Source organism: Chelonoidis abingdonii, chromosome 1, assembly GCF_003597395.2.
Source record: "Chelonoidis abingdonii isolate Lonesome George chromosome 1, CheloAbing_2.0, whole genome shotgun sequence".
NCBI classification, from domain to species: Eukaryota; Metazoa; Chordata; order Testudines; family Testudinidae; genus Chelonoidis; species Chelonoidis abingdonii.
Window position 1 is genome coordinate 141,870,873 of NC_133769.1, and position 139,320 is coordinate 142,010,192.

A 139,320-nucleotide genomic window follows, 5' to 3' on the forward strand; every position below is an offset into this window, starting at 1 on the left:
GGCAGCTGAGCTCCAACTGAAGGCCGGCGCCCGGCTTTTATACTTCCGGGTCGCCGCCTGACCCTTTGAGGGGCGGGGCTTCCGCCCGGAAGTTCTGCCCTGGGGGAAGATGGACGGGGCTCAACCCTCCCTGTGGAGGAGGGGAGCCACACTGCCTCGCTACATAGCCCTTTTTAAAATGTAGATCCTTTACTGGAGCATTAAGTAAGCCGGTCAGAGGATCTCTAGGAAGAAGGCATTTTGTGATAAGATTAATCTCTTTAATAATTTTCTCCCAAACAGTCTAATGCTTGGACACAACCACCACATGTGCAAGTATGTTCCCCTCTCCCTGCAACTCCTCCAACAAAGGGACTCTCGTGTAGCAAAAATATGATAGCTCTTAACGAGTCAAATGCCATCTGTACAGCAACTTATAAAAGTTTTCTTTATGAGCTATACAAATTGAAGATGTATATCCCCTTTCCCATATGTAGACCCATTCATTCAGATCAACTTCTTTGTCCAAATCCCTCTCCCATCTTTTCATCTGGGTTGTTTTCTCATCAGCAGCTTTTTCAATCAAAATTGTACATGTCTTAGAAATTAAACCATTTGTTCCAGCTTGCTCCATAGCAACTTCTCAAATGTGGTTAAAAGTGTTTGGTCCCCAGAGTGTAGCCACTTTGCTGCAGGGTGACTGCCCCCTTTTCCTTCCATTTTTGCTGGTATCTATTCAGATGTTAAGCAAACTGCGATTGTTCTGTGTAATTGATTAAATGAACTTAAACACTAGGTGGCATGATCTCACTGGAGAACATCTTGTTTGCACAAAACACTGAAAACTATGGGCCAAATTCTCAGGTGAGGCTAGAGGGAATCTAATTTGATGTAATGTACGCATTGCAGGGACAGAAAGGACCAGTGTGTTGTGCCTGCTTAGGCTACTTCATACTTACTACTGTGGACTCTCACACTGTTACCAATAGGTAACTTACACTCATCCTCATGTATCATCTCCAGATTTGGCCCTTAAAATTCTGGTTCACCACTTGTGATCATATCCTATAGATCATTCTAAATCCTACTGCTACCAGTTTCAGTAGCACTGAAACATTGACGTATCTGACCCCATTTCCAGAAGTTCTGAGCACTCGAGTTAGTTGATGGGAACTGATAGCACTCACTATTTCTAAAAACCAGCCCTAGCTTGCTTAACTTCTGAGTAATCTAAAGCAAAAATGTTAAGGAATATGATAGGAATATGAACATGAGCAACAAGAGGATGTTCTCTACTCTGTTTATATATAAACATCATGACACATTTAGGAACTTGACCTGTTCTTTTTGTACTGCACATACTGAGTTTAATAAAAAGCAAGTGGAAGATGTTGGTCAAGATTTAAAAAAGTAACTAGTGATTTTTGGGTGCCTCAACTTTGGTGTGTCCAAACGGAGCAATCCTAAAGGGGCCTGATTTTTAGAAGGTGGGTGCTCAGCACTAGTTACTTTTGGAAAACCTTGGCCAGTGTAAGTATTTGCCAGTCCTGATAATCTCTGTTGCCTACTCAACAAATAGAAATGGATTATGGGAAGGTTTTGACTTTGGAAAGGGGTGATCAATGAATATTCATCACCAAACTGATTGTTCATATTACATGCTGGACAACATAAGGGGACATTGTCATTATAGAACGCCATATATTGAATTCCTTCAATGTTACTAACCACTGACCCTGCAAGTCTCTCTGTACCAACTGGCAGAGGGTACACCATTTTGTAATGCACATCAGTCCTGATATAGTTATTGCCCCAACACACTGTTGTCAGGATACTCATTTAAAAGGTGTCACATCATTTGAAAACTAAACACTACACTGGTCATTACTGCCACTGTGAAAGGTATATAACAACACTGTCGTGAAATTATGGCTACTTTCTGTTTACAGACCCCAAACAGAATGTCAGACAAAGGAGGTGAAACAGGTTTGTTCTTAGACAAAGGAATGTGTATTTACTTGTCTGACCAGGTTGATCACAGGCAGAGAATAATTAAAGTATATTTACATGTAAGGTAAACAAGGAGCCATCAAGCTAACAGGCAGGCCAGAGCTCTTAACAGCTCCCCCTGTGCACGCTCTTACTGCACACTCTGGGCTGGTCTATACTGGGGGGGGTGTCAATCTAAGATACGCAACTTCAGCTACGAGAATAGCATAGCTGAAGTTGACATATCTTAGTTCGACTTACCTCCCGTCCTCACGGGGCGGGATCAATGGCTGCGGCTCCCCCGTCGACTCCGCTTCCGCCTCTCATCTTGGTGGAATTCTGGAGTCAATGTGGAGTGTGGCAGGGATCGATTTATCGTGTCTAGATGAGACGCGATAAATCAATCCCGATAGATCTATCGCTACCCACCTATCCGGGGGGTAGTGTGGATGTACCCTCTGTATGTCCTTTGGTGGTGTAGCTTAATGCACTGCCCGTGTGCACTAAGCCGTTGCACACAAAGGCACTCTTAAGGTATGTCTGCACATCAAAAGAAAAAAAGAGTGTCAGCAAGTTTCAGAGCCTGGGTCACCAGAAACTTGGGCTTATGGGGCATGCGCTTTACAGCTAAAAGTAGCAGTGTTAAGCCTTGGTGCCCTGAAGTCTGATGAGGAGGGTTGGTCTCAGAGCCTGAGCTCCAGCCCAAGCAGGAAGTTCTACCACAGCTATTTTTAGCCACAATACACAAGCCCAAGTCAGTTGACCCTGGCTCTGATACTTGCTGCAGCTTGGTTTCTTTTTTGCTATGTGGACATACCTGTTTGCACAGTCAGTATCTACATGAACAGTTAGTGTGGAGCAGATAGTGTACATGAACTACTGTGGGCTTTTCCCCATGTAAAAAAACACTTTCCTAGGATAACATTTTCAAGGAGGTAGCACACAATTCCCACTGAATTTCACTAGGATCTGAACATCTTTCTCTTGCAGGATCTTTTACAAATCCCCTAGCCCAATGATCCAATGACAGGATTGTAATAACTGCAAGGGAATATCTAAATTCAAGCAAAACAAAGCCAAAGATCATAGACAAATCTGCCAAAAAAAACCCAACCCACCTTTATTAATATTTAAACTTTGGCTTTACAAAAATCTAACTACTACATCATGTGACAAACCTAAACAGCTTTCCCTGTTTGCTAATGCACTTGAAACAATATGGTTTGACTGATAATTTTTCCTTTGCTTTTAAAATAAATGTAAATGTTTTCTTTAGGCATTATATTGAAACAGTTCCTAGCTGGTGGCTCAGACATGGAATCACCCTTAGTGAATGCAGGTAAACCTTGGCAACTGCTTTTGCCCCATAAATGTACATTGTAGGTTATTACTCCTTCTAGAGACTATTGAACAATTCTGAACTGTTATAGGAGTGCTAGGAAGAGAGCAATTGCAAAAATCAGTAGAGAAGGTATGTTAACTGGCAAGATAGCCTAGTGGCGTAGTCCCTAAACTAGGATTTAGGAGACTTGGGTTGGCTTCCTAGCTCCTCTTTGAGTTTGCTGGGTGCCCTTAGGCAAGTCATGTCTCCCTGTACTTTGGTTTCCTCACCTATAAAATGGGGACAATGATACTGGCACATTGCTATTGCAATGATAAAAAGTGCTAAACTTTTATTGTCAGATGTTTTGTTATTTGCTGTGAAATTAATTGACTGTTGTAAGTAAGGGCATAATGAATGACAAAAAGGTGATTAACTGAAACAGTAAAATAAGAAGCCTAATGCAAAAAATACTTCTCTGACTTCCCTGTGTTAACTAATAAGATAGCTCTCTATTAATATCCAACTCAAAACTGATAGGATCTTATGCTTCCTGAATAAGGTCATAATTAAAAGTAAAATATTAAAACCACGTTTTCGGGCATAATTTGTTCTAGATAGAGATGGAGGAATTGAGGTGAGGCCAAGCCTCACTTTTGCAATCAGGATTGTAAACACATCCTTTAGAGCTGTGATGTTCTAGGGCAGTGGTTCTCAACCAGGAGTACGCGTACCCCTGGGGGTACGCAGAGGTCTTCCAGGGGTTACATCAACTCATCTAGATATTTGCCTATTTTTACAACAGGCGACATAAAAAGCACTAGCGAAGTCAGTACAAACTAAAATTTCATACAGACAATGACTTTTTTATATTGTTCTTTATACAATACACTGAAATGAAAGTATAATATTTACATTCCAATTGATGTATTTTATAATTATGTGGTAAAAATGAGAAAGGGAGTAGTTTTTCAGTAATAGTGTGCAGTGACATGTTTGTATTTTTATGTCTGATTTTGTAAGCAAGTAGTTTTAAGTAAAAGTGAAACTTAGGGGAACACAAGACAAATCAGACTCCTGAAAGGGGTACAGTAGTCTGGAAAGGTTGAGAGCCACTGTACTAGTGGGTACTCTTGTGGGGGAACCTCTGTTAAAATGTTGCTATTGCATTGAGGGGAAGGCTTCAGCATAATTTATCTGCCTGTGATGGAGGAGTTTGCCTCCTGTCTGGATACTGTTACATGACACCCACCAGATTATTTTTCACGGGGGTTCCTACAAATACTTCTCAGGAGGCAATCTTTTGCCTTTGGAATGAACCACATTGCACCAAATGGCATTCTGTCTCTCTCCTCTCAAATATTGCAATGGATGAGGAGCACCTTCAAAAATATTGCCTACAAAGTCTTCATCCCTCTCGTCTCCATTTCCAGGCACACCCCTAGGGCATTGGGCTGAACAAAGTTTTCAGCATAGTTTTCATAAACGACTGCAGGAAACATTTGTTTTCCCAGGAGTGTTGCCTCCCTACATGGTTATTTTTATGCAAACAAAACCATTTTCTCAGTCACACCCCCAGCTCTCTGTAACCTTATGCATCACTGTGTAAATTGCAGGCTAAGTTGAGGAAGTTTTTCAGGAGTCCCTTATTATATTTTTTAAATAACTCTTCCCTCTTTTTGAGGTTGGGGAGGGACTAGGGCATGATTCAAACCCACTGGAGTAAATGCAAAGACACCTATTGCTTTCAAGGAGCTTTGGATCTGGTGCTTAATAAAGAGAGGGGGTCATTTGTATTTGGATCTGGATTGCAGGTGAATAAACCTGTCCCAAAGTCCAATGAGGCTGCGAAGACCCAGAGTCTTGCATTGTGCTCCTCCCTAGCTTGTAATTAAAGAAACAAAACAAAGTTCTATTTGTCCAGAGCAGGCTTCAGAGTGATACGATATCAACGTTTATAATGGTGTGAAAGGAATTATCATGGTAATCTAAGATTTAGCCTTGCTGTCCAATTCCCCGGGCTTTCATAGGCAATTAAAAGAGGTGCATCAGCATGGAAAGCTAAAGCAGATGGCTTACTTAACAACCTAACGCTTAAAGAAAAAGCTGCACTCTTGCAGCCCAGCCGTATGATGGTTCTCAAGATTAAGATAAGCAGCTGTCACAATGAATAAACTGTGAATGTGGTGAGTCTTTATTTAAGTAATTTTTTTTATTGCACTTGGCATTCTTAAGCGGAGTGCTGCAGGCCACTATCTCCTGAAACCTGCTACTGTTTGTGGCTCTGGCATTGTCATTACCCAGCAGAAGAGACAGTCAGCCAGCTTCCAACTTGCATTAATATTAGTGCAGTCAGAAGCAAGCTCCACTGTTTAGGCAATCGGTTCAGCTTTTCAGGGTGGGATTTTCAAAAAACCTCAGCATTGGCCTAGTGTGGCTCTGGTAGAACACAATGGAGTTTTTACCCATGATTTCAGTGGGAGCAGAGTTAGGCCAACACTGAGCGCTTTCGAAAATCCTATACTTTGTGTTTAATATTAAAATGTGAGACTATTTTCAACAGTGCTTACGTAAAAATGGCCCCTTCTCATTCAGCAGACTCCTTCCTCCTTTTTTCAGTTAGCTTCATAGCCTCTGACTTCACCAATTAAGAGAAATTTTTACGGCTACTCATTCCTGTTAGCCAGTGCAGCTAGGGGAAAGGGAGTTGGGCTGTCTTCTGGCGTGTGTGTCATTAACAGAGTTGTGACTGCAGAACCTTTAATGTCAAGTTCTTCCTGGCTCGGGCATCACCAACTTGGCTCTCAGATCTCAAAGAGTTTACAGGCTTGGTAGTTAGTTTTTCTTGAAAAATGAGCACATGATAAGGAGTTGCTGAGAGAATAAATACTGAGCCTCTTGATGCCCATTAAGGATTCACTTTTCAGAGCAGAAGCATTTTTTAAACATTAAACTCTTTATTCAGCCTTTTAGGCTGGGATATTCAAAGGAGGTGAAGGAAGTTAAATGCTCCACTCCCACTGAATTTCAATGAGATTTGGAGGTCTGACTCCCATAGCTTCCTTTAAGAACCCCAGCCTTAAAGTATATATGAAAGGGGGGGGAAATTGCTTTTTTCAGCGACTTCCCTCTGTGTCTCTCTTGGCATCTGCTGTGCCTTGACCCTGGCAGCTAGCTACAAACAGATCTCATGGGGGGAGGATACTGTTTCTGGTTCCTCTGTGTCCTCCTTTCTGTGATTACTGTAAGGACATGGAAGTTGTTGTCACTGACTTTCCAGTAACTGCAGGAGCAGGAAGCACAAGGCTCATAGTCCAGAGCAGGATGTATCCCAGCTGTTCAGATAGTGCCCTGTTCTTTTTGCTGGCTTAAGTATGGTCAGTGGCCCCAGCTGACTGCTCTTAGACTCCACCAATAGGATATCAGAGGGCAGCCTTAAACTGGGGCTGGGCTTCCTGGGTCATCAGTTGTTAGCAGATTGCCAAGCAGAGGGTTGAAATATGGCTCTTCCTCTGGACCTGGGTTCAAGGCCTGTGGATCATGACACCCACTCATCAAAAAAGCAAACCTTCCTTTGCCTCCATTGTACTTACATATCCTAACATCCAAGTGTGTTACCACTGTGTCTCAGAAAGTGCATTCAGGATCTGATGTCCTTTTGTCCCTTGCAAGTTTGCCTGGCATTTCTTTCCTCCTCCAAGATCATTTCTCTTTGAACTGCATGGATATTCCAACTGTTTCAGCCTGTGAAGCAGCAGCTTCCTTACATATAACAAACCCAGATGACTAATTCCAATAAAGCATTTAGAAGAGCATCAACTTAACCATGAGCTGTTTGAATGTCAAGATGCGGAGTCTGCGATTTTTTGCTTACGTTAATTTTTGGTAAGATAGTATACCACATCTCAGTCAAAACAAGGGGAAAAAAGAAAAACTCTGAAATGTTTGTTTGCCAAGTTATCAGCTTTCAACTTAGGCAGTGGCAGAAGATTGTGTGATGCCTTAAATCTCACTTAAAGCATCAAAAACACGTTCACCCTGATTTCGTAGTGGATAGATTGTCTCTACCCTTGCTGATCATCTTTTTGTGCTTTGGCATTTTAATGTAATGCTGATTTGCTTCAACACATCCAACCAACTAGTGGAAGTGGAAAACAGGGTATACAATCTCGGAACAATTCAGAAGAATAGAACTACTTGGGGAACAACCATTGCAGCAGTTTCTCCAACAAGATTTAGTGAGTGGGCAGCATGTGGGATGACAGATGCATATTAATTCACCTGCTGAATATGATTTTGAATACCTTTGTATGCAGCAGCCATGTTAGCTCTGTTGTCATAGCTTTGTCCCCTGCAATCAGGCATATCTAACCTGTCCTTTTTCAGCTTTTCTAAAATAGCTTCTATAATTCTCTGCCCTGGTTTGGTATGGATATCAATGAACTTCTCTACAAAGCGCTCAACCACCTTTGCACCATCTGTGATGCTGGCAGAACCAGATGCCAGCTCATGCTGAAGTCCCCATGTCGCAACTGAACACTGACAAATACAGAGCTGGAATGAGTCTGGCCTACCTGTGTGTTAGTATCGTTAAAACAGGTATTAGAATTATAAGGATGTGTTTAGAGCTTGCTGAATGCTTGTGTGTTACTGCATGTATTAATCTCACTTGTAATATCTATGTCCCATAGTGTGAGGTAATATTTAAGCAGTTGTGTTGTGAGCTGCTGTGACTATGTAAAACACCAGATAGGAAAGAGACATTAATTAGCGTGAAATGCTGATCTGTAACAAAAGGTGTTATGTCATCCTCAACAGGAAAGGTCCACTGACATTAGATGGACTATTGTGGGGCATTGAAAAGGGCAAAAGATATTTGTTGTTCTTCAATGGAGAAACAGGGGAGAGCAGATGAGCCATGCAAGTGGATTCCTCTGGTCAGCTGAGCTTGCAGCTCAGAGCACCTGGCAACGGGGGATAACACTCCCTCTTTCCCCAAAAAGGAACTGGGGATCACTATGGAGCTTGGATTCTGGAGGGCAAGTTTTCTAGGCATAAGCAATAGGTCCCCAGATGCTTAGCCTGAGTTAGACCTAAAGGACATATAGAGCTTGCTGAATATAGAAGCTTCTACCTTTTGAAAATTAAAATCATAAGTCATCTGTTTACCTGTTTTAACCTTGTAAATAACTTTATTTCTTTTTCCTATTTAATACATTTTCACGTAGTTTATTATAGGCTTGGCCACAAACATAGTCTTTGGTGTGAGATCTAAAGTGCAATTGACCTGGGGTAAGTGACTGATCTTTTGTGATTGGGAGTAACCTGAATATTGCTGTGATTCTTGGTCTATGGGCTGATCTATCACAATGGTACACTCACCTGGGTGGTGAGATATATTGGAGCGCTGAAGGGGACTTTCTGTGACTCCATGGTTAGGCTGTTATGTAGAGCCTTAGAAGTTTGTACTAGATACTTAGTTGATGAAATCTTAATGTAGAACTCACAAGCAATTTATGGTTTATGTTCTGCTTCTTAACAATCTGCTCTGAGGTTGGTACTCTCACTCCTGAGCCACTGCAGGCATCATTACACTGGTTTAGGTGTTAGGATTCACATACTACCAGTCAATCAATTGTATAGATCATAACCCCAGTGCTGTTAAAGATTAATCTTGGCATTGACCATTTTAAAGGCTAAAGATAGACACAATGAGGGAATCACAGTCATGTGACAGTCTTGAGAGAAAAAAACCCTTGAACATTTGTGTTTGCAGAAGGGATTATCCTTTAAAAGGAAAGCCCAAGATCGAAAGCTGAGAGCTTTCCTCATAAGTTTTGAGCAGGTACCAAGGAAAGGAGAAGAGCTAGAGCCTGTGTAACGAAGCAGCCTATGGCAGGACACTACTGAGTGTATCATTTCAGGACAAACCTGCTTAGAGCAGGGCGGTCACAGCTCAAGGCTGGGGTTCCTTCACAAATGCTATCACCCAACTTGATCCTTACCCATCACCCCAGATAGAGGACCTACTGGAACTCTTAGAGGGGTGCAAAGTTCATAAGTACTCTGGATTTGACTTGAGGGTATTGGCAAATTCCTTTATATGATGATGTGGAGGAAAAGTCAGCTTTCTAGTGGAATCTAGCCTATATGAGTTTAAGGTTATGGTTGTATTCCATAGTGTAAGGTAATATTTGAGCAGTTATATTGTGAGCCTGTGTGACTATGTAAATCACCAGACAGGAGAGAGATATTAACTAGTGTTAAGTGCTGATATGCAACAGATGTTGTTATGACCTGCCTGAATAAAAGGTCCATCAACCCCAGATGAACCATTGTGGGACATTAAAGAGGACAAAAGACATCAGGTATTCTGATCTCCCTGCCCAGCCCCATGAAGATGAGCCAGGCAAGTGGATTCCTCCCATCATCTGAGCTTGCTGCTCAGAGCACTTGGCAGAAGGGGGATAAAAACCCCAAAGAAAAAGAACTAAGGGTCTCTGTGCAGCTTGGGTTCTGGAAAGGGAGATTTCTAGGTATAAGCAAAAGATTCCCCAGCTGCTTAACCTGAGTTAGCCCTAAAGGACATATAGAACTTGCTGAATGTAGAAGCTTCTATTACGTCTTGAAAATTAAGATTGTAACTCATTTGTGTATCTGTGTTCACCCGCTTTAACCTTGTAAATAACTTCCTTGTTTCCTTTTCCTATTTAATGAATCTTCATGTATTTTATTATCAGACTGGCTACAAATGCTGTCTTCAGTGTGAGATCTAAGGTGCAATTGACCTGGGGTAAGTGACTGATTTTTGGGACTGTGAGTAACCTGAATATTGCTGTGGTTCTTGGTGTAAGGGACCATCTATCACAAAGGTACGCTCATCTGGGTGGCGAGATAGGAGTACAGTCTGTGACTCCATTGTTAAGTTATGATAGTGCCTGAGGAGTTTACACTTGATACTTGGTTGGTGAAATCTAAGTATAGAACTTACAAGCAATTTGGGGTTTGTGACCTGCTTCATAGCAGTCTGCCCTGTGGTTGGTACGCAGGTTCTGGAGTCACTGCAGGCAGTGTTACACTGTCTTTCAATACCTTAACACCTGAGACACTTGCCCCACTTGGTAGAGGTCTGGAGTGCAATCAAACGTAACAGAGAAGTATTTAGCTTTCATACTTTTACAAAAACAGTCTGCTGTACTTTTATTATGATCTTACTGATAAATTCATTTTAAATTCGGTTTGATAAGAAGCTTTGTGGTACTGGCCTTAATAGTTTCCACATGATATCATGGCACACTATCATACCCTGCAAGCAAGTCAAGTGAGCCCCAACATTTATTATTACAAGGGCTATCTAATTTCTTGTCTGAACCTCACAAAGCTAAACACCTCTCATCTAAGTACAGCAAAATAGCCTCGATGACACAAAATATTATGCCACATGTCCTTCTGCCTCTGATAGCAGGTTTGCATACCTTTGTCCATTGTGAAACTCTTTTTCAATCATTCAACAAGTTCCAGCCAGCAAGTGGTTGCCTCCCTGTGTTGCTTTGAATGTTTGTATTGGTATATTCATGTGCTAAAGAACATAACCTTCATGAACTTCAGTTTTACGCTTCGCAAAGGAAGATGAAGCATTTAACTGAAAAAGAAAAGAAATGAAACAGAACAAGGAAGCAAAAATCAAAGTGTACGTCAACCAAGATCACTGGTATAATCCCCCATTAGGCGTTTGGACAAAGAACTACGATTTAATACTTGCCTTCCTTTGCATTCTTTAGGTGAAACATCTTGTTTTAAATTAACAATTGGACCATATTCCATCCACAAAAAGTCAACACAATCAGCTCTTGTGGCCTAGTAGCTGTATCTGTTTTGTCATAGGCAGAATTCTTCCCCACGCTTTCAAAAACTGAACTGCTTTTAGCGTCCATGTCATAACAATTGCACTAGCAACTAACAGGCAATCTTCTGTCCTAGATTCAGAGATTTTGCCACCAAGCAATTAAACATCAAGCTGAGCTCTGTGCCAAAATCATACTCTGGCACCCAACAAACCTGACAAACCCAAATCAATGTCCTCACCAGCTAAGGAAGGCTCAGAAGTGTGAATAGGAGAATCGTCCATGGATTGTTCAACAGGAACATAGTCGAACTTCGCATGTTTCAAGAAACTTTGTAGACCACTTGCACTTTTCTGATCTTCTTTTTTCATGGGCCCGCTACAGCATGTGCTGTTGAGCATCACTCTTGTGTTTGAAGGTTGTCATGGCAGAAATCATGGTTGACCATAAGAATTCACCCACTAAGCTCTTCATGTATGAATTGCTAGATTTGGAATGACTGCTGCAGTGTGTGAAAGTGCTAACTAATATCTCTGTAAAAGCAGCAAAGAATCCTGTGGCACCTTATAGACTAACAGACGTTTTTGGAGCTATAGTTTCGTTGGAGTGAGCACCACTTTTCAGAGGCGTGTATGGAAATTTCCAGGCCAAGGTATATATATGCAGGCAAGCTAGAGATTATGAGTTAGTTCAATCAGGAGGATGAGGCCCTTTTCTAGCTTGAGTTTGAAAACCAGGGAGGAGAAACTGTTTTTTAGTTGGCAAGCATTCTCATCTTTTGTTTAATCCTGAGCTGATGGTGGTCAATTTGGAGATGAACTGAAGTCAGCAGTTTCTCTTTGAATCTGGTCCTGAAGTTTTTTGCTGCAGAATGGCCACCTTAAGGTCTGCTATATGTTTGCCAGGGAAGTTGAGTGTTCTCCTACAGGTTTTTGTGTATTGCCATTCCTGATATCTGACTTGTGTCCGTTTACTTTCCATAGCGACTGTACAGTTTGGCGATGTACTAGCAGAGCATTGCTGGCATATGATGGCATACATACATTGTGTGACGTGCAGTGAATAACCGGTTATGGTATAGCTGATCTGGTTACATGCATCTGACCAAAGTGGGTATTCACACTCATGCTATAATGTCTGTTAGTCTATAAAGTGCCACAGGATTCTTGCTGCTTTTACATCAGACTAACACAGTACCCCTCTGATACTGACACCATGCAAGGCATTGCATTAGCCATATGGAGTGAAATCCATATACCTCATGAAGAAACTGCCAAATACAGACAGATATCATCTTTCCTTCCAAATGCAAACGTGGGGAGACCATGGACTCACAAATGACAAAGGTGAAAAATCCACTGCTGCTCCACATTACTACAACCACAGTGAGATTAGCCATATCTCTATCAAGAAACTGAGAACAGCCTGATCAGCATTCTATACAGCAAACAGGAAAACATCAAAAAGAGGCTCTCACCTGGAGACTCTCATAATAACAAACTCTTGCATACAAACGATTCACTAAAAAAGATAAGGAGATCTACAGTTATCCACTTCACCTCTACTTACAGAAGGAAAAAGGAGGGATAAGCTGGCTAAACTCCTATCATGCTCATGGGGCCACAACCGTGGGTACCCACCACCCACGGCAAGTATGCGTCATCTAGTCAACTTACACACTTCAGCCCAGAAGATAAACTGTCCTATCTCGCGGACTTCTTTCTGCCCTGCACGCCCACCAACATGATATCAGTTCGCGGCGATCTGGAATCCTTACTTTCGCCTGTCTCCACTCTAAAGATAATTACTTCGGACATCTATCTGAAGCAGCACACTTATACGGTAACTCCCAACAGCACAAAAGATAAATCAACATACTTTCCTGAGGGTCAAAATGACAGTTGACCTATACCAGTTGAACGTTCGCCGATCCGTGACAGTCAAAATGGTGGAAAGATGAACATTTGTGTGCCTATAACCTAATCGTGCAGAACGCAATGCCATCACCAAGCCTCAGACAGAAACCACTGACATTATCTCAGGGTGTAAGAGGTGCTGTTTCATCACTGAAACAGTCTGACTACCAAAGGAGCTCAGACACCCTCCATATACTCAAATATCTTACAGGCACTTTTCTCAATCCACTGAGGAATACACGTAAGAATCCGGCACAGTCTACTTGGAGGACATTCACTACACTTGAACATAATCAACATACCCTAATCCTGCCCAGTTGTGTATATCTATGCTCTATCAAGACTACCAAACCGAGATAATCTGGGATTGCCCCATCAGTCGTCGGGCATTGGCACTCTCATGAAGGAGTGTCTGATATGTGGACTCTCTTTACTCAGACCCTATCATCAGCATCTTCCCAGCTATCTCCATTGACACCAGCTGATTTCTCTGAGGAAACTTACATGCATTGGTTGAACCGTTCCGAAAACACATGCCTAGCCATCCTTATGACGTAGTAGTCTCTCTTTGCTACTTAACTATCCCACACAACATTGATGGAATTACTAGTGTCAGGAACATTATTCCCTGATTGCTGCCGGGCACAGAACTGGCTGCTGAGCTCTGACCTTTATCTGGATTCCATCACACATAAAAATTCCAATGTGATGACGAATTATTTATATCTCCAGTTATCAGTGAGCACCGCTTGGGCACCACATGCCCCACGAATTATGCCATATATTTTGATGGTGGCCGACTTGAAGCAACGCTTCCTAGGCTCTTGTCCATCAGCGCGCTTCTCTAGCCTACATAGATGTATGAAGATCTTCAGTCTATCTGGACCGGATGATATGAGACTCTGGAAATTCTTGATCATGAGTTCACAGCTTCCACCCCCATTCAACCTCTTTAGCTGGACCAATCTATTCGTGCGGATGTCAGTTGCTAACGCCATGTGCAATATAAGTGATGTTCACTTAATACAGCACCCTGTATACCAAAACCTACTCAACGCTATGTCCTACGCGTCTATGCCTCTCCGTTTCTATGCGGACATCCAACGGATCCATATGGGTCTACAGTTCATAGCTACCTGAGTTACATACTGCATCTGCGGTGTAACCCGGTCCATCAGGAGAAGACCAACAGCTACAAAATCTCACTCAAGCATTCGTCAAATGTATATTATCCCGCATTTTAGGAAAAATAAGGAACAGCTCAACAGGAGCGAGGATGGGGGTGGTAACTCCAGAGAGCCTCCTACTTGCAAGACAACGCCCAGAATAAATCAACATGACCATAGGCCATCAATACTGGGTCCAGCTAAATGACCCCTCCAAGGATCATCAGGGATTCTACAACCGTCCTGTGACAACGATCCCGCAGCTTTCAACATGCCTTGTGGTGCTAGGTCAGTTCTGACCCACAGGCAACCTGGCCAACCTGAAAACATTTTCACCATTGTAACTGCACACCAGCATCATAGTATCGTAGCTCTCAGGAAACAACTCAGCTGAAACAAACCTCATGCCAACTCTGCCACTATCTACAGTCAGCGACATCCATCAGAGACCGTAACCAGAATCAGCCATACCATTACAGCGTTCAGTTCAGCCTGCAGCATCCATCTAATGTAATGTTATGGCAATCAGTATGCCAGCAATTGTGCCCTCTGCTAGGTTACCTCGGCCAAAACTTGGACATTGTCGCTATGGTAAGGATAAGTGAACGGACGACAGTATATATCTGAATGCAATACACCAAAAACCAGTAGGAGAATAACACTTTCAACTTTCCTGCGCCACTATAGTGAGCACTTAATGGTGGCCATCTCTCAGCAAAAAAACTTCAGACCAGACTTCAAAGAGAAACTGCTGAGCTCAGTTCATCTGCGATCTGTACATCATCAGCCTCGGATTAAACAAAGACTGTGAATGGACTGTGTACCAACAATACTACGAACCAGTTTTCCTCCCTCTCGTATTTCCACCTCAAGCTGCATGTGGGTGTAGACAGCGCCGTCATTGCTCCTTGATTTTTAACCTAACTTCATTTATCTTCTAGCTTGCTGAATATATAATACTGACCGCTATGGAAATTTCACTCCATGCATCTGTACGAAGTGGGTATTCACCCACGAAAGCTCATGCTCCAAAACGTCTGTTAGTCTATAAGGTGCTACAAAATTCTTTGCTGCTTTTACAGATCCAGACTAACATGGCTACCCCTCTGATACTTAATATCTCTGTGAAACTGAGAGAAATCAGATGAAAGGTCATAATATCTCTGTGAAACTCAGAGCTATAGCCAGTGGTCAAAGTGTATGTGGGGGGATGTGAAGATCAAAAAGGATTTGCATAGAGCTTCTTACAGAACTGCTGCTTCACACAGCTCCCAGGTCTCCTGCTGCTTCCTCATACAGTTTCCCAGGGTCCACTCCATTCTCCCATGGGCCAGCATTGTTCACTCATAGCCCTGCCCATCAGTGTACAGGGAGTGGGTGGTGCCTGTGTCCTTGGAGGAGTGGAGCAGATCCCAGGACTGAGAGATGCAGCAGCAGCCCAGGGAGTGGCAGATGTAGCAGCTGTGGGGGAGGGAAAGCACAGCCTAGAAGCTAGGGAAGGGCCAGGAGAAGCCACAGGGAGCATGATCCCTCCTCCACTGGTCACCCAGCACTTTGTAGGGACAGGCTTAGAGCTGAGCAAGCAGGGAGCAATGGGGCAGGGAAGGGAACAGCAGGGGCAGAGGCAGCAGCCCTGGCATGGGTCCCAGGGACTCATAAAACCATCCCCATGGTTACTGCTCTCCCAGCTCCAAGGAGATCCTCTCCTCTTTGGTTTGGATATCAGTGATGTAAGCAGGGTTTGAATTAATTCTTCCCTGACAGCTAGCTGGGCAGGGCGGAGGGAGACTTCAGGACCAAACTGTATTTACATGAACACACCTACTCTGCTTAGATATACTGCAGATAGAGCAGTATGTTGCTCAAAATAATCAACTTTGGCTGGTTTTGGGTTACAAATCACTGTAGTACTGAATGCAGGGGTAGTGAAATACTATTACCAATGTTGTCATTATTGTATGAATACAGGGAAACAGCAGCAGGACTGTGTTTAACCTGTCCCAAATGAGGGGGTCACCCTCAGCTGAAAGCCAGGGGCTTGAATGCCAGAGCTCTATGAAAGTAAAGGAGGGAGGGGACAGGTGTTCCAGCCAGGATGTGTGAACGAACGAACGAACAAACGAACGAACGAACGAACGAACGAACGAAGTCAGTCCCATCCAGTCTTATTTAACCTGTTTTTCCCCACTATTCAAAGAAAGAGCTCAATAGGCTTCATTAAGAGCCTCTTTGTTATGTTAAAATATTCAAAAGAGAGCTGACTTCATTGAGATGGGGCTATGTTTCTGCCCAGCCTGCAAAGAGCTGAAAATTACTAAGGCCCTGTCTACACTGGCAAGTTTCCGCGCAGTAAAGCAGCTCTCTGCATTGTAATTGCCAAGGTGTACATGCTGCCAAGCCACTTAGTGTACAGAAACTGCACAGTTGCAGTGCTTTAAAAATACCAACCCAATGAGAGGTATACAGTTTTCTGCACTGGGGGTACAGCACTGTGGTGCTAATGTAGACACCTTGGTCGATTACAGTGCTGCGACTGGCCTCCGGGAGGTGTCCCACAATGCCTGTTTTCGCCTCTCTGGTCATCGGTCTGAACTCTACTGCCCTGCCTACAGGTGACCCACCATCATCTCCATCCCATAAATTCCTTTGGAATTTTGAAAGTTCCCTTCCTGTTCGCTCGGTGATGCGTGCAGTGGTCTCAGTACATTTTTCCAGGTGGCCATAGCTGCTCCACACACCAGGCAATTCCCCGCTTGGAGCCATGCCGAGCTTCTGGACCTCATCAACACTGGAGGAGAGGAGGCTGTCCAGTCCCAGCTGCATTCCAACCATAGGAATTATGATACCTAAGGACAGATTTCACGATGCATGACAGAAAGGGGCCAAGACACACTGCGCCCACAAGCTGCCAGTTCTACAAAGAGCTGGACATGATACTCAGTGGCAACCCGACCGCCACTGTGAAGATCACTGCGGATACTTTCGTGGCTAGCATGCTAGTCGAGAGTGGACCGAGCCAGAAGGAGGAAATCTTGAATGAGGATGTGAAGGGGGAGGGGGACCCAGAGGCAGAGGATGACTCAGAGGTCATCCAGGAGCTTTTTTCTACCCCGGAGGAGGCTAGCCGGTAACAGCTGTTTCAGTTTGGCGAAGCGCAAACAAGAGAGAAGGCCCCTGGTAAGTGGATTTGATTTTCGGAATCACTGAAGCAAGTTGTTACGGGCAGGAGGGTTGCAGAAAGCAGGCTTGTGTCCCACCACATGCCTAATCTGAGCAGTGGAACAGGGTGTTGATTGACTTCCTCACTTCATGGGAATCTGCTTCAGAGATCTCTAGGAAGCTGTCATGGAGATACTGGGCAATCTGCTTCCGCAGGTTCTTTGGCAGAACTGCTTTGTTTCTTGCCCCATTAACAGTAACTTTCCCGCACTACTGTGCCATCACGCAGGGGGTGGAGGTGGGAGGGGAACGGCCGGATGGACCATTGCTGCACACAGGAGAGCTGCATAAGGGCCAGAGCAGAAACCGCAGTCTTGGAGAAGACCCTCCCTTAATTCCCTGCTCACCCTCAGCAGCATGATATCTTCCATAATGAACACAGCCTGGGGAAAATGTGGGACAGGAATGATTATCAAGAACCCTCTACAGTACTGGCTTTCCCCAAGAGCCACGTGTCCAATGTACAGCAGGGTCTGAGAAGACTGATTTATCCTGCCCCTGTGGCTACTCACCATTTTGGGGGTCTTGTGGCTCATATGTGCTTGCCTGGGATCAGCCAGTTAGTGACAGGTGTGTGAGTACTGGCTGTGCTTTAAATCACTGAATCAGTGTTCTGTGTGTTGCAAACAATATTGTTTCTGTAAAATGTTGTGTTTAAACTTCACAGAGATGACCTTGGGAGCCCAGCCTTCCTCTTTGTTATTGGCAGCTGAATGGCCGTGCAGAATTAGAAAGCAGCCAAGAAGAACTAAGGAGGACTTTCTGCATGATGTTATGATGCGCTCTGCAGCCAAGAAACAGGAATTGAAAGAATGGCAGGACAGCGAGAAGAGGAACCTAAAGGAGAATGCGGCATGGCACAATGAAGCCATAGAGCGGCTCTTAAACATTATGGAGCGCCAAGCAGACACGCTCCAGGTGATACTAGCGCTGCAAACGGAGCAGTTCCGCACTCACCCTCCCCTGCAGCTGCTGTCGCCCTAGACACCACCAACACACTCTTATCAACCTCCTGGCTCCAGTCTGTAGCCGTGGCATTCCACTCCTCCCCCATCACAGTCCAGCACTGCAGACTCCCAGTACCCACTGCCATAGGTGCCAACTTCCCCTCTGCCCAGTGGGTGCTCAACCCTCCACCCCTGGCCCCGCCTCTTTCCGACTCTGCATCGCCCTCACCCCACCCCCATTCCACCCCTTCCCCAAAGTCCCCGCCCCTGTCCTGCCTCTTCTCCGCCTCCTTCCTAAGCGCACCACATCTCTCCTTCTCCCCTTCCTTCCTAGAAAGTCCTAAGTACCGCCAAACAGCTGCTAGGCAGTGGGAGGCAGGAAGCGCTAGGAGGGAGGGGAGGAGCGGGGATGCAGCGCACTTGGGGGGTGAGAAGGAGTTGAGGAGGGGGGAGCTTAGCTGCTGGTGGGTGCAGAGCACCCACTAATTTTTCCCTGTGGGTGCTCCAGCCCCAGAGCACCCACGGAGTCGGCGCCTATGCTCACTGCACTTAACACCTGTCCTTTTGAAGTACATTACCCGCTGCACTGTACTCCAAAGGAGAAGGTTGGATATGATCCCTGGACATACACAAATCTTTAGCCGGCCTGGGACCCCACCTCCTCCTGGGACCTTCCCTTCCCCCATCCCCCTCACTGTTGATATGTTTTTTCGTTTGACTCTGTCCTCCAGTTGTTGTTTTTAATAAAAGAATTGTGTTGGTTTGAAAGCAATCTTTATCTTAATTAATTGAAAGCAGAAAGAGCCCTGAAAAGCAACGGACAATTATGTTAAACCTTCATATTGCATCATCTGCACCAATCACAATTACCTCCTAGCATTACAAGCACTTCACTCCCGAGTATAGCAACAAATATTAGTGGCTTTCAGCTTCAAATTGCCGCCTCTAGGGATCCCTGATCCTTATGGTGCCACACTGTGCTACTCTAATAGCCTTGGTCTCCGGCTGTTCAAACTCAGCCTCCAGATTCTGAGCATCTGCAGTTCAGTCCTGAGTGAAGCTTTCAAACTTCCCTTCACAAATATTATGGAGCGTACAGCATGTAGATATAAGCATAGGAATATTGTCATTGGCCAGGTCCAGCTTCCCATAGAGGCAGCAGCAGCAGGCCTTTAAATGGCCAAAAGCACTCTCAACAGTCATTCTGCACTTGCTCAGCCTGTTGTTGAACCACTCCTCGCTGCTGTCAAGTTACCCCGTACACATCTTCATAAGCCACGGCATTAAGGGGTAGGCGGGGTCTCCCAGGATCACAATGAGCATTTTGACTTCCCCTATGGTGATCTTCTGTTCCAGGAAGAAAGTCCCTGCTTGCAGCTTCCTGAACAGGCCAGTGTTCTGAAAGATGCATGTATCATGCACCTTTCCAGACCAGTCTGTGTTAATGTCTGTGAAATGCCCACAATGATCTACAAGCGCTTGGAGAACCATAGAGAAATACCCTTTGCAATTAATGTACTCAGTGGCTAGATGGTCTGGTGCCAGAATTGGAATGTGTGTGCCATCTATTGTTCCGCCACAATCTCATTCATGTTGCCCAGAGTCATGGTGTTTCAGAGTAGGACAGGGCGGCCCAGAGGATTCAGGGGGCCTGGGGCAGGGCCGGGTCTTTGGCAACAATTCAATGTCGGGTCTCTCTCAGAAGGAAGGACCTGCCGCCAAATTGCCACTGAAGAATGAAGCAGTGGCAGTAGAGCTGGCCCTCAATTGCGGCTTTTTTCTTTTTTTTCTTTTTCCGCCGCTTGCAGCAGTGCTTGTACTCACCGGGCGGCGCTCCGAGGCTTCGGCAGCACTTCAGTGGCGGGTCCTTCACTCGCTCCAAGCCTTCCATTGCACTGAAGGACCCGCCACCGAAGACCCAGAGCGAGTGAAGGGCCCATCACTGAAGTGCCGCCGAAAACCCGGAGTGGCTCATGGGGTGCCTGCAGGGCCCAGAGCCTGGGGCAAATTGCCCCACTTCCCCACCACCACCACCTCGGGCAGCCCTGGAGTAGGATGCAATTAATGGCCTTGCACATTTCCGTCAACCCGAATCCAATGGTTGTCCTTCTCACTGGTTAGTGACCAACCAGTATCAGTCTGGCGTAGCCAGCTTTCACAGTGCAATCACCACGCACTTTCTCCAATGGGAGTACAACTCTCATTCTTGTGTCCTTGTGCTGCAGGGCTGGGACAAGCTCATCACATAGTCTCATGAATGTGTTTTTTCTCATCCAAAAGTTCTGCAGCCACTGCTCATTATTCCAGACATGTATCATGATGTGATCCCACCACTCAGTGCTTGTTTTTCGAGGCCAAAAGTGGTGTTCCACTGTGGTCAGCACCTCCGTGAATGCCACATGTTGTAGCTACTACACATAGCAAGATCAATGTTACACTCCTCTTGCCTTTGTAGTTTAAGAAATAACTCCACTGCCACTTAGGATGTGTTCATTGGAGTGAGCAGCGTACTGGTCAACAGTTCAGGATCCACTCCTGCAGACCAAAGAGGCAGGGTGCGCAGTACACAAACCGTTGAAAAATGGTGCCAGATGTGGACGGAAGCACAGGGATTGCTAGGATGCAAAACAATGCATCACAGGGCATTGGGACAGGACCCAGGATGTCCCGCGACTCCCTCTGCCTTCCCCACGGGCGGCTCCAGGTCCCAGCACGCCAAGCGCGTGCTTAGGGCGGCATGCCATGGGGGGCGTTCTGCCGGTCACCAGGAAGGCGCCAGGCGGCTCCAGTGGACCTTCCATAGACGTGCCTGCAGATGGTCCGCTGGTCCCGCGGCTCCAGTGGACCTCCCGCAGGCGTGCCAGGTGTGCCAGTGGACCCCCCTGCGGCATGCCGCCCCACTTGGGGCAGCAAAATGTCTAGAGCCACCCCTGGCCTTCCCACAAGTCTTAGCAGCAAAAGAGAAGGAAGTGCTCTGTGGGATAGCTGCTCAGAGTGCACCGCTCAAAATAGCGCTGCAAGTGTGAACATGCTATTGCGCAGGCAGCTGTCAGTGTAAACACACAACAGTGGTTTCCCTTCTGTGCTCTCTGAGTGATGCTGTAACTGCTGGTGCTGGAACTCTTCCAGTGTAGACATGGAGACTGATGTGCAGAGGTTGCAGCAGAGAGACAGGTGGCAGCAGAAGGTGACTGACAGCTGGAGAGGCTAGCGAGGTGATGAGCAGAATGAGTAGCTTGTGAGGCAATGAGGAACCACAGCTGGTGGGGCAGCCAGCAGAGAGGAACCGTGGCTGGCGGAGCGGCCAGCAGAGAGGCACAGTGGCTGTCAGGGTGGCTAGATGGTGAGCAACAGCAGCTGGCAGGGCAGCCAGCCAGAGCAAGTGCAAACAAGGTGCCTTCTTCCCCAGGTGGGAAGTGAACTCACACAGATGCACCTCTGAACCCTCAGTCCCCACTGACCAAGGAGAATCACTGTGAGTGGGGGACGGCGAGAGAACAGAGAGGGGCACAGAAAAGGAAACTTTGGTTGTAGAACTCAAGAACATGAGGCGGAAGGCACTGCCCCACGCACGCTGGGGTGGGTGTCCTATTGTATATAATTCTTCACTTCATTTTCAGGCCTCTGGCTCTGATCTTGTTTATAAACATTGCCTTGTTTGAGTGTTTAAATATCATGAAAGAATTTGGTCCCAATTTTTCATTAAAACTGACGCTGGAGACAGGCAGAAGATGAAAAATTATTCACACCTGGAAAAATACCTTACAATGAGAATTGAAAACATTAATTTAGCTGACTCATTACTGGAATGGGGAAGTTGCACCACACCTATCCATGTGCCATCAGATGAATGCCACTTGTGGTATTTTCCCTAATTAATGGCGGGTGACTTCCCTCCGTTCATTAAAAGTGTCTTTTTTACACTCAGACTGTGCTTGTAAGTGGGGAAGTATTGCGTCGCAGAGGCGCCCAGGGGTGGTGTGTAATTTTCCCAGGTTACTGGGTTGGGGCTCGAGATGGTTCTGTGTTGTATTGTTGAAAAGGAACCCCTAGGTATTGAACCCAGCCCTGGTTGCTGCTGGCTCCACCTGGCAGAAGAGTTACAACAACATCCACAAAACAGTAAGAAGGGTCCTGAATACACCCTTCCTACGCTCGTAAGTGGATGTCTTCATAATCCAATCGATGACGAGGAGAAAGAGAAGTGGTGACAACAAGCATCCTTGTCTGACTCCAGTTCGCACCTGGAAGCTGTTAGTGAGCTGCCCTCCATGGATCACTCTACAGTGTATACCATTGAGTGAGTGAGTGAATACACCCTTCAGCACTAAGCAGGCCACTAAATAGTACAGTTGGGGCACTAAAGGGGCCTCTGCATACACCTTTTGGAGAACTAAATGGAGCCCTGAATTGTCCATTTGGGACCCTAAACAGGGCACCAAGTAGAACATTTGGGGCACTAAACAGCCCAGAGCTAAAAATACCTGAAGGGAATCCCCTTAAGAAAGGGTTTGAGAGGGAAGGCAATGAATATAGGCTTGAGGGCTTCTTTCAGTGGCTCCCCCTTAGGACGGGGGATTTTGCTCCCTCCTTCAAGCTGTCAGGGCTTGACAGAGCTGTCTCACACTGGAGCTCTGAAGAGCAGCACATAAAATGAAACCAACCCTGCTGCAAAACCACACACACATGCTAAAGGGAGGGGTGGGTGTGGGTGCTGGTGCTGTTGGGAAGAAGAGGTAGAACGGGTTAGACTTGCTCCAGTCCCGCCCCCAGACTTCATTGCAGCCTCCTTTCCACCTGATTATGCCACAGATGCCTCAGCCAAGTCTGAGATGTGTTGAGCTGTCTGCTCTCTTCCTCTCTCTTCAGCCACAGCTGACTGGGAAAGTCCATTTGGGACCTGCACTGCCCCTTTGCATGGACATCTGTGGACAGAGAAGTAACAGAGGCCCAGCAGCTGGGTGAAAGTAGCCAGGGGGACTGCAGAGGAAACATCCCCTGGAACAAAGTTGTTTGCAAAAATAAATACCAGGTAACAACTTAAACAAGTGTTGAAGGAAGGGTGCAGTGTCTCAATAAGTAGCTCCTCTTCCTCTCTTCTCAGTGTGTTGCAATGCAGCAGCCAGGATGCTTCCGGTGGTGACTGAATTCTGTGGGGACAGGCTTGTTAGACAGCAGTGTTGTTTAGGCGCTGCCCTGCTAAGGATGGCATCACTGCAGTGGGGCCTGGCAGCTGGCTGACCTGGCATCAAGAAATTCTGCTAGGGGCTAAGGATGAGAGAGTGAGTGACAGCCATTTCCTATCCTAATCTGCTGTGTGGTGTGGCTTGGGGCTGTTAAACAGGGGCTGTGTGTCACCCAGGAGTCTACTATATTGGAGAACTGTGTGTGTGTGTGTGTGCATACACATATGTATAAAACACATGCTCAGGGTTTAAATTGTGTGTGTGTAGTCTGTGTGTCGCAGGGGGGAGGGAGAGTGCTAGAAGCAGAGGAAAAGTTTCCTGTTCACCCCCTGACAGAGGTGGGCGTGGAGGGATGTTTCTCCCAAACTCCCTGTTTCTTGGCTGTTGTGATGATAGTTCGGCATGCTGTTTCAATCTACTTAACCACTGTGTGTGTGTGTGTGTGTGTGTTTTGTATGTGCATACATATATATTGCCTAGTCAGGACTCAATCACTGGACAGTGCTGTCTGACTTTCATATTATGAGGCAATACTATCTAGTGTTTAGGGGAGGACTGGCAGACTTCATTCTGTTCTTGGCTTTGCCTCTGATTCACCATAAGACTGTGGGCAACTCACTTAACCTGTCTGTGTCCCCACCTTTCCCAGCTGTAAAACGCTAATACTAATACTGTTGAAAAGTTATATGAGATACTTGGATGAAAAACTCCATGTAAGAGCAAAATACTATTATAATGGTTCTGCAAAATGCTTTTTGGCGCTTTCTGGATGAAGGATATTTTGTAAGTGTCTGTGCCAACAACACCGTGACTAATATTGTTATTTAATGGGTTTTATTTATGAGCCAAATGTTTCTGTCATGCTAAGATCCAGATAAATATGGTCATAGTGAAATGACTATTCTGTGCCTTTCTTTGCTGAGTTAGTTTTAGGATTCAGAACGGTAGCCGTGTTAGTTTGTATCAGCAAAAAGAAGGAGGACTCCTTGTGGCACCTTAGAAACTAACCAATTTATTTGGGCACAAGCTTTTGTGGGCTAAAGCCCACTTCATCAGATGCAGGCAGCGGAAAATGCATCCGATGAAGTGGGTTTTAGGATTGTGTAGCTGTTTTTCTCAGTGCACCTTCTACTAATGGAAGAGACATTAACTTAGATTACAGGCTAATTATTGTGTTCACTATAGTGGCTGACCAGCAGAGTACCCAATGAAACCAACAGCAATGCTAACACTGATGCTTGCAAAAAGGTATTTGTCTAGTCCCTTAACATTTTGGTGCCAGAGTTGCCCTCCTGTATCACTGGTATGGCACTGTCCTAAAGTAAGCTTTCCTTCTGGTTGCCTCAGTCTTTTGAATGGAGCAGATAGGAATTTTGAATGTTTTTGTGACTGTACAGTTAAGATATTGGAAGACACCATTTACCATCAAAATATGAGTTGCTTCTCACTGCAGCATCAATAGGTCAGATTTTGGCTGTTTAAAATGAAGTTCAGATTATTTCTCAGTCCAGTCAATGATCTGACCCCTCTGTAACTGTCCTTGTCAGTATTTTTAATCTTCAATGGGTCTTTCATCTAAAGACACACTTTCATCTTTTTTATTAGTTTAACATAGTTTTTTGTGGTTAACAATGTTATTATCTATTTCAGCAGACTGTGAGTTACTTTCACTTTAGTTACGGAGTTTGTCCCATTTGAAGTAGATTAAATTATTCTGTTCTACAATACAGGTAAACTCCAGCTATTCAGAGGTCTCAGGAGATGTCTGAAACCCTCAGATAATGGGAGGTTTGGGTTACTGGGGACTTGCCCCGTAGCGCTCAGTAGTGTAATTGCTATTTTTTAACTGCAGACTATTTAAAGGGTGTAAATCAAAGGTCTATCTTCCGAAAACAGCTTAGAATCAAAGCAAAAAACTAAGCAGATAAAAAAAAATGACCCTTCCATCAATATTTCAAGAGCCAGGCCCCATACATAGCATCCCTGCCTGCAAGAGCTTACAGTCTTGGTAATGATATATGCAAATTGCTGGCAACTGAATAGGTGCTGAAGTTCGTTGGTCGTGGTAATAATGGTCATTCATGAGTCTGTCATCTCTGGATGTCTGAGTTCACTACTGACTTTAGTCACCAATGAAAGAAGTGTACTGGTCTTGGGCAGAGGCCACTCCTTTTGTGGCTTTGGGGTGGAGAATGATAGGAAACAGCAGGACTTAATGCATCAAGAAGTACTATCTGCAGCCTTTTCTTGTGGCTTATTTTCAGTTTGCAAGGTGAGCAAGCAACTTTCTGAGGCTTTTCTCTGGCTTTTCGCCTCCCACTCTGGCCCCACTGACATTTTCTCTTATGTTTTGCTGAGTGGAGGAATGGTAGCTACATGGAGAAGTGAAGAACATGCTGCTTAGCTAGTCTTCCCCTCCATGTGGTCCCAGTGTAGCTTTTTCCCTGGCACTACACAGTGGTTGGAGACTTCTGACCTTTTTTTAAATTTTGTTTTGATTGTAAAAACAGCCTAGTTAAACCTGAATAACAGACATAACCAAGGAGATCGCATTTCATAATACTGATAATAGGCTAAACTCTTAGGTCCTGTTTTCAGGAAGAATCCATCTAATAATGCTTTGTAAAGATAAGCAGAGAATGCCATGTGGCTGCTTCATGAACTGAAATATATCAGAGACTGGATCCAGAATCTTAAAAACTTAATGTGCCCTCCAATTTGCAGGCCTGCCAGGTGGTTGCAGTGGAGCAGGTGGTCAGACAAGGTTCTGTTGGAGACAACACAACCCAGTGTGTTGGTGTGAAAAGGGGACAAGATATGGGTGTACTTCTTAAAGGCTTCAGTCAATTCCTTGCAAAGCCCAAGGGACCTTTTTACATCATGTTAATGGAGAAGGATGTCGTCAGTAGCAGTGGCATGTAGGTGTGGCAAAAAAAGTTGACAGGATGAATGAATGCAGAATTCTTCTGGAAGTGTCGCTCACCATTTTCAGAAGAAGGGTGCATAAGTCACTAGGGAAGCTGACACCCTGCCCTGCCCTCAGAGGCTGCTAATGGTTTCGTCCAACAACAGACCTAGTGCCACTCTGCTTGATTTAACCAGCTATGAAAGGCATGGGTCCCACTCACAGGTAGCAACTGGAAAGTCCCTCAGTGCATAGGTCCAGTGTGAGGAAAATCTTGTTGAAACTCAGCTAGAGATGATGCGGCTGTCTCTAGACACAGATCTGCCCCCTTGGAAACAGCCATTCCAGGACAAATCTGATTAATTTTATCCACAAAGGAGATACAAAACTCATCACAGTGATTAATATTTGACTGTGTTTCCAGGCAACAGCAGCCAATCCTGGCCAGACTGTACATCACCCAGAACAATCTCCCTGGATGACATTTTGCAAACACTACTAATAGAGAAGAAAATCTTCTTTACTTCCATGACAGCCATGCCCCAGGTTTTTATAAGCTCTCTTCTCCTGCTCATGCAGATTCCAATTACTCTCTCTCCATTACTCTCTTCCCTCATTGCTTCTCCATCCAACTCTATTCCTCTCTTCCCCTCCAGGTAGTCATTAACCTCCATTTTTCTGATTCCTCTTCATCCACCTTCCTTTCTGGTTTTGACACTTGGCTGCCCCTGTTCCTCTACTCAAAACTGCTCTCCATCATTTTCAGTGCGGCCTCAGAGGCCACATCGCAATCTTGCCTAATCTCTCAGTCTCCCATTTCCTTGCTGTCACTGCCTTGTCTGAGATTCAGCCCCAGATCAATTCTCCCACTTGCTAAAATGGCCTCTCACTTGTCCTCTTTTTCATTAAACACTGCTTCCTCTGTGATCTTTGGAGAAAATCCCATGTCTTCACAGAGTTTCTCCACTGTAAAATCATTCTTTCTTCCTTCATTTTTGCCATCCTCCTGGTCAGGCAACTTCACTTCTCCACCCTAACTGAATCCAACACCTGCAATCCCAGATACTTATTCAAGGCCTTTGACTCCTTCATAAGCCCATCCTCCTACCCCCACCCCCAGGATATTGTGAACTTTTTCAAAAAGAAGATTGAGAAGATCCAATGTGACCTCACCTCCCCTTCTACCCCACCTACGTATTTTGCTCAGGTCCATTCACAAGATTTCTGCTAAAATAGTCTTCTGTTTCTATTTTTTTCCCCATGTCACTTTCCCCTCACTTCGAGTCTCTCCACTGGCTTCCAGTTCTCAACCACATAAAATACAAATTCTGTTTTTTTTTCCTTTTTAAGCCCCTTCCGAACTTTGTTCCTCTATATTTGTCTGCTATGGAATATTATCATGTTGCCCTGACCCTGTTGCTCCACAGGGCAGCTTTGATTGCCTGTTTGTCTGCTTCTCCCAAAAGAAACTTTACATGTTTTCATGCAATACCATATTGACCAGAGCACCCTCCTCACACAAATCCATAAGATACCCTGTCCTTCAAATCCTTCCTCCAGGCCCATTCTGACCTGGATACCTTCAGAAAACTGCCAACTGCAGGCCTACATAACACTTGTTCTTCTAACAGTTTTCTTTATCTTCCCTGCCTTGATTCTACAAATCATTTTTTATACCCAGTTGTTACATCTTGTCATCTTTAGATTGTAAAATCTGCGGCATTACATTTGTACAGGACTGTACAATGGGACTCTGATCTTGGTTGGACCTCTGGATGCTACTGTCTGTCTAGTAATAATATGTGACAATCAGTTGTTTTCAATGCAGTGATCAGTATTTCAGCCACATGTGTTTCATTTGTTATAGGGCCTCTGTATGTGCCAGTGACCTGTGAGGATATTTAGGAGACATTATGGATAGCTAAGGACAGGCCATCATTAAGCAGTCCACTTACTGTACGGTACTATCCCTTGGAGACAACTAAAAGTGACTCACATTTATCAGTCTTCATGGGTAGACAATAAAACAGGCCCTCCAAGGTCAGGCAAAGGTGTGTTCTGACTTCAAAGTCAAGGAGGTGAAAGTCAGGCCATCACAAAGGTGTAGTCTTCACCTAGACTTTCCCAATCCCAATCCATAACCAAGTGGAGAAGCGTGCCCACCTATCTACTTTGAGCTTGAAACCAGCTAGATAGTTTACACCAAATACACACTCTGGCCCAAATTATCCACTGGTATAATTCCGTGGATGTCAATGGAGTTAACTCAGCAGAGTATTTGGCCCACTAGCTGAAATCCTCATTTAGAATCTTTCTTCAATTCACTATGTTTTATAAAGAAGTAAATAATTTGCCCTTCCCTGTGTATCTGATGGCACAGGGTTACTTGTGGTGCAACTTCCCCATTCCAGTAACTAGTCAGCTAAATTAATGTTTTCTATTCTCATTGTAAGGTATTTTTCCAGGTGTGAATAATTTTTCATCTTCTGCCTGTCTCCAATGTCAGTTTTAATGAAAAATTGGGACCAAATTCTTTCATGATATTTAAACACTCAAACAAGGCAATGTTTATAAACAAGATCAAAGCCAGAGGCCTGAAAACGAAGTGAAGAATTATATACAATAGGCAAGATTTTTTAATATCTTTTAGAAACGTCTTGATCATTAGCACTTCCTCAGGGAAAGATGTGAAAGTGCATGGACTGCTGAACTCTGACACTTGGGAGCACCTCTATTGATCATCTTCCAGAATAAAGCTTTAACCATCTTTAATGAACTCGAGCGCCAAAAGTGCTGAGCTGCTAGAAATGTATTACAGACTTCTGTATCAGACAAGAAAATGCAAACGATATCTTAGATAAAATTAAAAGATACTGAGCGGTGGGGATTGAGTATTTTAGGAACTAGTGCTAGGATATGCAGCCTTTCACCACAAGATTGTTCATTTGAATGTGGTCCAGATTGGTAGTGAATTAATATTGTTACCATCTGATAGATGTTGTTGCCCCTTGGTGGGTTGTTTCCATTATGAGGGGAAATTGATAATGAGTCAAGTCTTTCTTGGGTTCAAACCCGCTTACTTACAAAGATGTACAAAAAAGTCCTGTTTCTCCTAAACATAATAGAAGCAAACAGGAGGTGGTTTCTTTGTTTCAAAGTCATTCCAACCATTCTTTTGCCCCTAAAGAAGCTCTTTCTTTTGGCTTCCACCCAGGGCTACAGTCATCAGTACTTCTCTGTCTTTCTCCTGGCTTTCTGGTCACTTCCTGTTTCTGACACACACAAACATACCAATCAATGCCCCAGTCCCTGCATTTGCAATCAGTCTCAGGGAAACCTCTCATTCTCCCTGAGCTAGTTCTTGCTCGGGCCTTCCCAAGTGACTCAGTGCCTTGGTGACTTCTGTTACTTCAGCTATTTTATTCCATAAAGGAGCTTAATTGCTTCTTCCATTTAGCCTGAAAGGCAGACAGCATGCTCGACAACAAGATCTGTGATTGTCCATTGATCAAAAGACATGTTTGCTAGCAGCCACCTACACCGTGCAGCACAATATTCAGTGGCCGCTGTAATATGAATTAGGATTTCGTTTGGGTGACTGAGTGTTTCTGAACTATTTACAGCTAGCACTCCCAGTCCGTTTCCTAGTGGTCAGGAGTTAACACCACACAAGAAAGCCACCACCCCGTGATAGTAACTCTGTTACCAGCCTCTTCAGAGACAAGGGTCCAGGTTTTCAGAATTGGTCGGCCCCCATTAAGCCACTGAGTTTAAGTCACCAGGGTTTCAAAAGTGCATGCCAACAAATTCATTGTTCTCAGTAGGAGCTTAGCATGTTTAAACAGCTGGCCAATTCAGCTTGGGACCTAAACGGGCACTGAGCTCCTGTGAAAATCTGGATATAAGGCTTTAATGGTCTGTTGTGACCAAACTCCCTTTTCAGTCCTACTGGAGGTCTCTCCAGGTCGGGGATGAATCACATTAGGGAAGAGGACATGTTAATCCTGCTGTTGCACTTGTTCCTTTGACAAACAGAAGCAGTTAGTCTCTTGAGCTATCAGTCCGACACCTTCTTTAGGACCAAATTCACTTTATTCTCTCTCTCTTGTTTTTTTTTTTAACAAAGCTCAGATAAAAATAAGTTAGATCTTAATTATGATAGCTTCAATAGACCTAACAGAGTGTAAAACAGAATATGACAAAAGCTCTGCTAAGAGTTAATTTTAGTGGTTATCTTGACTTGTCTGACCAAAAGGTGGAGTGATATTTACTTGTCAGTTCTATGAGTAACATCATATGCTGACGTGCCCGATAAGCGTGTCAGATAGTCATGGAGAAGGAAGTAACTTTTATTTTTGCAAAATTATGACTGTCAATAATCCTACACTAAGTGGAGGGAGATGGACCAAAAGACTTAAGGTATTTTCCACCTTGTCATGTCTATGACTGTATATCAGACTGAAATCCTGGCTCCACTGAAGTCAATAGGACTTTAATGGGGATGGGGGGAAAGGATTCTGCCCCATGTATTCAAAGGAAACAGAGAATGGCAAAAAGTACTTTTATCAAATGTATTAATATTAAGCCTGATTCTGCTGTTGCTTGCACTAATGAAAATAAGGAGTAACTGCAGTGAAATCAATGGAATTACACAGGTATAAAACTAATGTTAAAGGAAAATCAAACTACTTTATGGAATTGCATTTAAAAAGGGACATTCAGCAGAGCAGTATCTAGATACTGTCCTTATATTTCAGTCTTTCCCCTACCAGTACTTTTTTAAAAAACCCTTATATATTGTTTTTTTAATTCATTTTCTACTGTCTTTCAGTTTTGCAAACACTGAAAGCATTTAGCGAGAGACCTCACACTGCGGTTAGGCTGAAATTAACATTATGTGTTTCCCGCACATCAGTGACTTGTTCAGAGTCACCACTAACAGGAGGGCATGTGTTTTATTTCATTACATAGGCCCGGGTTATTCCATCAAGCCACCACATTGGGTCAAAGCTGGTGTGGGGCTGCATCACTGAAGTGGGTCTTACCCCAGTGTAGCACACTGCAGAAGGGTCAGCATGTGCTCCCCTATGCAGCTAGTCATGAGACCAACTCTATCTAACCCCAAGTGAGAATGGATAAGCTCCAGACAGGGACTGGCTGGGTTATAAACATGCGCAGGCCAGAGCACACGTGCCTCTTCCCTAGAGCATGTAAATAATCCCCCTCCTTTCCTCGCTCCTCACTTCCCAGAACAGGGAGATGTATTAAATTTTGGTCCCCGGAAGTAACGGTGAGGTGAACTGCTCCTTGTTCAGTTCTCCTTATTCACAGGCACAGGTCAGCCTCTTATGGAACCTGTGGAGAACTAGTTTTTATGACCTTTGACTATCTCATCGAGAGGGAATTTAGGATTATATTTCCACTTGCAAATAGTGATGAATTAAACGTCCATTCAGAAACCATAGCAATACATTCCTAGTTCCTTGTGATACCAGGATATGTTTCTGTAGGTCTGACCAGGAACCAGAAGCACACACAACCTGCTAATCAAATACAGATAAGTGGATCTGTGTGTATACATTTCACACGCCTTGTTTGAAATAGCCAAGCCACACAGAACAAACAGTGTTGAGGTCTTTTTTTATACCTCATGTTCCTGTGTTAAGATGACAGTAAAGATACACGGTGTATTGTATAAAAGGGGAAAACAACTGTAACAAACAGAGGGTATAATCTACCCTAGGGTTGCCAGTTTTGGTTGGTCAGATTCCTGGAGGTTTCATCACATGACATAATCTTTAATTCCTGGACACTCCAGGACGATCCTGGAGGGTTGGCAACCCTAATCTACACTGCAGCTGGGAGCATGCTTCCCAGGTTAAGCAGACACACAAACGCTAGTCGTACTTGAGCTAGTCCTTAAAAGTAGCAGCATAGCTGGTGGGTAGCAAGGGTGACAGCTTAGACTGGCCACCTGAGTACAAACCCATCCGGACCACAGGTAAGTACTCAGGCCCAGTACCTGTGCTACAGCTTGTGCTACCCCCAGCTACAATGCTGTTTTTAGCATAGTGGCTTGAGCAACGCTGGCATTGTCTGTCTGTCTTTCTGTGCTGGGAAGTGCACTCCCAGCGGCATTGTAGACATATCCAAGTGCAGGGTTTCCCAAACGTGGGACACTATTTCTGTAGAGGAAGCCCCTGGCGGGCCCGGCCGGTTTGTTTACCTGTCGCGTCCGCAGGTCCAGCTGATCGCGGCTCCCACTGGCCGCGGTTCGCTGCTCCACACCAATGGGAGCTGCTGGAAGCAGCGACCAGTACGTCTCTCAGCCCGCGCCACTTCCAGCAGCTCCCATTGGCCTGGAGCAGCGAACTACAGCCAGTGTGAGCCGCGATTGGTCAGACTTGCGGAGGCGGCAAGTAAACAAACCAGCCCGGCTTGCCAGGGGCTTTCCCTAAACAAGCGGTGTCCCAAGTTTGGGAAACACTGTCCTAGGGTGTGTATACACTGCAACATAAACCCAGAGTTAAAACTCAGCCTCAATCCTAACCCTTCTTCTCTTCAGACATGAGTTGCTCTAACCCAGGGCTGGGACCCAGGGTCCCAGGACCTCACAGGGTTAGAGGGTCCGAGCCTGAGTCAAGCAGGGGACCCAAGGTTTCAAGCCCTATTGCTGTGCAGTATAGACAAAGCCCTACCACACTTATGCTCTGGGAGTCTGCCAAAAGTATTCCACAGCCCCATGGGTGGACTTTCTTTGTCCTCTGGACAGTCAAGTTCAGCAGACAGTCAAGTTTTCCCACACTGCACCACAAACAAAGAGCTAGCACAGTCACAGTTTGGGAGAGTGCTAGGAAGTCTCAGTTTTGGGGATGGGGGGGTGTTGACCTGGGTCAATCTAATGCAGTATAGATGCTGGAGCCCGAGGTTGGGACACAGGTTTCAAAAATTCCTAACCTGGGTTTACATATGAGTGTAGATGTTCAAGACATAGGTTAACAAACCCAGGGTTTGATACCTCAAGTTCCACTAACCCTGGGCTTACATTTCATTGTAGACATACCCTTAGAGGTCTAATCCTCACCTATATAGTCCTTTCCCATATAATCTGTTCCACTTACTTCAATGGGGTGACTTTCATGAGAAAGATCACTTCCAAGAGCAAAAGTATGGAGAATCAGGCTCTTAACTGCAGCAACTCTAAACATAAGAAAACTGAAGTGTGAAGTATTTTTTGAATGAACAGTACCTACAGCTGAAGTACCAAATAACCTGAGAAATGCTTATAACAGGTCACAGACTGACACAATTAATGTGCATGGATCAGCTCCACAGATGTAATTAATTGGTGCAGCTCCACTGAAGGCTATGATAAGGCTGGCAGATATATTTCACTGAAAATTTTTATTATTAAAATGGATTTTTAACCAAAATGAAAAATTTAATCTTCATGAAAACTTTCCTTTAGGTTACATTTTTTTCAATGAAAAAATAGAAACCAAAAACATTTTGAATTTCAAAAAACTGAAACACCAGTTTTTGATATTCAAACACCAAAAATTTGTTGGTTCCTGGATTTTGTTAAAAGCCTCAAAAAATCCATGGAAACCTTTGCAAAAAGAAACCATGTTTTCAAAATTTTCCTTGAAAAATAATTGGCATTTCATTCATCTAGGTCTAGTCAATGGAGCTATGCCATTTTTCATCAGCTGAAGATCACCCAATGTATCAAATCATTCTGAAATCAGTATGGAAATAATTGAAAAGGTTTTTGGTTTTTTTTGAAAGTCGTCTATTTTATCTAAACCTTTGCCAATAACTGTTTAAATCAGAGATAATCTATTACTAAAGCTAAGTTTCAGTAACATACCGTACTGATCAATATGATCCAATCTATTCCAGTCAGGGCATAAACTGAATGTTATATCTTTCACTAACGTGACATCACATTCTGAGGATTCACATTTGCCTTCACAGTTTGGCACAGTGAAACATAAACACATTCTGACATTAAATTCAGACAGCTGGAGGTTGCTTCACTTTGCTTGGAAGTCTGCTCTTCTGCTGTCTTGATCTTCTGCAGGGGCGGCTCCAGGCCCCAGCATGCCAAGCACATATTTGGGGCGGCATGCCGCGGGGGGTGCTCTGCCGGTCGCCGGGAGGGCGGCAGGCGGCTCCTGTGGACCTCCCGCAGGCAAGCCTGTGGGAGGTCCACCAAAGACACAGGACCAGCAGACTGCGGAACGAGTGGACCCTCTGCAGGTATGCCTGCAGGAGGTCCACCGGAGTCGCCTGCCGCCCTCCCGGCAACCAGCAGAGCTCTCCCCACGGCATGCCACCATGCTTGGGGCGGCAAAATGTCTAGAGCCGCCCCTGATCTTCTGGCCCTATTTACATAGTATTCCTTGTGATCACTGGTTTTTGAAAGAACATTTTCTGTTTTGAAAAGATGTTAATGAAAGGAATAATGCTGTACCTGCTAATCTCACCACTGTTAATGCACCAGCATTTATAAAAACAAACGTAGTTGCAAGTAGTGGCTGACAGTCATTTCCATCTGATGGCTCTTTGGCAGAATGTTTGAAATGAGCTGGGTGGCTCTTGGTTGTGCTCACTGTGGGCATATAATCACAAACCATAAACTACCACCACGGCTAGCACATTTGTTAGTTCTCTCAATGGAAAAGCATTAAAGCATTAAAAGGGCCATGGAGACTGAACTACCCTTTCATTCCTATGCTCCTGTACAAACCTCCCAAGGCCCTGGGTATTTACTCATGGGTGCTGACGTAGGCGTTGCCACAACTGCTGTGCTACAGCACCCTGGCTATCTTGGGTACATCTACTTGAGCGTCAATCACACCCTGTGATTTCAATACACACGTAGCCCTAGAGACGCTTATTCTCCATGCCAGGGATGAGGCATTTCGGTGGGCAGTGTCAGAGAACCTAGCACTGATGCTGCCCATGCCATACATATCCCGTGCATAAACAAGATATTGGTCTCCTAGTCTGCTGATCTGGCATATTCAACACTTTATATGTTATGATATAAGAGGGATATGTTGCTTAATCTCTGTAATAGAGGCATAGTATTCAGAGGGGAGAAATAAAGAAAAAAATCTTGGGTTTTTTTTTGCTATTCAGATTATTTTCTAAGCAAATCCTTTAGATCAGTGATAGTCAGACTGAGGGTCACATAAGTTGCTCTTTAATGTGTCTCATGAGGTTCGTTGCAGCACATGGCATTAAAACACTGTGTAGTTTAATTATTAACCAATCAGCATGTTTTACTATGTTATTAGCCAATTGTAATTGATAAAATAATAATTCTTGGTCACTCATTTTGCTGTGAGAATAATATATATACACTAAATATTTCTCCTGTCATACTGTTTAAATATGAAAATACAGCACTGTAGTAGATGAAACGATGAATTCATACTACTGTGGCTCTTTTTGGGTAACGATCGCTAATTTGGCTCCTGAACCACGGAGGTTCTTTAGAGTTCCTGGTCTTATATTTTCAGATACTGTGCACCCACAACTCCCATGAATTTCAGTTAGATCAGTGAAAATTAAGATTGGAGATTGTTCTAAAAGATACACTCAAACACAAACAGGAGTTATCAGCTTGTTACTCGAATGAAGGCAGCGTTGCCAAGACTTTATCACAAGTCTTGTGATATTGGGAAGTTTTTTTTTTTAAAGCACCACCTGCTGTAATAAAGAAATTACATGAAAATCTCAGCTTTCAATTTTTTAAAAAAGTAGGGTTTAGCCCTCATGGTTTCAGAGAAAAAACTTGAAAATATGACCTTTATGAACCATAAAGACTCAGAAACCAGAAGGCAAATAAATAAAAAGAAGTTCTCATTTATTATTTTTAAAAATCCCATTATTTTTGAGGCAGTCTCATGATTTTTGAATACTTAGACTTAAGAATTCTGTGGAATTCTTGGGCTTGTGTTATGCACGAGGTCAGACTAAATGATTGCAATGACCCCTTCTGGCCTTAAACACTAAGGATTTCAGCTCTGAGTATTCAGCACTTCTCAAACTAGTCCCTAAATGTCTCAGGATTCAGCAGCTTGTGAGAAACCTCAGCCGGCGTAGTTCCATTGCATTCAACGGAGCTAAGCCAGCTGATGATATTTACACCAGTTGATGCTGTGTAGCTCAATGCTTGCTGCAGGGCTGGAGTGGAAAGTCAGGTCTGTGCTGATCTATTGAAGTCAGGGAGGGAGACAACCTGAATTTGTAAGCAGACAATTAGTTTTCTTTAATGGATGGATGCTTGGATAGATCCATTTTATTATTTAGAAGTGACCTTGAACTAATTAAATTAGCCATCCAATAACATGCAGCAAACTACAATTTTTCATCTCAGCTATTATCAGTGTTTGCAAGGTGTCAGCACACTATAGGAATTCAGATGAACAGGACTAGATGTGAAGGCAGCTCTATATATTAAGGGATTTAATGCAGCCTCTAATTTCATTTTCTGCTGGCTGGCTTGGAGAGCCCTGTGACTTTTGCTTGCTACATAGCTAGTGTACATGATAGTTATGGAAGGTGGGTCTCCAGTGATGCAAATCATTTTGTTTCATGGTGCAGGTATATTTTGAAAGTAGGGTGGAGTGTTTTTAAATCATCAGTTCTCCTATGCCAAAAGGTAAATATTATTATCAAACAATGAATGGCATCTTTTTATTGCAGCAGTGCTTTATCTGTTCCCATATTTCTATTGCTTCATATACCATTGACTATTAAGTTTTATTAAAGTATTCTCCTTTTAGAGTGAGTCTAAAGAACGTTATAAAAAACACAGGAATTGAAGCTTTTTGCTGTGGTGCTCAACTTGGACTATTTCTGCAATTGTGGTTCTTTGAGAAATCATTACAGTTCATAGTAAAGGACAGTTTGATTAATCTATATTCCCTGGGCCAGACTGAGATCTCATTTAGACCAGTTTTACACAGGCGTAGCTCTAGTTACTTTTGTGGAGTTACATCCGATCTACAGCAAGGTTACTGAGAGCACAGTTTGAACTCAGCCGACCTAATTTTTATCTCCTTTACACAGGCATAAATCCAAAATAGCTCCATTATAGTCCATGGAGTTTCAGCAGTGTAAAATCAGTGCGAGAGGCCAATCCAGCCCAGATTCTATACATGATATACTATTAAACTTTAATTTCTTGGCTATTTTAGCTCCCTTCACTATCACCTCTCCAAATCCTACTTCTTCAGACTTCAGCATGGGCAAAATTCTGCTGCCTTCCTTCTCACAGAAGGACACAGCACCACATCACTCCTCCAACTCCACCAGTTCATTTCAGGATCTAGTTAAAAAAAACCCCTCCATGGACTTCTACAATATACCCTATGAGCTTTGGTTTTCTCTACTCCCCTGCCCACTCCCTCTGATCATTTATCAGTGGCTTCCTCTCTGTCCCTTTGTGTAATCTTGCCTCTCAGTATTATTATCATTTATCATTTGTATTACCATAATGCCAAAAGTGGCAATGTAGTGCCGGTATTAGTGTAGTGCCAGTATTACTGTAATGCCCAGTCATGGACTAGGGCCCCATTGTGCTAGCCCAGTGGTTCTCAAACTTTTGTACCGGTGACCACTTTCTCAAGCCTCTGAGTGTGACCCCCCCCTTATAAATTAAAAACACTTTTTTAATATATTTAACACCATTATTAATGCTGGAGGCAAAGCGGGGTCTGGGGTGGAGGCTGACAGCTTGTGACCCCCCCATGTAATAACCTTGTGACCCCACTGAGGGGCCCCAACCCCCAGTTTGAGAACCCCCATGCTAGGCGCTGTATGAACATAGAACAAAAAGACCAAAGACCTTATTGATGCAAGATTCCTGTCTTCTGAGGCTTTTACCTTTCTGTGTTGTGTTGCTGTATATTTTGCTTTTTAAAGAAACAACACACAGGCACAATGGAGTCCAAATATACACCTTTACTAACCAAATACAATAGGTGTGACTTATAACTTACACACAGTGCTGCTTTGGCAGGGTTCTGGTTACAGTAGAACCGCAGAGATAAGAACACCTTGGAGATGGAGGTTGTTCGTAATGCTGAAAAGTTCATAACTCTGAACAAAGTGTTATGACTGTTCTTTCAAAAGTTTACAACTGAACATTGATTTAATACAGCTTTGAAACTTTACTATGCAAAAGAAAAATGCTGCTTTTAAAAATGAAACAAGCACAGAAACAGCTTCCTTACCTAGTCAAATCTTTTTTTTAAACTTTCCCTTTATTTTTTTTAGTAGTTTATGTTTAACACAGTACTGTACTGTATTTGTTTTTTTCTGCTGCCTGATTGCATACTTCTGGTTCCCAACAAGGTGAGTGGTTGTCTGGTCAGTTTGTAACTCTAGTGTTTGTAACTCTGAGGTTCTACTGTACTTCAGAAACATAGAAGACAGTTAGCACCGCTAGAGGGCTCACAAACTACTGAAAGGAATACTACCTCGTTCTTACAGGCTATATCGGTGGAGGGCAAACTACGGCCCACGGGCCAGATCCGCCCTCTCAGGGCTTTCTGCCTGCCCTGGCCCCGCACCACTCCTGAAAGCAGCCGGCACCATGACTCTGCAGCCTCTTGGGGACGGGGAGGGGGAGGGGGCAGAGGGCTCTCTGCACTGCCCTTACCTGCCCGCCCCCTGCAGCTCCCATTGGCCTGGAACGGGGAACTATGGCTAATGGGAGCTTCGAAGGTGGTACCCACAAGTGAGGGCAGCATGTGTGGGAGCCGCCTGCCCCACCCCAACCCCAGGAGCCACTGCTGGACATGCTGGCCACTTCCGGGAGCAGCGCAGGGCCAGGGCAGGCAAGGAGCCTGCCTTAACACTGCTGCACACTGCTGCCACTCTGCAGCTCCTCGAGGTAAGCAGCACCAGGCCAGAACCCTCACCCTGAACCCCTCCTGCACCCCACACCCCAACCCTTGCCCTGAACCCCTAACCCTCTGCCACAGCCCTTCTGCACTCCAACTCCCTGCCCTGAGCCCTTCCCTGCCCTGAGCCCTTTCCCACACTCCGCACCCCCTCTTGCACCCCAACCCCCTGCCCTGAGCCCTCTGCCGCACCCCACTGTCCTGCACCCCAACCCCTTGCCTTGAGGCCCTTCCTGAACACCACACCCACTCCCACACCCCGGACTCCCTCCCGCACCCCAACCCCCTGCCTCAGCCCTACATTCATGGCTCTGCATACAATTTTCGCACCCAGATGTGGCTCTCGGGCCAAAAGTTTGCCCACCCTTGGGCAATATGCATTCTCAGGAATCAACCTCTGCATTTGTAAAGCTCCTATTACTGTAATATCTAGACTTTGTTACATTATTAGGACTCAAAATGAGCTCTGTTATGATAAATAGTTTCCCAATAGGGGGCATTATCGTGTGATTACATCTAGAAAATCAGAAAGCTCTGCTCTCAGGAAGTGCTTGGTGGGAGAGGCCAGTCCCTATGGAGAGAGGACACAGACAGGATGTTACACTGTCTCAGCTCTCTCTCTTTTTATGCTTGAACACTGAACGAGTTATCTCCAAAGTGAGACCAAACTCTTCCTCTCAGACCCTGTTTTAGCCACCAGTTACTGTCTTGCAGAAGAACCCCGCAGGGTCTTCTTCCACTCTGTCCCTTGGGGACTGTCTCAGGAAAAAGTTTAGTTTTGGGGCATGCCCTGAATGTGGTATTACTCCAGCTCATTCTATCTCTCTTGGTAGGGCAGGTTGTAGCCTGGAGCCTTATGTGAAGAAAACATTGATTTTGGCTGCTGAGAGTTTGAGCCAGGGTTCTGTCAGCTCTAATGTCCTGCAGGGATTGAAGCTGCCCCAGCAGAGAAGTTGTTTCCAAGATTGTGCCAGCCTAGGCCATTAAGGGCCTTAGAAACTAGATTTTCAAGGGTACTCAAGTGCCTAAATTTTTTTAAAAGCACCTGAATAGTTTAGGCACTTAAATCCTAGGCCAGATTGAAATCAATGTGAGTTAGGCACTCAATCTGCTTAGACATGTTTGAAAATCCCATTAGGCACCAATCTGCAACTTTAGGTGCCTAAATATCTTTGTAAATCTAGCCCTTAGTGATCAGGACAAATACTCAGAACCAGAACTAGAACTAAATGGGAAGCCAGTGCAGGCTAACAAGAATATGTGTTACATGCTCTCTTAGACCTGTTCCACTGAGTCTATGTCTACACTACACAGCTGTGCTGCTAAAAGTCGCTGTTTGTCAGGTCTCCTGCTGACAAAAAACCTCCACCCCCAACAAGCAGCATTTGCTGCCAACAAAGCGCTGTTCACACTGGTGCCTGTCGTCAGCAAAACCTTTGACTTTCAGGGGAGAGTGGGGTTAATACCTCTGAAAGATAAAGCTTTTGGTCGTTCAATTGCCAGTGTAGACATAGCCTTGGGAGGCAGGCACTGTGGAATGGACAAGCTGCAGGTTTTTTTGGATTTCACTTTCAATCCCAAGTACAGTCCACTGTTATACTTCACTATAATAGAAAAAGGGGACTGATCCCCTCTTATCCACGCTAGTTTTACATTGGAGTAATTGCACTAAGTTCAGTGAAGTTACTTCTGATTTATACCAGTGTGTGATCAGACCTATTCTCTTTAACAGACCAAAATATGGAAAGAAACTTCACATGAAGGAAATAAAACTATGTCTGAGCCGTAGGCATAACATTTTAAGAAAAATCTTATCTTTTGCAAATCCTCTTCTCTTTGCACTGATGCTCTGTGAAGCATAATTTCAATTGGTTTAGATAGAAAAAGGAAAACAAAATCCAATATTGTTTATATCAGACCACTCAGAATAAATTAAGATAAAAACCATATATCTCCAAACTTTTGATGAAGAATATTTTCTTATGGGTAGCATAAGATACATTTTTCCAAACACTGCTGGGAAAAGGGTTTGGGTACTACTCAAAATATCAACTCAAACACGCCAAGAAAATGGACTGTATAATTGTTTTTACTGTTCCAGTGAATATTCAAAAACACATGCTGTAAGGGGCAGCCTAAATATATATTTCAAAATTCCATATGTACTTTTTCTTGTTCTCTCTCAGCTCCATTTATTTCCTTTAAAAAAAACTGGTTCATCGACTTCCGTCAGTCTTCATTACTTTTGCATAAGAATATGCCATATTCCAAAAGCTTAAGGGACTGCATGCAAACTATGATTCTTGGCAGTAGATATTTAAGCAGAAAGAATGCCAAGTGAGTACTTGTAGTGAGTATAAATTGTTCTTTTCCTTTTTTTTAATTTGCCCATACTTTGCGTTTTCTTGTTGTTCACATTAATTAGTTGTCTACATTGCTCATTAAGCAGGCTGATTTTGTGTTGAGATTCCTTTCAGTCATAGATCTTTTTCCCTTCCTCATTCACCGTCCCATTTTCCGTGTGTTCTAGTGTGGTCTATTAATGGAATAGATCATGGTAGGCATTTTCAAAAAGCTTTTTTCTTCTCCTAGGCTTCAGTGGCTAATTAAAGAGGTCGTTGCTAAGAGATGATGGAAAGCATCATTGAGAGGCTCTGATGTGCTCTCTTTCTTACCTTTGGCATACAGGTTTTGGACCAGAGTTTGGGAGTAAATGGAATGGCAGCGTCCCAAAATACTTCTGTGACCAGACCTGTGACAGCAGACAGAATAAAAGGGGACTGTGCCAGCCCTGGGCCACTAGGAGATACAGAGTCAAGCAGGACAGAACGGGACCCAGGGCAACAACTAGCCATGTTGGGGTTCTTTCAGATCTGTGATGTGGAGGGCAAAGGCTTCATCACTCGGCATGATATGCAGGTAAAGCAAAATTGGTGAAATGATGCAATACAATAGTTTTACCATATACAACACCACACGTAAAATGGAAGCTCAAAGGAAATGTAAAATTTATAAAACTCAAAGCAGTTGATTTCACTTTTCACTTAACCTGGTGTAACTCCACTGACTTCACTGGGGTTACTCCTGATTTACAGCAGAATGAGAAATGTGTTTAGTCCATTTATTTTCGCTTACAGATTTTGTCAACAAATGCCATTCCAGGCCATTCACTCTGCTTTCCCCAACCAAAAAAAGGGTACAAAACTCAGTCAGAATGTATTTCTAAATATACTTATGCAAACAAAAGAGTATTCTATGTTATTTTGATATGTTCACATTGTGCTTATTAAATAAATGTTTTTTGGAAATAATTGTAAAAGTTAAGGGGCCTAATTCTGATCCCACTGAAGTCAATTGGCAAAATGCCATTGACTCTACCAGGAACAGGATCAGGCTCATGCTGTGGAAATGTTCAGCGAGATATTCTATCAGATGTGTTGTGGAAAACAACAACAACCCACTCTGCAGCTATTCATGTTGTACATTTAGAGCACTTGTTGGATGTATTCATTAATTTTTTACTTCTGTGCTAATGGATTAAATAGGAGCAGTAGCAAAGTAGTGACAGTGGAAATGTCTTAAATACATTTTTTGGAGGATTTAACACCTTCACATACAAAGCTGTTTATTGTAATAGTAAAAAGTGCCCAACACACTGAGAATTACCCATTCTGAAAAAAACCAAACAAATTAGTGCTCAGGTTATTGCCAGTTGCAGGTTTTCTGCTGTGTGTGTTTATGGATTTTTTTTGTTTTTTTAAATTACTTGTTTTACTGACTGCAAAGTTTAAAAAAAATGTTAGAGTAAACATTTACTGTTAGTTGTAGTGCTTACTGCACTGTGTAGTCCCACTGAAGTCATTGAAATCACAGTAGTAAGTGTGTTATTCCTGGTAGTAAATGTTTGAATGTTTGGACCATTTGGCATCTTCCTAGATCACCATTTTGTTTGATTTATGTATATGGGTTAAAATGGTAAAAAGAAAACAGGATTTAATTTTTAATACAAGGGAACTCTCACACATTTTTGAACTTTAATGTCTGTTGCTACAAGGAGGGTAAAAGATATTTATTCCCATTCAGGTCTGAGTTCTACACTTACAGAGGAACTGTAACTCTGTTTGCTGCGAGCTTCTGAGAAGGGGAATAGAGAACTTGTTTGAGTTGCAAAGAGAAGAATGTAATTTTGTCTTTGATTTCACAACATGAAACAGCTCTTTCAGGAGCTGTTTAGCATACGAGATGAGCTTTATATATGAGTAAATCTCCAGTTCATTTAAAAATAAATATAAAGAGCACTAGGACTAGTGACATGAAACCACTTGAAGTGGCATTGCATTATACTTATTTTTGTTTCTAGCTGAGCGGATTAAAGGTGAAACTACAAAAAACATCCTTTTTGAAAACACTGGGCCTGATTCTCCTCTCACTAAACCACTATGTAAATCAGGAGTAATGTCACTGAAATCAATGCAGTTTCACTGGTGTAAAATTGAGGTGGGATCAAGTCTTTCCTTTGACTTTATATTGTACCTGAGATTAAAGGTTGAGAATTAAAAAAATACAGAGGCCAGCAAATTGGAAAGTTACAGTTTTCTCCATTAGTGTTCGCTCAGATATTCAGAGCCTGCTTGTCACAGAGTGACTGGCCCCTTTAAATGAGGCAGGTCCAGTTCCCCTGTGGTAGAACAAGTGCTCCCAGCTTGGCCAGTTAGGAGGGAGGGGCAGCACATGGATCTGGGGGAAAGGATCTCCAAGGAGAAAGTCCAGAGAGCTGGTGCTCAATTAAAAGAGCATAGGAGAATCCTGCAGTTGGCTCTGAAGCAGGAAGAACTGAGAGAAGCAAAGGGAAAATCCCCTAGGAGCTATAGCCCAAGGTTGGCCAAGGAACTGTTTTCATGGGTTGGGGTTTTTAAACCTATGTTTGTAAAATAAAACTGCCTGGAAAGAGACTCTGAGTATGGCAGTAGGTCCTTTGTGGGCTGAGGACAAACCAGAGCCTTATGTTGCTCCACTGAAGTCAATGGGAATCCCCTCAATATCCCATCCAAACATACAGAGCAGAGCTAGCCTTGTTTATCTTTTAACGCTGGCTAACCACCACACACATTGAAATGAGGGGAGTCCTGCTCTTGCTAGTTCTTTAATTACAACTTCTTTTTTGACTCTCATAATCTATTCATCCCTGAACACAACTCTACATCTGTGATATCAGACTCTTGCAGTAACATGTACTAAAGATTAATTTATATCTCATTATGTCACTCTTATTTTGAAATGACTTTAGTATTGTTCTGATCCATTTTTGTCTCAATGATTCTATATCAAATTTGCTCAATTTCCAAGTAAAAGAGGAGACACCTTGAAAAAGAAACTGTAATATAAAATACTTTTTGTTCATGATAATAAAAATTAAATTACCCTAGAAAATAATGTACAAATATAATATATATAAATAAATTTCAATAATAAAATAAAAATAACATTTAAAATGATAAAATAGAGAAGTAAAATAAATTAATAAAATAAATAAAATAAAATAGTAACATAAAATGAATAAAATTGTCGACACTGTTGTTTTATTTAGAAAAAATTGAAATGTTTCATTTCAAACTATTCAAAATGGATATTTGGGGGGGCGGAACGAGAGGAATTTCCATTTTGCAGGAAATTTAGAGTTCTGTCATTATAAATTACTGATATTCTTGTCTTGCTCTTCAGATTCTTCTCTTCCACTAACCACTTTTATAATAAATAGTGTAATGGAGGCATGGCTTGTCATTTCAGAGACTTTATGGTGAGCTACCTCTTAGCCTGGAGGAGCTGGAGAAAGTTTTTGATACTCTGGATGCAGATGGCAACGGTTCACTTACGCCTGAGGAGTTCACGACAGGACTGAGTAAGTTTTGGAATGCAAATCTGTATATATCTCCATCCATGTTCAGTACTTTCCAGAGAGGTAAGGAGACATGGTTCCTTAAGGAACCTGCAGTGGAGTCCTGATGTGTGCAGTGAACCCTGCACAAAAGGCCACTCTGACATACCTGAGCACAGTTCTGGTCCACCTTTATTAGAAGACCTCCTCCATTATGCAATTCATTTTTGTCAGTCTCTTGATTAGTTGCTTCAGAGAGGTTTCATGGCACCAGAAAGGAGTTCTAGGGGATGCCTTGTCAGTAGATCTGGTCAAAATATTTCCATCTAAACTGGTTTTCAAGAGAAAATTAGGTTTTCCACGAAACACCATTTTTTACAAGTGTCTGCTTTCCATGGAAAATTTTGATTTTTCACCAAAAAAAAAATGAATGGCCAAAACCCAAAATATTTTGATTTGAGAAGTTTGCCACAGTGCTTCAAGGGAACTGTAGTTTGGATGCCTCATGTTCCCATTCTTCTCTATGGCCTGGGTTCCCTGGCTGGATTGCATCTTAATGATGCACCATGGCCAAAGACTCCCATGGAACCACTGCCTCCCCCTCCAAGAAGGTGTATCCTGATATCATCATAGCATATCCTAGGAAATATAATATGATCAGGGAGCCTGGCCTGTAGCGGATAATGGGAGCATGAGAAACCTATATTACAAAGTCTCTTGAGATACAATGACAATATTTCTGAACCAAAATATTTTGGTTTTTGTATTTCGAGGGGGAAAAAAAATCAAAATTTTCAGCAGAAAACATCCCCATTTTTTAACCAACTCTACTTTTAGGAGATGAGTGCTGAAATACTTTGGGGGAAGAAGTGTGTTTACAGGACAGGCCTGAGGCTTGCTCAGGCTCTGTCATAAACAGATAGCTAAGGGTTAATGTTTCTTTACCTGTAAAGGGTTAACAAAGGGAACCAAACATCTGACCAGGGGACCAATCAGGAAACCGGATTTTTCAAAGTCAGGAGGGAATTTTTGGGGTCTGAGTCTTTTTGTCTGTCTCTCAGCTATAGAGGTTCTTTCTATCTTCTAATCTTCTGTTTCACAATTGTAAGTACAGGTAGAAAACAATATAGGCTTTTATGTTGTTTAGTTGTATTTACATGTGTGTAGCTTACTGGATGTTTCAAATTGGATATCTTTTTGAATCAGACTGTTTATTCACATTTTTCTATAAGCAATAGCCTGTATTGTCATCTTGATCAGAGAATATTTTGATGTCTTTTTTCTTTCTTTTTTTTATATAAAGCTTTCTTTTTAAGACTTGTTTGAGTTTCTCTCTGGGTAGCTAAGGAACGAAGGGGAGGGAATTCTCTCTTGTGTTAATCTACGGAGGGTAAGCTCTGCAGCACAGGAATTGTGGGAGGAGGAAAGATACGAATCTTTTCTGTTCCTTGTATTTGGTTTGTATCTTGTGGATAGAGGAGACATGCTTCTGGTATTGTGATGTAAGAGATTGCTTCAGTATCCCAGGTTAGCCCAGAGAGGAAAGTCTGGTGGGAGAGAGAGGGGGAAGGGAAGTGGGTTATTTCCCTTTGTTGTGAGACTCAGAGTCTCTGAGTCTTGGGGTCCCTCCAGGGAAAGTTTGGGGGACAAGAGCGAGGCAGGTGCTGTAATTCCTGTCTGGTGGCAGCGAGATAAGATCCAAGCTGGTAATTAAGCTTGGAGGTTCATGCTAGGCACCTGGATTTCTGGACGCTAAGGTCCAGATTTGGGAGTTAGGCTAATGATAGACTCCCATTGAAATCAATGGAAAAACACCATTGAAGACAAGAGGGAGGGTGACTGATTTGTGAGAAGGAGGGTAGGGTTCCAAGCACTCAGGATTGGCATGGAAAAAGACATGAAGCCAAGAGTGGGAGAAATACACAAAAAAGGGCTGGTAGGAGGGAGGTTTGGGAAGAGTGCAGGGAGTCAGAGGGCCAGTTGGAGTAAGAGAGAGTGAAGGGGCAGAGTTCTGAAGGGCCATGAAGACGAAGATGAGAAGTTTAACATGATGTCAAATGGAAGAGGAAGCTGCTGAGATTGATTTGAAGAGTGAGATGCTATCACTAGAGCAGCCAAAGAGAAGAAAGATCTTCAAGGCAGTGGTTTGGATAGACTGGAGGGAGAGACAATCGAAGCTATCCAGTTCTGTGATGAAAATACTGTAGATACTGTGTATTTTGCAGACAGTTTCAGGGTCAGATTTTCTTCTCAGATGTACATGGCTCTCATATACTCAAATGTGTCTGAATCCAAGACCAGAATATGGCCTGCTGTTTGTAAACACATGCACTGGGCCAGATTCTTAGCTAGCATAAACCAGCATCAACTTATAGCTAACAATCTGATCCACTGTGAATATTTCAATAATCGTTTGGCCATCATGATGCTCCAATTATGCTGGTGTTTCTGCACCAGCAACAGGCACGAGATTCTAGAAATGTATGTAACTCAAGACAGATACAGAAAAGTCCTGAGTAGGTAGAAGGAGCTCCCTTATGTCAACAGATTTTTGCAAATATGTAAAGTTGAATGGGGAAAAGGCAGCTCAAGGAACATCTAATTTTGATTGACAGGTACATCAGGGGCTCAGCTGGGGATCCATTGTAGGCCAAGATCTGATACACTGAAAATGCAAAATATTAAAATATCAGATAAATTTATTATTATTAATACCCATTATTTATTTATTTATTTTATTATGCCAGATCCTTCCATTTTTATTCAGTCCTTCGACAAAGTCACATTGAAGTCAAAGGGAATTGAGGATGCTCAGTTCCTCTGGAAGTCAGAACACTTATTAGTTTGAGTGCCTAAATCTAGGCCTGTAAATTTGAAATTTTTGGCCTGTGTGGCTTATCCAGGGTTAAATGGTGATTTAGGGGCCAACCCAGGAGTAAAACCCAGGAGCCCTGACTCCAGATCTCTTGCTCTAGTTGATAGGCCACATTCCCTTTTCAAAATAAGAAAACTAGCATTTTCCTTCCTACCAAGCTCTGTTTATTGTGAAGTTCAATCTTGGGGAATGTCTACAACTGGAGGTGGGAGTGTGATTGCCAGCTCATGTAGACGTACTTGCGCTAACTCCAGTGCTTAATTTGTAATGAAAGAGGTCTCTGGCTCAAGCAATTTTTTTACTTTCTTAACTGACACGGCAAGCCCAGAAGTGCTGGGGCTATGAACTGCCAGGCAGAGCTGGGGCTCAGCTCTGGGAAGTCCCGGCACAAATTAAGCACTGGCTAGCTCTCGTTGAGCTGGCATTAATGTAGCAGTAACAAGAGGTGGCATGGGCTAGCCATACAGAGAACAAACCTGCCTGAACTTGGTGGGTACATACTTGGTTCTGCTAACCCATGCAGCAACTTGCCGCTACTAGGGTTACCAAATAGCAACTGTGAAAAAACAGGACAGGGGGTGGGGGGTAATAGGTACCTATATAAGAAAAAGTCCCGAAAAACAGGACTGTCACTTTAAAAATGGGACATCTGGTCACCCTAGCCACTACCCCTGCTACTCCAGCTACACGACTATTTTTAGTGCTCTAGTTCAATGACAGCTAGCGTCAGTACGTCTGCATGAGCTGGAAATCACACCCCCAGCTCTGAGTGTAGAGACAGCCTGGGAGAGACTGCTAATAAAAGTCACTCGTTCTTGTAATGACTTCTAATTACTCCATAAACAAATTTTTAAAATGATGTACATCTTTAAATTTTAGGTCAGTTTTTGTATGGGCAGATGGCCTCTATGAATGAAAGGCAGGAGTCTGACAATGAAAATGTCTATCAGTCTAAGTGGGAAGAGAGCTATGCTAAAGCTGATGATGAAGATGAGGACCGGCAGTTCTCAGATCTGATGGACCGGCTTGGAACAAACAAGATCTTAGAAGAGTAAGTCATACAAGCTGCAGTATCGACAATGTACAATTCATAATCTTTTATGATTGAGCTCTACACTTGTTAGAAAACCCTGGGCCTGATTCTCCTCCCATTTACACCCACTGTGCAGTGGTGTGTCACCACTGACTTCAGTGGAGATGCTTTTGACTAACTGCAGTGAGAGATCAGAATTAGGGCCCCTTGTGATGTAGCGATTTCATATTCATTTCCTTGGCTGCTGCAAGTGATGAAATAAAAAAAAAACCCTGAGAGCCCCACATTTGTGCCCCATGAGGACAACACAGTTAAACTCTCATAGTCACATGCATTTGTGCCATGTGAAAGCAACACAAATGAAGCACTTATGTGAAAATATGTATGGTAATATTGATATGCTATCTGTGTATCCAAAAATGACATTAGTTGCAAATAAAGAATCCTTAGAGAGCATTCCTTTGGCAAAGTATGCTTAAATTGCCTTTGTATCAATTAAGAATAACAAATCAATAGTTCCGTTTCATAACGGTGTAGTTATTAATGATTAATCATTAATAATTTACATTGCGGTAGCGCCTAGAATCTCCAGCGAGGGACCAGGCCCCCTGTGTGCTAAGTGTTCTACAAACACAGAACAAAGGGGCTTTCAATTTATGTTTGTGCGACATTTGTCAATGAAATAAAATGACTGCTCTAAAATACCAAGTTGTCAGAATGCTGAATGCTGGGATTTTTTTTTCTTCTTTTTACATCTAATATCATTTAAATCTGATCTCTCCAAACTATTTTAAATTAGTATGTTTGTTTTACCCGGCATTATCCAGTAAACATCAAATACATTCTGTACAGTAAGGCTATTTCAGGGACATGCTGGTTGTTAAAATAGCCATCAGGTCTTATATGTTCCTGTGGGACATTTCAAACACAAACTGTGAGTTTAGTGATTCTCTGAAAGCTCCCATCTGTGGGGGAAACAAGATGTAAAGAAATTGTGCAGAGGGCAAGAAAACAGACCTTAGCTTTGACTTGTTTATTCACTGAAAGACCAGTTTCCTGTCCGAGCTTACACAAATAGGCTGCGCCTTGCTTTCATTTGTTAAGAGTTAGAATAATTGTGAAGGGTTTTGTGTTTCAAACTGCCTAGTTCTGTGCTGCATATAATTGAGACAAGGTCATCTACAAGATATATTTATAAGCTAATGGAATGATGTGCAGAAAATTGACTGAAACAATATGCTGGATATTCAAGAGCCTCCCTAGTTGTGATCAGCGAGCAGCGTGGCGTATGGGCCAAAGTCCACTAAAGTCAGTAATGGGAGGCTTTCTGCTGACTTCAGTAGGCTTTGGCTCAGTCCCTAGATACTCGATTCTAAGGTAAAGTTCAGAATATTAATTTACAATGTGGTCGTCTCTGCTCCTCTAGGGCTTTGATCCTTTCCTGGTGTGCAGAAGTGGTAAACAAGCTTATATTCTAGTTCAAGTGGGAATGGAGGCTATGCAAGTGCACATGTATGGTTGAGCACTTCACTGTAATGTAATTAATTACACGTAGAGCAACAAAAGCTCTCTGCGTGCTCGTAGTCTGATTTGCATGAGCACAGGAGAAAGGAGACAGGGTGTGGGTGGAGAATGGGCAAGTCTCACAGGATGTGGCCTTAAGTGATCCTCTTCATACTACAGAGGTTCTTAGCTATCCTCTCTAAATCCTGCCCCCTGTCATAGGCAGGAGTAAGTTGGCAGCTGTGCAGCAAGGCTTTCATTACTGCAGGATCAGATTCCCCTGCATTTCCTGTCATTCTCATCACTTTTTACCTTGAATTTATACAAGCAACACTCCCCACCTGCACTGTCCAGGATGGAGCCTTTAATGTGCATGCAAAACAGAGCAGGTCAGAAAAAAAGAATAATAAATTCACAGGAATTTTGGCAAATCTTCGATCCTGTTGTGTTTTTCAATGATCCAATGTTTCATTTTTGGCAGAATTGTTTTTAAATAAAACATGTTTTGGTTTTAAAACGGGAGATTTCTGAAAATGAAATGCTTCAATTTTGAAATAGTCTCACCCTGGAACTAAGCTGATCAAACATAATTGGTGAAGCAGAAGACCAAGGATAAAATTTTCAAGTGCCTCAGTGACTTAGGAGCCCAAGTTGGCACTTCTGAGCTTACGTCTCATTGACTTTCAGTGAAAAAGGCTTCAAATGAGTTTGCCCCCTGTCCAACTCCCATTGGAAGCAGTGGGAGTCTCTCCACTGATTGCGATCAGAGCTGGATCAGGTCCTGCATTAGTAGTGATAAAACATATATGTCTTCTCTAGCCTAATGATAAATCTTCTGCAACCACTAATTAGATATAGTTTCTGTGGAGTCCATTACAAAAGGAAGCTCTGACCCTTCCTTGTGTAAACAGTCTAAGAGGTTTTATATCACAGTCTAGGGATTCCAGTAATGCTCTGAATGATGCATGCATTTAGAGAAGACCTAATAACTAAGATTAGGAATGAGGAGGGTCAGAAGATATAGGAGCCAGAGCTTGTAACAGAGTTAACTTTTGTAGCTATGAAAGGTAAGATAATAGGGATGACAGAGCATGGTCTCCTGGGACACGAGCCTGGAACTTGGGATTCCTTGCTCTGCCACAGACATCCTGTGTGACCTGGGCAAATCCCTTCAGGCTAGAGTCACAAAAGGACATAGGTGCCTACCTACCATTTTAGGCACCTGTATCCCGGAATCAGGCCCCACTGGGATTCACAAAACTGCTGCTCATCTGCCCCAAACACTGTAGGCACCTAAAGGTTAGCGTACTCAACTGGGATGTGGGAGAATATGGGTTCAAGTCCCCCCTCCATCTGAAGGGGGAGGGATTTGAACTGGGATCTGCTACTTCTCAGGCCACGTGACTGTTGTAACCACTGACTGTAGGGTATTCTGATGTGGACTTGCTCAGTTTCTCCAGATGAAGCTGGTCCACTGAGTATAAACAATTTAAAAGCGTCACTGAAGCAGGGGCACTGGATCTTCCACCTCTCAGGGGAATGCTCTGACCACTGGGCTACCTATTCATCCTCATGCTTGCTTACGCTCTCTCTTCTGACCAATGAGTCTCATCATTTATCCACAGTGGAACAGCTTCAACAGGAGAGACCGAGGGAAAACTCATAGCCTGACGGTTGGAGCATTCATCTGAGAAGTGGCGGGTCTCTGTTCAAATCCATTCTCCCCCTCAGATCGCAGGGAATCAGCTGCAAATATTGCCATCTCACTGTTTACCCTTTTTTTCCAAGCTCATTTATGAATATGTTGAACAGGACTGGTCCCAGTATAAACCCGGTGGGAGGGGGAGGAACACTATTTACCTCCCTCCATTCTGAAAACTGCCCATTTATTCCCACTCTTTGTTTCCTATCTTTTAACCAGTTACTGATCCATGAGAGGACCTTCCCGCTTATCCCATGACTGCTTACTTTGCCTAAGAGCCTTTGGTGAGGGACCTTGTCCAAGGCTTTCTGAAAATCTAAGTACACTATATCCTCTGGATCCCCCTTGTCCACATGCTTGATGACCCCCTCAAAGAATTCTAATGGAAAACAAAAAACACGTTGACTCTTCCCCTACAAATTATGTTGATCTATGTGTCAGACAATTTTGTTCTTTACTATAGTTTCAACCAGTTTCCCTGGTACTGAAGTCAGGCTTACCAGCCTGTAATTGCTAGGATCCCCTTTGGAGCCCTTTTTAAAAATTGGCATCACGTTAGCTATCCTCCAGTCATCTGATAAAGAAGCTGATTTAAATGATAAGTTACAAGCCACAGTTAGTAGTTCTGCAATTTCACATTTGAATTCCTTCAGAACTCTTGGGTGAATACCATCTGGTCCCAGTGACTTACTACTGTTTAGTTTATCAATTTGATAAGCAGGGTTTAGCTAAGAAGGGCTTTGCACACACCCCTCAGCTTGCCATCTGCCATTAGCTATTTTAGGCAAGGAGCCACTAACCATGCATTAGTAGGAGCATTGCCAGCAGATCAAGGGAAGTGATTATTCCCCTCTATTTGGCAATCGTGAGGTCACATCTGGAGTACTGCATCCAGTTTGGGACCCCCCACCCCACTACAGAAAGGATATGGACAAATTGGAGAGAGTCCAGCAGAGGGCAATGAAAATGATCAGGAAGCTGGGTCCCATGATTTATGAGGAGAGGCTGAGGGAACTGGGCTTAATTAGTCTGCAGAAGAGAAGAGTGAGGTGGGATTTGATAGCAACCTTCAACTACTTGAAGGGGGGTTCCAAAGAGGATGGAGCTAGGCTGTTTTCATTCATGGCAGATGACAGAACAAGGAGCAGTGATCTCAAGTTGAAGTGGGGGAGGTCTAGGCTGGATATCAGGAAAAAACTTTTTCACTAGGAGGGTGGTGAAGCACTGGAATGGGTTACCTAGGGAGGTGGTAGAATCTCCATCCTTAGAGTTTTTTAAAGCCCACCTTGACAAAGCCCTGGCTGGGATGATTTAGTTGGTGTTGGTCCTGCTTTGAGCAGGGGATTGGACTAGATGACCTCCTGAGGTCTCTTCCAACCCTAATCTTCCATGATTCTGTGCTGACTTCCATGAATCCCATTCTGAGATGTCTATCTCTTCCCATTCATTGTATAGAGAACCAAGGCACCTAACTGAGGCTTTGTGAATCTCAGTGATTTTCTAGGCACCTAGATGTTAGGCAATGCTCAGCATCACCAGGCCAAAGATTCTTGTGCCTCTAGCCCTCAGTCTTTCAGTGCCTCCAAAGAATAATAGGACTTCCTCACTTCAAAGAGGTGTTGTGAGGATAAATATATTCAACGTTTGTGAGGTGTTCAGATGCTATGGTAATAGTGTCATATAAGCAGCACCACAGATAAATAATCTAATTCCATTCTTCATAATGTAATTTACAGGGGCAGGAGATATTTTCTTCCCATTTGCCCTGCAGGTTTTTCACTTTCCTTTGAAGCATCAGGTGTTGTCCTCAGATAAAAAGAGAATCCCAGACTAGATGGAACAAAGATCTGATCTGGTATGGCAAATCCTATGATGTGAGGCTGCACAGGAGAGATTCCAGATTCTTACAATGCTACTTACCTGCACTTAATAAGTGATATGAAAATTGGTCAGAAACCAAATTTTCACAGAGTAGGATTCAGTGAAATTACTTCTGATTTACACTAGTCCATCTGCGATCAGAATCTGGCCCAATGTCTTTGGTTTGTACTAAGTTAGGGTAAGAGATTTCTAATTGAATGGGGAAAGGGATTAATGGGAACTGGCCTAAGCTAATTAGGTCTAGTTTGACTCCATAGGTTCTTCAGGTGGACTAAGTATATCACTGAATATAAATGAAATCTGTCTTTATCAGAGATTAAAGGAAGCAATTTTGGCCTAATAATTTGCTATTTTGGACTGGATAATATAGGAAACCTTATGGCAAAGTCCTATTTTAGCTCTCCAGACTAAATTGGTAGGATTATATGTTTCTTTGAATACCTTGAGTTCAAGCTGAGCTTCAGGACTTCAGGGACCTGATTCTCCCAGAGGGTAAACATCTCTCTTAAGGTGCTAAATGAACTCAACTCCCACTGTAGCTGGAGATGCTCAGCCCCTCACGGGATCAGGCCCTAAGTGTGTGTTTGTGTGATTCTGCTTACAAACGGTGGCTGGATGTAGAAGTGAATGTTCTTCACAATTCATTCAGAACTGTAATCTGGCTCGGTGTTCTGATCTCAGGAGGATGTTTAAAATGAGCTATGGTCCCTATTGACATGTAGGCTCAGTTTTGATCCCTGGGCATTTTAGTACAGGTTTTCAGTAGGGATCCAATACTTTTTATGGGCTGGCTCCCATTTCTCAAATGTGAACTAACTCATTCCGCAAAAGTCTCCAAATTATTCCATGGAAACAAATGTGTCTTTTAATTATAAATATAATACACTCTACCCTAGTAGTTTTTCATGTGTAACTGTTAGTTGCTTGTTATTCCTTTCCAATGTAATCCTCTATAGATAGATATTCTGTACTGTTTATCTTCCTTGTTGCCTTTACAGTTTGCCTAATCCACTTAAATTGTCAGATTAGATGCCCATGTGCTTCTTTAGATACATAGGTAGCTTTGGAAATTAAGCCTAATGAGAAAAACACATAATTCCCATCAGCATGACTTTTATTTCAGAATAAGGTAAGTAGAGAACAAAGAAGGAATAAATGCAACTCTCCATGAACATGTGAGGGAGAAGGCTTGATGCTCCACAGCCCTGCACTATGCAAAGTTGGTGTAAAATGCTACCAAATCACAGTGGTGGTGTTTTACCCCCATTTATATTCCCTTTATGCAGGTGTAAATGAGTACAGCAGATACCAGGCAGCTGAGTATCGGGCCTAGATAGTGCAAAGTGTGTTACTCTGTAGCAGACATCTGGAAATCGCTCACACACACTATTCCACAATGGGCAGACAGAATTTTCTTGCACTAAAAGGGCCCTGCATGGAAAACAGGATTTTAATATCTACCCTACCCCACATTCTTGACAGATATTGTCCCATTGTTATAACTGAAAAGAACTGAATATTGTTGCGTGTGTTCATTAAAGAAGTCACATGTATTGAGAGTCCATACTTTAAGTGTGGCATTTTGTTTATTTACGCATATGGTGCTCAGAGACTAGTAGTGATGGGGGAAAGGGGCAGATAGATAGATGATACAGTCCATCCCCTGCCTCCCAAGCTTCCTGGTGAACTGGGGAATGCACAGGTGGCAAAGTCCTCTCCTCTAAGTACCTCAGTTTGCTCTGTAGGCCTATGCAGAGGATAAAGATTTATGGCCCCCACCTTCTCCATTTCCTGCCCTCTGTAGGATGAGATGTGCCCTGGGGTGCATGGAGCTCCCCCATGCACAAGGATGGAAATTGCAATAAGCCCCTTTGCCAAGGCAAATGATGGAAAGAATCCATCTGCATCTGCCTCCAACCATCCCATCCTGGGCACCTGCACAAGGGCCAGTCACAATCAGGACCTGTATAAATAGCCCATGCAGATGACAAGCCTCACGTTCTGACCAATGAGCTGCTGAAATTTTCTTTGTGTTACTAGGCTGCTGCAAACATTTACTCCAGCCTGAAAAATCTTATCTCCTAACATACTCTATTCTCTTTTCTTTTCATCCCTCAGCGAGAGCAACATAAGACAACTTTGGTCGCAGCTGAGAAAAGATGAACCTCGTTTACTTTCCAGTTTTGAAGAATTCCTGGTCAGAGTTTTCTCCCAGCTCCAAGAAGCCGATAATGAAAAGAATGAATTGGAGTGTGCCCTGAAAAAGTTGGTACATCTGTTTGTTGTGTTCTTTCTGTAGTGCTTCGGATGTATTATGTGCTACTTGCCATCAGAATCCAACAGGGGTTTCATCAACCAATCAGCTTGCTGGGGAATTGAAGATTATCTACTGATCAGAGATATTTTAAAGCAAACATTAGCCAGTCATCACTAGAACTGGTCAAATTATTTGTAACACAGAACTAATTGGTGGAATTTAGCTCTTCCTTTCCTATTCACTAATTGTCTCGTCTGAAATTCTTTTACAAATGTCTATTATTTCGTTCTGGTTTTAACAAACTACAGCTACAATTATGGTGGCCATTCCCAGACAACCAACATAAAAAAGTATGATTACAAGAACATAATGTATCAGATTCACCGGTACACTCTGGCTGCTTTGCAGCACGCCATGCAAAACAGCTGTAAACCCAGTTTAACTTGCTGGTTACATTGATTTACAGCTGCTTTATGATGATGGAGCAGCACAAAGCAATCAAAAAGTTCCAGTGAACCTGGCCCAGTATGATGAAAACGCAGACCAGCCTTTATACTCAGTTAAAATTCTGGAAGAGTAAAGTCATACATAAAACAAATGGAGCACATAGTAATGCTTATAGTTAAAGTTCCACAAATGTTTTCATTATAAAATGTAATTTTCAGATGCTTATAACTTTGGCAAGCTTTTACCTTTCAGGCTGAAATTTAACAAATTTATTCCCAGCCTAGGAGTGTGTTTTCCTGGAAAGTTTGAGCAGAAATGATGTAGTCATTTTTGAGAACAAAGAGAGTGAAATAAGAGACAGCTCTCGTGCCTTAGTGGAATGTGGTGTGTGATGGGATGTTCCACTCACGGCTAGGATGGCACTTTCTCCTGGGCATGCTGGGGCATAGCTAGGCAGGTCAATGCCCCTTCCCACAGTTGCACACCATCTCTCTGCCTCTCTCTCTGGGTCAGTGGCTCCCCTCTCGCTGCACATGCTGCTGCTGCCTCTTCATGACTTAGCCCTTCAGCCAAGTCACTCTGTGTGCTTCCCCCTTCCAGGATACCAGAGTCTTTCAAAGTGTCTCTCCACATCAGCACTCTCAGACAGTCTTCTCCTTCACTTCCCTATGGTGCCATTCCCTCAGTGGCTAGCAAGGGAACCCAGGCCCACCATCCACTTCACGTTCTGGCTCAGGGACCCTCTAGCCAGCAGTAAAGGTTCCCTCCTGGACCTTACTGGCTTTCCCTGAGCCCTTTCCTACCATCTGGCACTCCATCCTCTCTGGGTTTGCCAGCCTCCTTACTCCCTTCTCCCAGGGAACAACTGCGGGCTATCTGTCCCTGTAGCCTCCAAACACTCCTTCCTTCTTCCAAAGAGTGACTGCAACCTTTCCCAGCAGCCCCCTTCTGCTTCCAATTTCCTGTCTTTATAGTCCCAGCCCAGCTCCTTCCTTCTCAGCTGGGCTCCCTCACTCAGTCAGGGAATTCCTTGGCCACCTGATTCTCCTGAGCTGTGACTTGTTGGGCTAATTATTCCCCCTTCTCACTCTGCATTAACCCTTTCCAGAAAGTGTATGTGTGGTGGGAGAACATCCCATCCCATGATGTGAACCTGAAATTTGACAGGCATGTATTCCCCTCTTCCAGGAGTGTCTTTGTGTATGCTGGTGAAAATCAGTTGCCCTTTGGTCAAAAGATAAAGAGCATATTGCAAGCATGCACACTGGTGTCAGTGAACTGCCATGTACATTCCATTGACATTATGCCTGCATGGTGTGTAACCTGAATGGAAATTTCCATTGAGTAGGTAATCTTTTAACAGTGTTTTGGAATTGTGAATATGTAAGTAAGTTGAGTGGAATATCATTTTTTATATGAAGGTGTGCCTGGATCAGGGGCACCACAAAGTGTGCAGGCAGGGGACCCAGGCCCACTCCCTGCCCCTTGGCCACTGATGGGAACTGGAAATTTGGCCCAGATGCCCCTCTGTCATGATAGAGGGGAGGTCAGGCCAAATTTGAATGGGACTGCAACTTCACGCACCATGTCACAACGCCACTTATTCAAATTTGGCCCAGCCACCCCCACATCAGGATGGAGGGGAGGCCATGTCAAATTTGAGTGGTGTTACAATCCCATGTGCTGGGTCACAATGCTACACACTGAAATTTGGCCCAGTTACACACAACCCTTCAGGACAGAGGGGCAACAGGTCCAGATATGAGTGGCACTGTGACCCCATGCACCTGCTTCGACCCCCATCTTTGCAGTCCTTCCAGCAGCCATGGTGCCAGACACTCCAGGAGAAGCAGAGCAGGGGTACCAGGAACCCCCTAGTCTGCAGGATTGGGAGAGGATTGGATCCAGCTTTTGGTGCTTCCAGGGGAGTTGGAGACACAGGAGGAGGGATGGGGTCCGGAGCTCCCAGAACTGTCTGACCCATGGTGGGGATGATGATCTTCAGCCTGACCACCTCTCTGGGAAAAAGCTCGGGCCTGGATGTGGGGTGGGAAGAGCTCAGAGCTAAGTAGAGGGAGCAGAGTTTGAAGCTGGATGCAGAGCAATGTGGGGTTGGGTGTGGGTAGCAGTAGTGGAGTGTCTGGGGCTGGGTGCAGTGGGAGAGGCTTGATAGAGGCAGGGGAGGGAGAGCTGTGGGCCCTCTCCTTAGAACAATTCTGGCCAAGTCCCTGCTGCGGATTATGATCTGTGATGGTGTGTAAAGAAGGACACTGAGTTCCAAAAGAGCCCTGCTTCATTTCATGTGATATCTAAAAATGTATATAGTGTATGGGACTGAACAGATCATTCTGCTGCTGTCTAGCAAATAGTTGCACATGATGGAAATTCTTTGTTTTATTTTCTCTTAAAAACCAACTCCCAGGAAATTCCATAAATATATATATATATATATATATATATTAAAATAACGTTAAGGTTGCAAAATGACACACTCAAAATTCAGGAAATGTCCAAGTACCTCATAAAACCTTTACTCTAACAGATCCTTCCCCCTGCTCTGGGTGTGAATACATTATGGTACAGTCTTTTTAATTACACAATCATACACTTTTTAATCTGGGAGACTTGCCTCATTCAGGCCTGGTGTACACTGGGGGCGGGATTGATCTAAGATACGCAACTTCAGCTACAAGAATAGTGTAGCTGAAGTCAATGTATCTTAGATGGACTTAGAATTACTTACTTCACATCCTCGCGGCGCGGGATCAATGGCCGCGGCTCCCCCGTCAACTCTGCTTTTGCCTCTCACTGAGCTGGAGTTCAGCAGTCGACAGGAGAGCGATCGGGGATCAATTTATCACGTCCGCCCTACACACAATAAATTGATCCCTGATAGATAGATTGCTGATCCCCTTAGTGCTGGTGCTGGATGATTTGCAGAGTATGAGGCATGAAGCCACAGTCTGGATAATAAGGATAAATTTAACTTTGAACATTTGACTCATTGCTAAGCACCATCCCATCTATGCACTGAATGGGGCAGGGATCCTGAAGAAAAAATACTGTGTGGTCATGTAGTTAAAGACTGTGTCATACTGTATATGTACTAAGGGGCAGAGTTAAGGATGAACGGGCAATGTTAACGTTAGCATTCCCTGACTCTTCCAACTTATCTTTTTTAATGTAGTTTTTTGTATGTGATTTTTATGTTCACTTAGTGTAATGAGCCCATATTGGCACAAATTCTACTTGTGCACCTGTGTAACCTAATTGATTTCACTGAGAACTGCGTTCATCCATATGGTTTGTGTTTAGATGCATGTTAATATCCCCAAAAGTAGATCTGATCTAATCATGAATTTCTTATACATAGCATGTTTAATAATAAAATAAAATAAAAATCTCTAACCCTTTAAAGAGTAAACAAAGTTTGTGGTCCTGGGGGGAAAAAACCTATTACTGGTCTCTGAGGAGCAAATTAAGAAGAAGACATTTGCATATGTGATTTGACTGGCTAATATTGACATAGTTCCAGATCTTAGTATTGATGTCCTCTGAAGAAATGAACCATAGAAACATACAGATTTATCACGTCTGTTTTTCAACTAATCATGCCAAATATAACCAGAATGAGATTTTTTGCTCCACTTAATGTCTATAGTTTCATTTAAATTGAACCTTTCTGTATTTGCTAGCTATTGGTTTTAGATAAATGATAATGGTTTGCATCAATATTTTTCTGTAATCACTTCTAGATCATTACTGGAGCACAAACTCACATTCTATTAGGGTTATCGCTTAATCAGACAACTCCATCAAAGGTTTCTGAACAGAAAGTAAACTGTTTTGGCCTGAATTTTCAGATGAGCACGCACGGAGCAAGTCCGGTTAGTCTTTCCAAACTAAATACCATCACAGTTTGAAGACAGATGGCTTGCTTTTCCTGGCTGCTCTAGGAAAACTGAATTACTGTAAAGAAAATAAATCAGATTGGTAGCATTGTAACCCAAATTTTTTTTTCATTGGAGTTTCTCCCTAATGAATGTGTGATGTTCATTTCATAGATTTCAAGACCAGAGGAGACATTATAATCACCTAGTTTGACCTCCTGCTCTTTATGTAATTTTTTTTTTATTTATACAATACTAGAAAAGATTTACCCCACAAGACTATATTAAACCAAATATTATATATATGTCTTCTCTATTCAAAGAGATAGCTGGGCTGGTAGCCACACACCTGGGATAGCCACCTGTAGTAATAGCCAAACACATGAAACAAGCCGATCAAATCCAAAACTCATACTTTTGGCATTTACACAGTATTTGATGTTCTGTATTCCCAGTGTTTAACTCACTCACTTTCCAACATTTTTCTTTTAAATGTTATCTTAATTTAGAATTTCTGGCTTCTGAATACTTGGTGGGAATTATTTTTAAATCATACAGTGATGTTTTGGACCATACAGTGATGTTTTGAGGGGGTTTATCCCTTTAGCTGTTGATGTACTTGTATCTTGCTGGTTTGAAAAGACAAAATATATTTGTGTTATTAAATGCCACATAGGACCTTGAAGAGTTCATAATCTCTGTGGAATTTTGGGGGCCTTTTATAATCTCTTCAGGAGTTCCTTCGGGGTTTATAAACTTGACTGGAGTCCAGGCTTTCACAGCCTCCATAGCGTTGTGCACAAAGTTGGTACTGTACTTTAATGCAAATATCAACATTTTATATTAATCTGTATTACAGTAGCACCTGGATTGAGCAGTAGCCCCTCAGCTGAGACTGGGCCCTCCATTGTGCTTGTGAATGTGTACAAACACATAATGTTTGGACCATTCTCTGTTCCAAAGAGCTTATAGTCTAGACCAAGGGTCTCAAACACGCAGCCCGTGCACCACATGCGGGTGGGCAAACTACAGCAGCAGGATTGCCCTCCTCAAGCCCCACACCACTTCCTGAAACAGTTGGCATCAAGTCCTGACCAATGGGAGCTGCGGGGAACAGGGAACTGTGGCCAATGGGAGCTTCAGGGGAGGTACCTGGAGGCCTGGCAAGCAGCATGCGGAGCCCTGCGGCCCCTGGGAAGGGGGGATGCAGGGACATGGTTCCAGCTACTTCCCAGAGCAGGGGCTAGCAGTCTGCCGTGGCCCCAGTGTGCACCGCTGCCACCCCAGAGCCTGAAGCCCTCCTGAGCCCCCTGCCTGCACCTCAGCTCCCTGCCCTGAGCCCCCTGCTGCACCCCACACCCCAATCCTGTGCCCTGAGTCCCATGCTGCATCCCACACCCCTTCTGCACCCCAGTCCCCTGCCGTGAGCCCCCTGCCTGAACTTCAACCCCCTGCCATTCCCCAACCCCCTGCCCTGAGCCCGTGCCCGGAGCCCCCTGCTGCATCCCACACCCCAACCCTGTGCCCTGAGCCCCCTGCTGCATTCCACACCCCTTCTGCACCCAAACCCCCTGCCCTGAGCCCCCTGCCTGCACCCCAACCCCTTGCTTCACCCCAACTCCCTGCCCTGAGCCGCCTGCCTGAACCTGAACCCCCTGCCCTTAGCCTCCTGCTGCATCCCACACCCCTCCTACACCGCAACCCCCTGCCCTAAGCCCCCTGCTGCATCCCACATCCCTTTTGCACCCTGAGCCTCCTGCCTGCACCTCAACCCTCTGCTGCATTTTAACTCCCTACCCTGAGCCCCTGCCACACCCCTCATGCACCCTCTGGGGGCAAAGAGGAGGCGGAGTTGGGTGGGGACTTCAGAGAAGCAGTTGGAATGGGGGCAGGGAAAGGATGGGAAGAGGCAGGGCCTCATGGAAGGGGTGGAGTGGGGGCAGGGCCGGAGGCAGCGAGGGGTGTGTGTGTCAGTGATGCAGCGCTTGGGCCAATGAACTAGCCCTCATGTGGCCCTCATCGTCATTTGAGTTTGAGACCCCTGGTCTAGACATACAAGACAGACAGAAAAAGGGGTGGGAGGAGAAACATGAGCATTCAGGGTAGGATTCACAGAGGAGATTTAGGTGTTCTGCTGCTTAGTGGAATTCACAACACCGAGTTAGATGCCCAGAGCATTAGGTAACTAAAAGAGAGGTTCAGAAAAGCTAGCATGCTGAGCTGCCTAATGCCTGTGCTAGCCAACAGAAATGCTGAGTACAGGGAAGTGGCCTTAATCTCACCCCCACAAAAGGAGTTAGGCATGCTACAGCACCTGGCTTGAAGTGGTTTCCATCCTATACAGGGTTTACAGTTTAGTTCAATGACTCTCAGCACCCCCACTATACAAATTGTTCCAGCTTCCCTGCATCTAATTTCAGGCCGGAAGGAGGCGCCTCCCTTCACTTTGGATTCACAGCTCTGAACCCTCTTCTGGAGTTAAGTGTCTAAGGGCTTGTCTACACTATCCACCAGATCAGCGGTCAGCGATCAATCCAGCAGGGGTCGATTTATTGCGTCTAGTATAGATGCAATAGATCGACCGCTGAGCACTCCCTGTTGACTCTGGTACTCCACCAGAGCAAGAAGCGCAAAGCGAAGTTGACGGGAGAGCATCAGCTGTCGCCTTATTGCAGTGAAGACACCGCAGTAAGTAGATCTAAGTACTTCAATTTCAGCCTCGCTATTCACGTAGCTGAAGTTGCGTATCTTAGATTGACCCCACACGGTAGTGTAGACAAGCCCTCAGTCAAGTCAGCAGTTCTTCAAGGAAACACTGAGGAGGAGGTAGAAGAAGGTGTAGTCCCTCCTTCTCCACATTATAACCTTTAACCCAATGGTTAGGGTTCAGTGTGGGAGACCCAGGTTCAGTTCTACCATGTGCCTGATGTGAAGCTGGGATTGCCGATTTTGGATTTTTCAAATTACATGAGAGTGCTTAACTCACTGAGCTAGAGAGTCATTCTCACTCTTTCTCTGGCCCAGGGAATATTATTTATACACAGCGGCACCACTTCAACAGGAGACATTAAGACAGACCTTCTCCAGAACACCCTATAGCCCATATCTGGGGAGGTGAAGTTAAGATATAGACACACCCCTCTACTTAGAACTGTGCACGTGCCCAACTGCTGAAATTTAAGCATCTTGGGGGACTTTATATTTGGAAACATAGGCATCTACGAGGTTAGGTGGCAACTGAGTGGGGGTTTTGCGAATGGCAATGGTTCCTAAATGTTGGACATAGTCATTTTGTGAATGTCATCCAGAGAGGTGAAGTGGTTTTTCCCAAGGTTTCAAAAGCAAGTCAGTAGCAGAGCCTGACTTCAAAGAAGGCTGAGGACATTTGGAACCTGGTAGGATCAGCCCATAAAGTACCCAACACACTAACCAATTTTCATTTGAAGTATTGGCTGTTCTGACCAAATGTCTGTGTAAACAATGGTGGACAAAATTCAAATACTGCAACTAAAATAATAGGCAGAAATGAAACCATCCCATGTATGCATTAACCTCACTACCAGAACATAATAACCGGAAAATGTCACCTTAGCTATCCTAACCAGAGTTATGATCTAGTTTGGTAAATTTGTTATAAAAAACAAAACAAAACAAAAACATTTGTAAAGACAAAGCAGCATTATAGCGCTAGTGTTGGAATTATATAACAGTTAAAGCTGGTTAAATTATTCAGGGTGAATTGGGGTTTTTGTTGTTGTTGGTTGTTTGATGATGAATTTTGCCTTTTTTTTTTTTTACTAAATATATCACTTCATTATAATTTCTTTCCATTATTCTACCATCTCTGCAGATGGTTGACAAATATTTAGCAAATAATTTATCTGATAATTTTTTCCCACTACTTGTGGGATAAATTATTCATGATTATGTTATGCTTTAAATAATGATGATAAATTATCTTATTATTATTTGACCAGCTTTACGAATGGAGACTAAACCAATAATTAAAACTTTGGGTGTGTTTAGCCTACAGATGTCATCCCCCTGGTAGTATGCTAAGCAGACAACAAACAAACATGATATTAAAATGTCTCTCAAATGTCATGTTCAGATTATAGCCCTGTTCTGCCCTTGCAAACACAAGTTAGAGAAAATCCAGTGCTAAAAACAATAGTGTATGAATTCAATATTCAAGTTGTTCCTTTTAACCTGAACAAGCAAGAAAATTCAGTTATGGTTCTCATGGCAACATTGACTACTGTGTTCTTTATATACACCGTAATAGGGTCTTTCATTATATAACCAGCCTAACTCTGCTCAGTGTGACATATTATTGGGCAAATACAGGGTTTACAGATGTGATCTTGGCATTCATGTGCTATCTTGTTAAATGATTATCAAGTCTTGTATGGTTTCATGGAATTCCACCCACTCAAGGAAGCTCTGAATTTGCTCTATGGATTATTGTTTTCTTAGAATAGAGTGCCTTAGATATTTTGGGCCAGCATGTAAATCTGACTGTGCACCTATGACGGGGAGTAAGGAAGCATAAAACGTCCCCTTATTTTCCTCACTATTCACTTGCATAATGAGGGAGGGTGGGGATTAGCAGCCTCCATAGGGGGTCTGCATTTCACACACAGCTTGAACTCATTTTGCATAGATGTAAATGACCATGCAAAGTGCAAGGCAGTGGAGAATCAGCCCTAAGAAATTTTGTTTTCTTGTGTCAATATAGCACAACATTCATTTATCACTAGAGTCAATTCTGAGACTACACACTGACCTTTCTAGTTGGGAACAAAAAATGCAAGTTATAAATGACAGGCATTGTGAACATTTAGAGGGGGAAAAATGACCTGATTCTTATATCAGTTAGTTTGACTGGAGTTGTTCCTGATTTGCTATGGTGTAACTCAGAGGAGAATTTGCAGAATATAAGAAAACTCACAGGGAAGTTCCCAAATCATACAGTGATTTTTTTCTGTACCCCGTATTTTTCCTTCTGAACCTGATTTGAAGACTTTTGAGGATTTCTGGGACAGTTACACTCTGCAAATTGCCTCAGTAACAACCCGTATCCATTCTCGCCAGACAATGTGGGGAGAATGTTCAGTGATGTCACAGAGACTCTACTAAAAATCCTCTGAATGTGTTGAAAAATGACTTTTCAATTGCTGATCATTTCAAAAAATATATTTTTATTCCCGCCCCACCGAGCCAAAAGCTAGCGAAGTCTCTCTAATTCTCTACGCAAGCTCTGTCCAGGCCAGATGTCAAACTGCAGCTGTTTCAGTCTCAATCCTGTTAGATGCCTACTCCAGCTGTTTCAATCTCAATCCAAAAAAGTGGGCTTGATTATTCAATCCCTTGTTCTTCATGTAATCATGTGCACTTGTGCAAAATGCTCTTAATCTGCTCCCTGACTGGGTGAATAAAACTTTAAACAAGTGTGTAACAAGTGTCAAAATAGAGAAAGACACATAAAGACACAGTAGAATATGAACTTTCAGACAAGTCATTCTTTGTGCTGAAACTTTTGGGATGCATTAATAGTTTCAGAAATAAATCATCAGTTGTAAGAATACTCATGAATAATGCAGTCTCATAAATAACAGTAGAGCAAAGCTGCAACTTGAAAATACTCGCAAATCACTTTCATTCCTACTTGACCAGCTCTAATTTAGAAATGTTTCCAATATTTTCATTGTTGTTATTAGTGTCACGTCTAGGCTCTTCCTTCCTTAGGCTTTAGATTCCACAGTTATCAAGAGTGCCTAATAAACAGCCACCTTATATTGTGCTGGCAATTTTAAAACATCAAATAAACAGCCTTATTAGCTTTAGTGCAGTTACTGATCTCCCCCATGGGAAACAATTTGGTTTTTATCTGTGACCCTGCTGTATGTAAATACTTTTTTTCTGCTCTTGGGATCATTCCCTTGAGCCTTGTGCAAAAACAGAAATGTGATGCTAAGCTGGTAAATTGTCAGTCTTTTACTTGAAATAATGCTACAAAGACCCACTCTGTGCGCTTTTATCTCTTATTAGGAAAATTGCTGCTTATGATGAAGAAATTCAACATCTCTATGAGGAAATGGAGCAGCAGATCAAAAATGAGAAAGAGCAGTTTCTCTTGAAGGTGACTGTGTCTCTTTATTATAGATATGGAAGGCCTAATTCTGCTCTCCCACTAGTTTTTACACCAGTGTAACTCCATTGATTTCAGCCAGTGTGAGAGCAAAAGAAAACCCCAAAATGGCAGTCTACAGAGAAATATAAGATAAAACGTAATTTCACTTATTACCTCACCCAGTGATCTCATCAGATTGCAGGCTCAGGCTGGCTGACTACTTGGATGAGAGACCAAGGCGCACCCACAAACTGCAGTAAGTGATGTTGGTGATATTCAGGAGGTGGTGTTATTCCTACGGACAGGGCCGGCTCCAGCTTTTTTGCCGCCACAAGTGGCGAAGGAAAAAAAAAGATAAAGCCGTGATTGGCTGCACTTCGGTGGCAGCTCTACCGCTGCCGCTTCATTCTTTGGCGGCAATTCAGCAGCAGGTCCTTTCCTCCGAGAGGGACTGAGGGACCTGCTGCCGAATTCCCACCAAAGACCCGGACATGCTGCCCTTTTCGATTGGCTGCCCCAAGCACCTGCTTCCTGCGCTGGTGCCTGGAGCCGGCCCTGCCTTCAGAACAACTACCAAACCCATAGCCCACTTTGCTGGTGGAGGTGCCATCTTTTACATGGGTTTTAAAATCAAAGTCCTGACCACTTGTGATCATAAAAGATCCCTTGGAACTTTTCACAGCAGCACTAGTCTCAATGTTCTGGCCAAATTTCTTGAACAATGTCTCTGGTGTCATTCTTACAGAGTACCTCTGCCCCCTTCCTGCTCTCTCTGAGTGAACCTGTTCAGGTGGCAGGTCTCCGGACTTTACCTATCTTGGGGTGGAATTCCATCATTCTCGCACTCTTAGACTGAGTCCTACAGTGCCCTGTGTATCTACTGTGCTCACCCAGCAAGTCCAAGTGGGTTCATTACCTGCCTACCTTTCGTTTGGGAATCTGTGGCCAGAGGTGAATAGAGTGACCAGACAGACATCTGAAGCCAAAGTATTTACCCCAATAGGAACAAAGCATAAGAGAAAAAGGATTTTAAAGCAACAAAAATTCTACACACACATCTATCGTACCTAGAGGCTCACCATCCCTGATGATAATCTACGCAGGCCTAGTTTCTTCAGACACCCCAGTGGGTGCTGCTGTCACAGCCTGGTTCCTCTCTGAAGAGCTCCTCAACAACTATTAAACAGCACCCCACTCCCACCCTTGCAGAGAGAGTCTCTTTTTAAACTGCCATAGTCCCTCTGATGTTCTGGTGTCCAGGCTTTTCCTATCCAGCATCGTCTCCTAACCCCTAGTATTTTATCATGAGCAATTGTTTCACTTCCTGCTTTTTTTTTCCCATACAGATCCCTATTGGGTTAAACCAATACAGTAAACATCCCAATAATCTAGTGAACACAGTATTCAGAAATACAGAGCAATGCCATGTATGTCACACATTGTCTAAAAGTTGCCCTGTAGTTTCAACTGGATACATTTTTCTTTACTTCCTGCCCTAAACTGTTGTTTAGTGTATATTTTGCACAGTTAGGTCCCACTATCAACCGTGGGAATCTTTCCACTGTCTTCACTGGGTATTGAATTAGATCCTTACACAGCAGCTGTGTTCCACTCCAGAGCTGGGTGAATCTCAATGTTGGGTCAAATGATTTCCTTGTATAGAGTTGTGTAGCATTTGAAAAGTTGTAAAATGCATTGTCTTTTATAATGAAGGTTGATATGCAAGAGATTGGTTTGCATGCTCCAATAAAAGGAGTGCCACTATTTAAATTATACTGTAGATCCAAAAATAAGATGTAAAAACTCTAACCTATAAGAAACTATATTACCAGTAACAGGTAATTAACTTTATCATTAAGGTAGCATAATCAATTCCATTATTAATCCCTATCACAGGCCTTTGTAGGTTGCCAGGTAAACCTCAGTTTAACTCTTTAAAAGTTAGTCAGCAGCCACAGACACTTAAGAAGTGTTATTTCTCCATGTGACTAATTTATTTTTTGGTGTCTGAAGTTTTAAGTTCCTTCCCTAAAGCAAAAGTTCACAAAGACCCTACAGAATGCAGAGACGTCCGGATGCCATATGAAGAAGAAAATGATTGCCTGTCTCGGGAGGAGCATAGCGTTTGAAAAATACATAAAAAAAAATGGTTAAGAAGGCAAATAAGTACAAACTGTTGCTATTTAAGACATTTGGTACCCTGCTGATTAAGGACTGTGTTAGAGGAATGGTTATTATGTCTCATTCATTTGGATATGTATTTTTCTGAATAATAAGCCGGTTAATGTATATTAAATTGCCTCATTAAATGTATTGTTAGGAGTGAGAGGAGTAGTGGGGGAACATTTCAGTATTCCTGCCCCCACCCCCTTGAGGGAGGTTTGATCGCTCTCTAAAGGAATTTTCCTGAAGAACTAAGGGAGCAGATTCTCAGCCACTGGAGTTCTGATAATTTACACCCAGTGGTGGATTAGCCACTGGGCCAATGGGGCTTGTACCCAGGGGTCCTCGCCAATGAGGGGGCCCCTAAAAATGAGCACCCCCACACCCAGACCTGCTCCACCCACCCATCCAGTGCTCTTGCCAAGGAGCAGGGTCAGGGCACAGGAGCTTGCCCCACTCCTCCGACCCACCCAGCACTCCCGCCGGAACAGGGGAAGTCCCCATGCCCCGACCCCACTCCCCACAGGAGCGCTGAGGGCAGCGGGCACTGGTGGATATGAGGTTTGTTGGGCCCTGGGTCAAAGCAAGCTTGTAGGTCCCCCACACCCTCCTTATCCCTCCCCAGCGCTACTGCAGAGAGCTGGGTCAGAGTGTGGGGGCTTCCACTGCTCCTCAGCAGCAGGTCTTGGCACAGGGGCACCCATTTTCTGGGACCCCCAAATGGCCTAGTGATTAATCTGCCACTGGTTGGGGGAGGATTGCAGGCGGAAGGGATGGGAAGGGGTCCCCAATTTCTTTGGCCGAGGGCACCACAAACCCCTAATCCGCTTCTGTTTACACCATCTGAGATTCTGTCCCAAGGTGTAATTCCTAATGAGACAAGAAGGGGTTCTCATTTATTCAAATGCTGTTATAGAATATTTGGGTAACCACCTGCTTGTGGGGCCACTGCCAGGGGCAGCTCCAAGCCCCAGCACGCTCTGCTGGTGCTGCAAGGGCGGCAGGCAGGCTGCCTTCGGCAGCTTGCCTGCGGAGGGTCCGCTGGTCCCATGGCTTCCTCCACAGGCAAATCACCGGAGGCAGCCTGCCTGCCATGCTTGGGGCGGCAAAATCCCTAGAGCCACCCCGGCCACTGCAGCAACTGAGAGGTCTGTAAACACCCAGGGCCTAACTCTCTTTTCACTTACATCAATTTTACACCACTTCTGTTAACTTCTGCGGAGTTGCTCCTGATTGCAAATGATAGATTTTAAAGCTAGAAGGCACCATTTGTGATAACCTGCATAAGAAAGGCCATAGAATTTCACCCAGTAATACCTGTATTGAACCCAGTAACTTGTGGCTGAACTACAGGAAATCCTTTAGAAAGACATCCAGGGTAAACTTTTCAAACATGTGGAAGCAATTTAGCAATTTTAGACCCATTTTCAAAAGAGACATAGACTCCTAAGTCTCACAGACATAGGCTCAGATGTGCCTAAATCACTTTTGAAAATGGGGCTTAACATAAGTCCCTTAAGCACTTTTGAAAATGTTACCTCCTATGTGGGTCAGAAACTGAGCTGGTGTAACTCAGCATAGATGTACTAACTTCAGTCATTGAGGTCAATGGAGCTATGCCAATTTATACCAGCTGAGGATCTGGCCTCCTAAGTTATGGAGAATTCACCACATCCTTAGGTAACCTGTTCCATTGGTTAGTAACCCTCACTGTTAAAAATCTACCCCTTATTTTCAAATCTGACTCCTAGTTCTATGCCCTGTCCTCTGGACCATGCTGCCCTGATGGTGAAGACCCTGCCTTTTTGCTTAATGTTCATGTCTTTTGATTTTGCAGGATACAGAGCGGTTTCAGTCCCGCAGTCAAGCGCTGGAACATAAACTCATTTCAAAAGAACAGGAGCTGGAACAACTGGTTCAAAAACAGAAAAGGGTACTTAACAGCATTATACAGAGAGAACTGTAGATCATTTTGATTTGCCCCTGTGATTTTCCTTCATAGTTTCTCTTCTTTCCTTCATATATTTAGCAATATTTAAACTCAAGAGAATTTTTTTAAAATGAAAGCCATTTGAAGTGATTGGTCACCATGAAAGCTGCAGTTCCACACTGAAGTCCCTTATAAATTCAGCGAGGCTTATAGATTCCAAGGCCACAAGGCACCATTGAGATAAACTAATCTGACTTCCTGTATAACACAGGTTGTAGAACTTCCCCAAAGTAATTCCTAGAGCGTATATTCTAGAAAGACATCCGGTCTTGATGTAAAAATTGTCAGTGACGCAGAATCCACCACGACCTTAGTAAATTGTTCCAATGGTTAATTATGCTCACTGTTACCAATTTACACCTTATTCCAATCTGAAGTTCTCTAGCTTCAACATCCAACCATTGGATCATGTCATAATTTATATATTCTCTTTACTGATTTTTTTATTGAACAGCACATACATCTCCTTATAAAGAGATAATACAATATTAATATGTGCTATGTTATATAAACATACAGAGTAAAACTTTCAGAAGCATCCATCTCTCAATTTCAAAAGTGACCTAGGCAGATAAGCATTTAGTAGAATTTTCAAAAATGCCACCTATCTGTCTAAATGCCTTTAAAAATCTCCCTTAGCAGCCTAAGAGTCATGGAGGTAGGCCCCTAAATCACTTCTGAAAATAGGATTTAGGCTCCCAGGTCACTTATGTACGTGCTTTTGAAAATTTTACCCATTGTCCTCTGCTTTCTGAAGTAAATGATTTCTCTCATAAGGCATCATAAAAACAATGGGCCTGATTTTCCACTATGTTAGATGGGTGCTGTGCAGCTGTAACAGATTCCTGCTGCTTTAACGTATGCCAGGGATTACCCTAGTGCCTGGATGGCATGCGATCTGGAGACTGCTATGATATCTTAAAGCTATCGTTGCACACCTCCACTCCAGATTGCTCCAAGTGCTCCTGGACTGTACTGGAGAATCAGTGCCATAAACTTTAAATAGTGTCTTCTAAACCCACTGGACCTGATTCTTTTTAGTCACATGTCAGTTTTATGGCGGCGTATCTCCACTGGAGAGCCCTGATTTAAACGCATATAGATGAGAATGCAATGATGCTCACAGTTCTCATCAGCCTGTCATGTTTCCATATCAGTGCCTGCTGTAATTTGTTCCACAGTCTGGGGAAGCCCAGTACTTTTATTCTGTAAAATTGCCATAAATCCCTGCAATCTATATCCAGGGGGGTGGATTTAATACAATTTTAAAAAGTGAATTCACTGCTGGTGAAAGGCCTGAGACTGACAGCTCTGGAGATAATTCTCCTCTATTTAACTACAGAGTAAATATAACCATCTCTCTCTGGCAGTGCTGACCTGAAGGTCCATTCTAGTGAGGAGTGAGAGAAGTTCAGTCTCCACTGGTTATGCAAAGTTCGGATTCTCCTCTAAGGAGCTGATCCAACTCCCATTGAAGTCAATGGGAGTTGCACCTGGGTACCAGAGAGATAACTGGGTTTTTAGTTTGCTAGTTGTGATAGCGCATTTTTATGTGTTGTGTGGAGACCTGCCCCCTAGGGAACTGAACTAAGACTATCATTTTATTTCAGACGTCACCAAACAGCTAACTGATGGTAATTACCTTCGGATAAGTCTACACTGCAAAGAAAAACCTGCAACACTGAGTCTCACAGCCTGGGTCAATTGACTCTCATGGGTCTTGGGCTGCAGCATTATAAACAGGAGTGTAGATATTCCCACTCAGGTTGGAGCCCAGGATCCAAAACCAGGCTCGGAATGTCTACACTGCTGTTTTCAGCCCTGCAGCCCTGAGTCAATTGACCTGGGCTTTGAGACTTGCTGCCACAGGTTTTTCTTTGAAATGTAAACATACCCTATTACTACAAATGGTAGTATTTTTCTCCATTGCCTATTGAAGCTCTTGTGCAGTGCTGCATGCTAAATATCTGCCACACACCACCCAAGAGGTAATTGTATTTCAGCAGTGGTTTAAATGAACTGTTTCTCTCTCTCCGTGTGTGTAGGCTTAAAAAGCATTTTGGGTTCTTTCAGGATGCAACTGACTACATATGTAAGATATTATTACTCATCATTTTATAATGGTTTTATTTTAATCCTTGCTATCTTTTGCTTTTCAAGTAGATTTAGACATCCATTATCAATGAGTTACACAAAGGTTGTTCTTCGAAAGCCTTTAGCTGTGTCTTCATCTATATATTTGTCTTCTAAACCATTTGATGTAAGAGCCTGGGCAAACTTGAAATCTTTATACTTGGATTTTAATCCTTGCTTACTGAGACAAAATTTACAGTGACTTCAGTGGAAGTTTTGTCTGAGTAAGGACATCATGATTTTGACCTCAACAACTAACTGAGGAACCTGAAATGACAGTTTTATACACACACGTACCAGGCCAAGAACCAGGCTGTTGAAGTATAGGATTTATCCACTACTATAAACTCCAAATGCCACTTTTACTTTTATGGGCATGCTGTTGAAGCCAGCCATGGATAGACAGGATTTTCTTCTTTTATTTTTATTGTCACTGAAAGGTATATTTAGTCAGATAATAAACTGCACTTGAAACCTTTGTCATATTAACAGCTGAGTGGTGCCCTTTGCCAGCCTAAATTATAATATGTGACTGCTCTCCAGCTGAGTAGTCTACTCAGATTTTTCCACCCAACAACATAATTCAGTGTAGTCAGTACAGAGCTTAATGTTCACATTTATTTCTTTCCTCATGCCCAGCCTTTGGGGCCCAACTCTCCTTTTTTACACCTGTTTTTATAATGCTATAGTGTCCATGATTTTGTGGAGTCTCCTGATTTACACCAGCATCGGTGTAATTCAGATCAAGCCCTCAGGGTTTAATTTGTGCCTTAGTCAAATTCCTTCTCTCTTCCTCTTAAATTGATATGGACTTTTTTGCCAATTACATTTATTTTTTGAATGAGTGATGGTAACTTTATTTAATTACAACATCCTTGCTGGATTATGAAAGAACCTCTTGAGAATAATGCAAATTCCCTTTTCCAAACTGCATTAATTAGGCAAAGTTGTTCGTACATTTTCTTTCCTGTAGAGTGAGGAATTGTAAAATATGTGAAAAGAAACTGCCAGCCAAGAAATGCTCAGGGCTGCTCCTACTGACTCAGCCAGATGGAGGCTTCCTTAGGGATCACTTGTCAGAGCTGCTGTCTATGGACAAGGGTGGATTAAATGCTGATCCAAATTTGTGCTGACAGGGAACCCAGAGGCCAAAAGAGTGTGGCTCTGCAAATACAGAGGGGCCTATCTCCTCTCAAATGTAGGTCCAAGATCATGCTTCAGGGACAGTAAGCCACTGCAAGCCAACAGATTCTTCAGCTCAGTCTGCCAGCTGCCACCTTTTTGAATTGTCAGCATGCTCCCATCCTGCATAATTCAGGGATGTTATATGTAATACCCCCAAATCGATAGCAGGCTGGCATTTCAAAAAGTAGGCAGCGGGGGGTCAGAACAGAGACCGCTGGGCCTGCCTGGATAATGTGTGTTTATATGGAGGGGCAGCACAGTACTATACTATGGCTCAGCAGAAGTCTTGCACTGGGAGAAGAAGGTAACTGGGATCAGTGCTTGGGATAAAGGGTAGCTGAGTTTTCTGCTCTGGGGGGAGGGGGCGGTTGGATGGATGGTTAGGTGGAGGTCTAGGCCGGGAAGGGAAGGCATGTGTGGATCTGGTTAGGCATACAGAAGGGTAAGTTAGGCTGGATAAGGAAGAAGAGGGGGTTGTGATTAGGGAGGAAGAAGGAAATGAAGGGGATTCTGAGTTCAGAAGGAGGGAAATGTCAGCCGCTGTGTGTGTTTGGGAGGCAATTACAGGAGAACTGTTTGTGGGGCAGGGTTCCAACATTTGCTGAAGCTAGGTCTCATCTTGCCTTCCAATTAAGTCTTAGATGGGGTAACAGCAGGATTTATGGTGGACCAGATTCTTAGCTCCAGTGAACCCTGACTTCATTGGACCTACACTGATTTACAACAGCTGAGGCTCTGACCCAAAAATTCCTTCTACCAACTGGAAAACTTGCCTAATTAGAAGTTTCTAGTCCAATGTCTGGCCAACACTTAGCCAGAGTCATGTAAATAATTTGTGTTACCATGTTAGCATAAAGCTACACATTTCTGTGACATACTCACTTCTCAGTCTGATCATGTCCGATTGACCCATTTACAACCATGCAAAATTTGAACTGAATCACTCTGTACTCACAGTTGTGCCATGTCTGCTAATCATCATGTCCAAGATTAGTACCTGTGTTACTACAGTATTATAGTGGGTGCTCCATAGTACCTGCTATAATTAAGTTTCCAAACTGTCTGTTACAGCTATCCCCCTATTCCATTTTGTTTCTTACAGCTGTCCCCATACTCCATTTTGTTTTTGTTCTTCTGTGGCCTCCTCTCCCTGGCTGTTAAGTTGTTTAGCAGGGCCACTGCCCTTCTCAAAGGGAGGGCCCCTTAAAGTTGTTTACCAAGAGCCATTGCCCTTCTCAAAGGGATGGCCACTTGTGCTAAGTGGGACCACTGCCCTGTTCAAAGGGTTAGTCCTGTTATCACCTTGTTAAACCTGGGCTCGGTGTAGGGTAGGCAATGTCCAGAGCTGCAAGACCTATTGTGTTTTTAAGATCTTGGGCATGAGTCATAGGCCTCATGTGCTTTTGAGTCACCTACTGCACAGGACTCTGCCCAGACATGTCTCTGTGCTCACCTACAGTTTGTCCCTGCCTCCTCTCCTCCCCTGTGACAGAGGGAGCCAATCAGCAGTACTGACGGGAAACTGCCTGAGTTTGCATTTAAAAACAGACATTTTTAAAACTAAGATCAGAAAGGTTCCTGCATTGCTGCCTGGTCTGATCAGCCAGGGGTTCTGGGGGGTCCTTTCTCCGCTCTCGTTTTATTTTTGAGCGTACCCCCGTTTTTTGAAACCCCCCCCCCGAAGAACGAATTGCTGCCTGAGAGATCTCCTGATTATTGAGACTGTACCCAGCCTTCTGATGATTTTGCTGCTTTTACCTCTGCTGCTTCCTTTGGGGCTGGTAAGAATCCCTCTGTGAAATTCTCTATACTTTTATTTTATTATCTTAGCTGCTCTCTCTCTTTCCCCAGCACCCAGACTTAACCAGCACCCAGCATAGCTGTGGTTAAGTTAGGTTTAGAGAATTGTTTGTATTGTGTTCTGTAAGTTAGGTTTAAGAAATTGTTGCATTGTGTTCTGTTACTTGCTAATTTGTGTAGTCTTGGTTAAGTTAGGTCATAGATAAGATTTTGCTGTGTTCTGTATAGTTGTGGTTAAGTCTGTCTTCCTGCTGCCCCCCCGAGCTCTCCAGTCACCCCATACCCCTCAGTCTCTCTGCTCTTTAAACCTGCAGCCTGCCTGCCCTCTGTCTCCTGAAGTTTAAATCTCCCTCTGCTCTCTGCTGTTTAAACCTGCAGCCTGCCTGCTCTCTCTCTCCTGAAGCTCTCTCTCTCTCTCTCCTTTTTAATCCCTTCCTCCACACTCTCCTATTACCCCCAAACCTCAATTGTATTACTGAAGTCTAGCATAAAACCCCATTGGTTACCCTTTTTCTCTCTAACACACCTCACATTTTACATTTATACCACTGTGACACATTTTTACCTAGAGTTGGTTACTTACCACATTTTCCCATAACTGTTAGTTGGCTATATGCTGCTGTGACACACCTTTTATATAGAAATTGTTAGCTACTTGTTACATTTATACTTCAGTGTTAATTGGTTACCAACTGTATTGTACCCCACTGTATTGTACCCCACTATTGAAACCCCCTATACTATTTGCTAAAAGAAACCCCTCCCCAATTGTCTACCTTAACAAACCCCATACCCCTCACTATTGAATTTTCCCTGTTTTTTGCATTTTCTTAATAAAGTTTATTTTGCACCCCACCTGTGTGGTAATTGCTCCCCAAGATCCCATATACCTGCTGGCAGGGACACAAACCAATTACCATTGTAAACTTTTGTTTTCAGGTGATCATAACTTCCTCACATATTCGCCTTTTGGCACTGAGATTCTCTATGCTTGAGCTCTGCTTGAAGCTTTGCTATTCTCAGACTTTTGGTATGGAGACAATTTGCATGAAAAAATTATCTCATTAAAACACAGAATCATAAAAACGTAGGGCTGGAAGGAACCTCAATCCAGCCCCTTGGACTGAGGCAGGAACAAGTAAACCGAGACCATCCCTGACAGGTGTTAGCCCAACCTGTTCTTGAAAACCTCCAGTGATGGGGATTCCACAACCTCCCTTGGAAGCCTATTCCACAAAGTTTTTCCTAATATCAAACCTAACTCTAACCCAGGGGTCGGCAACCTTTCAGAAGTGCTGTGCCGAGTCTTCATTTATTCACGCTAATTGAAGGTTTTGCGTGCCAGTAATACATTTTAACATTTTTAGAAGGTCTCTTTCTATAAGTCTATAGTAGATAACTAAACTATTGTTGTATGTAAAGTAAATAAGGTTTACGAAGCTTCATTTAAAATTAAATTAAAATGCAGAGCCCCCTGGACTGGTGGCCAGGACCTGGGTAGTGTGAGTGCCACTGAAAATCAGCTTGGGTGCCGCCGTCGGCATGCGTGCCATAAGTTGCCTACCCCTGCTCTAACCTTCTGCTGCAGATTAAGTCCATTACTTCTTGTCCTACCTTCAGCAGATGTGGAGAACACCTGATCAATGTCCTCTTTATAACAGCCTTTAATATATGCAAAGACTATCAGCTCCCCCTCAGTCTTCCTATCTCAAAACTAAACATACCATTTTTAACCTTCCCTCCCAGATCAGGTTTTCTAAACCTCCTATCATTTTGTCAGTCTCCTCTGCACTCTCTCCAGTTTGTTCACATCCTTCCCAAACTGTGGTGCTCAGAAATGGACACAGGCCTCACTGATCTGAGTAGAGTGGGACTGTAACCTCCTGTGTCTTACATATGACACTCTTTTTAATACACCCCAGAATGATATTAGCCTTTTTCTGAACCGCATCACATTGCTGACTGTGTGTGATCTGCTATAACACCCCCCACATACCAGAGCTCCTTTTCAGCTGTACTGCTGCCTAACCAGTTATTTCCCATATTGCAGCTGTGCTTTTGATGTTTACTGTCTAAGTGTAGTACTTTGCATTTGTCTTTATTGAATGTATCTTGCTGAAGTCAGATCAATTCTCTAATTTGTCGAGGTGATTTTGAATTCTGCCCTCCACAGTGCTAGCAACCCTTCCCATCTATTATAAGCATACTGTACATTCCATTATCCAAGTCATTAATGAAAATATCAAATAGTACCAGAGCCAGGACTGGCCTCTGCAGGATCCCACTAGTTACATCTTCCAGGTTTGACAGGGAACCATTGACAACTACTGTTTGAGTTCAGTCTTTCAAGCACTAGTTTGCTTATGAGACGGTCATGTGCAGCTGTGTCAAAAGCCTTACTAAAATCAAGATATATCATGTCTACAGCTTCCCACCCCCCATCCACTAGACCAATAACGCTGTCAAAGAAGGGAATTAGGTTGATTTGGTATGATTTGTTCATAACAAATTCATGCTGGTTATTACATATTATCTGTTATCCACTAGGTGGTTACAGATTGATTGTTTTATAATTTGTTCCAGCATCATTTCAGGTATCGAAGTTAGGCAGACTGTTTCATAATTCCCCAGGTCCTCTTTGTTCCCCTTTTTAAAGACAGGTACTGTGTGTGCCCTTCTTCAGTTCTCTGGGACTCACAAGTCCTCCATGAGTTTTCAAAAATCATCGTTAACTGTTCCAAGATGCTTCAGCTAGTTCCTTAGGTGTCCTGGGGTATATGTCTTTGGGCCCTGCGGAATTGAATACATCTAACTCATTTGAATATTCTTTAACCTGTTCTTTCCCTGGTTTCACTTGCGTTCCTGTCCTTTTGTTGTTCCTTTTCCCTTTTCTGGTCACAATGTAAAGACTGAAGCAAAACAGGCATTAAACACCACACCACAGCCTTATTTATGTTGTCTCCTGAAAGAAAAAAAAGTGCCTTAACATCGAGGATGGGAGACCACTACTGGTGTGGGGCGGGGGGGAGGGACCTTGGACTCCACAATTTTGGAGTCTTTCAGCAATTTTTTCCACATTCTCCAATATTCTGCAAATTTTAATATTTCAATTTTAAAAAAGTAAGTTTCTAGACCAGATTCACTGATGAATTCTGGCTTCTTTTTGCTGCTCTGGTAATGCAAAGCAGTCAAAGCCCCTGTTTAACCAGCCAGTTATAGTGGGTTTACCCCACTTTTGTGTCTCTGCAATGGTGCAAAGCAATTTGTGAGATGTGTTTTTCACACAATGCATAACTAAACTGTGGAACTTATTGCCTTATGAGGGCCAAAAGTATACCTGGCTTTGAAAAAGGACTGGATAAGTTCAAGGAAGATAGAATTCGCCAAGATAGTTAACGATATAACCCTGTTTGGGGTGACTCTAAACCTCTCACCACCAGAAGCAGGGAGTGGAAGATGGGTGGATCACTTCATAATTGGCTTGTTCTGTATGCTGTCCCTGAAGCTCCAGTACAGGCCACTGTTAGAGACAGGACTCTGGGTAAAGTGAACCATGGACAGACCCAGTATGATAGCTCTTATATACTTAGTCAGGAGCAATGGAAGCTTCCTAAAAGTGTAGGGGGCTACCGGAGCCTGAACTAGGGCCCCTTCCCCCAGGCCACTCCTTCCCCTAAAGACACTGCCCCCCCACTGCCCCTTCCCCGTACACACCACCCTCACACCACTCCTTCTCCCTGAGCCCCCGCCCTCATGCTGCCCCTTCTCACTGAGACCCCTTCCTCACATGGTCCCTTCTCCCTGAGGCCCCACCCTCGTGCTGCCCATTCTCTTGAGCCCCCGACCCTCGCAATTCCCCTTCCCCGAGACCCCACTTCTGCACCACCTGTTCCCCACAAGACCCGTGCCCCTCTCACCCCTCTCTGCCCCCTCCCCCTCATCACTCACCCTTGTGGCCAGTAAAAAGTGGCAGGGCAGCCCACACTGGTGAATCGGTTGAGAACCACTGTGTGTAGCCTTTCCTCTGATGAGACAGGAGCCAATTCCGACTGTGATTCAATTCACAAGCAGAGCTGAGTGAATATGGCAAAACATTGTCCGTGAGTATTCACGTGAATGTGCCAGTGAGTTTGCTTGGGGTGTGCTTGTGTCTCTTTCCTGTTTGCTCTTTGGGTGAAATTCACCCCAGTCCCACTTTCATGGGATTTCAGTCAGGGATAGATGTAACTTCCCAGTTCAATGGGTGCACTCTACTGTAGTCAAGCAGAGCACTGATCACTCTCAGCAGCACCATTTGCCCTGGCACTGGATTCCTAATCCTGGCCCAGTGTGGCAGGAATGCTGGGGTGGGGAGGAAGAGCTGCTAGAGACTGAGCTTTCTCCCCATCCTGCCTGCTCCACTTTCACGCCACAGCAGTGGCTCCTGTCTCGCAGGGCTGGGCCCGGCTCCCCACTCCAGGCATTGTGACCTGGCACATGAGGTCACAGCGCCACTCGGGCTTGGCCTCTGGGTCTCATGTGGGTGCAGTTGAATCCATATACGCTTGGTAAAGCCACCTCTGACTGATGTGGTGAATAGGCCTTGTGCTTGCCCTCCGTGCAGGGATGTGAACAGTCACATAGTCTTGCTTTACTTGCAAGAATCTCATGGAAAGCAAATCTGAAACTTGCACTCTTGTGCATGTGTGAAGACGGATAGCTCAGTAGTTTGAGCAATGGCCTGCTAAACCCAGAGTTGTGAGCTCAGTCCTTGCGGGGGCCATTTAGAGAACTGGGGTAAAAATCTGTCAGGGAATTGGTCCTGCTTTGAGCAGGGGGTTGGACTAGATGACCTCCTGAGGTCCATCTCAACCCTGATAGTCTATGTGCACTGGAAATGTTACATTTTATGTGGGACAGGACACTGCTGTGTGCCAGGCTACCCAAAACCATATGCCAAACCCCTAACTATTCTATTTATATACCTGCACGGTCCCCAGCCTTGTAATACCTGAGCACCTGGCAGAAAGCCAAGCAGACAAGCAGACACTCCACAGTCAGGACTGCATGCTCAGAGGCAAATGCATTTATTTTATTACTGACTGCAAAGATGACAGTGCAGAGATACCCTGTTCTGTATCCCTAACGGAAAAAGACAAACCAGCAAATGAAATGTATTTGGTCCTGATTTTTCACAGCAACTGAGTTGCCGTTGACTTCAGTGGGAGCTGTGAGTGCTCAGTACTTCTGAAAATCCAGGCTCTTGATGCATTTTGAATGAGACAGAGCACTATGCACCATAGAAAGATAATGGTGTTCCTTTAACTTCTCACGAGAGCTCTGGTACAGAAGAAATTAATTAAGGCAAGGATCTGACTGCACCATCCACAAATAGGACCACATGTGCAATTACTTGGTGGGAATATATATGGAGGGAAGTAAATTTCAGCTGTTCACCCAGATAATACCTTTTACACAAGCCTAATTTTTCTAGGTGGAAATGGACCTGTGTCAGGAAAGAAAGAGTATGACCATTTCTAAAATTCCTTTATCATGCTATTCTGCTAAGTCTGCCAAAACTGCTCCTCTCCCTGAGAGAACATAAGAACACAAGACTGGCCATGCTGGGTCAGACCAATGGTCCATCTAGCCCAGTATTGTCTTCCAAAAGTTGCTAGTGCCAGATGCTTCAGAGGGAATGAACAGAACAGTGCAAGAGGTTTAGGGGTACTCAGAGCATGTGGTTGTATCTCTGACCATCTTGACTAATATCCATTGATGGACCTATCCTCCAGGAACTTATCTAATTTTTTTGTGAACCCTGTTATATTTTTGATCTTCACAACATTGCCTGGCAATAAGTTTCACAGTTGACTGTGTGTTGTGTGAAGATGTACTTGCTGCTGTTTGTTTTAAATCTGCTGCCTATTAATTGCTATCTCTACTTTGACACTGTCTCATATGACCTTCCCATAAACAAATTAGAGAAATATAGCCTAGATGAACCTACTAAAAGTGGGTTCATAACTGGCTGGAAACAAGTGCTTGGAGAGTAGTTATCAATGGTTCACAATTACCTCAAAAAGCATATCAAGTGGGTTCCTGTAGGGATCTATCCTGGGTCTTATTAATATAATCATCAATTATTTAAATGACAAAGAGAGTATTCTTACAACATTCAGACTATACCAAGCTGGGAGGGGTTACAAGCACATTGGAAGACAGAATTAGAATTCTGAATGATCTTGACAAACAGGAGACATGATGTGAAATAAATAGGATGAAATTCAATAATACAAATGCAAACTACTACACTTAGGAAGAAATTATCAGTTGCATAAATACAAAATGGGAAATGACTGTTTAGGAAGGAGTGCTGCAGAAAGGGATCTGGAAGTTATAGTGGATCACAAACCAAATATGGATCCAGTCCAGACGCCTAGATAATACTTAGTCCTGTCCTAAATTTCTATGATTCATTAGGTGACCCTTGGTTCTTGTGTTATATAAAGGGGTAAATAACACTTCTCTATTCACTTTCTCCATACCAGTCATCATTTTATAAATGTCTGTCATAACCCCCTTAGTCATCTCTTTTCTAAGCTCAATAGTCCAAGTCTTTTTAATCTCTCCTCACATGGAAGCCATTCCATACCCCTAATAATTTTTGTTGCCTTTTCCAATTCTAATATACCCTTTTTGAGGTGGGGTGACAAGAACTGCAAGCAATAATCAAAGTGTGGGCATACCTTAGATTTATGTGGTGCCATTATGATATTTTCTATTTTATTATATACTTCTTTACCCATGGTTCCTAACATTCTATTAGCTATTTCTCACTGGCGCTGCATAATCAGCAGATGTTTTCAGAGAACTATCCACAATGACTCCAAGATCTCTTTCCTGAGTGGTAACAACTAATTTAGAACTCATTGTTTGATATGTATATTTGGGATTATTTTTTTCCAATGTGCATTACTTTGCACTTATTAACACTGAATATCATCTGTCATTTTGTTGCTCACTCAGTTTAGTGAAATCCCCTTGTAACTCTTCACAGTCAGCTTTAGGCTTAGCTATTTTGAATAATTTAGCATTGTCTGCAAACTTTGCCACCTCACTATTTACCCCTCTTTTCAGATCCTTTATGAATATATTGAGCAGCACTAGTCCCAGTAAAGATTCTTGGGGTACCCCACTATTTATCTCTTTCCATCGTGAAACTGTCATTTATCCCTACCCTTTGTTTCCTATCTTTTAACCAGTTACTGATCCATGAGAGGACCTTCCCTCTTATCCTATGACGGCTTACTTTGCTTAAGAGCCTTTGGTGAGGGACCTTGTCCAAGGCTTTCTGAAAATCTAGGTAAACTGCATTAACTGGATCACTCTTGTCCACATACTTGTTGACCTCTCTGAGAATTCTAATAGATTGGTGAGGCATATTTTCCCTTACAGAAGCTGTGCTGGCTCTTCCTCAACATATCGTTTTCATCTATGTGTCAGATAATTCTGTTCATTACTATAGATTCAACTGGTACTGAAGTTAGTGTTACCAGTCTGTAATTGCCAGGAGAGCATCTGGAGCCTTTTGTAAAAAATCAACATTATATAAGCTATCCTCCAGTCATCTGGTGCGCAGGCTAATTTAAGTGATACGTTACATACTACAATTAGTAGTTCTGCAGTTTCATATTTGAGTTCCTTCAGAACTCTTGGGTGAATACCATCTGGTCCTGGTGACTTAGTACTGTTTAATTTGTCAATTTAATCCAAAATTACTTCTTTTAACACCTCAATCTGGGACAGTTCCTCAGATTTGTCACCTAAAAAAATGATGGGAGAATCTCCTTCACATACTCGGAGTGAAGAGTGATGCAAAGAATTCATTTAGCTTTTCTGCAATAGGCTTGTCTTCCTTCAGTGCGTCTTTAGCACCTCAGTTGTTCAGTGACCCCACTGATTGTTTCCTGCTTCTGATGTATTTCAAAAATTTTTGCTCTTTAGTTTTTGTGCCTTTTGCTAGTGATTCTTCAAATTCTTTTTTGGTCTGCCTAATTAAACTTTTACACTTGACTTTGCCAGAGTTTATGCTCCTTTCTGTTTTCCTCAGTAGGATATGACATCTACTTTTTAAAGGAGGCCTTTTTATCTCTAATCTCCTCTTTTACTCTGTTTAGCTACGGAGGCATTTTTTTTGGTCTTCTTACTAGGGGAGGAGGGGGGGACTGTCATATATTTAGTTTTAGCCCTTATTATGATGTTTAAAAATAGTTTCCATGCAGGCTGCAGGCATTTCACTCTTGTGACTATTCCTTTTAATTTCCATTTAACTATTTTCCTCACTTTGTGTAGTTCCCATTTTTGAAATTAAATGCTCATGTGATGGATTTCTCTGACATTTCTCCCCAACAAGAATGTTAAATTTAATGATATTATAGCTGCTATTACTAAGCAGTTCAGCAATATTCACCTTTTGGATCAGATTCTTTGCGCCACTTAGGACTAAATCAAGACTTGCCTCTCCCCTTGGGAGTTCCAAGTTAGCTACTCCAAGAAGCAGTCATTAATGGCATCTAGAAATTTATCTCTGCATCCTGTCCTGAGATAACATGTACCCAGTCAATCTGTGGATAGCTGAAATCCCCCATTATTACTGGGTTTTCTGTTTTAGTAGCCACTCTAATCTCCCTGAGCATTTCACATTTACCATCCTGGTCAGGTGGTCAGCAGTTTATTCCTACTGCTATAGTTTTTTATCTGAGCATGGAACTTCTATTCATAGAGATTCTGTGGTACAGTTTGGTTCATTTAAGATTTTTACTATATTTGACTATATTATTTCTTTCACATATAGTGCCATTCCACCACTAGTGCAACCTACTCTGTCATTCTTATATACTGTGTACCCTGTGTGACAGGGTCAGGCCAGATAGCTACAAGAGAGTGATCGAAGGTAAATACATTAGCTCCAGGTTAAGCAGGTCCCTTTTCCCTGGGTAAGGTAACAGGGACTATTCCAGAACCCTCAGGAACTTTTTAGAACTAATTAAGGCAGGCAGGCTAATTAGGACACCTGGAGCCAATTGGGAAGTTACTAGAATTAATTAAAGCTAATCAGGACAAAAGGCTCTCTCTCCAGTTAGTGAGGTGTGTGTAAGGAGCTGGGAGTGAGAGGACGTGCTTCTGGAGGACTGAAGAGTACAAGCATTAACAGACATCAGGAGGAAGGTCCTGTAGTGAGGACAAAGCTTGGGAGGAGGCCATGGAGAAGTAGCCCTGGGATTTGTAGCTGTTGTGTAACTGTTCCAGAAGGCACTCTAGACAGCTGCAGTCCACAGGGCCCTGGGCTGGAACCCGAGGTAAAGGGTGGGCCTGGGTTCCCCCCAGAACCTCCCAACTCCTGATCTAACACAGGAAGATCTCTGAGGCTAGCAAAATCTGCCAATAAGTGCAGGACCTACCAAGGTAGAGGAGGAACTTTATCACATCTGGTATTACCATGTCCCAGTGATTATCAGCATTCCACCAAGTTTCTGTAATGCCTATTATATCAAAATCTTCATTTAATACCAGGCATTCAAGTTCACACATCTTAGTTTTTAGACTTTTAGCATATGTATACAAGCATTTATAAAATATGTCATTATTTACTGTACCAATCTATCAAAAGCTTCAAGCCTTTGCTTAGTTATAAAAGTTTCCCTCATTCACCCAGGGAAAGAAAACAATGCCTTGTAATTTGTGTGATCAAAACTAAACAATGTAGCTCAACTTTCAATGGTCAGGTAATAGATACTCCTGGTGAATTGTTTGTGAGCCACCTGAAGAAATCCTGGCCTAGTTGTTTACACTCAGCAGGGACCCATGGTTGGAACAATAGAAGTGTTCCAGGCTGAGGTACAAGTTGGTAGACGAATTGGGCAAAATTTTCTGGACAAATAGTCTTAGGTCAACTAAAACTAGTCTTAAATTTGAGTCAAATTCAGCAGATTTCAGCCAGGAAAAGAAAAATCCAGTAAGTGAAATTGTTTCATTCTGTAGAAACAAATGTTTCTGGATTTTTTTGGTTTAGCCACTGAACTGGAAAATCAATTATTCATTTAGCTCCAATTGGCAGAGCTGTGTAGGTAAAGCTGCCCACTCTGTCCCAGGAGCTGTCAGTCTCTGCCTTCCAAGAGCACAAAAATTCAGAGACATACAGAATTTGTGTTCCAGTCCTTTCGTTCTCTGTGTGTCTGTCTCAAAGATTGATCTAGTATCACTTTAAAGCTTGCAATGCACTTGATGTCCTTTAAAAAACTTATTTGCTAACAACACAACACAAGAAGAGCGTTTATGTGTTTCTGGATGGCATTTCCTGTCTATAATTTTAGCTCATTGTCCCTTTTCCCCACATCTTTCTCCTCCTCTGCTGCCACAGTTAGATGCTCTCCCACACTAGGGGACTTTTGCACCACTGGACCAGCACAAAAGGGCCGTAAACTGACCAGATCAACCCAGATGGGAATTCTCCTGGTGTGAGGGAGTCCCTAGTGATGAAGAGCTGGAGTAGTCAGCTGTAATTCTAACCCCTCAAGCCCTAGTGTAGGGGGTGAGAAAAAGCAGTAACAGGTTTAGAGCACCTCTGAGATGGTTCTAAAAACTAAGGCAGGGCCGAAGTCAGCATAGATCAAGTCCCATAATCACCTTCTTCAAACCCTCTCCAACCCCCATCAGGTGCAGTCAGAGCTTACTGAGCACACTGACAATCTAGCCCTCCATATTGCTAAGTAGATATTACATGTATTAAGTAACAGGTCCCATCTCCTAACATAAAATAAATACATGCTGCATTCAAAAAACCTTACACCAAACAAAGTTGCTACCCTGGCTCTCTGAACCTCCTTTACCGTTGCTGTTTCATCCAGGCAGTAGCAGGTTGAACCATTGTGCTACTCATTTATACACACCAGGAGCTACTGTTACCTTCTTATCAAATTCTGTGCATTCTTTTCTTGCCTCTACTTTGGAGAATGAGTATAATTTTAAATGGGTTCATTTAGGTTTTAAAATTTAAAAGCCTTCTTAACGCCAAGCTAAAATAGCTCAGTGAGTCAGAGGCATTTTTTTCTTTTCCTTTTCTTCCCCTCCCACCACCTCTAGCTGGAGGGTCAGTGTAAGGAACTCCACAATGACAAACAGGAGACCAAAGTGGAGAACACCAAGCTGAAGCTAACAAACCAAGAGCTGCTGCAGGAACTGGAGCGAACATCTCAGGAGTTAATAGTTGCCCAGCAACAATTGCAGATGCTCCAGGAAGAGGCTTCAAGACTACATGAAGAAAAAGAAATGTAAGTGACAGCTGCCTGTGGCACCAGTATGCTTGCTTGAAGTGACAGCAAGCCTGATTCTCCACGTGCACAGCACCTTGTGGAGGGACTTTAACACCTGTCCAAAATGCATGTGATGCTGATGGAGTAATATGCGAGGTCAGACTAATGCAAGAACTACGAACTTGGTTACATATGGGACCAACAAGATTGTTCATAGCCATAGCAGGCTGTTGTATCCCCGCTTTACCCTGTTTACATTTTTCACATAAGGTGTTAATATACCTTGCTTCAAAGTGGTTAATGACAACTCTGCTGCCACCTTGCACTGTTGTGGGCTGTTGCTTCCCAGTTGCTGGGGGTCAACTGACATACTGTCAAGTTTGACTTCAGTGTGTTTTTATATCATTTGTATTAGTGATCAAAAGAACGAGCTTGACTTTAGCTAACCATAGAATATGGCCTTGGATATTCTCAAGTTGACCATACGTATGAGATGCCCTAACCAATTCAGTTGAGCTTTTATGAGAATGCTTTGAATGCCAGACATCCAACAGTGATTGAGAATTGTAAGAGCACTACTGAAACACCAAAAGTTTTATACCTGTTTTGAACTCACTCTTTTCACCAGCTACATATAGTGACTACAAAAGGTGGTAGAGAATCATTTCCACTTTTTGTACCATGTTTATTTAAATTTTCCTATATTTTGCTTTAAGGAAGTAAATTCTTAGTGCTATATACTAAAATAGACAACGTTAATAGTATTGCACACCACACCACAACATAGTGAACCAGATCCTGAACTGTGCCAGCTGCACAAGAAGAGGTGGGCAAAACTGTCATTTTGTTTCTTGATTTTCTTGACTCCAGAGGAGCAGAATAAGGCCTGTACAACACTTAAGTCCATTTAAAGGAATATTTATTAAAGCTGGTGAAAAAATTTCCACTGAAACTATTTTTCAACAGAAAATTGGCTTTTTCAATTAAGCAGAATTGTCGTGAAAAGTGCCTGCTTTCTGAAACAAAGTTCAATTTTTCATTAAAACAAACCAGAAGACCTGAAAGCCAAAAAGTATTTCTTTTGGCTGAAAACCAAAATATCCCTGCTGAAATATAATTGAGAAATGCCTTTTGGTTCCCCATGGGAACTGTAGTTTGTCTGCTTCAGGAGACCATTCTCCTCTATTGGTTGGATTTTTTAGTCATATTACATTTCCCATGATTCATCATGGCTATATGACTACCATGATGCACCACCTTCCCTAATCAAGAGAGGAGACCATGGTGGGATGTGCAAAATTTAGTCCAACCAGAGAGCTCAGCCTATAGAGGAAAATGAATGCATGAGGCACTGGAACTGCAGTTCCCAGGAGATAGTGTGGCAGTATTTCAGAATTTCTCTTTTCAGCTGAAATATTTTGGATTTCAATTTTTTGCATAAAACTCAAAATTTTCTGCAGGGAAAAATATTTTCCAGTCAGGCCTAATATTTAGGGGATGGAAATTGGACTGAAGTGAAACACAAGTCTTGTGTTGTCCCTCTGCGGTTCAGTAATTATACCTTAATGCTGGAATTTTCAGAAGGGTTCAGATTTTTACCACTAGGGCCAGATTTTCAAGAGTTTAGCTTCCATACGGATACCTAAAACACCCTAAGTGTCACAGTAGGAGCAGCTTTTTGAAAGTCTGGTCCCAACTGCAGATCCTGAGCACTTGAAAATCTGGCCCTAAATGAAGGCCAGCTACAGGCCTCAAATTCTCTTTCCATGAGCATTTATTTCTAATGAGTCTTACCTCTCACTAATATTCATGAAAAACAATCAGAGAAAGTGTGCACATTGCTAACCTGAATTGGATTCAGAATTAGCAAAAGTTTCATGACTATTTCTCCCCGAAATCCAATCATTTCAGCTGCAGACATGTAACTCGGTGCCGGGAACTGGAGAACTCAGCACCTCTCAGGGAGATGCATCATCTTGGACTAAATAATGTTTCCTCTCTTCAGAAGGCCATTGGCCCAAACTCTGCATTGCTATTGCTAATTTAATCTGTTTTGAACATATGAGGGCTATTCCTTTGACTATAGCCACCCAGAACCAAGCCCATTTCAAACAGGGGCCAAATCCTCAGCTGACTTTTGTCGGCTGAGGGCCTAGCTCTGAGTTTTGCATGCTGCCTCATTTTTACATTTGTATGTTTCATTTATAGTTTTGAAGTGAACAATGGCAGTATTTCTCCCCTTTCTCTCTCCCTCTCCCCCCACCCCAAGACCATTTCCTCTTTGAAGGGCCTCACTTGTGAGCTACAGAGCAAAGCCAGTGTTGCAATCAGTTGCAGGCTGATTCCAAAGGAAGTGAGGAAACCAGCAGGAAATTGGTCGATGGTATCTCAGCTGCTCTCCATTCTTGTGGTCAAACTACTGAACGATGATGATGATTTCACATTTGTAAAGTACTTTTTATTCCAAAATACTTTATGGAATTAGCAGTCGATCATGCCCAGCTCTCCCTGCAATGGTGTGGCTCAGCACTGCCTCCAGGGCAGGCAAGAGACTATATTTATGTCATCTGAGGATCTCAGTCCATGTGTTTAATGGTGCACAACAGTTTAGGTCAGGAAATGGAGAGGAATAATATATCCAATAAGGGAAAACTAGGTTAGCCAAATGTCATTACCTGTATTGAAACTTGGCCAGCATAGGAAGGCTAACCCCTCTAGCCTTGTGAAAAGTTTCGTGGGATCTTTAATGATCACAAGTGATTAGGGCCTTAATTTTAAGTCTTATCTGAAAGACGCCAGCTCCAACATCACCGTGTAGTCAATTGACTGGATGAAAATCTTAAAAAGGCAAATCTCCTTCTAACTCCTTGGTTGTTAGTTACTACTGGTAGAATCCAACCTAACAAAAAAAAAGTGAGACTAACCTGATCATGCAGTCCTTACTGTGGCTGAGCTCCGTTGACGTTAGTGACAGCTTAGCCAGAGTAAGGACTTCAAAACTGAGCCTAAAGTGGCATTCTCTAAGGGTTGTAGGAAGCAGCCTATAACTACTATGTTAAAATGTCCATGACAGATATTTCTTTGTTTCCCTCTGTTATAGGGAGGTATACAGGGTGACAGAAACTTTACAGCGAGAGAAGTCAGGACTCCTTAAGCAGCTGGATTTCTTAAGGTAACACACACAATCATTTGCAGGATTTCTTGCATTATCATTATAAAACGGTGTGTTTATTTTAAAGCTCGTAAACTATGACCCCAAACCGACAGAAATGCCATTTTGGGATTAATCCCAGCATATAGAAATTCCTCAGTGTCCTAGAGAGAGTGGAATATCCTTACAGCATCTGTCCTGTCAGAGCTCCCTGCCCCCCACCATAGGGGGACTATCAAGGAAAGACAGGGGTTTTGTCAGGGCATGCTGCACTGTGGCTATTCTGTGCTATGGAGTAATATCTAAGAGGCTGTTTCAGCCAAGGGCAGGTCAAAACAGCTGTGAGGCTGCCCTGACTTTGTTGTGGGCCAGGCCTTGGATACAGGAGATTCAAAGGCTGCTTAAAGCTCCTTTTGCCTTTCATTGCTGCACCAAGTGTAGTTCATTCAGAATAGAGACTGTTAGTTTAAATATATATATAATATATATGGCTGATTTTCTGCCTAACATTTTTATATGAGTATAATGCAAGCATTTGAAGCTAGTTCGGGGCACTGTTCAATGTCTTTTGTAATGTGAAATAGTATCTAATACAAATATTATCACCTCATTTTTGTTACTAGATTATTCAATTTATATGCGCTAATTATATGTGCATTTGAGCAACAGTCTTTCATCCAGTGTGCATTTAAAAATTACATTAAAAGTTACATTAAAAATTACATTACAGTGTGCATTTAAAAATTACAATTACATGAGAGGCTCCCAAATCGTAGCCTGAGACCCGCTGTTGGTTTGCAGTGCATTTGCCAATGTACAGCAGCACTCTGTCCTCCTCCATTGGTGATTGGGTCACAGATAGAGGTTGATGAGCCTGCTGGAGCTTTGGCTAGCTGACCTGGGTCTTTCTGTGAGCCAAGGCAATAGCAGAGCCATTAACGTCTTTGTGTGACCCATCCGCCATGAGAAAGTGCCAGAGTACCATCCAGAGTGGGTGTGGCTTAGATCTGCAGAGAGCTGGCTTATCACATGGAGTGCCTCTTCTCCATTATTTCCAGCAGCTAAATCACATTAAGAGAAGCTGAACACATTTTTTATTTTCTTAAAGCTGCTCTTCTACATGAGCAATCATGGTAGTTGTCTCAGGGATGTTACATGGTTGCAACAGGTCTATGCAGCTGTGATTGGGAGGGCATGCCCCAAACAAGCTCTCTATTAAGATCTGAACTATGGAAAAGTTTGAAACCCTTTGATTCAGAATAAATGAAGAAATATTGTTCATGGGTATTTTTTCCACATTAGAAGCTTTTGCTTTGACATTTGTAGATTGAGAACCAGATGGTCTAAATTAGCATAGTCCCCACTGAATTACACCAGCTGGGGATCTGGCCTTATGATAATATAGATGAGTTAAAGTCAAAGATGAAAACAGCAGAATAAAGATAATGCACTTCAAGAAGGCAGATTTGATCAGATGCAGAGACTTGGTAGGTAAGAGCTAGTGGGAAGCAAGTCTAAGGGAAAAAAGAATTCAGGAGAGGGGAGGTTGTGGAATCTCCAGCATTAGAGGTTTTTAAGAACAGGTTAGACAAACAGGGATGGTCTAGATAATACTTAATCCTGCCTGAGTGCAGAGGACCAGACTAGTTGACTTATTTCTATGATTCTTTGGAGAAATATCAATGTAAAAATATATTAAAGACATTAAAGTAAAGATGCTAAATTTCTACAATAGTTTGCTGGTTCTTTTACTTGTTTCCTTTCCTTACAGAGAAAAGAACAAACATCTCAGAGATGAGCGAGACATGTTTTTACAGGTACACAAATAGCATTTTATAACTCAGTAGTTATCAGAGATCAGAATGGTCTAAAATATGGGGACCAGAATGTCGTAGGGGGGGGGAAGAGATTCTTGTGTCATTCTCTTCCCTCTTGCACTCACCATCTTCCCAGTTAAAAAGGAAGATTTATGGCAACAAAAGGTATTTATTAAATAAAACTAAAAGCCACTGGAAGCCAAATATTTAGGTTACTAAAACTCAAGCTATTTTAGGGGAAGAGAATGAATACTAATGAACCTAGTTTATAAAAAGCTAAGGAGACAATCAAGAGGGAATGAGATAATCTTCAAATGGAGCCATTAAAATTCAAGTGTTTATCTATCCTATCAATAGTAATCTCTTTAAACATTTATACATCAGTGCAGTATCTGAGTACTGAACAAAGATAATTGCATTCTAAGAGTCCTATCCTCCTGCCAATGGATACAAGTCAATCTCATTGACTTTGTATCCTGCAGCAGGAGACTAGGTCCCCAGGACCTGAGAGATATCATAGCTTCCTTTTCTGTACTAAAGATAATTCAGAATTATGATGTCTAATCATTTGCAGAGGTGATCTGTGTTTCCTTTCTCTACAAGAAGGAGTGACGCTGAGTCAGATTGTCAGCTGGTATAATCAGCATAGCTCTGTTGATTTCATTTATTTCAGTGGCACTCTGCTGATTTACACTGGCTTATGGTCTGGCCCACTGGGTCTATAAGGAAGATTAATTATTGTAGAATCTGGGTTTTCCATGTTTTTATTTATCACTCAAGATTTTGAAACATTTGCCTCTCTGCTAATCCATCAATTACTTTCTGTCACTCCCATCGCTGTATCATCTAAACACTAGCAACAAATAGACTGTTTTATTAACCATAATGAATAGTAAGAGTAAATTAATAAAATAAATAATATATTTCTCCAGAAAAGTAAAACAAATGCTCCAAAAGCCAACTGGAAACAAAGATCAGGATCTATCATTGGCAAATATGTAGAAGGAAAGGCATCACTTAAGAGGTAAGGACTTAATTTTTCTATTTGACATATGTTTGACAGTTATAGGGAAAGTGCGCAAAAGATGTGCTTATTGGATGCTTAGAATGCTTATTTCACCATGATTGTTCTTGAAACCACTACAGCTTGGAATTGTAAGTGTAATATTGATATTGCATCGATCTCTAAGGTGCTGATTAGTATGTCGTCTGAGTATCTGTGATGGGGGCAGATAGGACCCACACTGGCAACACGCAGCTTAATGAGACAGATAGAATACATGCTGGCTACAAAAGGGTTAAGGAGAGCCTGTGATCCAGCTGACTCTACCCTTCTATGCCTGTGGCCAATGTCAGGTGTGGAGAGGAAAGTTAAAAGAAGGACATCTAGTCCAGTTGAGGACTGACCAGGAAGGAGAGCAGAGCTCTGCAACTTCTCTCAACAAGGCAAGTCTGGCTGTAGTCAAGAGCATAAGGCAGCTTGCTAAGTGAATAAACCATGTGGGGGATAGGATGACTAGGCCCAGGAAGATGGACATGAAGGGACTAGGGACATGCAAAGACAAGCCTGGAGCAGAAGGGTAGCATCCTGCCAACAAATCTTCAGATGCACCTGATTTTTAATTCACTGTTTTTTGTCACTTTTTGTTTTGTCATCTAACATACTGGAAGTGGTAGGACTTCAGTGTGCCTTAGCTGGGGTGGTGAAGGCACCATGGCACCAGATCTGAGAGGGGTGACACAATCATCAGGAACCTGCGGTAGTGGAGTCATCCCCTGACAGGCTGCCTAGACAACCCAGTTACAGAGCTCTTTTTAAAAAATTAGAAATCTAGGGTCAGATCTTCAGCTACAGCTAATACACTGACCATGCTGCTTGGGCATGGGTAGATTGTCAGAACAGCAGAAGCCAGTCCAGTACCTGGTGTTACTTAGATCAGCATTAATGTGGCATGATATCTTCAGGAACTTCTGCTGGAGGAGTGCACCTCCACAGCACCCCTTACTGCAGACAGTAGCTGACTACCTGGGATGCATAAGAACATGGGATAGATAGAAGACATAAAACCATGCAGAATTTAAATCTGAATTATGGGATCATAAATACGAAATAAATGGGAACAGGATTAAGGCCTCCATGTCATATTAACAAGCTTCTTTTGGGCAAAGAAAAAACCTAGGAAGAGCAGTAGAATGTCACCTTGGGGATAGGGACCACAGCAAGAGTCTGAAAGAATATGGACATGCAGCTAGTATAAACAGGCATAGCTCCATAGATTTCAGTGCTGATTTATAGCAATTGATGATCTGGCCCGTACTGTTCAAACCAGAATTATGTCACAGATGGAAAGTTTTGTTCATTCTTCTCTCACCATTTTAGGATGAGCCTAAATCCACTGTTATTCGTCTCTGAATTTTCAGTCAAAATATTAATATTTGTTATATTACCTTCTGTATGGGTTACATGTGTATTATACTGATTTTATACAAACACTCTTATATAATAGATGTTTAACTTACTTTTCAAAAGTTAATTGATTGTACAGTCTAACTCTGCTCTACATAATAGATAGTGTAATGGACCTGATTGTGCATCCTGTTACATTAATTTAAGTCAGGAGTAATTCCCTGGATGGAATTACACCAATGTAAATGAGATAAGAATTAGGCCTACTGTTATTTTGTAACCTACTTATATCTGATCTTTATCTAGCCAATCCTCCGAAGATGATGATGTTTTCAATAACTTAACGAGGAGGAGGAGTTCTATTGGTTTGAATGGATATCTTTCTTCAGAATCTGACCATGGTACTAATGGGGGCATGACTCAAACAAAACAACTGCAGAGAATAATCTCCATTGAAGAAGATCCCTTACCCCAGCTTCTTGAGATGCCAGCTGAGAAGCAGTACAGCAAGTGGACAGAAGAAAATGACAACGTCACCCCAGAAAAGGAAATGGATGAGAAGCAAATTGTGACATCTTTAGACCACACACCATTGTGTCTCAGAGAGCAGCCAGTAGGGAAAGAAACACAATCAAATGTAAGGGGACAACTTACCTTAAATAGAGGTGGAGGGTATCATGTAATAATTCACTGTCACAAACCAAAATCATTTGGCTTCCCTTTTGTAGACACAAGTTCCACCCATACAATTTAGATGCACATTTTGATACCTCTAATTGATTTTGTTCATGCAAATCTGATTACTTAGGCCTCTGGCTACTTGATTGCATAAGGTACCTACATGCAGATTTGTGCCTAAAATTCATTTTGAAGGTATAAAACAGGGAAGCCAGGCATCAGCTGAAAATATACCCAAGAATTACGATAGTAAGGAACTGAACAATTGTGTGAATTAAATTATACATTTTGTATAATCGCATGAGGCCATTTCTTACATCTTTATGAGATCACAATCAGGTCAGCACCAAGTCAAGGTACTAAAGGTGATTATGGAAAAATCTCACTGGATATGTTCAAAGTGGAGACGAGACAGCCAAATATAAGGCACTGTTTAGGAACACTGAAATCAGACCTAATGATGATACTGGGAAATAGGACTAGAGGATCCACTAATGGGTAGAGAGAGATAAAAAAGAGGAAGCTTTTTGTGACCATGTACCTGGAAAATTTGTCCTTTTTTTTGGTCAACATTTTAAATTGTGATTAAATTTGGAACAAGTTTTTATAGCTGATGGGGGATTTGGTTTTGGTTTTGGTTTTGGTTTTTTGTGCAAAACTTTATGCAAAAAAAGTGCTTTGCTTTTTTGGGACAAAATGCGAACAATTTTTTTCACTGAAAAATCAAAATTCAGAAAACTTCTTCTAGCTCTACTCTCACATTAATGTTCCTATCAGAAAACTGAATTGTGTGTGCAGTCCAGACTTTATAAAATAATATCCAGGAAAGGACAACTCTGCAGTCAAAAACCTTATTCACATTCTTACTCCCTTTAGCTTACTAGATAATTTTAGTATAGCTAGTAAGTGTCATCCATTGCTTGATTCCTGAAGTATATATTAAAAAGATTAAGGTATGGAAAAATAGATATACTCAGTCTTAATTACATAGTTTGCTCTTCTAAAAGAAACAGGTACTATGCACATCTTTAAAAAGATCATAAAATGATGCCATGATTACATAATAACTGTTATAATTGGCACACTTTGTTACAAAGTATAATCTAGATAGAGAAATACCTTTCCATTAAAAAAAAGGAAAGCTGATCAAAACTATTTAGATCATTAATGTAATATAGTCACAAGGTAGTTTGTACTGTTCTCAAAAGAGAAGAATCCTAATTACTGAGTATTACTTAGTCTGGACAGCTGGACCTTTTCTTCACTTATGATCAAGTGGACCTTCTCAGAAGAAAGTTACTGAACTCACTAGCTACTTAATTAACAGTAAAATGTCCTAGGACTAGTTAGCTGTCATAAAGTGCCTACACCTCTACCCCGATATAACGCAGTCATGGGGAGCCAAAAATCCCTACCGCGTTATAGGTGAAACGCCATTATATCGGGGTAGCGGTGGCAGGGCTGCAGCGGTGATTTAAAGAGCCTGGGGCTCCGGCAACAGTGAGCCCCAGGCCCTTTAAATCGCCAGTGGAGCCCCACTGCCACAGCTCCAGGGTAACAGTGGCAGGGCTCCAGCAGTGATTTAAAGGGCCCGGGGCTACCCACAGCAGCCAGAACCCAGACCCCTTAAAGTGCCACCAGAGCCCCGCTGCTACCATACTATATGTGAACCCATGTTATATCAGGTCACGTTATAGCGGGGTAGAGATATTATAAAGACTTAAATCAGAGAATTAGCTTATTAGTGACATTAAATGACAATTGGAAAATCTATTAGCTGGTTTCTTAAACAAATTGATACTAGGAAATTAAAATATTGAGATTGCTCAGAATTTCTCTTAAGTCCTTTGTATTTTAGAAGAGAGAGGCAGTAATTTTACTCAAGAAGTAGCACAGCCTAGCAGCTCAGCCACATGGGTAGGACTCAGAGGGTTGTGGTTCTATTTCCAGCTGTGTGACTGACCTGCTGGGTGATTCTAGGGCAGCAATTCCCAACTATTTACCATTGTGGCCCACATTGTGTTATGTGGACCGCATCTAACTACCTGTATGGCCCTGAGGATGGGCTGTAGCTGTGTGCTGATTGGGCTGCCAGTGGCCCACAGGCCACGGAATGAGAACTGCGGCTCTAGGGCAAGTCACATCCCCTCGCTGTGATTCTGTTTTCCCTTCTGCGGCTTTGTTGGTCCTATCTATTTAGAGCGTAAGATCTTTGGGGCAGGCACTGCCTCATGCTGTGTTTGTACTGTGCCTAGTCCAATGGGACCCTAACCTCAGCTGAGGGTTCTAGGATCTAGAATGAATATCTGTGCCACAATTTTTTACCCTCACATGGGTACATTGGCATCCACTAATATCAATAACAACTATTGATATGCACCCCTGGGATGAATTTTGCTCCACTGGTGCTTTTTATATACTAGCTCAGCTTACTTCCAGTAAAGGACTGTCTCATTATAGCCCTACAACCCCAGTACTGGAGGTCACGCAGAGCCTCCTCACCCAGCAGGCCCCCTCTGCTGTATCTCTTAAGAGGCTGCAACACGTTTCTCTGTATAGTCAAACAAGCCCACTGACAAGTTTGGAGGGTGGGGGCCCAGGAAACTGTCTTCTTCAAGCTCCCTTTGAAGTGATTACCACCCCAAGCAGGGCGCTAGCCCAGAGCAGTCCCTGTACTGAGTGGAGCCTAGAAGTTGTGAGTGTGACCAGTGCCGGCCTGTGAGGCACAAGGTGTGTGTGTGTCAGGGGGGGGTTAGATGCTCTTAGTGCTTCCCCTGTCCCTTTGCACACCCACTCAGAGCAGCCACAATCTGGCCTTGAAGTTTGTTTTTCTAGTTTAGCTTTACATTTCCCAAGCAATGGAACTTGCCATTCTTCCCTGGGGAGACCTCTCCATAGCCTCAGAGATGGCACAGTCAAAGCATTTAAACTGCAGTGGCCAGCCACTCTGAGCTCATGCTATCCACTGCTAGGACTCTACCTCCCTTTCCCTTCTGGCTTTTCCCGCTGGCAGCAGGGCTGGGGGCATTGCTGTTCCATCAGTGAGGGTCCCTTCAGCCTGCTGTCTGTGCATACAGATGCCCTCTGGAATTGCTCCTGCCACTGCATTGTAAGTTTCAAGGAGTCCCCTGGGGGATAAGCCCTGAAGAGTGGCTGTCCCTCTCCTTCTCCAGTCGATTTCATCCCATATTATGCTATACAGTGAATCTTCGGTGTAAATGCCATGCACGGTCTAGCGGTGACTATGTTATGGGGGCAGAATTATACCTTGTAGTCATATAGCCCTCCCCTAAGACCACTCCTGCCCTGTTCAACAGTTCTGTTCTCCACTCTGCCTTGGGGAGGGGAGCATCGAGACCTAGGTGTTTTTAATTCCCTAGTGTTTGCTCTCCCGATGTCTAACACCCTTATGACGATACGTTCTGTGGTCCCAGCTCTTTCCACATTGAGTACAAGGAGCTCCAGGTCACCGGTAGTAAGTTTCCCTAATCACCAGACATTCTAAGTCAGCTCTGAGAGCCCCTTATCAGAAGGGTGGTAGAGCTTGTGTAAATCAGTTCTCTTCCAGGAATGATTGAGTCTTTTTCGTTCCCGGGTTATCATGTCCCGAGCACAGATGGAAAGTTTCTCAAAGAGGGCACTGAAGCAGTGCAACGTGCCAGCAACCTCCGCATTGCTGAAGGGCCCATATTTGGTCAGCCCATCTTCAAAGCGGGTGGCACTGGCTTGGATGTTGTAGCTAGGGTGACCAAGGACGTGGTGAGGCAACCTTTAATGGGGACTCAGTTAGAGATTAAAACTATGCTCCCAATCCAAAGCCCATCATCTGCACTCCTTCTGGTGAATCATCTAAGGAGCTGCAAGCCAGGCAGGCACAGTTAGGTACAATTCTCCCCTCTGCTCCAACAAGATGGAATCAAGTCCATTGTGTATATACCTTCCGCCCCACACATTTCTATTAAATCTGCCAAAAACCGACACACATGACTGGTTGTGTGCTGTATGTAGGAAGGTCATTAATAGCACATGACATCAAGATAAAAATCTGAGACCATATTGTAGACCTAAGAGAAATTTATATTCCAATAGCATATGGCAAAGTGCCTTTCCACTTCAAGATTTAATAATCTGGGGAGAGTTTGTAACTTGTTTCTGCAGATCATAGGTTTCCAACCAGTGACTGATTCCCACATTAGGATGGGGGAAGACATTTTGCCCACAGGACAGATTGCTCAGTCCTTTCAGGGCATAGAGTTACACTTCGGGGGCATCCAGCAGGGAGTCATCTGAAGCCAAGAGCTCAACAAAAAACAGCTTGAGCCAGCTTGAGGCATTAGCAGCTGCATCTTCTTTGCAGCTTGCATGGCTGGAATCACTAGCAATAGCTATTGGATGGCTTGGTCCTGTTATAAGTATTCATCTTTATGCTCAGTTTGGACGTGGCATTGGAGCCATATGTTTGATTACAAAGGTAGGTTTCCCTCATGAGTGGGTCGGATGCATCTCATAGGGAAATGGCTGACTGGGCAATCAATGGGTTGAGCCAAGACCCAGTGATGCTCTCAGGCTGTTAACCCTGCCAATTTGTGTGTGTCCACTGAGGACAAGATTTTTGATGCTGGCTAACTGCTAACTGAGCTATTGTTATTAGCTAATAGAGTTGCAATTTAGGGCCTTCCAGTCCAAGCTGGGGAGGGCGGCAGTCTGTGTGTATGTGTGTGTGTGTGTTATTTCCCAGCACTCAGATTACACACACACACACACACACACACCTCCCATGATGCTTGCTGTTGGAAACAGGATAGAGGCTCAGGGTGATTTTCAGCAGATGTAAGAAGTTTCCTTCCATATATAGAAGCGTGCATATTGCTAAGAGCTAAAGGTGCAATGCAGTTTGAGTTTTTAATCTAAAAGGATAAGGGAGCGAAGCGATAAGAGATCTCAGTACAGTGATAACAATGGCTGTTATTCTAACACATGAAGACAGCTAGCTAGCTAGATATTTGCTCCAAATGTTGACCCCGGTGAATGGATTTCTTACAGTTAAGGGGCACATTGGAGGGCTTTTTCTCTAGTACAAATACAACTATTTTTTCCCAGGACAATTCAGCATTTTCTTCATAGCAGTACAGAATATTGAGTGGGCTGGATGTCTACCTTGCATTGAAGGGAACACCAGGCAGGCTACCTGCTGGAAGATCTGGGCCAGCACCCTTGTGCATATGTTGGAGTGCTCACTTTGCATTATAGGGAGATTCACCCTGCCTCTTTTTCTACAGAATTAGTATCGTGCTCCCCACCTTGCCTTCCCCCTTCAGCCTCTCTATCCTAGAGCAGCAGGATGGTTCTGGTCCCCATTACAAACTCAGTGGTGCTGCTCCATTTTTCCCTAAAACACTGCAGCTGAAAATACAAGGGAAGTGCTTTTGGAATAAGGAGGTACACCTCTACCCTGATATAACGCTGTCCTCGGGAGCCAAAAAATGTTACTGAATTATAGGTGAAACTGCGTTATATTGAACTTGCTTTGATCCACTGGAGTGCACAGCCCCCCTGGAGCGCTGCTTTACCAGGTTATATCTGAATTTGTGTTATATCGGGGTACAGGTGTACCTAAAATAGAGCAGAAATAGTCTTCTCCAGCATCCCCTCTCAGTTTAATCCACAAAACATGGAAAATTTCCTCATACTTGGGAAGCTAAGAGGTTATCACCCTCACTCTGCCAAAGATTAACTGCATAGTTAACTGGGCCTGGTTCTCCTCTCACTTATATCAATTGTACACTGGTGTAAATCAGGAAGCTCCTGGATCTACACCAATAGCAAATGAGAGCACAATCAGGTAATAGAAAGTATAAAACAGATTATAAATTTGCTTGTGTTCTCGAGGTAAAGACACACAGTCTATGATACAGATAAAGTTTAGTGTGGGGAGGCTCTGGACAGAACTGTGCAGAGCTTGTTGGATTGGACTTGCAGAGGTAAATGCAAACCTTTTTGTTTCAGCTCACATGGGGCTTGCACCCCAAAATTTGGCTGGGAATCAGATTCGCTAAGGCCATGGGGTTACAAAATCAGCAGGAGACTTGTATTTTTTTTTGGTTTAGACTGAAAAGAAAATGACATTGACTCAAAAAATTGAACTCAAAGATGCTAGAAATTCTTGGTGGAAAAAATACAACTTTGATAAAAATTCAATATTTCATCCTTTCTGTATGTGACAAAAAGGCTCACAATTCACAGATAAGACCTCTACAGAGTCTTCCACTAAAACCAAAGGAGGCCAGACTGGACATTCCTAATATCATTAAGGTAAAAAACAAACAAAATTCCTTAAAAAAAAAAATCAACCAGATAAAAAACTCTTAAGGTTATTTCATAAGTCACCAAAAAGGAAGGATACAGCCTCAATTTTTTCCTCTTTGCAGGTCATCTTTAAGTCTTTACAAATTGGAAAGGGCAACAGAGTTCAGAGGTAGAGTTTAAATTGTCAACTAACTTTTGTGCTTGTTTGAAGGAGGAGAGAATATACTCTGCCCCTGATCACTTATTCAAGATTGTTTTCGTGGGCAATTCAAGTGTGGGAAAGACTTCATTTTTGAGGCGATTCTGTGAAGGCCGTTTTTCCCCAGACACATCTGCTACCGTAGGTAAGTTTAAGAAACATTATGATGATGATTACAGTAGTACCTAGAGGTTCCAACCAAGGCTGTGGTCCTGTTCTGCTAAGTACTGTACAAATACATAGTGACAGAAAGTCCTTGTCCCAAAGAGGAGAAGCAAAGAGACAGAGAAGTGATGTATTACCTGAGGTCACAGAGCAGATTAGTGGCAGAACTGAAATTAGAACCCAGTGATGAAATCCTTGGCTCACTTAAGTCATTGGCAAAATTCCCATTGATTTCAGTGGAGCCAGGATTTTTCCTCGGGTCTCCTAGCTTCTCGTCTAGTAACCGAGGCACTAGATCACACTGCATCCCAAAAGATTAATAAGATTTGGCAAATGTCAAATGCCCTTATGACCATCACTGAAATCATAATTGCCTAATTTTCCAGGGAAAAAAGCTTTGTATGGCACAAAAAGAGAAAAATGTTAGCGATAAATTTACAAAGCTGGGTGCTTAACTGGTGCCAAGATAGCTTGTGCTCATAACTGTTGCACTTACAAGTCAGACCTTCAGACTATATGTATAATTTCCTGGGACTTCTAGAAGGAAGACACGGATGCTGGGAGCTGCAGCTTAGATGGCAAGTTTTTAAATATAACCTCACGCGCAACAGTAACTCATTATCTGTGTGAGTCACACCAGGAAGTGGGTTATTTGGCTGGCCTGCAAATACAGATAAGCCAAAAGTAACATTATAAAAATAAGAACTGCTGATAAGACTGATAGAGCAGACTGTGCAGAACAGCTGGTCATTCAAAACCTTGACAAACCCAGATGCAACTCAAACCCACTTCCATGAAACTAGATTTTGGTAGTGGAAAAATCCTCTACAATCCATCTGAATGTTCTGATTACTTGCTGAAGGCATTAGGACCAGATCCATTAAACTCAGTGGCAACACTCTCATTGACATCAGTCTAGCAGGAGCAAATCTTAGAGGCATGTTGCAGAAGGGGCAGTGTAATCTAATGGTTAGAGCAAGTATCATTATAAATATCCAAGAAGTGTATAAACCAAAGCTAGAGAGAACTTGTTTAAGCATACTAGGCAACATTTTCAAAAGTGCCTATATGGCTTAGCAGCCTAAGTCACCTTGACTGTCAATGTGACTTAGGATCCTAAATCACTTGGGCTCTTTTGAAAATTTTACTCATCCTGACTTTTTGTGAATTAAATTAATTTGTTAACACATTTACATTTAATATGTTTATGTTATTGCTTTAAAACTATGGCAAATAAAAGCTTCTGCCTGTTCTTATTATCAGCTTGTTGTTAAGGATCAGAATCTATTGCATGCCTTCTGAACCAATGAACACAGGTTAGAAATATTTGTGGCTTGTTTGAACATGACACTATTATCTTAAACTACCATGAACTTGATCAGACCATCAGAATGAACCCGAGACAACTTGTGCTGTGTTTATAGGTATAGATTACAGTGTGAAAACAGTGACAGTGGATAACAGCCAGGTAGCCCTGCAACTCTGGGACACTGCTGGGCAGGAACGGTGAGAAAATGTCTTAACTTTCTACTCTCCTACTCTGTGCATTTAGAAAAGAGCAGCATTTGGGCTCAATCCTGCTCCCCAGAAGTAGGGAAAAATGGGCGTATTCTCATTTAGTTCAATGAAAGTGAGAGCAGGCCTTTGATCCTTTCCCAGAAGGATCAATATTGGCTAACAGGGTGGGGTGTTTCAGCCAAACCCCGCCAGCCTGTTGTAGAGACTCTTAAAAAAATAGTCCCATAAGCTACTATTAAGGAGTGGAGCTGGTTGAAAATGTTCTGTCAGAAAGGTTTTTTCAACAGAAAATTACTTTGTAACAAAAAGGAAATATTCACACACAAAATACCTGTTTCCATTTAAATGTTTCATGTTTTCATTGAAAGACAAAAAAAGAAAAATGAAAAACATTAATTTTGTCTGGAAAAAAATATTGCAGTTCTCAGTTGCTGAAAATTGAAATGTTCGGTTTTTTTCCAATTGAAGGCTGAATAATTTTTCACATAGAGGAGTGAGGAATTCCTGAAATGACACACAAGGTGAGGTTCGGAGGATGCGAGGCAGGGGTCAGAGCATACGTGCGACCATTGGTAGTACAAGAACAGAAAGACAAGGGAAAGGGTCAGCAGCAGGATTTTTCAAAACGTTTACTGCACATTTTTGTTTACTTGATCTTTTAGTCACTGACACTGTGCATTCCATACATGGGATTGCCACTAAAGGAGAAAAAGAATGACCTTGATAGGAGTAGATAATAAATCCAGAAAGCACTGCATTTGTTCCCTCGCTGTATTTCACTGTATAGCTCAATTTTCCCTTCAGATCTACACTGCACTCTATTGCAAATTTTGCACTCATCTAGTGCATGGGATTGTCAGCGATAACAATGGAGGTTTCATGTGTAAAATAAGTAGGAAGAAAATCCACTCTGCTCGTCAGAGAGCAGAAATGTGTCCCCTGAATGTAAATTCATATGTAAGGGTATGTCTACACTACCCGCTGGATTGGCGGGTAGCGATCAGTTTATTGAGGATCAATATATCGCTTCTAGAACATGCTCCCGTCGACTCCGGAACTCCACCAGGGCGAGCGGCGGTAGCGGAGTCGACAGGGGGAGCTGCAGCCGTCAATCCCACGCCCTGAGGACGGGAGGTAGGTCGAAATAAGATACTTCGACTTCAGCTGCGCTATTCCCGTAGTTGAAGTTGCGTATCTTAGGTCGACCCACACCCTAGTGTAGACCAGGCCTAAGCTGAGTGAATGAAGCTTTGGTCCTCCAGCTCTTACTCATGTGAATAAACCTTAGTCTGACAACATGGTGAGCTCTTTTTCCATCTCTGCCATTGACTTGCCACTTATACCTACCTATGCCTCCGTTTACTGCGCATCTGTAAATGAGTGGAATAAGCTTAACCACCTTTGTAAATTACTGTAAGATCTAGAGACGAAAAGAGCTATCGATGTACTGTTGTTACACTCATGTGTGTAGTCCCATGGACTTCAATAGGACTACTTGAGTGAGTGGGAATTACACATGTGAATAAGGGCTGCAGAACTGGGCCCTGATTTAAGAAGGTATTTGGCTCCACATGCCCATATCTGTGGCCCAAACTGAGCTCAGATGAATACAAATGTTCTGTCTACATCCCTGTGTATAAACCTTCAGTGCTGCAGGACTGAAGGGTTGGTGTACAGCTTCTGGCTACTATGCTGTAATCATATTGTTACATTACTACTGCTCTTTAGCAAAGGGCTATAAACAGATTCTTGTTTGCAGGTACCGCAGTATTACCAAGCAGTTTTTCAGAAAAGCCGATGGTGTCATTGTGATGTATGATATAACAGCAAAAGACACATTCACAGCTGTCAAACAATGGTTGGTGAGCATTGAGGTAAGAGGATGTAGCTTTCAATCTAAACTACTCTGGCCACATGCTCTAACTTCTTGAGGCATTCCCTCCAGGTGGGGGTTACGGGCAGGTCAAAAAGGAGGAAGTAAGGTCCTACCACTTCTTGTGCTGTAGCAATTACTCTGCTATATATAGGACTTCAGTTCACAGAGCCACCAAGCCAGTTTTTGACAGAAGCCCTACTTCCATTTTATAGGAAAACAATAGTCATTCTAAAATTTCAAGGAGTATCTCTCTTCAGTGGCCATTATTGATGGGATGTATGTCCATCTTTCCTGGTACCTGGCTTAATCTGAGGGGAAAAATTCCCAGCATGCACTCCTCTGCTTCCCATATCAGTATACATTGATCATTGTCATTGGAGTTGAAAGAGGCTTCAGTGCAGTGATGTAATTCATAAGAAACAGTTTTGCAACGGCTACATCTTTAAGTTAGGAGATTTTAAATAGGTTGCTCATGTAAATCAACGGTATCCACAGTACGTGCTATAAAACTGGTTTATTTTATAGGATTCAGCTTCCTGAAAAAAATTCTGTGGAACATCTTGTTTTTCTCCCCCTGCCCACACCCAGTCATAGCTCCTGCCCCGGTGAGCTTTTTGCGACTTAAAAATGCTATTGTCTATTCAGATCTTGTGGCAATAAGCACAGTATGCTAACATGTGAAACATTGTATCTGTACTTTGGAGTTAGGCCCCAGGGCCAGATTAACTCTCCTGTGGGCCCAGGGCTATTAGATTTTGTGGGCCCCTGTATACAAGTCTTTTTCCTAATTTAAAACAAAATGATCATAATTATGGTATCAAGCCTGTTAATGCTATACTAAACTTGCCTTTTAATTAACATAAAGCCACTCTGTGATTACATTTCAGTCTTAAAACATGTAGAATATAGTTAAGTTAATTCAAAATAGCCTGCTTCTTACCTTAGAAGAGCTGTTATATGAGTTTCTTCTGGGAGGGATTTTGGGTGCAGAAGGGGGCTTCAGGCTGGGGCAGAGTGTTGGGATGCAGGAGAGGGTGAGGGGTACGGGCTCTGGGAGTGATTTTGGTGCAGGAGGGGATTCTGACCTGAAGCAGGGGATTGGGGTGCAGAAGAGGATGCAAGGTGCAGGCTGGGGCAAGGATGGGCTTACCACAGGTAGCTCCCAGCCAGTGGCACAGCAGGGCTCAGGCAGGCTGCTGGTCTGCCTGTGATAGCACCATGCCGCTCCCAGAAGCGGCCGGCTGTTGGCAGATCTCTGTGTCCCCTGGGAGAAGAGGGACAGCATGTTTCCGTGCGCTGCCTGTGCCTGCCGCCCCTGCAGCTCCCATTGGCTGGTTCCTGGCCAATGGGAGCTGCAGGCATGGCGCGGGGGCAGGGGTAGCACGCGGAGCCTCTTTCCCCTCCCACCAGGGGCCATAGAGACATGCCAGCAGCCAGCCACTTTTGGGAGCAGCGTGGGGCCATGGCATGCAGGCTGCCTGCCTGAGCCCTGCTGCGCCACTGGACATTTAGTGGCCCAGAGATTGCAACTGACTGGAAAAGGCTCCAGGATCAATTGGTTGGTGATCACTGACTTGTATATAAATAGGGATTTATTTTTGCGGGGCCTCCCCTTAGCCTGAGGGTCTACACTGCAGCCCTAAAGCCCCAGCATTAATCTGACCTTGTTAGGCCCCAGTTGTTCAAATACTTACCACTGTCAGTAGCTGCATTGAAGTAAACTCAATATTAAGTATTTGCAAGATCAGGCCCTTATTTAACATGTTTTCTGAACAATTGAACGTTTATAACAATTCAGCACTTTAAAAAATAGCTTTAGAAGAGAATTTTAGTTTTGATAAGGAAACATGGTTTTCTTTTCAATTTCAATATTTTACACATTTGATTCATCTTGACTGACTAATTTTGGGAGATGTTAACTAGCACTGAGTTTAAGACATATGGCCAAATCCATTGTCTTTAACTCAGGTAATGTGCCTACTTAATCCCTGGTGTACTTTTGGTAATATACTCATTCTGATAGTGTTTTCCTTGGTAACATATATTATCACTTTTCAGAATTACATTTGATCAAATATATTATCTCCATTTACATTATGTATTTTGATTGGTATGATTGGATCCAAATGCAGTTGTTTTCGTGCCTATCTAATTGGAAGAGTAGAGTCAGATACCTGTGGTTTTATGTAGCACAGTATTTTTCTCTCTTCCTTTTTCTTTTTTTTAATTTGTTTACGTCTGAATGATTTTCTGAGCTGTTCTGTTGTTCAAGGAATGTCAAGGATGGTAATGCATTTCTAGCACAGAATATCTCCTTTATTCCTTTTGTCCAATTCTGATGCCTGATATAGCTCTTCATAAAATAACACGTTATTTGCCTGATTCATCTTCAGTATTTTCATTTTCATGTTGGCAGCTGGTGGGTCTCGGCTCTGCTTCATCTGTAATCATTTAAAAAAATATTTTGATGATGTTGATATATTGTGTGCAGTATGGTGTTGTGTTCTTTGCTCTGCAGGAGGCAACTGGAGAGAATATACCTGTCCTTTTGCTGGGTAATAAAACCGACAATGAAAAAGAACGAGAAGTCCCTCGTGGACTAGGAGAACATCTAGCTAAGGTACAGCATGGAGAAGGGAATCGCTAATAAAACTAAAAGATGAAAGTGTTTAATGGATGTTAGATTATATCTAGAAACTCAGAAATACAAGTTGTTATTTTTAAGAGGGCAATTGCTTTTAGAAGGGGGAAAAAAACCTTAATACTTATTAGTCGATCTTGGTGAATCATTTCTAATGAGTAATTATTTGATTAATTTTGTCTCTTAGTGAACTACCTGAAAAATGTCCTGCATTTGTTATTATTTGTAATTGTTTGTCAAATGATTTATCAGAACAACTTACAGCCTGTGGTTTTCCTGTGAATTGTAACTACTGATAATTATTAATGGGTGATTGATCACCTAAATCATATGGTGGTGTTTCTGATCCATGACTGGATGATGAACTTTTAAACAGGAGAATAATGAATGATGAACACCAAAAAGTGAATGATGGGATATCTCCCTAGGGATTCTTTTTTTCCCCCTCATTGCATAGACAATTTCTTAATAAATGGTTTTGTGGACACCTCCCTCCATTTACAATCCAATAACATCCCTGTGACACCTACAGCAGTTACTTCCGTGGAAAGTCATGACCGAAAATTATGTATTTTTAGCTTCTTTTACTGTGATTTAGTAGCTGGAAACAACAAGAAGAAGCAGCTCTCTGTGGAGTACCCACAAGAGTTCTTCAAACCACCCGTGATCCATGAGCCATAGTTTGAGAACCAGTGGACTTAGGATGACCAGATGTCCCAATTTTATAGGGACAGTCCCAATATTCAGGGCTTTTTCTTATAGAGGCACCTATTGCCTCCCATCTCCTGTCCTGATTTTTCACACTTCCTATCTGGGCACCCTAAATAGACTAGCAAATAACAAAAGCACTTGCTTACACACAGATATTATTTTTGCATTCAGATGTGTAGTGAATATGAATTCATATGAATAACACCTCCAAAAGATTCAGCTACATAGAAATCAGCTGTCCAAATCTTCATGAGAAAAATGAACTAAAAGGAGCAGAAATATGACTGAATCAAATCAGATATCGAATTCCATGAATGTGTCTGCAAATGCATTTTCCCATTATTCATTACTTATTGGTAGTGGATTTACTAGTTTGTCCAAAATGCAATGAAGTCAATGGAATTATTCTGTATTTGCACCAATGTAACAAAGCAATATTTGGCCCCGTGAATGTAATTTAAAGAGTTGGGGCTATATGCTACTTTTGACCTATACACAGACTGATAATAATACATTGCCATATATAGGTATTGTGTTGTTATATGGCTTTTATTTTGTGTTTTATAAGATGAAGAAGGGTGCTTTCTAATTTAGGGCCTGATCTTACTCCCATTGTAACGCGTTATAAAATTCCCAGGACCTAACCAAATCAGCCACACCATCATCATTCATTTACTTGCACGTCCACCAATGTAATATACGCCATCATATGCCAGCAATGCCCCTCTGCCATGTACATTGGCCAAACTGGACAGTCCTCTACGGAAAAGGATAAATGGACACAAATCAACAGATATTAGGAATGGCAAATATACAAAAACATTTCAACCTCCCTGGCACACTATAGCAGACCTTAAGGTGGCCCCTCCTGCAGCAAAAAAACTTCAGGACCAGACTTCAAAGAGAAACTGCTGAGCTTTCAGTTCATCTGCAATTTTTTGACACCATCAGCTCAGGATTAAACAAATACTGTGAACGGCTTGCCAACTACAAAACCAATTTCTCCTCCCTTGGTTTTCACACCTCAACTGCTGGAACGGGGCCTCATCCTCCCTGATTGAACTAACCATGTTATCTCTAGCTTGCTTGCATATATATACCTGCCCCTGGAAATTTCCACTACATTCCTCTGATGAAGTGGGTATTCACCTACGAAAGCTCATGCTCCAAAACCTCTGTTGGTCTATAAGGTGCCACAGGATTCTTTGCTGCTTTTAAAATTCCCATTGACTTCAATTCCCATATTTTCAGCCCCTTACTCAGAACCTAAAAGTTTCTGTATTTAGCAAATCGGTTTAGTTTTTGTGTAAGAATCCAAATGCAGGTATAATTTCAGGCCCTGCAGATTACTTTCTAGGAAAAACTCCAAAGTATTATTACTGTAGCCTTATGCAAAAAGCAAGTGACACACGAAAGGTAAATGGAGGGAGTGGGCGGCTATTTGTCATTTAGCTCTTTTTAAAAATGGGCAACTAGTAAAGTGAAGATGAATCACGCTGAGATGCAGAACTTGCAGCCCACCAGGTCATTAGCTGTAACATGGCATGTAAGGAAATAAAATGCTTTATAAAAGTAACATAGAACAATGTCAAATGAAAAATGATAACATTCAAATGAATGAATACTCTTTAGAATACATTGCTTGATGGAGCAAAAGTAAGGAGTGATCAGTGACAATTTGTCATCTGACAAGCTGCAGAGATTTAATTAAATTATAGCAATTTGCCTGTTGAGCTTATAATAATTTATTTCAATGGATATTAATTACTGTTAAATAGCAATGTAATTCCTAGGAAACCACATATGACATCTCCATTAACGAATCCACTTGAGTAGCTTACTTACATGAATTACTCCTTGGGCACTGAGACTGCACTGGGTTAGATCCTCATCTGGTGTAAATCTGCCCAGCTTCATTAACTTCAAAGGAGCTAAGCCTATTTATACCAGCAGAGGATCTTCCTCATTGTCAGTAGGTTCTCAAGAACGTTGGTGGATCTCATTTGAAATACTGTGGGTCACATACTGCAACTCTCATTGCTTCATAAAACTTTGGTAGTTAGCAGCACAGAGTCTTAGCTAGATAATGTGATGTAGAAATCAGCCAGTCTTCCTGGAGATTCCCGCTGAAGGGCAGCCTTCGTGCAACCCCTCTAGCATACCTAAGGATACCTAACATTGCAATGTTGGCACACCAAAGGAAGTCCTATCAAATCCTCATCACTGGAAAGGATTGGAGGATGCAGTACGATACCTCAGGGAATGGATAAAGGGAGATAGGCACGTCCAACAAGGATAGGGAAGGCCCTGGTGGGAATGATAGGGGGGCAGCTAGACCTTGAGAAAGCTTAATCAGCAACATGAAAGAGCAAGCACCCCAACATTAATCAACACTGTCTGGTATGCAGACGTGGCATTGCAGAATGGGAGCAATAGCCTCAAAGCAAAAGTACTCATGTTTAATATAAATCTGATAGTGTCCAAAATGCACTCTCTAAGAAGGCAATAGAGTTACTGTCCCAGATCAGAGCAACTGCACCTGTATTCCTCCTCCATGGGCTCTCACACTCAGGCTTCCACCCATCCCCTCTCTTTGCCAGAGGTAAGTCTCTCCTACTGCTGGCTGGGTTTTTTCCAGACTGCATAGTTCTCTGCCTACACTGAGATATGCTCAGCTAGCCAGACTGCTTAAAAGGCCACTGTCTGCACTTTGCTCTCTCTTCAGAGGCTATGAAGAGTTGTAATTGCTGCCAGTTACAATCACCACACAGCTCTTTCTAAGCAAGCACTTTTATTCATAAGGTGAACACATTAAGACCATAAGAACAGCCATACTGTGTGAGATCAGTGATGCTTCTAGCCGAGCATCCTGTCTCTGACAGAAGCAGTTACCACAGCTTCAGTGAGATGCACAGATCAGGGCAATTTGGAGAGATCCACCCCTGGTTTCCCCTCCTGACATGTAGTAGTCAGAGGTTTAGGGTCACCCCAAGCATGGAGATACATTCCTGACCATCTTGTCTAATGCCATGGATAGACTTAACCTCCATGAACTTCTCCAATCCTTTTTTGAACCCAGTTATACTTTTGGCCATCACAACATCCTGTGGCAATGAGTTCCACAGGTTGACTATCTGTTGTGTGGAAAAAGTAATTCCTCTTGTTTGCATTAAACCTGCTGCCTATTAATTTCATGAGGTGGCCCTGGGTTTTAGTATTGTGGGAAAGGGTAAAGAACACTTCTCCATTAACTGTTTTTGTGTTTGTTTGTTTGTTTTTTGCATAACCAGAGGCAAAGGGGGTGGGGAATTGCATTCACTTCCCCCTAGATATTTCCTAGGAAATCCATTTCACATGTATTGTCCCATAAATCCATTCTTGTCTAACACATTGTTTAATATAGGCCTTTGACCACCCTAGCCCACTATAAACCTAAACCTTTCCTTTAGTATAATGAACCCCAAACATATGTGAACTCAATTCAGTAGGCTCTCCCAGGGACATTGCAGGAAATTGCCATATCTGTCACCACTACTATCAGCAAAATAGAGAAAAGACAAGTCCATTTGCCTTTTCTAGTAGATTTACAAAGAAATTTCCATCCAGTGAGTTTCACTGTGGCATGATGTCCTAATCAGTAAACAGTTCAAACAAACAAGGTTTTGCTGCCTTCGTTACTTCAGGAGGTTATTCCACAATTAGACTTACAGGACAGTAACCACCAAAATCACTCCTCTTCTCTCCTTGTTTGTTGATTTGTTTTTTCCCCATTCTTTAGGTGCCTCCTCATTTGTCCATGATTTTTCAAAAATAATTGTCAGTGGCACGATATGTTCATTAGCCAATTCCCTTGATAGTGTAGAATGTGTCTCAGATGGTTAATTAGACATAACTTACCTTCTGCTACTGAGAGTTTCCACTGTACATTTTGTCAGTGAATTTTCCCTTCAAAGTTCAAAGGCATGGCTCCTTCTGTTGCAGGACTGACTGTGTCATCAATCATCAGAGGGGTAGCCGTGTTAGTCTGGATCTGTAAAAGCAGCAAAGAGTCCTGTGGCAGCTTATAGACTAACAGACATTTTGGAGTATGAGCTTTCGTGGGTGAATACCCACTTCGTCGGTTGTGTCATCAAGAGCAGGATCTGTTTGTCAAAGTGATGAAGATGAATGATTAGCATCAGTTAGGTGTAACTCATTATCTCACATTAAGGATTTGCTCTGCCACATGGCATTTGCTGAGAAATCAGTTCTGATTCATGCCAGTATCACGTGTGTGATTTCTCCTCATACAAGAGGCTGATGTGCTGTAGAAGAGCAAGGGAAGGCCAGTGCCACTCACAGTCAGGCTCATGTGCATCATCCACATGCTGGCTAGATTTTCTTTTACAGGTCTAAATGCATTCTTATACAGAAGAACAAAGGGTGTTGCTCTGAGCTTATAATAGATGTCAAATTTGTATTTGTGTGACTGTTAAGCTATTTAACCAGGAAATTTCAACAACTGTCGCTAGATACGCTAGAAATAGCCTCAGTGCATGTGTGTGTGTGTGTATAGTCATCATAACAATTATTCAGCACGTTAATAGTCCAAACTTTTACATGCTTTTCGGCTATCAAAAATACAAATTTAAACCAATATTACTAATCCATCTATCTTTCTTTCTTATCAGGCCTCTCTAGGTGCAGTATAATAAATTAAAATCATGACATTCATCAAAATGTAGAAAATAAAACAGTGAAAAAACACTCCTCTAAAATAGATGGGCTCAAAGAAAACCACTGCATAAACTGCAAAGGACTCCATGTCTGACAAGAAATGGATGTTGGTTGTGTTGTTGTTGTGGTGACATCTTTATTTATTGTCTAAGGTTTACCCCAGAACATAGGTTCCCAATTTTTCCCATAATCAGAGAGACCCAAATGACCAATGTGTATTTCCTTTTTCCTTTTATCTCCCAATGTTTCCATGGTGCCTTGTAAAGCTAGATTGCCGCATTATGAAAAGTTGACTGAAATGGTCTCTCTGTCTGATCTAGGATTACAATTTAATTTTCTATGAATGCAGTGCCTGTTCCGGTCATAATACTCAGGAGTCAGTGCTTCACTTGGCTAGGTAAGGAAAACAGCTTTTGCTTTTTTAAAACTTGGACTATTGCAGGACTAAAAAAATCAAACTAGGTGAAATGAAGGCCACAAAGGGCACAAAAACAAGAAAATTCAATGCAAGAAGATTTGTAAGTGAACTTAATTGATCCCTATCACTGATGACTGAATGGATTCTATTTGCTAAATTAATTGTTTCTGATAAGAACCAACCTTTTGCTGTCTGAATACTGTCTTGTGCCTTTTACGTTATAGTCAATAGTGCTGATCCTGCAAGAAGCTCCAAGTGGACAGAAGTGCCCACATGGAGCTCCACTGGAGTCAGTGAGGCTCTGCACAGGCAAGAGGGCCCATCTGTGCAGAGTCAGTTGCAAAACAAGGGCTTCTGAGAGGAGGAATGTGGGTAGAGGTGTAACACCAGTGATGGCTCCCAAAGGCAGACTATGGGAGTGCTGGGGAAATGCACACAGCCATGGACATTGCTATGCTCTTCATGGGGTACAGGGTGTGCTTCTCCCCCCATGCCAGTTCAGTTCTTCTACCTGGTTGAAAGACTGAGGAGGATATTTTCAAAAGTATGTAAGGGATTCAGGAGCAGAAATCCCACTGAAGTTAAATGTGACATGTGCTCCTAAATCCTATTGTCATTTTTGTAAAGCTCTCCCAATACACTTTGAACAGGAGAGAAACTAATAATGAATGGCAGATATTAGAGGCTGTATTTTCTGGCAGGAACCTTCAGGTGAAAGTTTGGGGATTTCTTGAACTTTGTGACCAATACCTAGTGGCTGCAAACAATGAATAACACAAACTCCCCAAATAACAGCAATGGACTCTTATATATGGAGATATACCTATCTCATAGAGCTGGAAGGGACCCTGAAAGGTCACTGAGTCCAGCCCCCTCCCTTCACTTTGGGAACCAAGTACTGATTTTACCCGACATTCCCCTAAGTGCCCCCCACTCAAGGATTGAACTCATAACTATGAATTTAGCAGGCCAATGCTCAAACCACTGAGCTATCCCTCCTGCTCAGCTTACTATTTACTGCTTTGATTCACAAAAATATTCACAAGTTGCCAACGATCAGCTCTAACTGCAGTTTTCCAAGTAAATGAACAAAATAGATTTTGCAATACAACAGCCTTGATTTTTGTTTTATAAACTGTGCTCACTTACTCATTAACTCACAAAATTCTGTTGTTTTCAATTAATCTCCCAGTCATCAGTGCAAATTAGCCATGTCTGACTGTGATGGTGTGGATTTTTTTCTTGTAGGTATTATTGCCTTTTTCTGAGAGTTGTTTCTTTTTGCTTCTTTCTTAGGATTTTAAAGGAACAAGAAGATAAAGTGAAAGAAAAGACTGTTCAGCTGCTGCGGGACTCAAAGAAAAAGTCTTGTTGTATCATACTGTAGAAGACTAGGGTACATTTAGACAACAATCATACATCTTATGTCACACTACAGGCATCAACACATCTGCCTCATGTTCAAAATACGTCTTATGCTACATTGTGAATGTAACAGCAGAAAACCTTTAAGAACCTCGTGCACACTCACTTCTCACTCTTTGCCTTAGGATTACTTAGACTGTAAAGACTTCAAGGCAGGGGCCATCTTTTTGTGATGTGTTTCTATATCACTTAGTACTATGGGACCCTAATCCATGACTGTGCTCCTAGATGCTACCACAATACCAATAAGAAATAGGAATAAGAAATCTACTTAGAACAGGAAGGTAATTCTCATAGGGCCTGATCATAGACACCCTTAGTTGAGTAGCCCTTACCTTTTGAGTAGTCCAGTTGGCTTCAGTGGGATCGCTGATAGAAGGTTAGAGTTTGCAGGACTGGATCCCTAATCTTGTAGCCTCAAATCTTGGTTCCATGTTGATCTTCTCTAGTTGTGTCTGGTTTGGGGGGGGGGGGGTTAAATTATTATTATTTAAATTTTAAGCACAAACAACGAAATGTAAAACTCTATGTTAAGGTTCTGAGTGTCAATCTACAAGAGTAAAGGAAAGAAATAGTCAGGATTCTCAGAGTAACATTAACTGATCCACACTACACATCTCTAGTACGTTTATTACTAGTGACACTGTTTGCACATGGGTCCTCACTGTGGGCCCATAACTCACGCTGGGGTGCCGTTACGTGACTCAGTGACTCCTGTGGTTTCCACCAATGCCAGTGCGGGTTTTACAAATGGCCTATACAGCAAGCCGTGCTCTCAAATGTCACTGGCAGGTGGCTGTTGTTTCAGACTTATGGCTGACACAACTCCTCCCTCTCACAAGGTTCCATCACAGAAGGTTTAGCATAAGAGAGTCCAGGGCCAAAATTTTTGAAGCTGCCTAAAGTTAAACCAGTGTTTTTGGAGAAATTTTCAAAAGGCATCTCAGGGATTTAGGAGCACAGACCTTGCTAAAATCCAAGGGCATTTGTGTTCCTAAATTCCTTAGGTGCTTTTACAAAAATCCTCACTATGCACCTAAATAAATGCCTTGATTTTCAAAAGTGCTGAGTAGTCAGCAGCTCCCTTTAATGACTTTGATCAGAGCTGCAGGGGTCACAACACTTGAAGAATCACATCCTTTATGTAGGTGCAGGCCTGCCGTCAGCAAGTCCAGGGCTCCGGGAAGAACAGTCAATGGGCCCCCACACACAAGCTATGCCTGCACAGACACAGTCTGCCTGACATTTGGGCGGTGCTGTGCTTGCGCTGGCTGGGGCCCAGAGAACTGCCAGCTGTGCTGCTCGGTATGCTCTTCCGACACAGCCCCAGGGCTTTCACATGCCCAACTGGTAGGGTTGCCAACTGTCTAATCGCGCAAACCCAAAGACGCTTGCCCCGCCACCTACCCTGCCCTTTCCCTGAGGCCATGCCCCTGTCCTGCCCCTTCTCCAAGGCCCTACCCCTGCTCACTCCATCCCCCCATCCCTCTGTCTCTCACTCTCCCACACCCTCACTCACTTTCACCAGGCTGAAGCAGGGGGTTCTTGTACAGGAGGGGGTGTGGGATGCAGGTTCTGGCAGGAAGTTTGGGTGTAGGAGGCAGTGAGGGGTCAGGCTGTGGGAGGGAGTTTTGATGCTGGAGGGGAGAAGGGATCAGCTCTGGGAGGGAGTTTGGATGTGGAGTGCAGGCTCTGGACTGAGGCAAGGGGTTCGAGTGCAGGAGGCAGTGCAGAGTGCAGTCTCTGGGAGATAGTTTGGGTTTGGGCTCTAGGTTGGGGGGCAGGTTCTGGGAGGGAGTTTGGGTGCGGGCTTTAGGCTGAGGCAGGGGGTTGGTGTGCAGGAGTGGGGCAGGGGGTCAGTGGTTACCTGGGGCGGTTCCTGAAAACAACTGGCACAACCCTCTGGCAGTGGCTCCTAGGCAGGGGAACTAGAGGGTCTCTGTGCACCGCTGCCCACAGGCACTGCCCCTGCAGCTCCCATTGGCCACAGTTCCCAGCCAGTGGGAGCTGCAGAGTTGGTGCTCAGGGCGGGGGCAGCAGCATGCAGGGACCCCCTCCCCAGGGGCTGCAGGGACGTGCCAGCCACTTCCAGGAACGGCACAGAACGAGGGCTGGCAGGAAGCCTGGGGGTCCCGAGGTGCTTTTAAATCACCTGGGCCACTGGGCAATTCGCATCTTTGCCCCCCACATTGGCAGGCCTGAGTAGGTGCCTAACTTTAGGGACCCATCTTAAAATCTTGGCCTAGAACAACACACTGAATTCATTTTTCCCTTTGGACACCCTGGCGGAATATGAATGAAATGAGCAACTTCAGAGCTGGCCTTCCAGCAAGAATCTGAATAATTCCTGGTGGTATTCTTCTGTGTTGCACACAGTGGTACTTCTGTGCTTTCAAGAATCGTTGTAAATATGAATGAGCTTGCACAGAAGAAACAGAACCTGTCTCAGTTTATTTTATCAATAGAACAGAAGAAAACTGAAGATTGGTTGCTATAAAAAAAAAGATGATTTATACATTATATTTTCAATCCGTTTTCTAACTTTCCGAAGTTTGGGTCTTTTTAAACTTGAATAATAAATAGATTTGAAACCAATTTAATTAAAAATGAGAGACTGTGCTTTTATAAAAGACCAAAAGGCTAAACACTAGTTGTATATGTAGCTACTTTATTTTATTTTTTGAATAAAACCTTTAAAGTAATTCAGTATGCTGTTGGAACATCTGTCTCTCAAAAATATTCATCTAGATGCCAGTCACTGTAGAACAGGAGTTTGCAAACTTTTCCCTAGAGCAACCCCTTTCTCCATACGGCGAACCCACTTTGATACCCTCCCAAATAGCTTAGGTCTAGCCAGGCCCTCTCCTTCCATCAAGATGGGACGTAATTCCTATTTACCACTGTCAGATGGGCAATATGGTCCATGACCATCTAACCCCTGCTTGCAAACCTTTCCCTCTCTGGTGGGTTCTGACACCCAGGTTGATAATCCCCACTGCAGTGTTTAACAACTGAGATACAGTGAAGAAGAGCAGCACAACATTCCAAATGAGGGCAGACTATTCCCTTGGCTTCTCAGGGTTGTGTATTTATATATAGAACCATTTTCTGGACATCAGCTACTGTGGGGTGGGGACACATTACCGTTTCATTGGGTTCTGAAGGTTGTTCCCACTGGGGATTTGCCATGACAGCCATCAGTGCCCAGCTCTGGAAAGGAAAGCTGCTCCTTGCTCCAGCTGGAAACTGGGGTAAGTGTCACCAGGTCAAGGAGAGGCTTTGCCTTTCAGCTACACTAGGGATAAATCTCCAATGCAGCAATGCCTCAGACTCAAGCACAGTCTGCTCTCCTCTGGTTCAGAGTTCCATAGCCCAGCACTCAGATGTCAGAAATCAGCCAGCTGCAGAGCCAGTCTCTGGGCAACCAAACAAGTGCAGCTGGTCTGTAGTAGCCTGCCTGATTGGTGAGAAGAGGCAGCAGGCCAGTTCTCAAACCCAGCAGCAGCAGCCAAAGAATTTGACTGCTCAAAGAATTTGCCTATGGCTGTGATAGCTCCTGTGCCTGCCTTGTCTTATTTAAGCTTAACCTGACCCTAGGCTCCTATTCTGGCAGCTGATTCTTGTTCCAACCTCTGGGCATGGCCACCCACATCCCACTTTCTGTAACCAGAACTTAAAGTCTTTTATCCAGTTTCTGTTGTCCTGGCAGGATGGATTTATGTCCTGACTCTGATCTCACCAACACTGGCTTTCCCCTTACGTAGCTCCAGAATCAGACCCCTAATTTCTGGTTCCATGAAGAACAGAGTTGTCTCAGAGGATCACAGATGGGGTGGCCTCTAAGGTAACCTACTGCTATTCCTCTAAAGCTTTAAAGGCTAAGACAATATTCTGGTACTGGAGCAGGAAACAGTAGGGGGAGCAGAGCACAGATGTAATGGGGCCTCTGTATCTACTTCTATTCAAGAGGCCAACTTGTTTGGGGGATAACAACAGTATCATGTGATGTGAAGGAATTGCTGATTCAGAGTCCTTGACTCTTGACCTCTGCAGAACACTTCTGCTACTGGATTTTGTTAAGTACTATTTATTTTCTGTCTTCCATCAGACATTTACTTCTAGTCATCATGCCAGATTCATCCCTGGTGTAACTATTGATTTTAATGGAGATCCTCCAGAGATGAGTAGCAGCTTGTGTTCCCTGGGTCTGAATGATGCTGGAACCTCAGGATTGAGATACTCCACTGAAGAAGTATGTGTTAGATTCAGTGACTCTGATTCTGATTATCACTTCTGTAAATCCATTGCATCAGTGGAGCTATTCCTGATTTACACAAATGCACAGTAAGCAAGACCCAACTCAACTTGTATCACTTCCTAGTGACACTGTGGTTAATTGACAGGAGACAGTGTGATTGACAGACAAAATGAAAAGTAGAGAAAGTCATTTCAATCTGTATGAAAGCACTTGATATTGATTGCTCTCAATAATGTATATTGTAAATGAAGAGGATCACTTTAACTGCAGTGACAATAATTATGGAAGTGATGTTTTTATATGCACAGTCCTATGGCAGGAGAATATTACTCCATAAGAGATCATTAATGAAAAGTTCCACTTCATCGTCAGCACAAGTGGGAACCTGCTTTACAGAGTAGCTATATGCAAATTCAGCTGATTAGCAGCATCTTCCTAAACTCATCTCAGACAAAATGGAAAGATGCCCTTTTGATCTTTAAAGTGACAAAACTTACAGAAATGAGTACTTGCAGTTTTGAAAACGTCAAAAGCTAGTACTTCAGCTTAGTTAAAGTTAAATCATCATACGCTCTTAATTTGAAAGGGGTAAACCTGTGGAGCCTTCACTTTGAGCCAACTCTAGTTTGTCATGTTTTGTTCATTTAGGAAACTTTTTATTGTTTTAGTAATCATTTCTGACTTTAATGACTCATTACTTGTACTCACTTAAAATCCTCCTGCTTTTGTTAAATAACTTGTTTTATTCTTTAATCAAAACTAATCCGATGGTGCAAACTGTGTGGGTAATTCCAGTTAAGGTGTCAAGTTGTTTTATATTGTCCCTGACAGGGACAATAGACCTTTGTTATCTAAACTGTCCAGGAGAGGGCTGGACAGCGTAGCTGTGACAAGATGGCCAATGTTAGTATGGTGGGTCTTGTGCTTTTCTTGGCTGAGGGTGCTAAGATGCCATCCCTTGCCCCTGCTCTTGGAGCACTAAGGGCCCCACTAGTGGCCCAGGAAGGTGGTAAAGGAGGAAAGCAGAGGAGGAGTCTGGGTTTGCTCCTCACTCTGAACCCAAGTCCCAGCTCCTCTCAACCTTTGTGGGTTCTTATCCTCTTCCCCCTTGGGTAGGGTACCTTCAGTCCTTAGATGCTGAGGAAGGGTCTTTCAAATCTCAAAGCACACTTCCAAGCCCCAATCCTCTCTCCTTCTTCTGCCAGGACGGGGGGGGGGGGGGGGTGTTGTTATTAAGTTCCTGACAGGCCCTTAATTGACTGCAGGTGCTCCAATTAACCTGTACCTATTGGGTTCTGGGAAGTCCAATTAACCTGTAGCCACCCTGCCTAATCTACAGGGAAACACGCCTTAATTAGCCCAGGGTTTATATATTTCCCCTCTATCACTCTCCCACTGCTCCCTGGTATCACAGTAATATAGAACACAAATTTTTAGGGAAGGGCTGATATTGGGAGTGTGTTGGAGTCTCCCTGCAACTGATAACTAAGGTTGGTGGAAGCCAGAGAGTGACTGAGGTGTGGCTGGCAGGTTGCAGCTACACACAGATGCTCAAGGTGTAATCTGGATGCTGGAAGGCTGTTGTGAGTGACCACAGTGGGAGACAACTTTGGGATGTCTCACTGTGGCAGCAAGACACAGTGAGACATCCCAAAGTTGCAGCCCACGGGTTGTCTGGATTGCCTCCCAAAATATCATCACAGCATCTTCTGTTTTCTTCTGCAGGCAGTGGTCTCTCATCAATCCTTCCTTGAACTTGCTTTCTGTTTCTAGTAGTCCATTTGTTCTAAATACTCTGGGGGACTCCTTTACCAGACACAATTTGGGGAAAAGAGAGGCCCTAATCAGAAATGATCAATATGAAATACTATCTCAATCAAGTTAAAGTAAATCTCATCATGTGTGATGAATGGTTAGTGCCTCCTTCACAATGTGTCAATTCTCCTGAGTTTTACTCCATTGTTTTTTCTGGGGTTATTGAAGTTATTTTCTTAAAAAGATGTTAATCTTTTGGGGGAACGGCTCTCTAATAACTAGTCGAGTATCTTAATAAACCCTACTTGATAAACCTCCCGTGCTATTTCCACAGTCAAAACTTTTCTAGCATATATTTAGCATCTTACATGAAATTTTGTTGCAATTCTCTATTATTCTGGTTTAATAAAAAAATTCAGCCTCTTATTTAGACCTGTAGGGCTAGATTCAAAAGGGGACGTAGGTGTTGCAATGCCTAACTTCTAGGCACCCTGCTTCCTAGTGGAATTCACAGCCCTGAGTTAGGTGTCCAGACTCCCTATAGACTGTATGGGGGGAATTAGGCTATGTTTACACTGTGACTAGGGACATGATTCCCAGCTGGAGGAGACATACTTGGACTGCCGGTCCTTAGAACTAGCATGCAAAAAGCAATAGTGTAGCTATGGTATCCTGGGCTAGAAGTGCTATGTATTCTCGGCAGCTAGCCAGTGCCATTGCTTGCCATCCTTGGGGGAGGGATAGCTCAGTGGTTTGAGACCTGGCCTGCTAAACCCAGGGTTGTGAGTTCAGTTCTTGAGGGGGCCATTTCTGGAACTGGGGTAAAAATCTGTCTGGGGATTGGTCCTGCTCTGAGCAGGGGGTTGACCTAGATGACCTTCTGATGTCCCTTCCAACCCTAATCTTCTATGATTCATTGCCCCTGCTACTCTACCATTTTTAACATGCTAGCTCAGATGAGAGGAAGTGCAAGCACATCTACCCATGCTGGGAAGCACACCCCAGGCTCCAAAAGCAGACATAGCTTTAGGCACCTAAATGGGGGATTCACAGAAGCTAGAAGCTGAGTGGGAAGGCACCTAGACTAGTCAGTAGGAAATGCTGAGGAGAGAAGTAGGGCCTAATCCCCTCCCTCAAAGAAACGTAGGTGTCTAACTCCAATTTTACTGAAGCAGGGACTGGACCTTGTGTCGCATCCCTTCTGGGCGAGCGTGCAATGCACCAGGCTATAGAGTAAGTCTCATGCTCTCTGGCCCAATAAATATTTATGTAAACAGGAGAGACTGAGAGAGCTCCTCCCCCTCCTACTCCCAAAAGCCAATAGCCCAATGACACTCACTTGAGATGTGGGTTGAAATTGCAGCTCCAAATCAGGTAGAGGAAGGATTTGAAGCTGGGTCTCGCATTGTGTTCCCTCTATGCTGTGCAGACTTGCGGCCGTCCAGGAATGAATCAAGTGCCGCACACTTCCTTAGCAGAGCCACACATGTCCGTGTGTGTTCAGGTGCCCCTCCCCTCGCTGCTCTGCTGTCACATTGCTCCTGCCCTCTGCTTTGGAGCCCCTGGCCAGCTGCTCCCAGAACCTTCCTGCTTGCTATGCAGAGCTGGGGGGGAGGGGAGAAAGAGGGGGTGTTGATGTCCAGGTGTCCCCATCCCCCCACCTCCCTCCTACCCATGTACCCTAGCTCTGCAGAACAGGGGAGGAGAGACAGGGCTCAGGAGCAGGAAAGCTGCTGGCAGCTTAAAGAGGCAGTGCACAGTCTCTCATAGACTTCCCCAGGAGCCAGCACACACACAATCTGTGTATGTGTGTGTCTCTCTCACACACACACACGAGTCTCTTTCACACTCACCTCTCAACACATACTTGCGGTGGTGGTGGTGTTACTTCTTGGTACTTCCTGCAATGCACATATATTCTCTGTAATTTTATTCCTTCGAAGTGCTGTTTGACTGGTCTCTGCATTTCATAATTTTATTTCTCTCTTATGCTTAAATTTAATTCTCTGACTAATGAGTTCTAAAATGCCTAAGCTGTCCTGGCTGGGGTAATTATCCCCATAGTAACTTTTAAAAAATATATATTCTTTCTAGGTTTTTTTATTTCTACTGGTGGCGCACATCCCCACATATCTCGATATTGGCGCACATAACAAAATTCATTCCACGCACGGATGGAAAACATTAGAGAGCACATTGGCCTTGCACGCCCCAGGAACGTTATTTGAGGGTAAGGAGGTATCAGTGCCCCAGCAGTCTTTTGCAAGGGATTTGCCTCTCAGCACACCTCCTGGATTGGGCCCTGCAGGTGAAACAGGTGGGGGCATGATTACTCTGAGGATCCTTCCATTCTGCAGCCTAGTCTATATACAACAGCCCCTGCGTTTGTTAAGCTCCGGTGTCAGGACTGGTGGTTTTGGATCATTGGGGCTTTGGGTAACGTCCCCAGACAGGCATACTCTACATAGTGACAGCCGTTCGGCACGTAACCGGGGGGCAAGCTGATGCAGAGAGTACCAAACTAAGAAGAGACCTAGTGTGAATCCTTGGCCCCATTGAAGTTAGTGGGAATTTTCCCATTGACTTCAATGGGGTCAAGCTTTCAGTTCTGGATGTTATTCCCAACTGGATGTTATTCCCATTGGGCAAATCACTTGAACTCTAAGTCTCAATTTCCTATTGTGTCAAATGGAGATAGTGGTACTTACCCTCCTTTGTAAGGCACTTTGAAATCTATGGCTAAACCAAGTTTAGTTTGGGGATATTGCCTTTTAGGTTTCAAATTCCATATCAGTCCTGCAACCCTGCCCTCTGGTAAAAGCAAGTGGCCTCTGATGATTTGCTAGAGCTGGGTGAATAGTGCAAAAAATACCCTGCAAATATTCACTCTGATTTTCAAATGTCTTAACTTCTGCCATGTTTGTGCCCCTTTTGGAAAGTGCTTCCCCTGAGCATTCCAGTGATTTGAGTATTACTGGCACCAATACTAAGGGAAATGAAATTTCAAAGGCACGATTTAGTAGAGCGGCTCCCTGGACGGCGAATTCGGCCAAGACAGGTGGGACACCGCCTCGCTGTGGTCCCGCGCCCGCAACACCACGCGCCGACTAGGGAAGCGACTGGGCTGCCGCTGGGCATGGAGCGAGGAGCGACAGGAGCTGGGAGTTCTGGTGCCGCAGATCGGGACGGAGGGCAGCATCACCCTCAGCCCCGGAGCCAGAGGCGTGCTGGAGAAGTCCCTGAAGGCCGCCGTCCACGCGCTCTACGTGGACACCCTGAGGAAAAAACCCGACCAGGGCAAGGCCTTTGAGATGACCCGGGCAGCTTCACGCTTCGACGACTGAGCGAGTTATCCGCGCCCGCTGAAACTGCGTCCGCGTCACGGGCTGTCCGCCACGGGAACGGACACGCGCTGCGGAATGCGGGTACCCTGGAGACTGCCCATCTTGTGCCGGCTGCTGCCACACGCGTCCGGACCCCTCTGTGAAGGCCACGCCCCCACACCTCTGGTGAAGATTGCAGATCTGCACATCCCGGACGACAGCCCGCTTGCGCCCAGAATCGTCGTCACGCGAGAGTGGAAAAGTATCATCCTCGTCGACGTGACAGATCCCGTTCGGAACAGGACCCGCGGTTCGCGCCAGCCCGAGCCCAACTACGCAGAATACACCCTGCTGGACCTGCGGTGAAGGCTACGAGGTCTACCCACGTACTGATCGTCAGGGCGCTGGGCGCTGGGCCCTGGACCGAACGTTGTGCGGGCCTGTTGGGTCGTGGCCATCGCTATTGGCGACTCTGGACGCTCGATCGTCTCGGCACAATCATTCGGTGGTCTAGAGACATTTACTTGACACACATCACCGGCCACGCCATACCAGGGGAGTGAGCCCGACCTGTGGCTTCCATTGCCCCGGGGGGGGGAGAACCCCTTACAACCCCCTATAAACCATATCCTGAGTCTGAACCTACAATCTGGTTCCACCGTGAGTGGTCCCCTGCCAGGATTCCACCACGTGAGGGTCACCCTGTCCCCATTACCCGGCCCACTTACTCATACTCATGACTGTGTGTAGCCCACTATATGAGCGATGTATCCTCACTGCCCCCCTACTATATCTTGACCCCACCCACCGTACACCCCGCATTGGGGACATTACAGGCTGTATGTATTATATGCTGAACCATAACCAATTGCCAGCGTTCCCCCATACTCTGTATGTTTCCCCCGATGACCAATGACTGACACATCAAACTCTTTATATCACCTTTATTTAATATTTTCTAATAAACTTTTAAATTTGTTCAGCACCAAGAACATGCTCAGTGCTGTACTGCACACACAATAAAGACAGTCCCTGTTCTTTTTTGATATGTTTACAAGTTTGGTTGATAAATGTAATAGTGTTGATGTGATATACTTAGATTTCTGTACAGCACTTGACTGGGTACTGCACGACACTGATTAAGAAACTAGAACAATACAAAAGTAACATAGCCAGGATTAAAAACTGGCTAATTGACAAATCTCAGAACATAATTGTAAATGGAGAATTATTATCAAATGGGTTTTTTTCTAGCGGGAGGTCCCACAGAGCCCTTAACATTTTTATTAGTGACCTGGAAGAAAATATAAAATCAATACTGATAAAGTTTGCAGCTGACACAAAGTTTGCAGCTGGAGGAATGGTAAATAATAAAGAGAATAGGACACTAACAAAGAGCAAACTGCTGTAAGCAAAGAATAGCCATTTTAATATGGCTGAATGTCATACATCTAGAATCAAAGAACATAGGCGATGCTTATGGGATAGCAGACTAATTTAGCTACAACTAATCAGGAAAGAGATCTTGGAGTTGTCGTGGATAGTTCTCTAAAGACGTCCACGCAGTGTGCAGCGGGGGTCAAAAAAGCAAACAGGATGTTAGGAATCATTAAAAAAGGGATAGAAAATAAGATGGAGAATATCTTATTTGCCCTTATATAAATCCATGTATGCCAACATCTCGAATACTGTGTACAGATGTGGTCTCCTCACCTCAAAAAAGATATATTGGCATTAGAAAAAGATTCAGAGAAGGGCAACTAAAATGATTAGGGGTTTCGAACGAGTCCCATATGAGGAGATATTAAAGAGGCTAGGACTTTTCAGCTTGGAAAAGAAGAGATTAAGGGGGGATATGATAGAGGTATATAAAATCATGAGTGGTGTGGAGAAAGTGAATACAGAAAAGTTATTTACTTGTTCCCATAATATAAGAACTAGGGGTCACCAAATGAAATTAATGGGCAGCAGGTTTAAAACAAATAAAAGGAAGTTCTTCTTCATACAGTGCACTGTGGAATCCTTACACCTGAGAGGTGGAAGGCTAGGACTTTATACAGGGTTTAAAAGAGAACTAGATAATTCACAGAGTTAAGTCTAACAATGGCTATTAGCCAGGATGGGTAAGGAATGGTGTCCCTAGCCTCTGTTTGTCAGAGGGTGGAGATGGATGACAGGAGAGAGATCACTTGATCATTACCTGTTAGGTTCACTCCCTCTGGGGCACCTGGCATTGGCCACTGTCGGTAGACAGGATACTGGGTTGGATAGACCTTTGGTCTGACCCAGTATGGCCATTCTTATATTCTTATGTTATGTTCTCTATCCTGGGAAGTGGTTATTCTGTAAAAGAGTTGGATGTCATGGTGGATAATCAGCTGAATATGAGCTACCAGGGTGACACTGTGACCAAAAAGGCTAATGCAATCCTTGGATGCATAAACAGGGCAATCTTGAGTACAAATAGAGAGGTTATTTTACCTCTGTATTTGGCACAAGTGCAACAGCTACCAAATATTGTGCCCAGGCCTTGTGTCTACAATTCAAGAAGAATGTTGGTGAGTTGGAGCAGGTTCAGAGAAGAGCTACAAAAATAATTAAAGGATTCGAAAATATGATTTATAGTGACTGGCTACTTTTCTTTTTCTTTGAGTCTAAAAAAATGAATTTTACATTCACACATGTGAGCATTTATGTTGGAAATGCCTCTGCACTCATCCAATCAAAAAACAGAAGTAATACCATGTGACATATCTGACCAGTCACAGTTATCCAACACAGCTGACAGAAAATGTCAGACAGATGATTCATTACATCTTGTTGGCTCAACTGGACTTACTGTCTGTGGGTAGCCAAACACATATGCCTGTCAAAAGATATGCTGAAGATACTTGAAGGGGAGCTCTGTGTAAGCTGGAAAGCTTATCTCTCTCACCAACAGATGTCCAGTAAAAGATATTACCTCTCCCAACTTTTCTCTCTAAAACATATGCTGCATATTCTGAGAAGCTTTTCCATCATGTTAATGATCTTCTTATCCTGATTTGTGGAGGACACCAGCTGCACTTTCTGCCTCTCCCATGTACTAAATAAGAGAGCTCATTTTGCTACTTAAAACCCAGAGTCATGTTGCAAGTGCACATTGTTGGCCCAGCGGTATATCAGTGCCACATGTCACATCACACTACCTCAGTATCGCACAATGCAAATGTCCATTTAAAAAAAAATAGTGATTTGTTTCCTTTCACTGAGATGCTGTGGTGGTGGTGTGATAACAGCAATTATGGGATAATCCGTTGAATATGGAAGTAAATAGCAGTTTGCTTTAATCAGGCCTCATTAATTAATCACTGATCTGCCACGCCAATAAATGTGAAAAATGTGCTACTGTTTGATGTTAAAATATTTCTGCTCAATGATCAGCATGATAAATTATGGCTAATCTAATGACTTACATGTGTTTTTTCTGGACTGACATTTCATATTTCTGCAACAAAATGATGAGTCAAGTATAGTTGGTGATTAAAGTACAGTGGAGAGGGTAATCCTAAGGGTTTGCTTCTGAGCTCATACCAGTTTTACACTGGAGTGACTCCTGATTCACACAGGTATAAGTGAAAGTGGAACCTGGGCCAGAGATGAAAGTGCAGCACTGAATTGCCAAGACAGAACAGGGTGTAATGGCTGCTTTCCACAACACAACTGAAAAAAAGGTCATCAATTCCTCAGCCTCAATTTTAATTAATTTTGTGCTCCGGAAAGGTGACAGACTGGCAATTCCAGACAGAATCATGGAGCTGTGACCCAAAATGGGGTGTTTTCTGAGAATTAAAGATTTCACAGCGAAGCGGACGTAGTCATCTCATAATTACACTTGTAGCTATCTCTACATCATAAACCCTATTTTCATACATATCCACTACACCTCCAAACTTCCCCCAAGAACTCTATCTTCACATTTTTCATGCCACTTCTCATACCAACGTGCAGTCTTTATGGAAAATTAGGTAAAAATCAGACAAAGAGAAAGGACATGGAAGAGGAGCCCAAGGAGATGCGTGGTTAATATGGGGGCAGGGTTGTGTGCAGTAGACCTTAGGAGAAAAAGTGGGGACTGGGAAAAGCAGATGGAAGTTAAGAGTCATAATACCTTTGAGGATCTGGTTCTTAATTTCCATTCAAATCCATGGGTAGGGCCCTACCAATTTCATGACTGTGAAAAACATGTCACAGACCATGAAATAAGCCTTTCCCCATGAAATCTGATCTCCCCCTTGCTGCTGGGAGTCCCCTAGCCAGGGGCTCTTAGCTACAAGTCCCCACCCAGCTGTGGAAGGACAGGACTTTTCCTTCCTTTGCATGGCAACTCTCAAGGGTCAGGAGGGGGGAGATCAGACCCACCTTTAAATACCACCCCCTGCTACAGGAAGCTCCAGTGCTGGGCAACAGCCCTAAGGTTCCTGCAGCTGGAGGAGGCTTGTGGATGTGGGTCTGGTCTCCCCCTGCTGCTGGAAGTGCCCCAGCTGGGGGGCTCCTAGCTGTGAGTCCCTGCTGTGAGAAAAGGGACACCTCCATGGTTACAACACTGTGAAATTTCAGATGTAAACATCTGAAAACACAAAACTGACCAATTAAAAAACCCTCTGACTGTGAAATTGATCAAAATGGACCGTGAATTTGGTAGGGCCCTTTCAATGGGATAGGCATCTAAATTTTACTTTCGAGGATGCGGGTCAGAGTGCTTAAAATTATTCGTGTAGTTAAAAACTTCCTTTCTCCTCCTTCATTTCCCTTCACCATCAGTACCTCCTTATTTGATCCAGGCATAACTCTCATCACCACACCCTCCCTATAGATCTGCTAACTTCTGGAGGAATGCAGCTGTGCTTCTGTGGCCTCCTATGTCATCTTTGTTCTTCCCACAGGACCAGGACTTGCTCAACACTGCTAGAAGGCAGCGCACTTCAGCCTTGCCGCTTGCGCCCCTGTGATGCTCTTTCCTCACCTTATGCAGAAATGCCTATGTCCTGGGGAACCCCCTAGTTGCCCTTTTATGGCATCTTTATGTCTGTAACAGCACAGAAGGAACTTAGCAAATTAAGTGGTTCTTATATGGAAACAACTTAAAACACTTACATTTGGTTACAAAAAAAGAAATGGGAACATTCATAAACACAAACTTCATTAAAATAGAATTAAGGTTGAATGTTTGAGTGGGAACCAGATAACTAAGAAAAATATTACAGAACAAAAAATATGTGTCTTTTAAAAAACTCAAATATTCCAAAGTCTGGAAATTATTAAGGGATCCATCCTATTCCTTCCTACCTATCATCATATTACCTCATCCAGCTTACACCATTTCACCTATTATTGACTTTGTCCACTAAATTTGAAATAATACATGCAGAAGGGAAAGAAACATAAAATCATACTTCTTGTGCAAAGGATCTAATATAGTATAACACTAATATGGATTTCACCTTACATATTAAAAGAAAATACCCAACGCCTATACAGCAGGTTAGTTATTGTATGATATAATTAAATATACAAATTAGTAAACTACATACACTTGTACAAAACCTACACCAGCTTATGAACAACATATTTCATACCCCAAACAGATTGATTACCCATAACAACTTTCTTCTACTCCACCAACACAATGTACTGTGTGTGATAGACCCAGGCCAGTTGGGTACAGCAGAAGGTAGATATACTGGCCACTGGATTAGCAGTTTTCTGTTCCCTGACTCACCAGAGCAGGGGCTGCTCCAGGCTAATGAGAACACCTGACTAATTAACCTGCAAAGAGTCAAGTAAGGCCATTAAGCTAATGTGACCACCTGACTCTAATTAAGGCCCCTCTGATACTATAAAAAGGGCTCACACCAGTCAGGCGGAAGAGAACCAGGGAGCCAGAGGAGAGGAAGTGTGGCTGAAGGGCTGGTTAATGAAGACAACCTCAAACCACTGTTAAGGGAACCCTAAGGTAAGGGTGAAGAAGGGAGAAGTAGGAGAGCTGTGGGGAAGTGGCGCAGGGAAATGTAGCAACTCTGGCAGTGAAACAGCTGCTACCATTAGGGTCCTTGGGCCAGAACTCGGAGTGGAGGGTGAGCCTGGGTTCCCCCCAACCCACCACTACAGGAACATCTCCTGGGAGGGGAAGTCAGGCCCCTGTCAGGACAGGAGGCTAAACTGTTCTGAAATAAGCCCCCAGGGACAACAGAGACTATGGGAGTTCTCTCACCAACCTCCTTGCTGGCCTATAATGAAAAGAGCTCTATAGACTGTAACCCTGGCTCTAGAGAGATAAGGAATATGTGGAGGGTCACAGTGAGCCACTGAGGCTAGCATAAACTGCTTAGAAGTGCAGGACCCCCGGGGGCAAGGTTGGAGCTCTGCCACATATGAGAGGCCATAGAACTCTGCCTTAATTACTGAACCCTGGGGTCATATTATTTGTATAATCCTTACTAAATGTTTGATATAAAGTACGTAAGCCAATGGTCTCAGTGAATTATCTGCTGCCATCTACTGATGAGCAGAAGGAAAAGACCTCACAACCTCATTTGCAAAGGCAACATCCACTGTGCTGGGGTAATCATCTTTGGCCACTTAGGGTCAAAATTAACTTCAATCTTGGATATAAGTAATGAAATGTTGCTATCCCTATTATATGCCCAAAGAGAAGCAGAACTGTATGTAATGTGCCCTGATTGAGGGGTCTCCATAATGTATACCTCAGCTTTGAAGCACTGGGTAATGAGCCCAAATCCAAGTGAAAGAAAGCAGGGACAGGTGCTTCTGTTTGTTGATGTGGATTTTAGTTAAGGGTTATACATGTTATTTAAACCCTCTCTATAGAATTTAAAAATAGAGTTCAATAGACTCATCTGAGAGTTCCTTTCTTGGCCCAGTGATCATTACAGCTGAAATCACCAATAGCTGTTCCAGAGAGTAGAACCTTAGACCTGGAGTATAGATAGTGTTGTGGTGAAATATAGCTTAGAAAATGAAGCAGAGAGGTTCCCTCCTATCCAGGAAAGTCCCTAGAACTGTAATCACTATGATGGAAGACTGCCCAAAGAGGTAGTGGTGAGAGGCAACTACTATCTAGCAATTTTACAGCTGTGATTTCTAATAGCTGAGGTAGGTGCTCATGCACTGTGTGACCAGAGTGGACAGGCAGAGTAAGAGTTGAGAGATGCCAAAAAGTAATGGTGGCAGCCGCAGCAGCAAGTGAACATAAGAATGGTCCATCTAGCCCAGTATCTTGTCTTATGGCAGTGGCCAATGCCAGGTGCTTCAGAGAGAATGAACAGAACAGGGGAATTATTGCATGATCCATTTCCTGTTGTCCACTCTCAGCTTCTGGCAATCAGAGGCTAGGGACACCCCGAGCATGGGATTACATCCCTGCCATTCCTGGCCAATAGCTGTTGATGGACATATCTTCTAGAAACTTATCTAGTTCGTTATTGAACCCTGTTGTTATTTTGGCCTTCACAACATCCCCTGGCAAGGAGTTCCACAGGCTGACAGTGCACTGTGTGAAGAAGTGCTTTCTTTTGTTTGTTTTAAACCTGTTGCCTATTAATTTAATTGGTTCTTGTGTTATGTGAAGGAGTAAATAACTCCTCCTTATTCACTTTCTCCAGACCATTAATGATTTTATAGACCTCTACAATACTCCTCCTCAGTCGTCTCTTTTCCAAGCTTAAAAATCCCAGTCTTTTTAATCTTTCCTCTTAATCATCTTTGTTGCCTTTTTCTGCACCTTTTCCAATTTTAATATATCTTTTTTGAGATGGGGCGACCAGAACTGCACACAGCATTCAAGATGTGGGCGTAGTGTGGATTTATAGAGTGGCATTATGATATTTTCCATCTTATTAGCTATCCCTTTCCTAATGGTTTGTAACATTCTGTTAATGTGCAGTGGCAGTCAGAAACGTTGAGTGGATGATTTCAGAGAGCTATTCACATTATTTTGTATGTATAATTGGGATTGTTTTCCAATGTGCATTACTTTGCATTTATCAACATTGAATTTCATCTGCCATTTCGTTGTCCAGTCACTTAGTTTTGTGAGATCTCACAGTCAGCTTTGGACTTAACTATCCTGAGTAACTTTGTATTGTCTGAAAACTTTGCCACCTCCTTGTTTACCCCTTTTTTACAGATCAGTTATGAATTTGTTGAACAGCACTGGTCCCAGTTCAGATCCCTATTTACCACTCTCCATTCTGTAACTGACCATTTATTCCTACCTTTTGTTTCCTATCTTTTAACCTGTTACTGATCCATGACAGGACCTTCCCTCTTATCCCATGACTGCATATTTTGCTTAAGAGCCTTTGGTGAGTGACCTTATCAAAGACTTTCTAAAAGTCCAAGTACACTGTATCCGCTGGATCACCCTTTCCCATATGTGTGTTGACCCCTCAAAAAATTCTAGTAGATTGGTGAGGCGTGTTTTCACTTTACAGAAACGGTGTTGACTCTTCTCCAACAAATCATGTTCATCTATGTGTCTGACAATTCTGTTCTTTACTGTAGTTTCAAATGATTTTCTGGGTACTGAAGTTAGGCTTTTTGGCCTGTAGTTGCCAGGATCGCCTCTGGCACCTTGTTTAAAAAATTGGTGTCCCATTAGCTATCCTCCAGTCATTTGGTACAGAAGCAAATTTAAATGGAAGGTACATACCTCAGTTAGTAGTTCTGCAATTTCATATTTGAGTTCCTCCAGGTGGCATGATGAGAGGTGCCAATGGTGCAATGAGAAAATGGCAGCAAAGCATCTCTTCACAGGAGCCAAGCACACTCATCCTCCTCCCGGGGAACTGGAGGTGAACACACCTGAATGCACCCCTGGACTCTGGGACTTTACTCACATCTGACAACAATATGAGTGGAGTACAGTGAAAGGAAGGGTGTAGTAGCATATTAAAGGGATATTTGTCCGTTGGATTTTCACACCAAAAGGTGGGGAAACTGAAGCAAAGGACTACTGCCCAAGATATTGTGGGATGGGTGACTTACTTATTATTTGCATACTTTGGAGTCGTTGGTGCTGTGTTTTCCTGAATTATTTTCTACCCCTCATGAAAGACCCCGTGCTTGGAAGTGGAGAAGTTTTGACTATTAAGGGTGCTGAGGGGATGTATTTAGTTTTAGCAGTTTTCTAGGTGGGGACTTGAGACATTATTTTCATTGTGATCTAAGAGGAACCACTAGATGTTGAACCAAACTTCTGTCAACACCTGGCAGAAGAGTTACAGATATATAAAATCAACAGTTTACATCCAGCAGCACATTTCCATTACAGAAGAAAATAAGGTAGCAAAATTAAGATCAGATTGATGGAATAAGGCAGGTGGGAGGATAGTGAATGATGAAAGATAGTACAGCAGGGAAGAACTGTCAAACTTTTAAAGATTAATCTTTCCAACGTAGTTTTTTTGAAAGGTGTAGAGTATTTTGATAGTAAGCATAATATTGAGTTGTTTTGGTTGCTAGATCATCTCCATTGAAATATATGTTCATCCTTATTTCTGATCACAGAAAAAAAATTCCAGTGCAAGTATAGACAATAACTGAGTGTAGTGATTATGTGGCAAGGACTGATTCTCCTCTCAGGCACATTGGGTTTACACCAATATAACTCCAATGGGCCCTGTTCTCATTTACCTTAAAGCTGATTTACAATTATAAAAGGTGCCTTAGTGTAAATCAGAATCAGGCCTTACTGACTTTATCTTACACCAATGTAAGCAAGATTAGAATCAGACCTGTAGTACTAGTGAAACTACAATCCATGACATTTTCAGTAAGAATGTATAAACTATACTCTGATAATCTGCAATAACTGTGAAATCATTAAATGTACTTGTACTGAGTGAATGTCACTTTGGCACAGTAAACCTTTTAAAAAGATGCTATTGTGGAAGTGTGATCGTGACTCTTTTGTTAAGGTAGAATTGAGCTTTGCAGTTAAAATAGGGATTTGATTTCTTATGTATGGAGAATATAATGTCCTCACCAATCTTAACACACTCTCTGAGTGAAGAATTAATATTTTGAGCATTTACAAGTAAAACTAGAGTTGTAAATTGGACTAAGAGTTCAAATTAATTTTGAAATGAGAAATATAGTACTTTGTGTAAGATCTTTTTTGTACTGAACAATCTTTACATAGCAACACCATTGTGAAGCTGTATGATTAAAGATGACCATTTGTATGATTGTTACCACTGCTATACAATTGCAACAAATCTTGGACAAAGTATGTCATGTAAGTTGTCAATGGTAAATTTATGATTTGCTAAGCATGCTTATCCTGTTTCTATGCACATATCATCTTTGTATCAGAAGTTATGAAAATTGGCTCCACACTTGTATCTTAAACCAGTGTGATATTCCTGGGTAACACCTCTCCCCCACAAGAGAATTTACATTAAGGTTAGGCAGCTATATGTTCTTCTTAGCATATGTGCAACATGCCCCTGGTGGCATCTGACCAGAATTCATCATTGAATTTGGTCCGCTGGTTGGATCATTAGTTTCCCTGGCCTGGGCCGGGTACTGACTGGGAGGATGACATGAACACTGATCCATGTCCCCCAGCTATGTGTGGATGGCCTATAAAGGACACTCCACTCTCACAATGGGCCATTGAAGAAACTCATCTCACCCAGTAGGTCTTCCTGTGGATGCTTCAGACAGTGAGGAGCCAATGGCTACCTCCTGTAATTCAGCAAACCATGTAAGGACATGTGATATGCTCATGTGACCCTGGACTCCATCTTTGGCCAATAACTTTCCATTCACCGGGGCTGTGGGCTTTATTTAGGACAGTAAATTTCCACGCACATGGCAGAAGATGTAAAAGGACATCTAAAACATCTCCATGTTGCCTCTTTCCTGCTCTGATTCTCTGGACTGTGGATTTACAACTAAAAGGAGCATCTTGGACTGAGGACCTTCCAGTCTTTCGGAAGTTACTAGAGAGACTTCACAAGCCAACAGTCCATTCCATTACTGCTACAAATCTGAGATAAGGACTTTGCAATTATTTATATGGATGTGATCTATTAATCATTACAATTATCTCATTTTCTTTTATTAATCTTTGCTTAGTTACTAAAGATTGGCTGACAGTATGATATTTTGGTAAGATCTGAGATTCATGCTGACCCAGGGATATGCATCTGATCCTTTGGGATTAGAAAGAACCTCCACAAATGGTGAAATGGGTTTTCAATAACCTGGATGGGAGCCAAGGGCTGGAATGCTTAAAGGGGACTGTGTTTGGCTTCTGATTAACCAGTGTGGTGCTGCAGAAGCTCTTTTGTTACTGGTTTGGTGAATCTAATAACAGAGTAAACCACCGGCTCTGGGGATTGCCTGCCCTATTTCTTGCAGTCTGCCCTGAGATTGGCATTATTGGTGTGGTCTATTACAGGGACTCAGCCACATCCATAATTACAATATAACAAAACAGTTACATAATGCAGGCTGTTAAAACTTCCCCTATAGTGAGAGCTCATTGAAATCTTGGGTATGATCCCAATCCTCACTGGAGCCCTTTTGCACCATCTTAAAAGGCTAGAGTGGTATAAAAAGGCTCTAGAAGGGAAACCCACAGCAGCTACCATAATGTAGACAGATCTCCAGTGCTGTCTACATTACAACAGGGGACTCTCCAATCCCCAAAACTGCCCAGGATTGGGATGGTGCACTGATGGTCTAAAGCCACTGACACCTTCCTCCCACCTTGGGCTGTGCCTCTTAAGGGCATGACAAAGAATCAAACTCTTGTGTGTAGGCTACATATGAAGAAATTGTATTTGTAATTAATGTTATTAATTATCATATCTAATTGTAATGATCATGGAGGCATTAGACCTGGCTTCAATTTCAGAATGAGTTGAGCTGCTCCCTCTCCACTCTCATTTCATCAGTGTTAGCCAGATGGGATGAACTTTTGTTCAAATACTCTGCTCTACTTTCTTTCTTTTCCTCTCGTCCTAATTCTTGACCCTTCTCTTTCTATGTATGATACAAAATACAGTACAAACGCTCTTGCTCTATTGGGGAATTTAATCTTGGATGTTCAAAACATTGGTGGCTTTGTGGTTAGTGCTTAATGCACAGTTTTGAGAGCAATACACCTGGATCCTACTCTCTGCTCCATCATACACATCCTTGTACTTGTTACTTGGGGCTTAGTTCTGACACCAACAGGAGTTCATGGTGTTTGCCATCTCGGTGGAAGTGCCTCGCATCTTGCAAGACCAGGCCCCTGCTCCCTTTGTGTCTCAGTTTCTATTCTATTCTGTGTGGGTTCTGTCATCACCTTCATTGTCTGGTTTCTGAGCACATTCCAGGAGTGCATTAAGTGGCATGAGTAACGTATTTCACATGTGGTTTGTTCTTTCTCTCGTCCTCTCCCCAGGAAGAGAATTGCATGTGCAGTGGAGTGTTCAGGTTGGTAGGGTTTCTATTATTTTTAATATGTACCTGCTATTATTTCACAGTCAGTGTTTAAGGCCAGAAGGGGCCTCTAGATCATCTAGTCTGACCTCTTCAGTATCACAGGCCAACACCACCACCCGGGACCCACACACTAAACCCAACAACAAAAATGTGGCCCAAGTAAATGAGACCCACAGGAGACTAGATTATTATGTGCCCCAGGAAGAGAGTAGGAGGGACTCCTGAGGCCCCTGCAATGGCAGGAAAATGATTAAGTGAGATATACACAGATAATCCTGGAAAGTGACCTGCACCCGCACGCTGCAGAGGAAGTAAAAAAAACTCCAGGGTCACTGGCAATCTGATCTGGGGGAAAATTCCTTCCCAACCCTATGTAGGGGGTTCGGTTAGACCCTAAGCATGTGAGCAAGACCCAGCCAGCCCAGCCCCTGATAGAAAGACTGTTTGGTGCCACCTCGGAGCCCCTGGCTCAACCTGCCTGTGGCGGGGCAACGACTCATCTGCCCTTCCCCTGCTGGTCATCCAGAGAATTAGCTCTTTCCAGCCCAGAGCACCCTCTGCAGGCCGGTGTCTTGCCTGCCGCTGGCCCCATGTCCTTCCCAGACCCTGGTGCCCTTTGCCCAGGGGTTCTGCCCTCTGCAGTACCCCCTCACTCTGGGTCTCCCCTCCCCGGGGAACCCCCAACCCCCTATCCTCACCTTGCCTTAGTGGCTACTGCCAGTCTCCATTTAGCCCCGCTCACTGAGGCAGACGGCAGCCTGTAAACCAATCATCAGCAAGAGAGGTTGGACCAGCTGCCTCTGCCTATTCCTGGATTGCCCCTCTGCAGCCCTAGTATGCTTTTTTGGGCCCTTAACTCAGCCTGCACCCTGGGGCTTTTACTTTAACTAATTCCCTTAATTTCCCAAAGTCTGCCATTTTGAAATAAAAAACCATAGTTGATCACCTGGTTTTGGTTATCCTTCCATTTAATTTAAACTGAATCAACTCATGATCACTCGATCCAAAGTTATTTCCTCTGACCATCTCTTCTATGATGTCTTCACCACTAACTAAGACCAAGACTAAAACTGTATCACCTCTTGTTGGTTCAACGATTTGACACAGAAAACTGTCATCTATCACATCCAGAAATAAGTGGGCCCTACCATTATCAGTAGTTTTTATGCTCCAATTTATGTCCAGGAAGTTAGTCTCCCATTATGACCCAATTCCCAAAAGTATTTATCTCTCTAATAATATTAAGGAGATCTCTAGAACATCCAAGTCCAATCTGGACATGTATAGCAGACCCCTATTACGATCCCAACAGAACTTCTTTTCTAATCCTTCCCCAAAGTGATTTTGACCCAAACAGATTCTATTTTGTGCATACTATCACTTCTTATTTCTTTACAATTTATTGCTTCATTGATGTACATCACTGCACCATCACCTTTACTTTTATTTCTATTTCACTTAAAGGGCACATGCCCCTCAATACCTGTATTCCAGTCATGAGTTCTATTCCATCACGTTTCTGTAATCCTTATAAAACCTGGTTTGACCTCCAGTAGTTCCAATTCCTCCATTTTATTACCCAGATTCCTTGCATTCATGTACAAGAATTTCAGTTGCTTCCCTCAGACCTCAACCAGTTTTCTAGCTTGTGGTATTCCATTATCCCTTACTGTATCTTCCTTTAGCTGATTTTCCTGAACCTGTGTATTGAAGCCAGGTGTGGAGATTTCACAAGTCTCTCCCAAACTACTCCCCTCACCTGCTAGTTTAAAGACCTTCTTATCAGTTGTGCGAACCTTTATCCCAGAAGATTAATAACCCATAGACTTTAAGGTCAGAAGGGACCATTATGATCATCTAGTCTGACCTCCTGCACCATGCAGGTCACAGAATCTC

General features: G+C 43.1%; 1 protein-coding gene across 2 annotated transcripts; it reads left to right on the forward strand.

Annotated features, from left to right (window-relative positions):
- The first annotated feature begins 23,196 nt into the window (after positions 1-23,196).
- CRACR2A (calcium release activated channel regulator 2A) lies at positions 23,197-117,285 on the forward strand. Of its 2 annotated transcripts, none has more exons than XM_032775740.2 (18): positions 23,197-23,413; positions 42,084-42,314; positions 45,183-45,294; positions 49,025-49,196; positions 56,383-56,529; positions 66,910-67,000; positions 70,992-71,087; positions 87,387-87,574; positions 90,657-90,728; positions 92,479-92,524; positions 93,457-93,548; positions 95,238-95,568; positions 102,127-102,259; positions 103,704-103,785; positions 105,557-105,671; positions 108,192-108,293; positions 114,062-114,138; positions 115,456-117,285. In XM_032775740.2, exons 2-18 carry the CDS (start codon positions 42,114-42,116, stop codon positions 115,544-115,546), a joined length of 2,148 nt encoding a protein of 715 aa, XP_032631631.1. In that variant the 5' UTR covers positions 23,197-23,413; positions 42,084-42,113; the 3' UTR covers positions 115,547-117,285. The 2 variants fall into 2 exon arrangements, with proteins under 2 accessions (XP_032631631.1, XP_032631632.1); XM_032775741.2 differs by lacking the exon at positions 23,197-23,413 and adding an exon at positions 23,602-23,663.
- The last annotated feature ends 22,035 nt before the right edge of the window (positions 117,286-139,320 follow it).

What these genes read in the sequence shown, in the direction of transcription:
- CRACR2A (XM_032775740.2), top strand. Translation starts at nt 42,114, where the DNA reads ATGGCAGCGTCCCAAAATACTTCTGTGACCAGACCTGTGACAGCAGAC. An exon ending in AAGCAGCTGGATTTCTTAAG is followed by an intron (nt 90,729 to 92,478) that starts GTAACACACACA and finishes CTTTCCTTACAG; the next exon opens with AGAAAAGAACAAACATCTCA. An exon ending in GGAAAGAAACACAATCAAAT is followed by an intron (nt 95,569 to 102,126) that starts GTAAGGGGACAA and finishes GCTTGTTTGAAG; the next exon opens with GAGGAGAGAATATACTCTGC.